At 47.5% G+C, this 119,653-nt stretch overlaps 2 protein-coding genes, 2 long non-coding RNA genes, 1 other non-coding gene and 2 pseudogenes across 11 annotated transcripts; 4 read left to right on the forward strand and 3 right to left on the reverse strand.

Annotated features, from left to right (window-relative positions):
- Positions 1 to 19,194: 19,194 nt before the first annotated feature.
- On the forward strand, positions 19,195 to 19,299 carry LOC140694570 (U6 spliceosomal RNA). Its single transcript, XR_012070162.1, has one exon. It is a non-coding gene; the product is annotated as a U6 spliceosomal RNA (small nuclear RNA).
- A 3,395-nt stretch (positions 19,300 to 22,694) lies between these two features.
- Positions 22,695 to 32,780, forward strand: LOC140694480 (eosinophil peroxidase-like; annotated as a pseudogene).
- LOC140694481 (uncharacterized) lies at positions 28,495 to 31,464 on the reverse strand. Its single transcript, XR_012070118.1, has 2 exons — positions 30,561 to 31,464; positions 28,495 to 29,034 (listed from the first exon to the last, which is right to left on the reverse strand). It is a non-coding gene; the product is annotated as an uncharacterized lncRNA (long non-coding RNA).
- Positions 32,781 to 33,762: 982 nt separating the features above from the next.
- LOC140694370 (tectonic-like complex member MKS1) lies at positions 33,763 to 45,709 on the reverse strand. 7 transcript variants are annotated; one of them, XM_072957639.1, is made up of 18 exons: positions 45,612 to 45,709; positions 45,104 to 45,213; positions 43,770 to 43,840; positions 43,153 to 43,308; positions 41,614 to 41,711; positions 41,301 to 41,429; positions 40,937 to 41,041; positions 40,396 to 40,501; positions 39,799 to 39,855; positions 38,681 to 38,723; positions 38,362 to 38,427; positions 36,792 to 36,862; positions 36,375 to 36,438; positions 36,172 to 36,276; positions 35,344 to 35,480; positions 34,741 to 34,823; positions 34,558 to 34,655; positions 33,763 to 34,462 (listed from the first exon to the last, which is right to left on the reverse strand). In XM_072957639.1, the coding sequence occupies exons 1-18, from the start codon at positions 45,689 to 45,691 to the stop codon at positions 34,371 to 34,373; spliced, it is 1,671 nt and encodes a 556-aa protein (XP_072813740.1). In that variant the 5' UTR covers positions 45,692 to 45,709; the 3' UTR covers positions 33,763 to 34,370. The 7 variants fall into 7 exon arrangements, with proteins under 7 accessions (XP_072813740.1, XP_072813735.1, XP_072813734.1 ...); XM_072957634.1 differs by lacking the exon at positions 36,172 to 36,276 and having other exon boundaries at positions 35,344 to 35,477; XM_072957633.1 differs by lacking the exon at positions 36,172 to 36,276 and having other exon boundaries at positions 35,344 to 35,477; positions 38,685 to 38,723; positions 40,386 to 40,501.
- A 963-nt stretch (positions 45,710 to 46,672) lies between these two features.
- On the forward strand, positions 46,673 to 53,194 carry LOC140694547 (uncharacterized). Its single transcript, XR_012070151.1, has 3 exons — positions 46,673 to 46,722; positions 49,858 to 49,947; positions 52,905 to 53,194. It is a non-coding gene; the product is annotated as an uncharacterized lncRNA (long non-coding RNA).
- A 9,216-nt stretch (positions 53,195 to 62,410) lies between these two features.
- Positions 62,411 to 84,154, forward strand: LOC140694449 (lactoperoxidase-like; annotated as a pseudogene).
- A 2,691-nt stretch (positions 84,155 to 86,845) lies between these two features.
- LOC140694469 (myeloperoxidase-like) lies at positions 86,846 to 96,209 on the reverse strand. The gene is made up of 12 exons (XM_072957708.1): positions 96,116 to 96,209; positions 95,890 to 95,983; positions 95,388 to 95,563; positions 95,040 to 95,163; positions 94,817 to 94,946; positions 94,523 to 94,729; positions 93,361 to 93,679; positions 91,327 to 91,487; positions 89,425 to 89,680; positions 88,796 to 88,966; positions 87,784 to 88,021; positions 86,846 to 87,053 (listed from the first exon to the last, which is right to left on the reverse strand). The coding sequence occupies exons 1-12, from the start codon at positions 96,189 to 96,191 to the stop codon at positions 86,846 to 86,848; spliced, it is 2,160 nt and encodes a 719-aa protein (XP_072813809.1). The 5' UTR covers positions 96,192 to 96,209.
- Between the last annotated feature and the right edge of the window lie 23,444 nt (positions 96,210 to 119,653).

A 119,653-nucleotide genomic window follows, 5' to 3' on the forward strand; every position in this document is an offset into this window, starting at 1 on the left:
TGAACCCCTTCACATTCAAGATTAAATATGTTCTTCCTCAGCATCCTCTGAAACACATCTTTCCTCTAAGTTACAGAAGGAAAACAGCCTTTTGCCCTCTCCTACTGCAGTTTGGGGGGAAGCATCTGCCCTGGAGAGAAGAAAAGGATTGAAACGAGATAAAAATCTTCATTTTCCAGTCCTGCTGGCCCAGATCTGAACACTTGAGGCTTTTGCAATAAGGAGAGTCAAGTTTCAAAGATCTCTATCTCGACTCTGAGCTCTATTGCTGTTTTGGAAAAAGTCAGCAAATCATTCAGGTAACAAGTGCCCTTGGGACCAGCAACACAGAGCCAACTGGATGCCTGCTTCTGTCTTTCACCCTCATCCCGCCCCCTCCAGCCCCCACCCCCACCACCCCATCCCAGCATATCCTCAGAAAAACTTCCTCCCATAAATAATTCAAAGGGCCAAGCTATTAATTAGGGAAACAGTAACAGAGGGTGAGAAAGGCACAGGAAATGGAAAATAATTATCCTGTCCTCTTCATCACACTCTCTTACTTAAGTGCTGAGGAAATATATGAACTTTTGTACCAAGGAGAAAGGAAGAAAATAACGTTAACTGAGCACCTACTGTGTTCCAGGCCTTTTCCTGGTTATCTTACCCTTATCTGTGAAACAGATACCATTGTTCCCTTTAAAAGATATGGAAACAACCCAAACATCCATGACCAGACAGCAGGATAAACAAAATGTGGCATGGATAGACACTGGAATACTATCCAGCCTTGAAAAGGAAGGAAATTCTGGTATATGCTACAACACGGATGAGACATTAAGACATTATGCTTAAGACTCACAGGTATAGAGAACAAACTAGTGTTTACCAGTGGGGAGAGGGAAGGAAGGAGGGGCAACCTAGAGGGAGGGGGGTTACAAGAGGTACAAACTATTATGTATAAAATAAGCTGTAAGAATATATTTTGCAGGGGAGGGTATAGATTAGTGGTAGAGTGCATGCTTAGCATGCACAAGTTCCTGGGTTCAATCTTCAGTACCACTGTAATTAATTTTTAATTAACTTTAAAAAAATGTATTTTGCAACACAGGGAATATAGCCAATATTTCATAATAACTATAAATGAAGTACAACCTTTAAAAATTATGAATCACTTATGTTGTACACTTGTAACATATAATATTGTACATAAACTATACTTCAATAAAACCTTTTTTTTCAAAGGACAATATGCTTAAGACATTATGCTAAGTGAAAAGAGTCAGACACAAAAGGGCACATTGTGTGATTCCACTTATAGGCGGGACCTAGAATAGACATATCCACAGAGACAGAAAGTGGAATAGAGGTTACCAGTGGGTGAAGGGAGGAAAGAAGGGGGGGTTATTGTTTGATGGGTACAGACCTTCAGTACAAGATGATGAAAAACCTCTGGAAATGGTTAGTGGTGACGGTTGCACAAGATTGTGAATGCAATTCATGCTGCCAGACTGTACACTTAAAAATGGTTAACACTGTCAAAATTTCTGTTACGTAGATTTTGCTACAACTTAAAAAAAAAAAGTTTGGAAACCACAAGTTTAATTGTCCAAAAACATGCAACCATTAAAGGGGGTTTGAACCCATTTATCTGACACATGATTATTATTATGTGAAGAAGACCTAGTGGGTAGTAATAATACAGATCTCCAGACAAAGCAGAAACGGCAATTGTTTCATGTCTACCCCAAAGTAACTTCCTGACCTGAGGTTGCTTTTCAAATGACGACTGGGTGAGTGGAAAGAAGTTAACTCATCACTCACTGAATATTATCTAACCACGTCCTCCTAAGCCTCTTGTGTGGAGGTCCTCGTCTGCTGTGTGATCCTTCCTCTGGTTCAGTTTTATCTGAAGTCTGAGAGTAATTCAGTAACTGAAAATAAATAAATTTATTTATTTATTAGGCTCCTAAAGCCTAAAATGATGTCCTCAACGGGAGTACAAATGGTGATTCCCTTTAGCCGCTGTTGAGAGAACTTCGAGAAGTCACTTAGACTGTGACGCTCAGGTTCAGCTTTGTCTCCCATCCCAGGTGTCTGGCACAATATCTGGCCAACAGCAATATTTGGAAATATTTAACTAATTGAATTAAATTTTGAAAAGTTAATCCCAAACCTCACAGGAAACACTCTATACGACCAGCCCACATACAGAATGATCCAAAGTCTCTAATGGCAATCGGGGATTCAGTTGTTGTTGTTGTTGGTGGTGGTGGTGGTGGTCCCTCCCTCACCTGCTACCACCATGACACATAGAGTTTAACCCTGCTTTTTTGGTACCATGTCCTGGGTTGTTTTTTTTTTTTTTTTTAATGAGGGTACTGGGGGCTGAACCATTGAGCTACCATTGAGCTATTACCCACCCCCATCCTGGTCATGTTAATCAAGGACCACTGAAGAAGGTTTCAGTACTGTATCCCTTCTCAGTAAGAATAATAGCTAAGGACACGATTGACACTATGTGCCTACAAAAGTGACATAACACGAAGTGCCAACACAACCTGGGAAGCACTGTGTTTTTGCCCCAAATATTTATCCTGAAGATAAGGAGGCCTTCAGGCCTAGTTTCCAACTTATAGGGAAAATGCAAGACAGAAATAAGTTAAACTACACCACAGTTAGATAAAGACAGAATGCAAGACATACCTCAAGACAGTTGGCCTTCTTACTGCAAAACATTGATTCCATAGGAAAGCAGGAGGGGGCTTCTGTTCTAGATTAGGGGAAATTTAAGAAATATAAAGCCAAAATGTATTATGTGAGCCCTCAGTAGATCCTGGCAATTAAGAACATCCAGTTATGCAACTAATAGGAAAGAATATGAAAATAAAATATTTATGTGTATGTGTATGTGTATGTGTAACTGAATCACTTTGCGGTACACCTGAAACTAACAATGTAAATCAACTACATTTCAATTAAAAAAAAAAAAAGAACATCCAGTTATGGACTGGAAGTCAGTTATTAGGGAATTATTATTTGTATCCTCATTATGATGAGGATATAATATGAAGGAGACCATCCTTCTTTTCAGGGCATGCATGCTGAGATATGTAAGCCTGAAATGTCATGACTGACATTGAACTTATTTTCAAAAGGTTTAGCAAAACAAAGCACACACATTCACACACATGTACCTATAGGCAGGGAAAGCAGATATGGCAATCTTTTTTTTAAACATTTTTTATTGATTTATAATCATTTTACAATGTTGTGTCAAATTCCAGTGTAGAGCACAACTTTTCAGTTATACATGAACATATATATATATTCATTATCACATTTTTTTCTCTGTGAGCTACCATAAGATCTTGTGTATATTTCCCTGTGCTTTACAGTATAATCTTGTTTATCTATTCTACAATTTTAAAATCCCGTCTATCCCTTCCCACCCTCCACTCCCTAAACCAATAAGCTTAAGCTAGCTTCAAAACTAGATATTGATTTAATATTAAATATTTTCTAGATCACATAAACCCTAAATTCATTCTAGGCAGTTTCTTTTATATTTCTGGGAATTTATATAAGCACTCAATTTCCCTTAAGACTATTAAATAGAGCTCATTCCCAAATTAATTTTGATAATACTATCTGGATGTAAAGACATTTCATATCTATAATGAACATAGACATATTTACATCCACATACACACAGAGATCTCATAGTTCTGCTTGAGTTTACAAAGGCCTTTTTTTTTTTTTTCAGTCTCAGAAATTAAGAATGGTCTAGAGGAAGGTTCCTGAGAGACTGGGTAGAATATTTACATCTCAAAAGCACAGGGAGAGATATGCAAGTTCCTCCGCAAAGCAAAACGAGTTTTAGAATGTCAAAGGAGCCTCATCTTGGCCATGTCCAAGGGTGAGATTTCCTAGTATCTCTGTTTTCTGATCCTCCTTTGATGTGTCCCCTCTTGGGAGGGGGGGGACCCTTTCAGGGTGCCCACACTGAGAATGTGGCTCCGGTATCTAATAAAAATTCAAATGGCTTTATGTGACTTCTATGTGAGGCTCCTCAGGGGAGATTGGGATGGTACCTTGCGGCACACACTGGGGAGCCCCAGGCCCCATCAGTCCTCTTCTTCAGCTCCTGGGAGCTGAAAGGAAGGATGCTTAGTTCAGCCTTTCTCTCTCTGGGGACAGTGAGGGCCTTCCCTCATCCAATGTCCCTCTTTCCTGCAGTAAGTGTGCTGACTAGGTCCCAGTTTCATTGGAAGTCTGCATACCCCACGTTGGGGGCAGGGGGCACCCATCCACACCTGGGGTGTTCTGCTTTTAGTCCTCTTCTTCTTTTTTTTCTTCTGCCATGTCCTGGTTATTGAAAACCCTCAGGGCCACTTCAACTAGTTGGGAGGTGAGGATGCTAGGTCCCACCATAATCTTTCGAAGTTTGCAGCAAATATCTGGAGTACTCTGAGATACGAACTAGGTGTTTATTACCACTGCACTTCTTGGATCCTTAGGGTCCAGGGTAGTGTATCTCCTAAGCCAGTCTCTAATCTTACCCAAAAAGGCAGAGGAATTTTTATTCTTTGATTTTACAAAACTGAAAAGTTAGAAAATGGTGTTATAATTTAGTGAGCCATTCTCTATTTCTCCTGGTCACCTAGCTGGTATTGTGGCCAGACAATATTTGCAAAAAAAAAAAAAAAAGGTTGTTTTTATTTTTTTGTCATTGAGGTATAGCCATAGAGTTTCCAATAATTCAGAATGCACCCTAACGGGCTGTCAGAGAGGACAAATATCTTGTCCCCCATATCCTCAGATCTTGGTTGAAGATTTGTCCCTAACCAAGAGATCTATAATAAGTGTTGGTGGAGACACAAATTCAGCTGTTCTTACCCCACTGAAAATTTCCTTCTCTAGAGAGTTGGTAAGTAAGTTTTTCCAATTAATAATTTAAAAGTGTACACTCAGGTTGTTCAGGTATACCAAACTAGCACCCCTCTACAAGTAATTTTAGTTACCAGGACCCCCTAATGACAGCCAAAGCCAGGAGAGACATAGATGGTCTCACTGAGGCCTTTCACAATCAGGCCTCCCTGATCAGCCTCCAAGACTTGGAGGACAGGGTTGTCTTTCAATCTCTCAGACCCTCCAAGCTGACCAGACCAGACCAGATTAACTGTGCAGTCCCTGAATTGTCCCTTCGTTCCCCCTTGAGATGGGGACAGAGCCCAGAAGCTGTTTTGTGGGGTAAATGGCACTCACCTCTCCAAAAGGACTACTTAGATGTGTCGAGTGGCTGCTGAGTCTGTTCTGTGAGCTGGGGTGTAGGCACTCAACAAAGCAGGTGCTAAGACGGATCTCCTGTACCCATCCTCTCAGCAACAAAGACAAATTCCCCCAGGTGAGCTGCCGCAGCCCACTGCGTAGCCTATTGGGAGCTGGAAGAAACCAAGAGGTTAGCCAAGATGTCTTATCTAGGTTGCCAAAATTTGTTACCTGAAAACTGGATTCACCTCTTGGTGGGTGTAGAGCCAAAAGACAAGCCAAAGAGCAGATGAAGGAAGTATTTATTACTTGCAGCAAGTAAGGAGAACACCAAGGATCTTCCCCAAAGCAATGTCTCCCTGAACAGCAAAATTAGGGAAGTGGTAAGCTAAGCATATGTGCATATTCATGAAGGGGCTTAAGCAGAGAAGAATTCAGCATAGAATTGTGGCGAAGGTTGACAGAGTCCAAGCTTCAGTTGATTGAGCTCATTAGGGTCAGAAAAGTTCTACATCATCAGCCCTGAGGTTCCGGTTGAGATCTGTTGTGTGCGGACACAACGCGGGCAGTGAAAGAATTTACCAAAGACCATGAGGAACGTTTAGGAAAGTTTAATAGGTGCACTGTTACAGGCAACAAGGGGTCACATGGACGAGATGTGCCTGCGTGAGCTCCGAGGGTGGCAGCGCAGGGTCTTTTATTTGGGGGGACGAGGCTGTGACCACAAGGAGCAGGGGCGGCATCATCAATTCACACACAGGTACCAGAGTGGTTGTAAAATCTGTCAGGAACTCCTTTTTTTTTTTTTTTTTCAATTGAAGAACAGTCAATTACAATAGGATTTATGACTTTGATAAGGGCAGGTGGTGAGTCCTGTCTGCCTAGGGGATTGTGAGATGGGCTATGTCTTGGGGCGGTTTAGCTTTGTTAGGATAAACACACATCAAGAGAAGATGTTTATCTTGCAGAAATGCAGGGACAGGAAGAGTACTGCAGTGGGCTGTGGGAGTTAAAGTGTCAATAGGCTCCATGCACAGAAAGCGCAGGGGTGGGGGTTTTATGATTCCCAGAGAGCACTAGCTGGCTCCACATGTTGGTTGAGTGCTTGCGGGGGAGGGGGTGGTTTAAATTCTCCACAACAGCTCAAGATGGTGCTTCAGGCTAATCTTTCCCACTGAAACAGAACTGGGAGTCTTTACAACTGATTTTTTATCTTTGCTATTGTTACTTCTCTTGCCTGATAACAGTCATTTGTTCTTTTGTTCCCTTAACAGCATTATTACTGAGACCTGTTTAAGGACAAGCATGATGGCCAGGCTTAGATCCCTGGATGAGTTAAGCCAACCATGGCTTCTCTTTGGTCAAGAAAGCCATGCCTGATTCCCTTTCTCCAGGGACCCACTACCTTATCTGCTAACAGCTCTCCATTGAATGTCAACTTGTTTACCTTCCTTGTTTAGCTTACTCTGTCATCTAATCACTGGGTACTAAGTCCCTACATCATCTCCTCTTAAAAGCCTTCCTTCCTGCCCTGCTTCAGTATCATTAGCGACTCTTATTATGTGTCATTGAATTACCATAAGCAATGCTGCATCAGAGCCTTCAACACACTGAACAGTCGTTTATGGTCAATTGTCTTTCCCTCCCACCGTCTGGATTTTCCCTGCAGATAGGGCATTTTGCTCTACTTTGTATCTGGCAGCTAGGTGCTCATTAAATTTGCAATAAATGCTTGTTAAATAATCATATGATAGAGAAAAATAATAAATTATTAGTTATTTTAAAATCCTTCCTTTCCTGCATCTTTCAAGGAAGTTAGATCTCCACTAAGAACTTCGGTTTTGCACAGCAGAGTGATTCTTGGAAATGCAAATTATAGGAGCAAAAACAAAAACAAGAACAAAAACAAAAAACAATTTCTTTGCTTGAGAAAACGTACAGCCAGACCTTCTGAAAGTGGAGTGTTTTCCCCACTGGCATGGAGAAAAAAACGTTAGATGGGAAAATGGGGTTGTTTGGCAGAAAGAGAAATGGCAGCTCCCATAAGATGTAGAATTTTGAAGAAAGAGATGTTTAAGAGTGATACATGTGGATAAAAAAAGGTGTTGCCTGCCATTTCAAGGAATACCTGCTGTTCCGGTAAACAATGAATTATGCCTGCATCAAGCCGGCAGCCTCTGCAGCCGCCTCTGATCATGTGCCCTGAGGGGAATTCAGGATGGAGTAAAACAAGCTACTGGCCCTAGATAGGTAAGATGCACATCAAAGGAATAATTTCAATGACCCCAAACTCTTGCATCTTCCCATACAGAGAAAGGCACTAAAACAATTAACTTGAGATGCCTGTCTTTTGTGATTAGCAGTCATCTTTGGATGTTTGACTACACGGTTATTCTTTTTGTTTTGTTTTGTTTTTTTTCCCAGCAAAACTCCTATATTTCTTGGCTCTTCCCTTACCTCTTTGGATCAGTTCCTCAGAGCTATCTGAGAGGCTGTTTCCAGGCTATTGTCCTCAGTAATGTCTCTGAATAAAATGTAATTTTCAACTTTTGGGTTGTGCAGCCTTTTTTCAGTCAATATACACAATGTCAATTCCCTTTTGCACAAGAACTTTAGTAACAAGTGATAATACTTTTCTATTCTTTTTAGAGGATCATTTGGGATCTTGTGTTTCTTCCAAGTATAAGAAATTTACACAGCAGAAATGGACAAACAAGGGGCTTAGTTGCATTTGGTTTACAAATAAATGAAGGATGACAGCTCTGGACACTCTACAGTAGCAGGTGAAGCTTCTGAGCAGCATCTTTCAGTGTGTGCAAGTTAACAAGTGCTCGTGGCCATTCACACCAACACACTCTGCTTTTCTCTCTTCAAGAGAAGCTGTGCTTCAACTTGTCAGCACCTCTTATTTATCATGAACAAATAGAATAGCTGAGCCCATACAAACACCAAGAACCCCTCAAATATTTTCAGTTCATGGTGGACTTCGGCAGAATAAAAGATTTTATGGATTGACTATCTCCATGGGTTTAGGAAACCCATATCTAAGTAAACAAGAATCATCAAGATAAATGGCTAAATGACCCCAGTTAAGGACGTCTCTGCATTTTGTAAAATATAATTCTTTATTCTTTCTGACGGAAGCGAAGCATAGACATGAGCTTTCATACAGATCAATATGACAGCCCCCAGTGTGACCTTGTGGCCTCTGAATCACATTATGGGAACCACTGCCATCAACTTTCATTCTGTTCCCACGTTGGTCTCTTGGGATCCTCTTTGCATTCACTGGCATTCCCATCCTGATTCTCATCACCACTCAAGCCTTCGCTGGAAGAAAGAGCTGCAGCAATCCTTACCTTTAAAAACATCATGAGGCAGTCAGGATGTTCCACATTCATATAAAGTTCATTTTTGAGGGGGGCAAGGGGAGACAGCCACAACAGCCAGAATAATGTCATTTATTGCTTGTCCACTGGGAATAGAACATGGCTGGCTATGATGAGGCATGGCACATACTCATATACTGTGATGAGGATGGAAGGGCAGAAAGCACTGGGGCTTGGGGTCAGAAAACCTACGCTCATATCTTGACTCTGTCATTTATACTTACAAATTTCAGTAACTCATAAAACCTCTTTAAGATTTCACTTCTTTATCTACAAAATAGATATGATTTTATCTACCTCACCGGAGGGTTTTAAGGATAAAGTGAGCTACTAGATGTAAAAGTTGCAGGACGTTGAATCTGCGTAACTATTGCACATCTCTCTTCCATGTGGTTCAGTCTCTAAAAGAAGTTGTTTCAAGTAAATACAACCAAAGAGCCAAGAATAATTTAAAATAAGGGATGGGGGGTGTAGTTCTAAACTTGGAAAATATTAGAGTATCTGGGTCATACTCTTGGCAAAATTTCTCACAATCCCTTTCCTACTCTTCTCACATCCCACAATTCTAAGAATTTTCTTACTTACCTAAATCCCTCCCCATCTCACAAAATACCTTTACCAATATCCCCCAGATTATGGAATATTTTTCTCTTGCTCATCTTCATCATGTAGACCAATATAGCATATCTGCCAACGTGTCTTCTTTCTCTCTAAATCTCTTTTTTTTTTTCCCGTTGTTTTCATCATGAAAGTTTAGGAACTGTGCATGAAAGAGAGGTGCGCCTCAAAGACCAGATGTCTTAGTCTACTTGGGCTTCTATTAAAAAAACCCCAAGTTTTGGTGGCTTATCAACCATAGAAATTTATTTTTCACAGTTCTGGAGGCTGGAAGTCCAAGATCAGGGTGCCAGCATGGTCAGGTTCTGGTCAAAGCCCTCTACTGGGTTGCAGACTGCTGACTTCTTGTGTCCTCACATGGTAAAAGGGACCAGGGAGCTCTCTCATGCCTCTTTTATGAGGGTTTTAATCTCATTCATGAGGGTGGTGGCCTACCTAATCATCTCCCAAAGGGCCCCCTCCTAATACTGTCACATTGAGCATCATGATTTCAACACATGAAGTTTGGGGTTCATAAACATTCAGACCAGATCATCAGGGAATGTGGACAAAAGACTAAGACCTAAGACTAAGATAGCATCCTTCTCTTCAGGAAACGGAAAAGGCTGGCAGCATTTATATTTTAATAACTGCTTGACTTTGTCATACTTGGAAAGAGACAGACTGAAAGCCAGTCACAGAACAAGATTTGCAATCAGAAGTGCAGGCAATCTTCCTGGGCATCTGGAGTCACAGTCTGGAGCAGAGCTGCTATTTTCTGATTGGAGGATAGCAGATGAAGGTCTAGCTTCCAGGTGCTTCTTCATATGGTCAGCATCCAGTCCAGGAATTCTGTGTCCCTCAGCAAGCAGGACAGATGTTCTCCCAAGAGATTCCACTGTAGCTGGCATCTGCACGGTCACAAATCCTTTCTTCTAGGCATAGGCTATGCAAATACTTGTCTGCAGTTTTGCAGAAAGAAGAACTAGTGAATGTCTGAGCTCAACAAAAATGTCATATCCTGCTAATGCAAAAACTTTCCATTTTCTTGCACTCCCAAACTCATCTCTAGGTCAAATCTAGCACCTCTTTTCTGAAAATATACTTGGGATTTCTCCTCAAAACCATTCAAATGGTCACCTCACTAAAAAAACAAACAACAAAAAAATGTGGCAGGTATTCACATAAATAATCTCAGGCTGTTTCTTTACTTTTCTTTTCTGTCTCTCTTTTTAAAAAATCTCTTGAGAATTGCTTTCACTTCTGGGGGAAAGTCACCAACAATGAGGTTGATTTAAATTTGTGATCATATTGCTTCCACAAGCCATTTTCAGTTAATATTCCCACATATAATATTCCTGCAATATTTCTGTGGAAGAGGCCACTGTCAGTCAAGGTATTTTATTCTATCAATTCAACCTGATTTTTATCTGACTAATTTTTTTTCTTGATTAAATGCCATTCATACTGATGTTTCTAAATCTAGGTGGTCACATACCAATTTTCCCCATACTGACCACATCTCCTTGTTCAAGCTGTTGTCCCGTATGAAAGGCTGTGTGCCAAGTCATGCCCATCATGTCTTTCAAAACCCATCTCCAAACTTCCATCTCTCATGCACTGTATTCCCCAGTTAGCTCCACCACACTTTGATAGCTTCTTACAGACTTCTACACATTCTTAAGTCATCACTAGGATGTGACTTTGCATCTGTTGGTTCATTGACTTTTTTTTAACCCCTCCTATGCAATTCCTATTTTTTATTAGTTATTTCCTTTGCAATCTTTCCCTTGCTCACCAATTTATTTAGCCCAGTGGCTGCTCAGAGGAGATTAGTAAACCTTCAATTCATGCTCATTTTTCTGACTTCCAGAAAAAAAAAATTTTTTTTTTTAAAACAGACATACCACTGTAATGAAAACACATGCTTTGCTGGTATTGTTTGTTTCCTGAGTGGGGCATAACTAAGTTTCTTCATTGATTTTGTCTTGGATGGGGTACCAGGGATTGAACTCAGGACCTCTTGGGTGTTGAACATGCGCACTACCTCTTAAGCTATACCTTTCCCCCAGATATACTACTTTAAAACTTAGTGAATAAGTTTCACTGATTTGAAAAGGAAATTGACCTCAAAGCCATGTCTGCCTGGGCCACAGAAAGTGTTATATTTCTAACAAGAAGAAATTCTTTGGCTTCTTTTCACCTAGCCTTTATTTTTCTTTTCAAACAAAGCCAAAGTCTCACTGTAGCCTTGATTTATCATTTTTAATGTATCTGTCACTGGGTAAAATCTCTAAACTTCAGAGATATTACAGGGAGTGTTTATTCCTCAATACTTTGGTTTCCCTGAGGAGGGATTAAAACTTTAGGCCTCTAGCCCTGCCCCATTCTCCTCTCCACTGAGATCTAGTGAGTTTCCTGTTAGATGGGTTATAGCCATTGGTCCAAAATTATATTAGTAGGCCAATAATCTAAATCTATAAGAATTCTCCTTCCCTCTTCACACCAGACCAGTGTATGGCAGCAACTCTAGGTAAATGCTATGTTCTGCAGAACCAAATTTACCTTCAAGTGGGTAATTCCAAGATAAGGGGAGGGATGGCAAGCCACTGCCTCAAATATAACTTAGTAATAAACATGATAGTTTTGATCTTTATCTTCTGGCCACTATCTTTACTGTTCAGTTGGTTCTGAATGTGGCTGGATAATAAATGTCTTTTTTTCATCTAGACAGCTGGAACCTTATTTATGCAAATGAGAACCAATCTGATTCCTTCCCTGTGTGTGAATCTAGGGTAGCACAGAGTTTGCAAGAGTCATGTAGGTCTATAAGCAGCCTGCTGTGATAAAAAGCATGGCTTTAGAGTAAGACAACACTGACTATGAATTCTCTGCAACTTTCTACCCTTGTGACTCAGGACAAGATAATTAACCTCTCTGGGCTTCAGTTTGCTCATCTATAAAAATGAGAATAATAGTAATAACTCAAAATTTTTACAAAACTAAATGTGTTTATGAATGCTTGGTACATGTAAAACTCTCAATAAATACTGGTTTTCTAGAAGCATTTTTTTTTATCACTGTCAAAATCATTCTTTTAGAGGAAGCCCTCTGATTCCCTCCATGAGTAAGGCACAGGCCTGATGCTCTCTGGGCAAACCCAACTAGAGAGCTCAGCTCTGAAGAGGAGCAGAAACCAGTGCCTATACAAAAACAGACATATGGCTCAATGGAACAGAATAGAGAGCCCAGAAATAAACCCACACACCTATGGTCAATCAATCTTAAACAAAGGAGGCAACAAAATACAATGAAAAAATGAGTGTCTTTGGCAAGTGGTATTGGGAAAGCTGGACAGCAGCATGTAAATCAATGAAGTTAGAACATGCCCTCATACCATACACAAAAATAAACTCAAAATGGCTCAAAGACTTGTACATAAGACACAATACCATACAACTCCTGGCAGAGAACATAGGCAAAACATTCTCTGACATAAATTGTAGCAATGTTATCTTAGGTCAGTCTCCTAAGGCAATAGAAATAAATGCAAAAATAAACAAATGAGACCTAATTAAGCTTATAAACTTTTGCACAGCAAATGAAACCATAAACAAAACAAAAAGACAACCTATGGACTGGGAGAAAATATTTGCAAATGACGTGACTGGCAAGGGCTTAATTTCCAGAATATACAAACACTTCATATAAATCAGTAACAAACAAACAAAAAAAAAAACCCAATCAAAAAATGGACAGAATACCTAAATAGATATTTCTCCAAAGAAGACATCCAGAAGGACAACAGGCACATGAAAAAATGCTCAATATCACTAATTATCAGAGAAATGCAAATCAAAACTACAATGAGGTATCACCATACACCAATCAGAATGGCCGTCATTAAAAAGTCTACAAATAATAAATGCTGGAGAAGGTGTGGATAAAAGGGAACTCTCCTACACTGTTGGTAAGAACATAAATTGGTGCAGCCACTATGGATAATGGCATGGAGGTTCCTTAAAAAAACTAAAAACTAGAGTCACCATATGATCCAGCAACTCCACTCTTGGGCATATATCCAGAGAAAACCCTAGTTTGAAAAGATACATGTACCTCAATGTTCATAGCAACACTATTTACAATATCGAAGACATGGAAACAACCTAAATGTCCATCCACAGATGACTGGGTAAAGCAGATGTGGTATATATACAATGGAATATTACTCAATCATAAAGAGAATGAAATGATGCCATTTGCAGCAACATGGATGGGCCTAGAGATTGTCATACTAAGTGAAGTTAAGTCAGACAGAGAAAGACAAATATCACATGTTATCACTTATATGTAGAATCTTAAAAAATGAGACAAACGAACTTAAGTACAAAAAGAAACAGATTCACAGATACAGAAAACATACTTATGGTTGCCAAGGGGGAAAGGGGCAGGGGAGGAATAAATTAGGAGTTTGGGTTTACAAACCACTATATATAAAATAGATAAACAATAATGTCTCATGGTATAGCACAGGGAACTATACTCAATATCTTGCAATAAACTATAAAGGAAAAAGGAAAAAGAAACCAGTGCCTGTAGCCAATATGATGCCCTTCACTTCAGAAAGGTTTCTGTGTTCTTTTAGGAACAGGAAAGTAAAGCTCTTATGGCCCTACATGACTTCGGAGGCCCTTGCCTCCATGTGAGTAATTTCTTTAGAGATAAAAATTAAGAAAAGGAGACAGATAAAAAAGGATGTTATCTGTGCCTTTCCAAGGACAACTCTGTCTGACTCCAGAGGCTACACTCTTAAATTCTATATTGCCTCTTCCTGGTATCTTCCCAGACAAAGCAGCTCCTGGTTTTTCTAAAAAAAATATGTTACAGGAAAGATTTTTTTCTGGGTTCAAAATGTGGTAAGACCTCAGCTTCCAAAAGACTAGCTGTTTGAGAGCCTCAGTCTACTGTAATAGTACATATCTTAATAGTTATCCAAACAAAATAAAACCTTATTTAAGATAAAAGGAGTAGCCTCTAAATAGCCACCAACAAATGAATCAATGAACAATGTCCAAGAGACCGAAATATTTCAACAAGTATATTATGATTGGTCAATTCACATGCAGTGTGAAAAGCGTATTCCACTGACTGGTGATTTATATAAAATATAAGCCTAAGACATTTCATGCAAAAAAGGTAAGGAAAATATTAGAGAAGCAATTAAAGGGAGAAAAGATAAGTATAGTGGCAGTGACTTGAAGAAGTTGGGAGGTGGGAGTAGCAAAAAGCAGCATATATCAAAAAGAACATAGCTAACAATGAAGAGACAAAAGACAAACCTGATTGGCGGTGTAGTTAGGGGTAGGGCAATGACTGAGAGTCTCTTGTACCTCATTAATATCACCTTAGATGTGAGAAGCAGGCAAATACATACTAGGACCTCAATACAGTGCCTCTGAAGACCTGACAGCTCTATGGGCAAAAGCTGAGCCGTATGAGAATCAGCAATAAACCTTGACCAATACCACATGCACAAGCAACACAGCAGAAGAGACAGCAGCATGGAAATCATCAAACAATCTCCCTTCAATGAAGGGCAAGGAGCAGAACTGCAAAACAGTTACAAGGGGAAAGGAAAAATAACCAAGAACTAGAAGCAAAGAAAAGGATGGTAGATCTGAATAATATTTACAAGAAGAGATAACATTTATTGAGTATGTCCTAGGTGTACGTACACCATTAAATGTTTTATTGCAATATATTATTTAATGCAGCAACCCTGCAAGTGAAGTACTGTTATTATACCCATTTTACAGATAAAGAAACTGAACTGTAGAAAAGTTAGGTAACTTAGTTTTATCTGACTCCCGAGTTCACGGTCTTAAATGGAATATTGTCTCTTTTGTGTCTTCCTCAAGAGCAGTGATTGATTTTTAAAATAGATTTTGAATCATTAAAATACTGGATATTCAAATTAGAAGATCTAACCCATATCCTGTGTGAATGGTTCTTAGAGGCCTCTTATTTTTGTCCCAGTGCTCATTGAGAAGGTGAAAGATTTTTATTAGGCAATATATTTGACCTAATTGTGTGACTTTTCAGAAGGATGACTTTGACATTTCAAAGTGAGATGGAGCATTCGAAAGCTACATATAGTTAGTATTCAAAAAAAAGACAGCAATTTATGATGCTGCAAAATAATGTAATTTTTTCCTGGAAAAAAAGCCTTCTGAAAATTACCTGAGTATACTATAAATTTGCAATGCTGATACAACTGAACGGTTTTGGCAATAGTTGCTAACTCTGACTTTTCTAGGTGCCTGTCAAAGAACCATTTACACACACATCCACACCCTCCTCTACACAGACACACACACACACAAACAGAGAGACACATGTGCTTGAATGCACACACAGAGTTCAATTTATCTTTTAAGAACAATAATAATAAGAGACTACCAATTCTTTCTTGTACTGGTCTGTCAGGGCTTAGTTGGAAGTGAATGGTGTCAAAGATCACACAGACCTGAAGGAGATATGGAGAAACTCTGGCAAAAATAACTTGCAATGCAGCACTAGGGGATTGGGAGGACTACTGAAAATAGGCAGTAGTGAGAGATTCAAGGAAGCTGACTATACTTCAATAAATAAGTAAATAAACACACACACACACAGAGAGAGAGAGAGAGAGAGAGAGAGAGAGAGACAGAGAGAGAGAGAGAGAGAGAGAGAGAGAGAGATTCAAGGAAGCAAACCTTCAACTTCAGACAAGTCTATAACCAAATGATGAGGGTTAAGACTTGGCAACTGCACTTAAGAAAAAGGTTCTAAGTTCCAGGACTCTGGGAGAGCAAACTGAGATGTTGTTCACCAGGATCCCACTTTTGGAGGCTTGGAACTTACATTTAAACCCCAGGCAAAACAGACTCCCAGACATAGAAACAAACTATAGTTACCAAAGGGGAAAGGGTTGGGGGGGTATATATTAGGAATCTGGGATTAACATATAAACACTACTGTATACAAAATAGATAAACAACAAGGTCCTACCATACAGCACAGGCAACTACATACTATATCTTGTAATAACCTATAATAGGAAAGAATCTAATATATATAAAACTGAATCACTTTGCTGTACACCAGAGACTAACACAACATTGTAAATCAACTATACTTCAATGAAAAAATTAAAATTAAAAATTAAAATTAAAAAAAGAAGTGAGTAAGCACGGAAATGTAACACAGGGTTGAAACCTTTCTGGTGCTTACCCATAAATATGTAATGGTGTTCGAACATCCAACACCAGAGACTTTTCTGATTGGCTGTTGGTGATGTCATATTATCATTAAAACTGTGCTCAGAAAATAAACTGATCTGTTTTGTTTTTTTTAAAGAAAGAAACCAGGTAAGGTTTTTACTGAGACATGAGTTAGAAACTTTGAAACTACCTTCTTGTATATACCAGGCTTGAGCAAATGATTAAATATATTGAGGACTATGAGAGCTAAGTTTCTCACTGTTGGATGAGTACAGGTATGAAAAGGGGGGATACTAAAATGTACCCTGTTTTGCTGAATTGGAATTGAAAGTATCAGTGTATAGATAGATTGATAGATAGATAGATAGATAGATAGATAGATAGATAGATAGATAGATAGATATAGATACACATTTACATATACATATAAGAGAGAAAGCAAAATATACACCCATACATTTCCCAGCTCCATCTGCTAAAATAACCTAACAGAAATGACACACCAATAACAATTGGCACATCTCAAGCCCAGATCTTGTTTTCTAAATATTATATTCTAATAAAAAGAACCTGGGCTCCTTGGAGAAAAGGTTGATTCCAGGCATGGGATAGAGAAAGTACAAGATGTGTCTAGAACATCTTTAGAAACCAGAAAATATGGAAGTACTTAAAGAATAATGGGGACATGTGAAAAAGACACAGGAGACAGTTCAAAGGAACAATATGAACATTCAAATAAATCACAATAGTGATGTATTATATCCCACTGAATAACATAAAAACCCATGAGCCCATATAGTTATAAATAAATAATTGGCAGAGTAAGGGAAGTTCTTTCTTACAGTAGAATAACAACTAATAAATACATAAATAATAACACAGTTAGAAAATCATCAATGCGTGCTAAAACCAATGGGTGAAAGTTATGAGAAACAGAATGGATACATCCAGCCTTGAAAGGACCTTCCTACAAATTACTTATTAATTACAAACTTACAGTAGAGAAAGCTAACAGACACCACCTTAATCCGCAGCAGCGGGTTCTGGACTCCACATCCACAGGGAACAGCTCACACGGGCCTCGCAGGGAGCCGAGCTTCCCAGGCACCTGGGCCATCCCACTCTGACGTCCCAGCCCCTGGCTGCCACGCTCAGAGGGCTGTCGATTCTCACATCCCTCGACCAGCACCCACTCTAACTGAGACAGGAGGGAAGGGAAGGGGGCAGGGTACAGCCACTAAAATAAAGACACAGCAGTTAGCACCAAGATGGTGAACGATTCAACTCCCAATAAAACTTGAGCTTCAATATACACTCATTGAAACACAATTGCGTGCCAAATGGTACTGTCACAGGTGCCAGGACAGTTTTAAGGCTGACCATAAAAGGTCAAAGGGTGGGCAGTGGCCCAATTCCTGGGAATCCCACCCCCTTCCCCAAAGTAGTTGGAATAATCCACTTGTTAGCAAATGAAGTCACTGAGCCTATAAAATCTAGCAACAGCGTACATCGCTGCCTCTGGCTCCCTCGCCTTCTGACATGGCCCGCACTCTGTCTGTGGATTATGCATCTCTCAGAATAAATCTACTTTCTTTTTAAATTTTTTTATTTATTTTTAATCTTGGAGGGGGAGGTAATTAGACTTATTTACTTATTTTCTTAATAGAGGGACTGGGAATTGAACCCAGGACCCAGTGCATGCTAGGCATGTGCTCTGCCACTGATCTCTACCCTCTTCCCAGAATAAATCCACTTGCACTCAACTGTGGCTCGCTCTTGAAATCTTTCCTGCATGAAGCTAAGGACCCACACTTGGTGGGGTACGTCCCAGGGACTCAACTGAGACCTGGGACATGGCCATCCTCTCGCCCCACATTCTTTTGCCTGTATCACTCGCAGCTCCGGCTCCGGCCCTCGGCCTGGCACCAGGAGAGTCACGGGTCCCACCTAGTGCCCACACGAAGGCTCCAGGTCACCATCATGGGGGCTCCCAATCCGTTCCCCACTTCACCTGTGTGGACTTTCTGGGTCAAGACCCTGGGAGCTCCAAATTGTCACCTGGAGAAAGAAGAGGAAATCTCATGTGGTGGGGGAAAGGACACGTTCTCCTGTCCAGGATGAAAGAGGGTGTGTGGATTCATGGAGTTAAGCCAGAACACGGTGCAGTTCATTCATGTTCCACAAACGTTCCCGAGCACCGGCCAGGCCCACAGTGCTGGGTCCACAGCTGCAAACAAGATCGGGCCTGGGGCCCCCAAAGGGCTCTGTGGCCAGTCCAGGAGGTGGACTGAGTGGCAGCGTGCCTTCAGCACAGACCAGTGTGTGCGGAGAGAAGTGTCAGCACAGGGTGCTCTGCGGACAGAACACAAATCAGGTTGAGAGGTGAACAGGAAAGGAATGAAGGAAGGCTTCCTGGAGGAAGTGAGGTCTCAGCTGGGTTGTGAAGATGAGTAAAGTTAGTCAGGCAAAGGGAACATGTACAAGGACCCAGAGGCGTTCCACCACTGAGCTACACCCCAGCCCCCCTGGAATTATAATTTGTGTTCAAGGTTTAAAACAGTGAAACGGTGCAAATGGTGAAATGCACTATTTTTAAAGTGCAAAATTTAATTACTATATAAATATTTTAGTGAATTCGAGTATCTTTAACACTGAGATTTAGTCTTCCAAATGTTTGTTTACTTTAACACTAAAAAAAATGAATCAAATGCTTGCTTATTAAATTGGGAGCAATACAGAGAAGATTAGCATGGCCCATGGTCAAGGAAGACACGCAAATTCATGAAGTGTTCCCATTAAAAACAAGCAAACAGGGGAGGGTATAGCTCAAGTGGTAGAGCACATGCTTAGCACGCATGAGGTCCTGGGTTCAATTCCCAGTACTTCCTCTAAGAATAAATAAGTAAATCTAATGATCTCCCCTGACCAAAAAAAAAAAGTAATAACAAAATCAAACAAAGAGAAAGAATCAAGAAAACAGAAACTGTACTGATATTATATTAAAACTCACCAATATGTAGTTTTTTCCTTTTATTTAAAACACATTCATGTAGTTAAGAAGGATTCATCCACTACTCCCCTACTCTTTTCCTTTTTATGTTGTGGTATTTTATTGTTATTTCTTTACTGGCATGATTGAGTCCAAATTTAATAAAAGAGAACTTCCGCGCATTTCCTTCCTAGCCATTATTATTACTTGTATCATTTAATGAGTATTCCTGGAAATAATTTTGTTCTGTAGAGGATCAGGTATCAGAAACGAATCTGCTCCTATATCAAACACTCCAGGTCACTGCTGGGCAACGCTTAGGACAGTCTCTCCAGTGAGGTCTCAGTGGGTGTGATGGAAAAGCCCTTGCCCGCACCCCTCTTCTGGTCTCTGGGTGTGGTTGACCCTGAGCACAGAGAAAAAGCAGCTGTCAACTGCTCACCTCACCCAGTGAGGGCCACATGTATCCAGTCCTGTCCCCCAGTGATGGTCACAGCCGGAGATGGGGCAGGTGCCCAAACTGGAGGGTCCCAAGAGGGCTTCTCTTTCCATCACTGTCGCCCCACTCAGTTTCCGACAGCCTCGGCACAGGCAAAGGCATGCCCACTCTGCCTTGACAGCGCTCGGAGACCAGGGTCTAAACGACCCTGACCCTGGAGGCCTCCCTTCCTATCTTCCTGCCCTCCTTCCTCCCAGGCACCTGAGGCTGGATGGTCTGCAAAGCTGACCATCAACCTGATGGTGATTGCTGGAGTCAGCTCAGTAAAGGAGCAACAATCAAAGCTTGTCACACAAACACCGTCCAGTGCCTGCTGTGTGTGCCAGGCCCTGGTAGCGTTTCACATTTATTCCCATAAACGCTCTGTGAAGTAAACAGAGCAAGGACCTCCATTCAATGGTGAGGAGGCAGGCTCCGAGGCTGAGAAGCTTGCCCAGACGGATGACGGCGCTGGGCCTGGGACGCAGGCCAGCTCTCAGTCACCCTTGTAGACTGCTCTCAACAAGCTCCTGGGTGCTGAGTGCTGTGGCTCCCGAGGGAGCCTTCCTGCATCATCAGCAGAGGCCTTGGAGCAGACAAGGGGGAGGACACGTTGTCCGTGGAGGGTCGAGGTGGTTGGGGCGTAGGGGCAGGGTCCCGCGGGCAGGCAGGAGAGCCAGGCGGCAGACCCAGCTTCTCCCTTGCCTGATCCTTGCCTGATCCTTGCCTGCCCGCCCAGCCCTGCGGCCCTGGGAACCTGCCCTCCATAGACTGGTTGTGCAGGGCCCCATAGCGGCTACTTCCTTTCTGCTTTCCTCTCATCACCACCTTGAGCAGTCAATGAACCAACCCCCGCTTCCTTAAGAGATCAGTCAAATTGGCAGGGCTAGGTCTAGAGCCCAGGTTCTATCTCAAGATTGTCCCACAGCTGTGGCAAAACCCTGGCACACCTCACTACTGCTGAAGAACTGGGGGGAGAGCCGGGCTCAGTCTAAGTCCTCTCTGGGGGGACCCTGGAAGGAGAGTGACCTGGGTTACATACACCCCACCCTGGCTTACCCCACCGTCCAACGTTTGGGGGCATCTGGCTTCCCGAGGGCAGGGGAGGCCAGCACATTTGAGGAGCGCCCTACAACTGTTACAACCTCTCTCCTCATGAGGCCACTGTCCCCATCTCACTGGTCTGGAAACAGATCCAGGGAGTGGTGTGATCTCCCCAGGCCATGCAGGGGGTCAGCAGCAAGGAATTCAGTGGGCTTTCAGCGACTGCATGGTGACTGTCCATCCCCATCCGGGCACAGGAGAGGGGCCCCTGCTGGAGATAGGGAGATAAGATCGGCAGGCCCTCAGCTGGAGCTTGTGAAAGGGATTGCTGAAGGGGCTGTTACAAGAGCAACCGCTGGGCGGTGGTGGAGGTGTGGGAGGAGGCTGTGGAAGGCGTTGGGACTGGGTTTGGTCGGGCACGGGGGACAGAGGGTGGGAGGCAAAGACACTCAGCAAGTACGGGGTCTGCACTGGGGAAGGGATGGACACATCCACCTGAAGAAGGGGTGAGGACCACAGGGCGCAGCGGGGCGACTCTGGGGCCGAGTGCAGAGACATGAGTGAGTGCCCTCCAAGCAGAGCAGGATGGGGTTGGGGCAAAGGACGAGCAGGGCTCACCCAGGGGAGGAGACCAGGAGGAAAGGCCAGGGGTGTGAAGGCCTGGGCCCCGGGGGGAGGACCGGCTGGGGGCGTGCTACCCTTCAGATGTGGAAACAGAGATGAGCCAAGGCAGTGCAGGCGGGGGCAGAGCCAAGTCCAAGCCCAGGTGGGCTGAGCCCACTGCCGCAGCCTCTCCTGCTGACCAAGGGAGCTACTGGTGACCAAGCCCAGAGCACGTTAGAATTTACACCCACCATTCGTGTTGTGATACTGACACGCACTGAAGAATCACATGGAGAAGCACTAAGCCCGAGACAGGCCCTCGGCTTGGATGGAGGCCTGCTGCCACCCCTCTGCTGGGTGCTCCCCCATGACATCTCACTGTACCCCCCAAATGGCCTATGAGATACCCCCTTGATTTTCACTGCCAGGCCCTCCCTCTGCCATCACCTCTCCTTTGCCTGCATCTTGGAGAGAGCCAAGAGGACAGAGAGAAAGGAAGAGAGACCCAATCAATCATTGATCCTACATCATTCATTCCCTTAACCAATTTATTGAGCACCTGCTGAGTTCCACGCCTTATTCTGGGGGTATGGGAGGTACAACAAGAAGGCAGCCCCAGCTTCCTGTTGGGGAGGAGAGGAGCCTTGCCAATCATCTAGCCCAAGCCCCATTTTAGGGATGTGAAAGCTGAGGCCTGGAGAGGGGAAGTGACTTGCCCAAGACCATATACAACTAGTTAGTGGCAGGACCAGGCACAGTCTTCAGAGGCTCACATGACTCCTCAATCATCCAGCTAAGATTCATTGAATGACCCTCTGTGTTCCAGGTGCTGCTCTGCGCCCTGGGACAAATACATCAGTGAACCTGACAGCAAAGAGGAGTGAGCAGGTGAGGGGAAAGAACATCCCCACGCTGGTGGAGGGGGTATGTGTTTCAGTCCCATGACTCCCCCCAGAATGAGAGGGAAGTCCCAGAGCCCCACCTCAAGAGGCTGGGCTTCTGACGCCCAGGGCTCCTCTCCCTCCCTCTGAACAGGCTATAAAAGTCCCCTCCCAGCTCCTTCCAGAGAAGAGCAGGAGGAAGTGAGAGGTCAGCTCAGAGGCCACGGGAAGGGAGCAGGGGACCCCCACCGGGTGATCGCTTACCCCACTGCGGCTGGGGTCTCACTGCAGAGATGAAGCTGCTCCCGGCCCTGGCGGGGGTCCTAGCCACACTCATCCTGGCCCAGCCCTGTGAGGGCACAGCCCCAGGTAATAGCCCCTCGGACGGCCAAGGAGAGGGGCAATGGAGCGGGGAGGACTTGGGTCTGAGGGGCCTGTGGCTGCCCTGGAGCCTGAGTCCCCTTCCCCCTGAACAGCCTTCCCTGGGGCAGTGGACACCTCAGTCCTTCAGAGCTGCATAACAAAGGCCAAGCTGCTGGTGGATTCTGCCTACAATCAGACTGAGAGGAGGTGGGCCTGGGCCTGGGTCTGGGGCCTGCGTGGGTCTGGGGCCTGCGTGGGCCTGGGAGGGTCACTGATGGGGGGTGGACTCCAGCCAAGGGCCTCTCACCCATCAGCTGCCCCTGGGCACCTTGGGGCAGTGCCATGTCAGTGCAGAGCCTCCCTTCCGTCCAGCCTTCTGTCTATTTCCCCCGTGCTGACTGCCCACTGCCCACGGTGGGGGCCCTGCTGGGTGGGTCTGCTTCTTCTCCTGGCCCTCACTCCTCCTCTTCTGGGCAGCATCAAGCAGCGCCTTCGCAGTGGCTTGGCCAGCCCCATGGACCTCCTGTCCTACTTCAAACAGCCAGTAGCGGCCACCAGGATAGCTGTGAGGGCTGCTGATTATATGCACGTGGCCTTGGGGCTGCTGGAGGAGAAGCTGCAATTCCAGGAGTCCAGATCCTTCAATGTCACTGGTACTGTGCACCCCACTGAGCTCCCCGCCCCAGGCCTGCCCCAGCCTGGGAGTGGAAGGGAGACAGGCGGGAGTGCAGGGCATGTGGCCTTGGGGCATTGGGAGGAGAGAGGAGAAAGGGGTGGGAGGTACAGAACAGACTAGGTCAAGAAGGAGCTAGAACCCTGCCAGCTGCCCCTCCCCCTCCAGACGTGCTAACGAAACCCCAGCTGCGGCTGCTGTCCCAGGCCAGTGGCTGCGCTGTCCAGGATGAGGCTGAGCAGTGCAGTGACAAGTACCGCACCATCACTGGGAGATGCAACAACAGGTGGGTGCCTGGGGCGGCACCTGGCCTGGGGTTGCCCTGTTCCCTCCCCTCCTTCCCAGCCCTGCTGACCCCAGCCCACCCACCGCCGCAGGAGGAGACCCTTGCTGGGGGCCGCCAACCAGGCCCTGGCTCGCTGGCTGCCAGCCCAGTATGAGGACGGGGTGTCGCTCCCCTTCGGCTGGACCCCCAGCAAGAGGCGCAACGGCTTCCTCCTCCCTCTTGTGAGTCAGGGCTGAGGGTCTAGAGGATGCCCCATCTCTTCTAAACGCAGGGAGTCAAAGCACAGCCCACAGTCAGCCTGCCAGGGCTCCCATCTGGGCTATATGGCTGGCAGGCTGGGTGACTCCAGCTGAGTCTCAGTTTCCTCAGCTGTAAAATGGCAGTAAAACCTACTTCCTATTGCTGTTGTGACTATTTAATAAAGTCCTTGGTATAAACATCCATATAAGATGTGATAAAGTAACGCCAGCCATTACAGTATCGTTTTTTTCCGGAAAAATTAGTATCAAAGTACCTTGCTAAACTAAAGAGCAATGCACCTTAATGTAGCTCTAGCTATTGACCTAAACTGTTTCACATTTAACAATTTATCCATTTTCTATTCATATGGTAACAGAATGATCTATCATCAACCCATCTATCAACATCTATCTACTATTTTTTCTTCCATTGATCTTTCCATCTATCCAATTCTCTCCATATTTATTATCCATCACCTAGCAACCAGTCCTTGCATCTGTCGATCAATTCTACCATCTAATTATCCACGAGTCTATAACTTGTTCTATCAATTTGATCTATCTGCCACTCTGGAGGAGCAGGTGGGGTCTGAGCCAGCCAACCTGACCCCTCCCCCTCCTTTTACTCCTGGAATCATCAGGAGCCAGGCCAGAGATCATTCTTGTAGGAATGACAGCAACACAGGAGGTAGGGCTGAGCAGAATAGGAGAGAAGAGGGCTGGAGAGGATGCAAAAATATGCTAACTCCAGCAGGGGTGACCTGCCATCCCGAGTCCTGGGTTGGCTCTGACACCCCAAGGGGTCAGGAGCCTACGCCCCACACTGACTTACCTCCCCACCAGGTCCGGGCCATCTCCAACCAGATCGTGTGCTTCCCCAGCGAGAGGCTGACCTCCGACCGGGGCCGGTCCCTCATGTTCATGCAGTGGGGCCAGTTCATCGACCACGACTTGGACTTCGCCCCCGAGTCCCCAGCCAGGGTGGCCTTCACTGCAGGCATTGACTGTGAGAGGACCTGTGCCCAGCTGCCTCCCTGCTTCCCCATCAAGGTACCCTCCCCTAATCTCCCGGGCCCCTGGTGTGGCCTCCACCCCCAGGTGATGGTGTCATAGGCTTAAGGTTTAAGTTTAAGTTTAAGAGCTGGGACTGGGGAACTGGAGCATTAAGGAACTGCCTGTGATGCTGGGATATCACACAGAGACAAGAAGACTCCTGGTTCTGTGTGTGTTTGAGGGGTGGGGGTGGCGCAACCTGCCAGGAGGTTCAGTGCAGGCTTCACAGAAGGGAAGCAGTTGAGACTGGCCTTGACCCATGGGTCTGCTTCCAGCAGGGGAAGCCTCTGGGCTGCTGCCTTTTTTTTGAAGCCTTTAGAGTCTCTTAGCTCTTGCCCTTCTCTCCCTCCTGGGGCGGTCCGAGGTCCTGCAGTTCTTGCCAGTTCCTGGGATCTGGTTGTGAGCACCGTGCATGCTGAGAGGCAATGATAGTGTGGAACACTGGGGAAGAAAGATGGACTCCTGGGAGCAGAGCCTCTGTCGGGGATGGAGGGGAGGTCCGTGCACACACTCACACACTCACTCGCCCTTATTAGTGTGGGATGCGATGTGTGGGGGCCCTGGCTGGCTCCTTCCTCTAGGTCCTCAGGGGAGCCTTCCCCAGCATCCTATTACACCTTTAGCTTTTGACTTAGACCAAGCACAGCAAATGCTGCCTCAATTCACAGTTACATTACTCTACGTGGGTGTCTGTTTTGACTGAATTACCAGCTTCCCGCAACCTACCCTGAGTTTTGGTGGCTTTCCCAGTCTCTGAAGCACCCAGCACAGAACGGTGCTTAGGAAACACCTGTCGAACTAAATGGAATGAACGGAGCACAGGCTCATGTGCTGGGAGAACTAGTTCTCACCCCTCCTCTCCTGCTGACAAGTTGTGACTTCCCCTCTCTGAGCCTCAGTTTCCCCATCCTTAAGATGAGGCTCTAAGGCCTCATGCATTTCTAACCTTTCATGACTCTATGACACAAAGTGCTAAGGATGCTCAGATGGCCTGGTGAGCACCGTGAGTCTGGGTGAGTCAAGGAGGGCTTCCTGAAAGAAGGGAGTTTTGAGCAAGGTTTTGAAGCAGGTGGGGGATGACCAGGAGGAGGCAGCTTGCTCGTGAGAAGCCCCAGTGTCACAGATTCCTCTTCCACCGCAGATCCCGCCCAACGACCCCCGCATCAGCAACCAGCGTGACTGCATTCCCTTCTTCCGCTCGGCACCCGCCTGCCCCCGAAACAGGAACAAAGTCCGAAACCAGATCAACGCGCTCACCTCCTTCGTGGACGCCAGCATGGTGTATGGCAGCGAGGTCTCCCTTGCCCTGCGGCTGCGCAACCGGACCAACTATCTGGGGCTGCTGGCCGTCAACCAGCGCTTCCAGGACAACGGGCGGGCCCTGCTGCCCTTCGACAACCTGCACGATGACCCCTGCCTCCTCACCAACCGCTCTGCGCGCATCCCCTGCTTCCTGGCAGGTCTGACACAGTGGGCGGGGGGTCACCCCAGGAAGCAGCCAGTCCCTGGGTTCCAGGTTGGGAAGCCACAGTGGGATAGGATAGGATATATGGCTCCATAACTCAGTGTTCGGCACACCACAGCGCAGATCTGTGCACAGTAATCACAGAATCAGTATGCTGGAAGGAGTCCCTTTGCAAGTGACCCAAGTGTGGCCAGAGATCACGGCTTGACTCTCTCCAGTGATAACGGACTCACCCACTAGAAGTCTACCTGGAGCAGTGCTGTCGGAAAGGTCCCCCTCATTTTGATCTGCTGTCTATCTGCTGCTCTTCATCATGCTTCTGGGGCCTCAGAGAAAACGCTCTCTCTCTTTCACACAGCAATAGCCTCTTTAATTCCCTGAAAGTAGTTTTACTTTCACCTGGTTTTTTTTTCCTTCTTGGGGCTAACTTCCCTTACGCTCTTTAGTTTCCCTTCCACTGCTGCTAGTCACTGTCACCTGCCGCCTTCTTCTGGATGCATAATTTGAACTCTTCTGAGGGTTTTCCCCCACACCGTCTGGTCATAATAATGATGGTCATCGCTCCTGGTTGTTTCAGATATTTAAATGTGCCATCTCTAATCCTGACAGCAGTCCTGAAAGGAGGGCACTATTATCACCCTCGTTTTGCAGACGAGAAACTCAGGGACGGTAACTGATGGGCTCCAGAGCAGAGGGTCAGGTGGCAGAGCCCACGGTGGGAATCAAGTCAGTGCAGTGGCCAGGTCTGGGCTCTTTCCACTCTGCTCCACCACCTCCCTCGCAGGGAGTCATCTCGAGCCCCTTTTTTAAGGATCATATGTTTCTTTGTTGCTGGCAAGCGCAGCGTGCACCTTTGTGAGATGTCTACTGAAACTGAGTCGTTTGAATAGGACCACGTGCAAAAGAGCTTAGTTCAAAGCCAGCAAGTGACTGTGTGTAAGGCCACCTTTGGGAACGTACTTTCCTTCCCGGCCAATGGAAGGAAGTCTGCTGACAGGAACAGGCTCTGCCCAGCCCTCCTCCTTTCTCCCTCCCTGGGGCTCCCTGGGGAGAGCAGCATGACACCGAGCCCAAAGCTGGGGAAAGGTCTAGCCCCTGGGACAGACCATGCAGAGGGATGCAACCCATGGGGCAGGGGGACCCACAGTCCCAAAGGCAAGGCCCCTTAGTCACTGTGTCCCTTCACTGGCTGCGGATCTGGTCATCTTGCAGAGCAGAATCATTAGGCAAAGGTTTTCCCGCCCAAGCCCAGCAGCTGCCCTGTGCTTCCCCCCCACCGCCCCAAACCCGTTCCAGGGACTTCGGGACCCAGGACTCCACAGTCCTCCCCGTCCTGGCCCGCTGTGTTGGGAAGGAGGGTGGTCATTGGCGGAGCCCCACCACACAGCTGAGGAGATGGGGGTCCAGTGAGGCCAGAAATTTGGCCCAGGTCACAAAGTCCCACCACCTCTTTGTAGTCCCCAGAGCTCTGTCTGCCTTAGCAGAAAGACATTTCTGTGGGAAGAGCTCTATTCACTCTGATCTTGGGATTTTCAAGGTGATACCCGGTCAACGGAAAGCCCCAAACTGGCAGCCACGCACACCCTCTTTGTGCGAGAGCACAACCGGCTGGCTACTGAGCTGAGACGCCTGAACCCCCGGTGGACTGGAGACAAACTGTACCAGGAGGCCCGCAAGATCTTGGGGGCCATGGTCCAGGTAGGGAGCCTGGGTCCCAGCATCCCCTAGAAGGCAATCTGGCCAGAGAAGCCATCTGAGGGAGTGACTCCCACCTTCCTCAACACATCCTCAGGGATGTGCCCCAAGTCAGCCAGGTCTGATTGGGGATGTTCCTGAGATCCGACCTGTAACCCTGACCATGTCACACACCCTCTCTGGGCTTCAGTGTCTCCATCAGACAATGGGAAATCAACATGGCCACATTTGACACCATGCCAATAAAGAATTAGTATGTCTGAGCAGGCTTCGAAAAGCAAAAGGTTTGCCCTAAGGCAAGCACGTGGGGTGGGGGCCACTAAGGTAATGATCTTCTGACATCTTTTCTTCCAGATCATCACCTTCCGGGACTTTCTGCCTCTGGTTCTGGGCCGGGCCAGGGCCAGCAGAACCTTGGGCCCCTACCGGGGGTACTGCTCCAATGTAGACCCCCGGGTGGCCAACGTCTTCACCCTGGCCTTCCGCTTCGGCCACACCATGCTCCAGCCGTTCATGTTCCGCCTGGACAGCCAGTACCGGGCCTCGGCGCCCAACTCACGGGTCCCACTCAGCTCTGCCTTCTTCGCCAGCTGGCGAATCGTGCACGAAGGTGCCTGGGTTTTCCAGAGGCAGCCAGGAGTCAGGGTGGGGCCCAGCTTAGTGCAAGGAGGCCAGGCTGCTGCTCAGGTCACGGGCAGTGAAAACAGGGCGGGTGTCACCAAGACCCTTCGTCACGTGCCCCCATCCCCTCCAGGATTAGAGGATTTCTAAAAGAGGAGGAGACTGATGTCAGACTGGTGGCTGTGGTCCTGAAAGAAAGGAGCTTCCTTCCACTCCTTCTAGAAGAAGTGAGGGTGCTTTTCCCTGCCAGCTCCAGCTCCCTTCCTGTCCACCTGGGTCACTGCTTCCTGATACAAACATCATAGAATTTAAGTGACTGGCTTGTCCAGCTCTGAGCTAGTTTAGCATCATGTGATTCAGGGGCTTCCAAGAGGCTGGTCCAATCTGTGCTGCTCATATTCCCACCACCAGGTGGCATTGACCCCATCCTCTGAGGCCTCATGGCCACCCCTGCCAAGCTGAACCGGCAAGATTCCATGTTAGTGGATGAGCTCCGGGACCGGCTTTTTCGGCAAGTCAGAAGGATTGGGCTGGACCTGGCGGCCCTCAACATGCAACGCAGCCGCGACCACGGCCTCCCAGGTGAGGGGGCTGCCTCCCCTCCTCTCAGGCTTTGCCTGACCAGGGTTCCTTTCTGACTGGGACTGTCACTGGGATGTGCTGTGGTTCAGAGGCACACAAGCCTGAGGCTGAGGACCTCCTTTTCAGTATCTTCTTAATCCACCGTGGGGTTTCTAGCTTTAGGGTCGCCACAGGACCAGGACTTGGACAGAGGAGCTGAATGAAGGAGATTAGGACTTTCCAAGTAGAAAAAAACAGTAGGTTTCAAAGGCAGGGGAGAGCTACCCCATTCCCCAGTACCCTGGCAAGTTCCAAGGAGGAAGTTGCAAGGATATAGAAGCTGGCTCCTGGCTCTGAGAGGCAGGGAACAGGTGGAGTAAAATTAAAACTGTCTTGGCTGTTCTACCCCAGGAAAGAAGAAAAATTAGGCATTTTGCTAGGAACTTTGATGGATTTCTTTTAGTCCTCCCGATGACCTTGAGAAGTAGCTGTTATAGCCATTTTTATAGCTGAGGAAATAAATCTAGTAATTTGTCCCAAGGCCACAGAACTAAGAAGTAGTGAAATTCCAGTCAAGTTAAAGATTCCTCCTTTCTTTCCCCTGTTCAATCCACGATGTTATGGAAAGACTGGCCCCCGCTTTGCTGGTCTCTCCCCCTCCCCATCGCCTACTTCTCTGTCTCGGTACAACCTGAGGCCCCATCTGCCTCGGCTTCTCTGTGGCCGATGATAATGAAGTGCGGGCAATTCCTCCTGCACCTAACACAGCAGCTGGCGGGCACATAGCCGGCACTCAAGAACTTGAGTTTCCTTCCTTCCCTACGCCTGGGTGCCCGGGACGGCTAAAGCCCTGTGGGCGCCCCCTGCTGGAGATGTGAGATTGCTAGCCAGCCAAACTGGCACACTGTTTTTGATCCCGCCAAGCTGTCCCAGAAATATTTTCTTGATCCTAGCTCTTGCAGTCTCCTCCAATCCCGTCCCAATTCCAACACCAAATTTGGAATTGGAAACTGTGATCTGAACTCCACTGCAAAGAGGGGGTGACCTTGGAAAAGTCACAGCTGCTCAAGCTCAGCAAATATCCACTGGTAACACGGAGATTACAAAGTACCTCACAGAAGCGGGAGGGTCCTGAGAGAGATTCACACAGCAGGGCTTAGTAATGGTGGAACATCATACGGTTTTCCTTTGTTCAGCCGGGGGATGGTATTTGTGAGCTGTAGTTCAGTGGACGACTTTGGACTCCTGTTTCTTTAGGCTATGAAGAAGCTATCGCCTATCTTGATGGTCCCCACCATATTATGACTTGGTCTTGGTGTGGGATCCTGATAGCTGACAAATCAGTATGGCTGGTCTTTGTAAGTTTCTGAGTAGGTGGGAAAAAATTTTTAACAGCTTATTGAGAGAGAATTAACAAATCATAAAATTCACCCATATAAGGTATATAATTCAGTGGTTTTTGTGTATTTAGAGTTGTGCCTCATATTTAATATCAGAACATTTCCATCACTCACAAAAGAAACCTGGTCATAACAGGCACTCCCCTGATGGAAATGTTAGCTACCTTGATTGTGGTGGTGGTTTCATTGGTGTGTACATCTATCAAAAGTCATCAAACTGTACATCTGAAATATGTGTAATTTACTATACAGGAATCATACTACAATAAAATGTTAAAAAAAAAAACAAAAAAACAGGCACTTCCCATCCTCACTCCAGCCCCTGAAAATTACTAATCTTCTTTCTCTACGTATTTGCCTATTCTGGACCTTTTATATAAATGGATTCATTTATATAAAAAGAAGACCATGTGGTCCTCTTCTGAGCAGATACATTGTATCTATGCTGTTCATTTCTTTGTTTGTTCACTTATGTATTCATTTATTCATTCATTCTACAAATCTGAGTGTCTTTCATGTTCTGGATACTGTCTTCTTTGTGTCTAATTAATGCCATGAGCCCAATAATAATATCATTGTGGTTGTGAATGCTGGTTACAACAGTGTTTTACGTTAGTATATACCTCCGTTTGATAGACAGAAAGCGTGGTTTTCTGCTCACATTGAAAATTAGAGGGGAGTGATTTGGTCTTTGAAAAGCTCAAGGCCTCTTCTGCCAGCAGGGATTTTGTTCTGCTCAATACTGCCTGACCACAGAGCTCTCTTGGGAGGAATCGTGGAGAGAAGCTAATGGGAACCAGCAGAGGGAAGACTAAACGGCTTCTGTCCCCTCTCCCTACAGGGTACAATGCGTGGAGGTTCTTCTGCAGACTCTCCCAGCCCCGGAATCTGGCGCAGCTTAGCCAGGTGCTGAATAACCGGGATCTGGCACGGAAGTTCCTGAGTCTGTACGGGACACCTGACAACATTGACATCTGGATTGGGGCCATCGCCGAGCCTCTTCTGCCAGGGGCCCGAGTGGGGCCTCTTCTGGCCTGTCTTTTTGAGAACCAGTTTACAAGAGCCCGAAATGGAGACAGGTAAGTGACCCTACCCTAAAGGGACCAGCCCCAGATGCAGGGCAGAAAGCACTAGAATTCCAAGACTCAACAATGAAACAAAGTTTATATATATATATATCTGAATCACTAAGCTGTACACCAGAAACTAACAGAACACTGTAGATCAACTATGCTTCAACTTTTTGAAAAACAGTGAAAGTACTCTTTTTAGGTTCATCTCTTCCAAGATCTGAGACCAGGAGGCTCCTCCCTGGAGAGCTTGGTCAGAGGGAGAGAGACTACTTGCCTGAGGTACAGGCACCTTTAACCCAGGAGACAGACTTCTCAGCTTCACTGTTCCAGGCTGGTTGATCCCAAAAACACACAGAAAGGGCTAAATCTGGTTTTCCTCCAATAAGCTTGAGGTTTAAGACCTGACTCCTTATTTGGATTTGGCATTTACCTGGGTTCAAATCCAGCCCTGGCCACGTATATTACTGTGCATTTAATCCTGGGCAATTTACTTGACCACTGAACCTGAGTCTTCCTCTATGAGAATCACACCTCTCCTGCAGGGATTTTGGACAGGCGAATGAAATCATGTATGTAAAGTACCCAGCACACAGCGGGTGCGCCTTCCTATTCATTCCCCCCGAACTTCATCCACCTCTCTCCCCCGTCTTGTAGGTTCTGGTGGCAGAAACGGGGTGTTTTCACCAAGCGCCAGCGCCAGGCCCTTCGCCAGATTTCCTTGTCTCGAATTGTGTGTGACAATACTGGTATCACCACTGTTCCAAGGGACATCTTCAAGGCCAACACCTACCCCCTGGGCTTTGTGAACTGTAACTCCATCCCCAGACTGAACCTGTCAGCCTGGAGAGGCACATGAGGCTTGTGCAGGTAAAGGGAGGCCCCCCTCCAACAGCCCTGTGCTAGGTCAGGCCCGCACATCCTTCCTTGGACAGGATGGCTGAGTCCTCTCAGGCCTCTAAGCAGAACAACAGATCTTGTCTCTAGAGATTTTTTCCTGGTGGACACTAGCTTCTGGACTGACAAGTTAATTCCAGGGCCCTGGGACTTTGGGGAGCAATCAGGAAGGATCCAACACCCTAAAAGCAGCTCCATGTCTGGATATCCAGCAAGTTCCTTACCTGCCCCCCTGTGCCACTTCCGCAGGAGTCCATCGGAGCCTCTGGCCTTGGAGACAGGGGAACCTGGGGAAGACCACAAGGCTACCTTCTCCCCCGGGGCCACCGTTTCCTGCTGATGCTTTTGCTGGCTATCGCTCAGAGCTGGTTCTTTGCGAGTGACAGCCGGGCTCCCAGCAGCACTGAACCCTACTCCTAATGGAGCCCCTTACCTATTAGGTTGCACATCGGCTCCAGGTGCAAGGCCTTGCGAACCAAACAAGGGGCCTTCAGGACCTGGCAAGAAGAGTCATCTGGAAGGTTTCCAGCCACTTTCTTCTATTTCCCAGCCTGTCCCTGACCCCTGCCTATGACGGGGGCCACAGAGTCCCAGCCTCTAGCCACTCCACCCACGGTCTTTCCCTGGAGCCTGCAGGTGGGCAGCACACTCTGCTTCTACCAATAAAGCATCGCTGAGGGCAGAAGCTGGTATCTGCATTGGGCTGGGGAGGGCATGACCTCAGTCCCATGCTTTGCTCCAGATGTTTAAAAGGAGTGCTGCCAAGACACAGTTGGCACTAGCCTCTGAGCCTCTCCCGGGGGCTGAGTTTAGAGAATCAAAAGAAACACTCTGGAATACAAAAAGGCAGGGACTGGGAAAGGCAGCGGCATGGGGGCCTCGGCATTAAGGAGGAGAATACCTCAGCCACGCCAGCGACCTGAACAGAAAATCAGGGGACAGAATATCAGTCAGTATAAAAAGTCTTTATGTAAAAAAAACACAATAAAAGATACCAGCCAGCTAGCAGAAAGGACTGGGCACTGCCTTCAGCCTTCATTTACTCCAGAAATAAGTTCTATCGCAAATGTAGCTAGCTCCCGGTAGTAGGGGAGGCTACCCTGGGAAGAGGAGCTGGACTCGGGCCGGGACTGTGAGATCTCTCTCGCCTGCCTTCCTTCTCGAGCCTCCGTTCATAAAGCAGGTGTGGAGCGGAAGGCACTGCAGCTCTGCCACCGAGGCTGTGAGACAGGCCGGGAGGAGGCTGAGGCGAGGACAGAATTAACTCTGGGCCCACCCCCAAACTGCCCTCAAACCAAAAAGCCTGCCTTGTGATGCCCACTTGCAGTGTCTGATATATGGAGAAGGGGACCACATGAGGGCCACAGGGTCTTCAGCTTTGAAGATGAGGCAGCTGGAGACGAGGCAGGGGGGGCCGGCCTGGGATTCTCTCAGTGATGCCAGCTTTCAGCAGGGCATTGTGATCTCTAATCAGAAAGATGAAGAGGCGGGAGGGCATGGCCTTGGCTACCAGTCGTCTTGTTGTTCTATGTGGAAGGCCAGGGCTGCAGCGAGCTAGTGGACCATGGCTCCCGAGGGGCTCACTAGGTCCTGGGGAAGGCTTTCTCGGGCCTCCTGCATGCGGCGCCGGGCTCGACGGAAGGCCTCTGTGAGGGAAGCAGACACAGGAGTCAGCTGCCATGGTGGCGGGAAATGGGCCCATGTGGATGCTGGGTGGCTGGCTGGGGGAGGGGGAGCCTACCCAGCACATTGTGAATGGAACTCTGCTGGCTGAAACCCTCCAGACGGTCCAACACACTCCGCATCCTCTTCCGCAGGGAACTTGACTCCATGAAGGCCCTGCAGGGGAGCCCGCCACATGGCCACGGCTGCTCTCCAGCCCTTGGGATGAAGAGCCCCAAGGCAGAGGGCCAGGGCCACTCACCTGGACTGCTGCAGACAGTGTAGGCGGAAGGTGACACTGCCCGTGGTCTCCGTGCGGAGTCCAAAGCGGCTCAGACGCTCCCCCTGCGGCATCCAGTTAGCGTCAGGTTTCTGTTGGCTTCTAGACCCCAGGCACCATGCTGGCCTCACTCCCATTCTTATTCCCATTCTTGGGGAGAACAGTTCTGTTGGGGAAACTTCATTCCAACACCCAGACTCCATCACCTCAAGGCTAACATTGGGCTCCCAACTGTAAATCAGGGCACATTCCAACCTCCGTTGAGTACCAGCAGTCTTGTAAGCTGCCTGCCAACCCTCTGATTCTGGAAGCCTCAAGGATGGGCTGGAAGGAGGCGCTGGTTATTCTGACAGGGACCAGGGGAGATCTCTAAGTGCACTGTTTTCCACAGCTCTCCTAGGACAGCGTGTGGATGTCTGTACCTAGTTTAAGATACGGTCAAGACTTCCAGCTGAAGACACAGGAAGGAAGGGACTAAGCAATAATGAAGCAATGGGCAAGAGGCCTTAACCCCGGTTCCACCTTTTCCAGAAGAAACAGGGACATAAGTTCCCAGCATGAAGTCTCCCCAGAGACAAAAGTCACCTTGAAGGTTCCTGGTATCCGCACGTAGGAAAGGTCCTCCAGCTCCAGAGAGCCGCCAATGAAAAACCTCCTCAGCTCAGCCACGGTGCCGAGCTCCAGGGGCCTCCACGTGGAGACTCTCAGGGTGTGTGCGCCTGTGCGGGAAGAGGAGAATGGGGCCGCGGCGGGGACGGGCACGTGGCCCCTTGCTGACTCCCCAGCAACGACACGGGCCTCGCCACCAGTAAAACATCTGGCCTGGTGACGACCTGGCCTCTGGTGAAGGTCATCATGGTGGTTTAGGGTCCCCATTTGGAAATCAATCAGAATTCCAATTTCTGCTCTGCCAGCTATTACCTGTGCACCAGGACAAGCTTCTCGACCTCTCTGAACCCGTCTCCTCATCTAGCAAAATGGAAATAATAGCAACACCGACGCCTCACCAAGTGGTGGGGAGAATGAAACGAGAAGCACTTAGCACAATGCCTGGCGCACAACAGAAGGCAGGGCTGTTACTTCAGAAAGGCTTCCGATCTACTCAATACACACCCACCAGTAGCCCACTTCCCATGCAGTGCCCCCCTCAAGGCCAGGAGTCAAATCAAGAGTTGCTGGGAGCGGAGACCAGAGCTGCTCAACTTCTCAGGTAGCTGTCCCTTCACCCGGCTGTCTCTAATGGAGAAGGGGAATCTCCCCCAAAGGAGCAAGGAATTGTGCAAGTTAAGTGCTTCCAATTCCCAATCATCCCTACTTCTCACGAGAAGCGGCCAAAACTTCTGAAGTGCTAGTCTTGTTTCTGGGAGCGAGAGCACATAGGCCACGTGGAGGGCAGGGACAAGAGGTCCCCTGGGGTGGCAGGCAGCACCACAGCCCCGTAGCCTTCCACGTGATACCTCTGCCAGAAGTCGAGTGAGCGGGCCTCACAGTAGAGCACAGGCCACTCCGGGAGGGCACCTGCATGAGTAGGAGCAGCAGCCAGGTCACAGGAGGCCTCCCCGGGAGACGGCCTGGCCTGCGGAGACCCACGGCCAGGGACCTGCCAGGCCACTCACCAGCGGATTCATCCTCGTGGAGGAAGGAGGCCTCAAATGTGAACGGGTAGGACAAGTAAGCCGCCTTGTCCGAAAAGAGAGGAGCACTATTTCATACTCAGTGTCGTGGGGTGCACAGGCCCTCACTGGGAATTTGTTTCCCCTGTGGCCAATGACAAGGTCATCCCCACAAGGGGAAAAGATAAACTATCACCCCAGGTAGGAAGCAAGAGGCTGAGAAGTGAAAGGACACCCAAATGCAAGCTGTGACCATTTTCAAAAAGGTAGAGAGGACACTGGACGAGGCAGCCCTGCAGAGCCCACAGCGAAGGGCCAGACCCAACAGTGGAACCTTCCCCAGGCTGTCAGCCTGATGCTCGTCACATGCCATCCCAGGAGTCCTGCTCCTCCCAGGCACCCCCCCCCCCGTTGCCATACCATTCCCAGGGACTTGGTGGCACAGGTCTGTGTGATTCCTGAGAGCTGCTGGAACGCTGGGCTCGACCAATCTGAAAGCAAAAGACCACACGTAGTAAGTTTACCTGGGAGGAGAGCAAGGAGTTGAGAAAAAGACAAAGTTCCGTTATCCATTCATTCACGCAACAAATCCTCCATTTAGCACGTACTGCGTGTCTGCAATGTGCTATGTGCTATGACCAGTCACCGGGGACATCTTGGTGACCAGAAAGAAAAGCTTCCTATCTCTCATGATGCTAACGTTCTAGTTGGGGGTGGAGGAGAGGTGGTGCAGACAACAAACCAACCAATAAGAGACTCTTAGGTGGTAATAAATGCTAAACTAAAAATAAAACAGGGTGAAGGAGTGACTGAGTGACTTGGATGCTCATTTAGACCACGTAGGGAGGGAACACCACTCAGAGAGGACACTTAGGCTGAGGCCTAAACTCAAGCAGAACCAGTCATGCAAAGATATGACACAAAAGGTTTCAGACAAAGGAAATGGTTCTGAAAAGGCCACAGATGGGCGTTCAAGAATAGAAAGAAAGCATGACCAGAATGTTGTAAGGGAGAGAGAGGCAGGGGCCAGCTCCTTCAGGGAATGGAGTTTGGATTTTGCTTTAAGTGAGAAGGGAAGCTGTTGGGGTTTTAAGTTCAAGAGAGACAACTGGTTTGCATTTTTAAAGGCTCAATGTGGCAATGATATATGTGGCAAGTGAACTGTTCCTCTCGGGAGCAAGACAGGAAGCAAGAGGGTAAGTTAGAAACTAAATGCTTTGGCCTAAGCAAGAGATGCTTGGTGGCTTGGTCCAGGATGCTCGAGAAGACAGATGATTCAGGACATCTTCTGGAGACAGAACTGACAGGAACTGGAGGTAGAGTGACCGGATGCAGGCAGCCAGAGAAAGTGAGGAATCAAGGATGCTTCCTAGGTTTCTGGCATCAGCTACTACGCAGATGACAACGCCATTCTGCTAAGTGGGGGAAGACAATGAGGGCGGGTTTGAGGCAAGAGGAGGAATTAAGAGTTCTCTTGGTCATGTTAAGCAGAAATGACAAAGAAGTAATTGTACAGGAGTCTAGAGTTCAGGGGAGAGGCTAAGGCTACAGAGAATCCGGGTGTCTGAGACATACAAGCAGTATTGAAGCCATGGGATGGATGAAGCCATCTAGAAAGACCTAGAAAGACTGTAGAGAGAGAGAGAGTAATAGAAGGCCAGGCCCGGCCTTGGATACGCTAATAATTCTAGAGCAACAGAAGATGAGGAAACAGCCAAGGAGGCCTCTGAGCCACCAATGAAAGGAGGAGCATGGAGCCAGAAGCCAAGAGGAGGGTTCCAGCGAGGAAAGTGGGCTGTGGCAAATGCTTCTGAGAGACAAGCAGGGTGAAAGCAGACGTCACCACAGGATTCATATCTTGGAAGTGATCTATGACCCTGAAAAGAACAGCGACAATTTTAGTGGAGGAGTGGGGAAGGGAGCCTGACTGAATGCCTCTGGAAAGCTGTCAGAATGCGTACAAAAAGAGAGACTTAGGAACATTACTGACTAGTAGTTGGCAGTTCCACAAAGAAGTGCACGTAGAGATTGTCATACTCATAGCCTTGGGCTGAAACTAAGAAAACAGGAAACAGTCTCAGCTTATTTTCCTGTCACCCTTAGCACCCGACCCAGTCCTGAAGGGCCCACACACTTGGAAAAATAAGTTCCTCGAGAGCCAGGAACTCTGTCTCCAGGAAGGACTCACACCTGAGCCTCCCAAGTGCTGCGGACAACCCAAGGCGTCCACTGGGGCGGGGCGGCTCACTCCACAGCTCCATCCCGCCCCGGCCGAGCATCAAGGGATCTCCGTCTGGTAAGACACTTACCTACCTCTCCATTTACAAAAAGCCGCAGAGCACCGGGGACAGTCTGAGGCAGAGAGAAGTGGGAACAGGTCAGGAGGTCTGAGGGCGCCGGCACCCCTCCTCCAGCCCGCGGGCAAACCCCCGGGAGACCTGACGCTGGACGTCAGACCCACGTGTTTGACTGTCACACCTCTGCCCTACCAGCCACTTCTCCACAGATCTGTTCCCTCCATTTCTAAAACATGTAACACAGTGGGGAAAGGACCTAATTTAAATGGTGGGGAGGGCAACAAAGTATGAATATTTTCGAGAAGAGCCAAGAGAAGCATCCACAGCTGCCTTCTGCCATATAGTGAGAACTAGAGAGCCCTGCTCCCCGTAAAGGGCTGCGGTCCAGGAACTAGGCAGTTTCCTTTTCTCATCACTTGTGTATCTATCTTATCCAGCTTTTTAACACCGCACATCTGATGTTAATGCAATGTAAAAAATAATGAAAGTTCATCTGTTAGAGAGAGAGAGGGAGACCGCTGGGTAATTTCATCCTTGTTTCCAGATCTAGAAATGGAACTCTTGCAGTAAGACACAGAGTAGGACCACAGAATAACTAACTCACACTATTCTGTTTTGTTTTTTAAGAGCCAAACTATTTGACAAACAAAAATGACAGCCCATCTCTACGGGGCACTTAGGAAGAATGGCGACATGAAGAGTAAGGAAGACATTTTTCCTTCCTATACTTATAAAATTAATTATAAAGCAATAAATAAATACACTGCCACTGATAAGAACTCAAAAGTATCTAAGTTTAGAGACTAAAAAGTAAACATTCCTAATTTAACCCTCTCACCACACAACAGCCACCTGCCATCTTCCAACCCGCCCACTGCCCAGAGAAAGTCGCCCATAGTGTGTGTCCCCTTTGGGACCTTCTTCTACAGGTTAACAGTTCTAGATCAACATGCAACGTTGTTAAAACGTAACAAGGATTACACTCCACATGCTAATTTTCACTTCCTTTTTACACTGAGGAGTATGTCTTGGGGGCCTTGAGGAGAAGACGGCACTCAGGGATGGTCAGAACCCTCCAGCTGAACACACCCGCCGGCGGGGCTGGGGCTACAGGACGCCGGGCTCCTCACCGTCTCCAAGTCGGTGCCCACGAGGCTGCTGAGGTACTCCCTGTGGCGGCCACACAGCTGAGGAGACAAAGCAAACCAGAACTTGAGAGGTGACCGCAGCCAGGCCGGGGTCCAGTTCCAAACGGGAGGGAGACAAGCAGCAGGAGCGGGAACTGCCACCAGGAGCCGGAGGCCGGAGCATCCCAGCCGCTGCCAGCTTCGTCCCAGTGAGGCCCGGAGGGCGCGGAGTCCGCGGGTCTGGGACCGGCCTGGCTCTCGTGCTTACGCGACCTTGGGCAGAACGCTCAGCTGCCTCTCAGTCTCCATTTCCTCACTTATAAAATGGTAACAATAAAGGTATTCACCGCAGAGGGCTGTGGTACAGTCTAAATAACCTAAAGCATGTGAAGGGCCTTGCGTGGAGCATGGTAAATGCTCAAGTAAATGGTCGTTATTATGACGATCTTACAACAGGATCAAAAGCGTGTATGTGAGATGTCAGCGGCGACTCCTAAGCCAGGAGGGGCCGTTAAGAGCGAGACCTCGCAGCTGCAGACCTCAGCCTTGGACGGGGCCTCACTCCCCGCTCTCCGGTACTTGGGACGAACCAGCTCTTACGTCCTTGAACACACGCTGCTCCCGCTCCTCCTCCTCAGGCTGTGCGAGGGACGACACGTTGTCAATCGTATACTTCCACAGCTCCGGCTTCTCCCCCGTCTCAATTCTGTAAAGTCGAAGCCACAAAAGGGCTAACTCTGATGACAGGAGATGGGGCCCCGCAGACCCAGCCCGGGCATGAGCCGAGTTGCGGTTCTGTTACTCTAAGACAGAAGAGGTCAGCCCGGAGGAAAAGCCCTGGCCAAGCCCATTGCGCCCCGTCTGGGTCAGTCCCTGCGTGCAGCAGCGCAGAGAATTATTTTCACTGAACTATACACTGCTGAAGTCATCACTTTCAAATCAGTGTAGCTGCACGTTTTCTGAGAACAGGATGCCCAGTGTCCTAAGGGTCTATGGCCTGGAAGAGAATATGAACCCCCGGCCGGGAATTTAAGAGTTAGAACAGACGAAGGGCTTTCTGAGACGCTCCTCAACCAGGGGCAAGAAGGGAAGACAAGGAAAGGAGTGCCGGTGTCCACTGTCCCCTTCCTCCTCTCCTCACCTGTAGGGTCCTTTGAGGCCAGTGAAGTCAGGTTTTACTGTGATCACACCATTGCTGTCCACCTTCAGAGTACAGAGGACGTGTTCATACTTCTTATAGCCAAGCCTAGAAACCAGGGAATCCACACCAGGGTTCAAGGTCACTGGTCCCACCTCCAGGGAAAGAGGAAGAGGTAGGCAGCCCACGTCAGAGAGGACAGAGGCTGTAGTGAGAACTGTCATGGCAAAATACTTTCTTCCAAAGAGAAAAAAGAAGAAAACAGTCCCTCCCTCCCACATACCTGGGATGACTACAACGGGGGGTGGCGGGTAGGGAAAGGAGGAAGGATGAGGGTCTGAGCCGGGCCACGAGGGGCTGCACTCACTTTCCATAGGGCCCCAGGTCTGCCATGATGTACATCGTCTGAAGAGGGGTGTTGATGACATGATTGTTCCTCACAAACTCTTCTGAGGGCTCCCAGGTGACGATTCGTGACTTAAGGATGCCACCCTCCCTGGGAGACACCACAGGAAGGGTCACTCCCCTGGCCCCCCAAGAAGAGCCTGAAGGAGGAACATAGGGGAGCACACCAGGGTGGGGGCCTCCGCAGAATGGGACACTTGAGTCAGCAGGCAGACAGAACACTGGCCTGGAAGGACCACAAAGGCCCCCCAGCCGCCATCCACACTGGTACTCACATCCCTCGCCTGTCTTGCCGGCGCCGCCTGACATTTCCCATTCGCTCGACCAGGAAGGATGGCATCTCACTGGCTGCAGTGGTCATTTTCTGACAGTGCTGGGAAAACAGGGCAGCCCTGTGTAAGCCATCTGGTCAGGGCCACATGGGACCAAGCACCTGGAGGGAAGTCCTCCTTCTGAAACCTCACCCGAGACCTGACCCTAAGAGGCACAGCCACCTCACAGTTACACATGTTAATGGAGGGGACAACCCAAAGGACAGTCCAACCAAGCCTTGGTTTGCCCTAAGATTTCAGCAGCATCCTACCCTTCAGAAATGAATTTATTTATGCTAATATTAAAATGAGCCTGCAGTCTCTAAGCACATACCACCAAAAAGTTGGGTGAGTCTGCCTGCTAGACGTTGACATTCACTAGGTAGCTGGAAGATGCCACATGTAATACAAGTGTTCTGTAGAGAATCCGCACATGGGTAATGAACACTTCACTGTAATTTTCTTTACCAAAACAGACAACCCAAACTTTGTATCTACCAACCCACAGCTTTCCTAATGAAAGCATCAACCTTTCAAAAACGTTCACCTAACACCTGCTCCTTGCAGAAATCTACAAGGTCACAGACAAAAATCAGAAAATACACGCTCTACTCTCCCTCAAGGAGTTTGAAATCTCACTAAAAAGAATACATCATGCATTGACTGAAGAAAAGGTAAAACTGAAGTCCCTGAGGGCATGTTGTCACAGGCAAAATGAGGACATAAGCCATTCCCTGTGTTGTACTGAATTCCTCTTAAAACTCATATATATTCAGTTTTGGCTGAATCCATGTTGAATTTGATCTATATGGTTCTAGACTCCACCCACCTGTCTGATCTCACGATGCATGGAGGAAAAGCCCAGTGGCTGTTTCTCCCAATTTACAGTCTGCAAGTCTAGCATTAGAGATACTGCCACATTTCTATGGACACTTTAAATGATCTCCAGGACCCTTTTGGGCAAGTGGCTTGACAGGGAAGTCCCCACTGCAAGCTCATCTCACCACGATGCCATGTACCTCCGGCAGGCAGCCATACACAAAAGGCTGAGTTTGGCAGGAGACCTGCCACCATCTCCCTGCCAAATGGTCTCTCGTGACTCAGAGTCTCAAACTTGCCTTAAACAGAGGGGAAAAGTCCCTTTCTGAGATGAGTTTCTTGGCCCAACTGTGCTTTGTACAAACACAATCTTTGTCTGTTTCGGTCTTGTGGGTTTTGAGAAGCAGCTGCTGAATTGTGGCGAAAAATTAAAAATAAAATAAAATAAAAATAGAGACACTGCTGGCTCCCCCAGTCCCTCCAGCAGGTGGAGCAGGGAGCTGCAGCCACAGCACCTGCGGACTGTGCCCACCTACTCTGGCCTGGCTGCCAGTGGCACACCGTGGCTCCTAGACAGGCTCTCCATCTCCCCTGAACAGGCTTCTGTCTTAACAGACAGTGGGGCCAGAAAGCTAGGGAAGGCAAAGGTGAAGGGAGCTATGGGACTTGGGAAAAGAACAATACCTCCTCCAAGTTGGTGAATCTGTCAGAGTCAGTGTAAGTAAAGATTCGTCGGTTCTTCCTGCCATCCGAATCCTCCAGCTTCAGAATCTCTTGACGGTACTGATGATCCAAAGGACTCTGGCAGGCTGCTTCATTTTGATACAGATCTACTTCAAACTGAGGTCACAAGGAAACAGAGATCTACTAAGAATAGGTCAAATTTTTTTCCTGTAACTGGTCAAATCAGCTCTATAGAGATGATGCAATCCAACACGTTTTCACAACCAACTCTCATTTGTCTAAACTAATGGAGCACAGGGGATCCAAAGGAGATTAGAGCTAAAAGGAACCAGAGTGATAGTCTAATTCAACTCTACTGTTACAGAATTGACATAGCAAAACAGTAATTCTTTCTGTGGCCCAGAGGTGGAAAGTGCCTTAGCCAGGATCACAAAACTGGGTAGTGGCAGGCATGATGTTACACTGACCCCGTGAATACAGCAGTGGGAAGTATACAACTGCTACAACCTTCTGGAAATCAGTTTGGCGATATGGATCAAGAATCCTTCCCAGCTACCAGCCAGGTGGGAGGTGGACCAGGTGGAGGTAGACTGAGCAGACAAGTGGCACTGGCTCACCTGGCTAAAGAGCTTCTCTTGCCACCCAATCACAGCCTCCTCCTCTTCATCTTCATCTGGGCGGTGTCCACCTCCAAAGACAACAGAGAGTCAATTGTTTGAGCCAAACCAGCACCACTTCTTGCTCTGTAGTTGGTTATAACCAAAGTCCCTGCTCTTACATTTGCCACAAAACCTGTTGGAACTCACTGGTTTATTAAGCACTCACCCTAGACTCACTCTAGAGATGCTGTACATATGTGTAGAAGCCAAGATTAGGACCTAAGAAGTCTTAATCACTAATCTGGATAAATGGAAGTCATGCCTTCCAGGAATTATTTATTCTAACTCAGTGTGAGGCACTGAAATTTAGAAATAGGCTGAATGGCTCTTCCTCAATCCCAACTGTCAATATTTGCTAGAAAAAAAAACTGTGGTGTTTTTATCTTTACTATTCCTGAAACCATATATCTAGAATCAAACACTGTAAACTTAAGAGACTAAGTATTAGTAAAGAAAAGGAAAGTCGAATAACTTTTATTTTAAATCTTGTCTGCAGTTAGTATTTATTCTTTTCAGATTGTACATTCATATCCTTCGCCCATTTTCTTTTTTTTTTTTTTAATGGAGGTACTGGGAGTCAAACCCAGGATCTCATACATGCTAAGCATGGGCTCTACCCTCCCTGCAAAGAACAGATTTTTTTTTAAAGAACCAAATCTAATACATATACTCCTGGCTGGGTATGCCTTTTTCAAAGATACATGCTTCACAACCCACCAGCTCACACTCTTGCTAAGAAATATTTTTGAACAGACAACAAAAGCAGAGAGAGCAGTGACCTAACACAAACACAATGTCCTCTCTTGCTCACTTTTCTGGCTTCCCAGATAAGGAAAACTGCAAGAGTAAAAATGATGTTCATATATACATTTCCCAAGCAGACCCCCATTTGTAAATTGTTTTGAAAAGGGTTTGTAAGTATATTTCAAGCCTGGAGCATTCTTTCTTAGAAAAAAAAAATGCCACAAATGGTATTTAGGTTGACAGGCAAATTTATAACATATCTAAAGTATGGTATTTGCTACTTCACTACATTTGACCACAATTCAGATCAGTATCTTGATGGCAGGAATTACGCTTATTCAATTTTTATGCAACATAATGTAGTTTAAACTGCCTGGGATCAAATCCTGGCTTCAACGCTTACCAGCCATGTGACCTTGGACAAGAAACTCAACCTCTTTATGCCTTTCCCCAGACTACAGACCTGGGTCTACTTTGTCTTAAGAGGTAACCTCATCCTAGGCCCTTCCCCAGATCCCCAAGGGGCCACATCACCACCATACACCCACTGGCGGTTGGGGGAGGCCTAAAAGTGGCCAAGTCTATGAGGTCCTTTCCGGCCTGGGCAGCAGGCTGGTAATGGAGGTAGTTGCTTGATGTGATTCTTTGCAGGTGGACTCTGCCAGGGAAAGCGAAGCCCCAAATACCCGTTACAAGACACACAACCAGGAGATAAACACAGAGCAAAAACGGGGGAAACAAAACACAGTAGAGGGGAGAGCTAAGGCAACAGAGAGGGAGGTGAGTGGGGCACGGGGTCCTAAGGAGAAGAGTAAGGATGAGAAAGTACACTGGGGACACAGGGCTCCGAGGAATGTGGGAAAGGAAAGGTCCTGGAAGGGTGGGTCTGGAAGCTGTGAGTTGAAGAGGGTTCCGGGTGGTGAGGGAGCCGCGGGGAGACCGGGCAGAGGTCAGGATTGCAAACGGAAGTAGGGGCCCTGAACAACCGAGAACTGTAGTTCAGGTTCCAACTATCTGAGAGCATAAAAGCACGGAGCTCTGAGGCAACGCGACTACCGGAGGCGGAGGTTGCGCACGGGGTCCCGGGAGCGATACACGGCCTCTCCGGTGTCTGTGCTCCAGGCGGCCTCCGCCATGACAGCCGCGCCGCGCCGCGCCGCGGCCGGAAAGCGCGTCGCCCCAGTCCCCCTGGCAACGGGGGCGGGGGTTCGGGAGGCGGCGGAGGCGCTGCGCGCGCAACTCGCGGTTCCCCACGCGCCGCCGCAGCCGCCTGCCCAGCGCGGGCGCCACCCGGGCGGAGCCCCGTTGTGCGCTCAAGCCGGGGTCCTTTTGGGGTCACCGCTTAGAACGTGTGCGAACGAAGCGCGCTTATACCCAAGGCCAGGCTTGATGCACTTTCCAAACGAGGAAACTAAAGCAGAACCATCGGCCCCTTTTACAGAGATTCAGACAGAAATGGTGATGGAGACCAAACCCAAGTGTCCTGAGTTCTCAGCTACTAGTTTGTCTGCCACACGACTCGGCCTTCCACTGAATGCTGGGAAACTTTGGCCTGTAAATCAGTGGACGTGACTCACAGAATGTACCCATTCTTCCCCCTCACCAGGGGAGGTGATGACAATTACTCAGACATGAAGATACATTCTTGGAAGAAAACGAAAATGTCAGGAGATTGAATAATCCTTGTGTTGGCATTCACTGAATCAGAGAAAGAAAAAACAAGGAAGCTAACAGTAAGGAAGGAAAATGTGTTATTATTGCACTGGTTTTTCCCCTGCGTGTGTTATTTCCGGATTTTTAAGCCACCTTAGATGGCCACCTAAGCCACCTCAGGAATAGCCAACAAAATGCCATTCCGAAGACGTGCTTCATTGGCCTGTCAAAGGCAGGACACACTGTAACCTCGAGTCTGGCTCTCTGGCACCTTGGGGATGTCAACAGTTACCAGCCTTTGACATTTACTGCTCCTCCAACAGAGTAAGCAATTGTCCCCTGAACTCAAGAATATAATGCCAGTTTGATTATATGGCGTTGGGAGCCCTAAGCAACAATGCTACTGTTGTTTAACACCAAGGACTCACCATAACAATAACCCTATTTATTTAAGATCCTCTACAGCCTGGGCACTCTGTTTCCATTGTCCCCAGTCCTCCTAGAAACCCTTTAAGTAAGTATTGTGTTCTTTTGGTTTGGTTTGGTTTGGGTTTGGTTTTTTTTTTTTAAGATTTTATCTTTTTTTATAGTCAGTTTACAATGTATCAATTTCTGATGTACAGCATAATATTTCAGTCATACATATACATACATGTATTCATTTTCATTATAGGTTACTGCAAGATACTGAATATAGTTTCCTATGCTATACAGAAGAAACTTGTTTATCTATTTTATATATAGTAGTTAGTATTTGTAAATCTCAAACTCCCACTTTATCTCTTCTCACCCCCTTTCCCCCTTGCTAACCATAGTTTATTTATTATGTCTGTGAGTCTGTTTCTGTTTTGTAGATAAGTTCATTTTTGTCTTCTTTTTTTCTTTTCTTTTTAGATTCCACATAGAGTGGTATCATATGGTATTTTTCTTTCTCTTTCTGGCTTACTTCACTTAGAATGACAATCTCCAGGTCCATCCATGTTGCGGCAAGTGACATTATTTTATTCTTTTTTATGGCTGACTAGAATTCCATCGTATAAATATACCATGACTTCTTTATCCAGTCATCTGTTAATGGACATTTAGTTTATTTCCATATCTTGGCTATTGTATTCAGTGCTACTATGAACACTGGGGTGCACGTATCTTTTCAAATTAGACTTCTTTCTGGATATATGCCCAGGAGTGTGATTGCTGGGTCATATGGTAAATCTATTTTTAGTTTTTGGAGGAATCTCCATACTGTTTTCCATAATAGTTGCACCAAACTACATTCCTACCAACAGTGTAAAGGGTTCCCTTTTCTCCACAGCCTCTCCAGCATTTATTGTTTGTGGACTTTTGAATGATGGCCATTCTGACTGGTGTGAGGTGATATCTCATTGTAGTTTTGATTTGCATTTCTTTGATAATTAGTGATATTGAGCATTTTTTCATGTGTCTGTTGTCCGTTTGTATGTCTTCACTCGAGAACTGCTTGTTTAGGTCTTCTGCCCATTTTTGAACTGGGTTGTTTGTTTTTTTGTTATTGAGTTATATGAGTTGTTTGTATATTCTGGAAATTAGGCCCTTGTCAGTCATATCATTTGCACATATTTTCTCCCATTCTGTAGGTTGTCTTTTTGTTTTGCTTATGATTTCCTTTGCTGTTCAAAAGCTTATGTTTAATTAAGTCCATTTGTTTATTTTTGCTTTTATTTCTATTGCCTGGGTAGACTGCCCTAGAAGAACATTGCTGAGATTTATGTCAGAAAATATTTTGCCTGTGTTTTCTTCTAGGAAGTTTATAGTGTCTTGTCTTATGTTTAAGTCTTTAAGCCATTTTGAGTTTATTTTTGTGTATGGTATGAGGGATCCACCAGGTTTTTTTGTGGAATTGACAAGCTGATTCTAAAGTTTACATGGAAATGGAAAAGACTTAGATAGCCAAAAAAAAAAAAAGTGACAAAGAAAAACAAAGTTGAGGACTTATATTTAATTTCTAGACAATACAAAAATATAATAATCACTAAATTGTTCTATTGGCATAAAAATAGACATATAGATCAATGAGACAGAGAGTCCAAAATATATACAATCGATCTTTGACAGAATTCTAAAAATAATTCAATGGAGAAAGGATAATATTCTCAACAAATATGGTAGAACTTTATATCCATTTGTAAAATACAAAAACAAAAAAATTTAATTCTTTACCTTACACAATTTAGTAAGTTAAAGCAAAATGGATCATAGAGCTAAAAGTAAGAAATACAGCTACAAAACTACCAGACAAAAATACAAGAGAAAATATTTGCTCTGAGTTAGGTAAATATTTTTTTAGATAGGACTCAAAATATACAAAATATCAAAGAAAAAATTAATAAATTACTCTTCATCAAAATGAAAAACTTTTATTCTTAGAGAACACTTGTTAAGAAAAAGACAAGAAACAGACTGGAAAAAAACTTTACAAAACGTATATCTGATAAAGGACTTATATCCAGGAAAAAAAAAAAGTACCTTTACAACTTGGTAATCATCAAACAAACAATCTTACTTTTAAATGGTCAAAAGATTTGAACAGGCACTTCACCAAAGGTACATGATTGGCAATAAGTCTGTGAAAAGATGTTCAACATCATTAGTTATCAATGAAATGCATATTAAAACCATAATAAGATACCACTACACACCTATTATACCTCTTAGAATGCTAAAATTTAATAGGTAGACAATACCAGATGCTGGTGAAGATGTGAAGCAACTCGGACTCGTGAAATTGCTGGTCAGAATACAAAATAGTACAGCTGCTTTGGAAAAATGGACATTTCTTATAAAGTGAAACATTTACCTACCTTAAGATCTAGCACTCCCACTCTTAATTATTTACTCAAGAGCAGTAACGACACATGTCCATACAAAGACCCAGATGTAAATATGCATAGCAATTTATTCATACTAGTAAAGATGGGAAGGAGTGCAAACGTCCACCAACATGTAAATATTTAAACAAATTGTATGATATCGACAATTGTATAATATCTATACAATGGGATACTACTCCACAATAAAAACGAGGTAAATACTGCTACAGAAAACCACTAGGATGAATCTCAAAAATCATTATGCTAAGCGGAAGAAAGCAGCTGGACACAGAAGGCTACATACCATGTGGTTTCTTTTATATGACGTTCTAGAAAAAAAGAAAACTATAAAGATGGAACACAGATCAGTGGTCACCTGGGGTTGGATCTGGGAATAGGGTTTGACTATAAAGAGGCAGAATAAGAGAATTTAGGAGGTAAGGGAGCTATCCTGTATGGAACTAGGCATTTATTAAAAATCTACAGAATTGTGGGTCACAATGAGTGGATGTCACTGTATGTAACATTTAAACTATTAACCAAGTTATGAGAAGGACTCAAATTGGAATGCAGGCTATGACAACGGAGTCCAACTGTAACTGTGTTACAAAATACTTACATAACCACACTGAAGGGAGTGAGAAAGAAAGGAGCCAACCGAAATAACTCTGGAAAGCAGTGTTTTAATGGAAACTGAAGGCTAAAGACAAAAAACTGTCCACAAATGCCCTACTCAAGTTGGCAAATTTCTTTCTCAAAGGGGTATGAGTTTCAATTCTGAAACCATTTTCTATGTATACTAGGGTTGAACAAATAATAAACTACTGGACATAACAAGAGCCATGTTTCTGACTGTCTGAGAAAGAAATTACAAGCAAGGAAAGGAGGTAAAGGTAAGAATGAACCCTGTGGTGCCTAATCAGAGTTAGCAATAAAACCACTGGGTATTTTAAAAGATATGTATAAAGACAGAGTCAGACATGAAATACGAATTTTAAGTATGTATGAGTACTACCCATCCACACGGTACCTAGCTCTGCCCACTGACAGAGTCCAGAAGCAGTTACTCTCCAGCAGAAATGAGCATTCCCAGTACCCAGACTTGGTTTCTAAATATCATTCTCCATCAGAAGGAATCAGGGCTCCTTGGAGAAATGATTGATTTCCTGGAAGAAATGGAATGGAACCTCATGGGAACTCATGCTGTTGGGCTAGATAGCTTCCATCAGCCAAGGGCAGTCTGGGATGAGCTGTTATGCTCAGCATCTGGTCAAGGGAACCTGGGCAGGGCACCAACAATATCTGCTACAAGTATGCTTTGGAGAGGTTAATCCCAGAAAACTCTGGTGTGGGAGTGTTACTTACGGGCCAGCTTATTCAGGGCACCAAGAGAGTGCGCATCCTCACCTTTCCCCAGCCCCTTCCAGGCAGTGTGTCAACAGGCAGAACAGGTGGGACTGCGCAGGTATTATTACCACATGGACATTACCCGAATCAGAGGAGAATAAAATAGGTCAGCAGGACCCAGAATCTCAGCCTCTGAAACAGTTCATTTGTAAGTCCTAGCCAGATCTCAAATGCCTTTTCTTAAGAAACATGCTCAGCTTTTGACAATTAATTGCTTTATCGTGGGCAGCCCCATTTTCTCTACAGTGCGTCCCAACAAGTTAGCGCAGGTCTTCAGTGGCATGTCAAGACGTGGAGCAACAGGAGTGTTCTAAATGGCAGAACTCTGAGAACGTTGGTTCCTATGGCCTCTCCCCCTTTAAGAAGAGGTTTCAATTTTTGGAAACACAGGGACTTAAAAATTTACCTTCCATGTTTCTCCTCTTGGTATTCTCCTGGAAATATAAAGAAATTAATCTCTTCAATACATTCTAATAAATGGCAGAACTTTCTGCCAACTCTAAGATTATTTCAAGTTTAATCTCATTAAAATCCATTGACTTTTCCCAAATTAGCGATGATCTTTTAAAAGTCTATATTCAAAGACAAACTTATGGTTATCAGAGGGGGAAAGGAGGTGGGGAGGGATAAATTGGGAATTTGGGATTTGTAGATACTACCATTTTTATATTTCAGATGATCAAAAATGTGGAACAGAGATTGACTGCACAACAATGTGAATATACTTAATACTGAACTTAAAATTGTTAAGATGGTAAATTTTATGTTTTGTGTACTTTACCACAATTTTTTACAAAAGAAAAATAACAAAAATGACAACAAAAATATGGAAACATAGGATAATGACCACCCATTATTGTATCCCGCATCCACCTTGGACATTTCCCTATTAGCTAAGCCAATTTGAGTTGAGTTTTTGGTAACTTGGACCCAGCAAATGCATGCTAAGTGTTGCAGCATTTGGTGCCAGTAAGTAGGAATGCTATAAGGAACAGATCTGAAACTTGATGGAATGGGCCGACCTGGAGAGACAGGGCTTGATCCTGGCTTAGAAGGTTAGCAATCCTCTTTAGGTGGTCGTGAAATAATTGGCTTGTCTGCCTCTTGAAGTTTAATATGCGAAAAATCGCCTGGGGATCTTGTTCAAATGAGGATTCCGATCAGTAGGTCTAGGGAGGGAACTGAGTCTGCACTTCTGACAGGCTCCCAGGTGATGCGAACACTGCTGACCCATGGACCACACTCTGCACAGCAAGGAGTTAAACTGATGTGTCCTGAAAGAGGGTTCATGTACAACGCATGCTGTTGCATTAGGAGGATGGGGAAATTTCAGGGTGTAGGATTGTCCGCAACTTCTTTTAGCCCATCAGCCCATGGTGATACAGCTTAATTGTATTAAGAAGAGGAACTTCTACATTAGATTTCTTGGAGCATTTTAAAAGACAAAAATAGCAAAGGAAATCCAGGGTTATGTGAACACTGAAAATATCCCACAAAGGGGAATGATCAGAGCTACACTTGTTGGAGCCATGATCTCTTGCTCCAGATGCAGCGATGAGCCAAAAACTCGCAGATCCCTAATCTGAGACTGTAGGCTTCTATTTTATTTTTGTAGATTTTATAAGTTCCAGGAAGGCTGAATCAAAGACAGGTTACACTCTCACACTTTGCAGTCATACAATTAAAAATGTTATTTAAAAAAATTATTGTCAACTCTAAGCTCCACAGAGGCAGAAGTCAGATCTATCTTGAGTCCCAAGACATCTCAGAACATCAGTGCCTGGCACGTACATGATAGACACTTGCTCAATAAGTGAACAATTACCTTTCTCTATATTTTTCTGCCCCACTGATCAGTGAGCTTATTAAGAGGAAGAACCAGGCTCGATTTATCTTTGTGTCTTCGGGGCACCCAAACGATTGCTCAATGCAGAATTACTTGAATTGTCCTGGACTGAATTAAATTATCAGGAGTAGCAGTGCCCCAGGCACTGGGCTGGGATTCGGGGGGAAATTCTAGGCTTTGGCCAGGGGAAGCTAAGAGTGAGGTCATTGACTCAGGGGGCCCAGGTGCTTGGATTAAGGTGAGCCTCCTAGAGTTTACAACCAGAAGGGAAAAGAGAAAACGTGAGTAACTGTCAGCACTGCAGGCTGGTTTTAGGATGTGAGGCTAGGAAACCCCGCTAGGCTATGTTCCGGGAGACAGGCATCACCCCTGGGCAGTAGCTAGGCCCACGGGGACTTCTGAGAAGTGGCAGCATCTAGCCTGAGTGGCCGAGTTCAAGAGAAGAAATCCTGTGTGGGCAGCTGCTGTCCTTAGGCTGGAGACAGTGTTTTGCACATCCACACCACCCCCAGATGGAAAAACGAGAGCTGCCTAGCTTTGCTGGGGAGATAGGGTAGAGCCTACAGTCCCTATGAACTCTTTCTTTCTCCTCATCAGAAGCAGCCCATGGTGGGAGGGACCCGCATCGTCACCAGGACCAACCGGAAGTCCAGCAGCAGAAGCCAAAAAAGAAAAGAAAAGAAAGGAAACTTTCCATTCCTCCCCCCTCCCCCCGAGCCTGTGAAATGCAACCCAGCAGAGAGGACGTGGGTCTTAGGTTTAGCTTCTGGCCTCCTCAGTAACTGGGGATTCAGATGAGGCAGCGAACAGACAGCATGCCTCAAGAACAAGTTTATGCTGAAGTAGCTGCTCACTATTATTATTACTTAAATTGTCCTGGACTGAATTAAATTATCAGGAGTAGCAGTGCCCAGGCACTGGGCTGGGATTCAGGGGGGAAATTCATGGCTAAGAACTCATCTCCATATTCATCGCTTACCCATGAATCATGCTTTCCGTGTCTGCATCCATGGTGGCAGTTGGCTGTCACAGCGCCTCGTGATACAGGCTGGCACTATTGTTCCCAATGGCCAGAGGAGGAAGGCGAGGTTCAGAGACGGAGTGACTGCCTGGGGTCACACATCTACTGAGCAGAGTTGTCGGGACCCGGGGAGATAGATCTTCTGACCTCACTCCAGGCTCACTCTCCACAGCACATGCTACCTAAGCTGGCTGGACGCCTCCCCGGGATAGCCGGAGTAACTCAGAGAACCCAGAGCACAGGCTAAGCACGGCTCATGGTCCCTGGGGGTGTCCATTTTAGCTTGATGTTAAGTAAATTTAAATTTTTACATCGTAAATCAGACACAGATGAGTTCTGGAGGAGCACACAGAAGCGTGACTTTCCTAAGTTAAAATGTGAGATGTCGAATCTGAGCTGATAATAACGTAACAATATCGGTTCATTAATTGTGACGAATGTACCACGGTGATGTAGAAGGTTAACAACAGTGGAAACTGAGACTGGGTATATGGGAACTCTCTGTACTACTTTTGCAATAATACTGTAAATCTAAAACTGTTCTTAAATAAAAATTTTATTTTAAAAGGTATGAGCTATCGAAGAAGCTGCAGAGTCTGTTTCCTCCTGGAGTACCTGGTCATACTCCTCTTTTGTTAAAGGCCTATCAGAAGCCATAGTTAAAAAGCGTTACCCATGCCCTACTGTTTGCAGAGTAGAGGGACATTCTATAGAGTCTTGAAAGCCCTGTATTTCCAAAGGGAAGAACAAGAAAGCAGGACAGTAAAGCCTCTTTCTCTCCCCTCCCCTGGCCTCTGCCCCCTTCTTAGCGCTGTGAGAAGAGTGAGAGGCAAATAACCGCTTTGCCCTCCCCGGGCTCCCAGTAGAGCAGAAGGGCTTCTGTTACAGCACCTCACCCCATCCAGCCTCCATCACGGTCTCCCAGAGCTGCACCCCTGCCCCAGATCATCTGGGTGGAGCCCCGGGAAGAAGCAGTGAGATCTGCCATTTAGGGTAAGTCCCAGAGGGTGCTCCCTGGCACCCAGTGGGCACCACCTACTCGTGCTGGGCTAGCCAGCAGTGGAGCGGGGTGTCTTCTCAGCGACGTCCATGCAGAACTCCAGCCTGCTTCTGGCAAACAGACCTAAGGATGGAACCTTACAAGACTAGGGTGCGTGGGTTCTGTTGCTTCTGAAAGCTTCTTCCGCCATCTGGGAAACAGGCGTTGAAGTTCCCCCTTCAGGCTGGAAAACAGACTTGAGCTGCTGTTTTCACCCAACTGTGAAAGGACCAAGATCCAGATGCTCCTCACCATGTCCTGGCCTGTCTGTTTTTGTACAGCTCAGGATGGACAGTGGGGCTGTACCCTGGGGAAGATGAAAGAGAGAAGAGAAAAATTCAGAAACCATACCCTCTAGCTACACTTTGAACAGCCACAGTATTTCAGTCAAGTCAGAAATGGTTTCCAGAAACAAGTTTTAGAGCTGACGGTCAAGAACTTAGGCTTGAATGATGAAGTTAAGCCAAGGTCACGTTTGCACCAAGGTCATCATCTTTATCATCAAAATAAATATTACTGATTGCCCAGTATAATTTAGAGCTCTTGAGGAGTTTAGGAGCTAATCTGGGCAACAGGAAAGAGGCATAAAGAGATAATAAATAGGAAAAGCAAAGGAGAGAGAAAGAGAAGCAATATACGATGCTCCCTGGGGCTCGGCAGATAGGGGAGGCTTCATGAAGAAGATAGGGCTTGAGCTAGATATTGGGCTCGGACAAGAAGGGAGAGAGCAAGCCAGGAATGGAGGATGGCAGAGAAAAAGAGGCAGAGCAGGAATGTGCGGGGCATGTTGGGGAAAAATGTTAATGGGTTAGTTTGGGTGGAACGAAGAGCTTGGGCAGAGGAGTGATGTGTGATGGACTGGGAGAGATAGAGGGGTAGGCAAGATAGAACCATGGCTAAACTTGAGATTTTGTCCTGCGGGTAGCAGAGAGCCCTGGAGCAAAGGAAGGGGTGGAGAGGATTGGTGGCAGGGAGGCCACTGAGAAGGATGTGGTCTTGAAGCAAAACTGTGGTGAGTCAGAGCAGAACCAGAATGTAGGGAAGGCTAGAAGAGGACAGATGCAAAAGATTTATGAAGGACAAGTGGACAGGAATTGGTGACTGAGATGGGAGATGGGAGGATGGAAGAGGAAGAGAAAAAAGAAGAGTAGAAGCACTTGGGATAACTCGCTGGTTTCCAACCTCATCATCTGTATGTTAATTGAGAAGGAGGAAGATTGGGAATAAGGAGAGGAAAAAGACCAGAAGCACATAATATCAGGTGCTCAATGAATACCTATGAGGGAGAAATGAAAGGACAGGGAGACAGAATACCAATGGGAAATAGGAGAATGGCCTTGACCAAAAAGAGGATTTTTGATTAATGGAGAAAAGGAAGGAACAGCATTCTGCCCACTCCAGCAGAGAAGTTCTTGGGAACCCCCTCTGCCAACTCTACTAGAGTTGGGTCCAACATTCTGTGGCTAATTGGAGAAACTCATTGATACTGAGTTTGCCACTCAGAACCCTTGTGTTACGGCAATTTCAGAAGCCACCAAGCATCTAATGAATCCTCCCACTAAAAAATAGTTAGAGAAGACAGTGGGGCCTCTTTCTGTCTGCTGAGGGAGATACACAAACCATCCCAGACATTTTTCTCTTCCATAAATCCCTCTTCACTCTGAAAGGGGCTGCCTGGCAGTGTTCCCATCCTTTCCAAGGGCCTCTGGCTGCCAGGGTCACCATTCAGAGAACCTTTGCCATCTCCACGCCTCTCCTAAGGCCAGGATGGCTTACACCAGAGCACCTGGGTTCCTCCCTTTCCTGGGGTGAAAAGTGGGTGAGTCTCAGAGAGGGTAACCATTGGGGGACAAGAAGTCCATTAGTTTGGTGTTCTGAGAACCAACAAGAGGAAATGCATTTTAGCCAGGAAAGAAAAAAATAAGCTGTCCAGCTGTGATTGACAGCCAAGCCAGCAGAAGATGGGTGAAAACAGACAGCTGAGGAAGGGACCAGCTGGGTTTCCAAGGAAGGTATCATCCAAAATGGTGGAGATGGCGAGAAGGCCAGTGTAAGAACTTAAGTCACCTCATACAGAGAGATCACTTTGTCACTGACCATGGATGTCCCTTTAATCAGCATGCAGTGTATGTACAGCACGCAGAATTCTACCTCTTAAAGTAGAAGAGGAGAACCAACCATGTCCAAGGTCAGCCTCATCTATAAACCGAATTCCTGGAAAATGTGTGTGTGTGTGCGCACACTACCATGTGCCCGTGATCTTCACTGGGTATTTCCTGCCACTTCTGCTGCTGTTACTAAAATCTCTTGGAATCTCTGCCCCCATACATGAGAAGCTGTTGGCCTTCTTAGCCTTCTACTGGACTTCCTGTCTTCCAATCTCCATTTCTTATGGGCCAATTTGCCATTTTCTAATGGGGAGACATCTAACTATGCTAAACAGAGTTAACTAGATTGAGTAAGTCCAGGAACACATCATTACATGTCAGCAAAGCTCTGAAAACACAGATTAGCCACAGGACAGTTACACATCCACTGTGACTGCCTCCAGGTATGCCTCATGCCCAGAACAAAGGAAGGACCACCCTCGTCTGGAGCTGACACTGCCCCACCCCTGCCCATTCCAAAAAGATCAAACCTAAGACATCATATCATCTCATAACACGATCAAGACCCAGGGACAGTCAGATCTGCATTTTGCTCTTACCTTGACTCCAGTAGCTCACTATATATTGCACACAGGAAGACAGCGTTATCCTATATGCTCTTCCAGAAGGAAGTTTCATTTTGAAATCATTCAGAACCAACTAGGTCAAAATCCATCTGAAGACACAACTTCATTAAATCATAAGTCTCGAAACCCAGAGGCGAGAGCCTTGAGACACGTGCTTCAAAGTTCAGGGAAGGATCAGACAAAGAAAAACTTGGCTGAGAAGCAGAAATGTCTTTCAAAGAAAACAAGAAGAGCCTGAAGTCTCTCACTACCTTTCCTGGACAGCTGCCTTCTTTCGAGATGCCCAGCTCATTTGCCTGGATTCACCACAAGAGAAGCAGCTTCTAACTCCATTCCATCAGCGAGAGCAAAGGAATATCACTTTTTGGAAGGTAAATTCAGGGGGTTGGTTTTTGGATGATGAGTTTCTGATAGTCCTCCAGAGTATCTTCACCCCAAAGTATAATTTCATAAAAAGGCTAATGTGTTGTCAGTCTGTAAAATACACTTTTATGAAATTTCATTTTCATTGAACCTTCCTGTTTCCTTCCTGAATGGATTTAATGAACTTGATGGTATACAACATTATACTTGGGCTTTAAATTATTAAATTCCCAGATATTGGTGTTTTTTAATGATTGCCCCATAGAAGGTATGAAGTCATAACACGTTAGTAATCATCTAAACCAGCCATCAATTTTGCAACTAAAGTGTATCAGGCACCAGAAGGTGAATGACTTGTCCACAGCCACACAGGGACAGAGGTGGGGACAAGTCCAGGGCTCTTCTCACTTCTCTGGTGGCCAAGAAAGGGCAGTATTTTAAAACTTGGGCCAGAAAAAGTCAACATTTAAAAATCATTTTAGGGGGCAGGGTAATAGCACAGCGATAGAGTGTGTGCTTGGCATGCACGAGGTCCTGGGTCCAACACTCAGTACCTCCATTTAAATAAATAAACATATAAACTTAATTACCTCGCTCAAAAAATAAAAATTAAAAAATAGAAATCATTTTAAATCTCTGTTGGCTTCCACAATGGATTGGGTGAAAGGTAAGGGAGGAATCAAAGGATAGTGAATAAACGAATGGAGAAGAGAGCCTTTATTTAATTGTTCCTAATTTTGAGAGCTATTCAGATCCCATTAAGGGCATAAAAGGGACAAGCCTGCTCAGAGATTGGAGGTTTGCCTTCCATGACTGCAGCAGGACTCCGTATTTGACCTGGAACTTGGGAAGAAGAGGATTTTGCTTCACCCAGAGTCAGTGATACTGTATCAACCAGTCCCTGCCATTCTGCAGTTTCCTCATGCGTCTGCCTTAGAGTCACAGGGTGTTTCCCGCTGAACCTAAGCGTCTCCTCCAAGCCACATCAGCCCCTCAAAATCTTTCCTTCTGGGCCTCTCCCAGAAATAAATTATGATAGACGGTATAAAAACCAACTCCTTCAAGCAGAGAAACACACCTGGCTGCCACAGGAGGCCAAGGCCCTTGGCAGGTAAGAGTCATTAATTTTAATCTTTCCTGGTTTCTGTGCAGTTGATGATGAAATTTCCTAAAGACTTCTCAGAAATCTTGGTACTGGATTTGGACTTGTCTTCATCAGGCATTTTCTGTTGCCAGCTCTGGCTGCCACCCTGGCAGGTCATCCCCATTTTGTGTAAGGGAGAATGTGATTGAATCCCTTTGTTGGATAAGAAGGCATTTCTGAGTCTGAAAACTGAGTCATAGAATCATAAACTCTTAGGGCTAGAAGGTACCATAGATCTCTCATCCATCCTGTTGGGAACTGAGGCTTCAGAGAGATCATGGGTCCAGGTCACACAGAAAGTTGGGGGAAATTAGTCACAGAATGACACATGGTGTTCTTGAGACTGGTGTGATATGATGCAACCACCGAACTATAGGGAAAAGTCTGCAGTGTTTTAAAGGGTTCCCTGACCCAGGGCTCTCGGATCTTCATCTTGTTTCCAGCAGCTCATGCTTCCGACAGCAGCCCTGAACATCTAGTTAGCCCTGAATGTCTAGTCTCAGGTGTCTTGAGTGCCGTATGGACACTTGGTTCTCAATCAGATTTATGAATGCAGCGATATTTAGATGGGCTTTGTCTTGGGAGAATGGAGTGGTTGAATCAGTTTTTTTATTTTTAAATGTAATTAGGTGTCCCAAACCCTATGGCTCAGGTGGATTTTGTTCTGCAGTAGAGAGTGTGATAAGAACTCTCTTCTCCATTCTTCTCTTGATACTGGAACTGCTCAAAAGATCAAACAGAGCATTCGGGGGGTGATGGGGTGTTTGTTGATTTTCCTACTGGCCCTTCCCACCACCCTCAACAGACCTCTCACCATTCACGGAAAAGAATCCTCCTGAGGCCTTCCCTTCTCAGTCCTTCCTGTAGCCCCCATGGTGACTTCTGAGCAAGTCTGAGAGCCAGACTCTTGGAGGTCGTGACATTCAGTGTGGTCGGCAGAGCAGCAGCATCGGCATCACCTGGGAGCTTGTTGGAAGTACAGGCTCTCAGGCCCCTTCTAGGACCTTCTGAGTTAGAATCTGCGTTTAACAAGTTCCCTAGGTGATGAGTAGGCACATTAAGGTGGGAGGACCCTGCTAAGGGACCATCACCACCCTCTGCCTCTGCACCCTCCAGATGTTGGATTTCTCTGCCCTAGGGGTTTCATTCATTCAGCAAGTACTCAGCACCTATTTTGTACCAACACTAGGCTTGGGCACTGGAAGAAACAAAAGCCAGTAAGATACAGCTCTTGAGGAGCTCATGATCTCCATAGGGGAAACAGTAACATGAGATATGAGTAAAGCACTGTGGGAGGACAGAAAAAGAAATGGCCTAACTTGGCCTGGAGAAATCTGGTACACTTCATAGAAAAGGTGGCACTTGGCCTGGGTTTTGAAGAATGAATAGGAGTTTATTGGGCAGAGAAGGCATTGCATAAGAAAGAGCTCTGTCTCCAGATAGTGCTTCATGTCCCAGGGAAGACTCCAAGCTTTGATGCAAACCAAAGGGCTTGGGAAATGGTCTCTGCACTGAGCATGATGATAAGAATGTGGGTAAATATTCAAACATCCCAGAAGCCTCTTGGCTCTGGAGTGTGCCTCCAGGATCTTTCTGCACACCCCCTGCCGCCAGTGGCATGAACTTTGCTTGGCTCAGCTTTCTGTCCCATATGCTTTGTTCACGCCCACCAGGAAAGACGGTCAAGACATGGAAAATAATTTAGCTTTGGCCTTGAGGTTCCCACCTACCACTTTTCAGTGAGGGAAGTATGAAGGGGGTTCCAAGGAAGGGAGAGGATAAATGAGTATCTAAGGACCTTTTCCTGTTCAGATTTCTCAACTTTTATTTCTTTGGCTACAATATTTTTCTTCCTTGGTCTCTCTCAGATGATACCTCTTTTCATAGACTAACCTTTTAATTTTGGTTTTTGATTTATTATAAAATACATTAGCCATTGAAAGAATAATATAATGAATACTTGTGTACCCATCAGTTCTCTTAAAAAAAAAATCAATGATAAGGGGCTGGGAGGAGAGGAGGGGGGAAATGAGAGTTGGCATTTAGCGGGTGGAGTTTCTGTTTTGCAAGATGAAATAGTTCTAGAGATCTCTTGTACATCAGTGTGAATATACTTGTCACTGTTGTACTGTATGGCTAAAAATGGTGAAGACAGCAAATTTTATGCTATGTGTTTTTACCAGAATATAAAATAATATTGGGGAGGGATAGCTCAGTGGTAGAGTGCATGCCTAGCATGTATGAAGTCCTAGGTTCAATCCCCAGTACCTCCATTGAATGCATGAATGAAGAAGAAATAAACAAATAAATAAATAAACCTAATTACCCCCCCAAATTTTTTAATAATAAAATAATATCAATGATGCTTTTTATTTTCCAAAACCATCATCTTTGTTTTCTTGAAAGGCTAGATTTCTGCTGGCTCAGTGATCTCCTCAAATCACAAAAAGGAGGACAATGTTTCCACTCGTAGAGGTGTAAGGACAGGAGCCCACTGAGGCGTCAATCTCAACTGTCTGAGATTTCCTCTTGGGAAAAAAAAAAAGTGCTGGAGAGAATCTTGACCAGATAGGCATTTATTCATACTTTGTCTTTTTTTTTTCTCGAGTAAGCTTACAAAAAGTACATTCAACAAGATAAAAATTATTTAGGGAGATCATCAAAGGTCAGAGGGAAAGACTGAGGAGGTGTGGGGGTGTCAGGGGGGCCTGAAATTATCTGGTCCAGATACACAGGTCTCCTTTTCTGGAGATTATCCAGAGAATGTCTGGAAGACCACCTGGATGGTTTCTCAGGCAAAACTCCAGACCCACGATTCCTCTTAGGGAGCTTCAAGTAGATCTGGAGAGGGCAGCCAATCTGAGGACCTTCTCCAGGGTGCGTTTCTGGAGTTCAGTCAGTGAAGGCACACTATGGGGCCCTCTTGTGAACACAGTCTAGATACACCATCATTCCATCTGTATTCCATGGCCACCTCCAAGGCTGGAGCTAGTATCTCCTTGAAAGATATTTTGGGTCTATTCCACCAAATCTAATGAACACCCTAAGCCCCAAAGCAAACAAAGCTGCATGCTTTTAATCTGACAATCTAGGGTCAGAGTTTAAAGCTCATGATGCAGGGGTTAATCGAAGAGCTGGAATCTCTCCAGGCAACCTGGCACACAGCTGTGAGCTCCGGGGCACCTTGAGCTTTGTCACAACTTTCATTCATGTGTTCCCATCAAGATGGCTCTCTGAGAGGGGGTAAAGCCCCTGCCGGCTTCTGAAGGTAGAAACTGAGCATCTGTGTCTCTGGCACATTCTCTTGTGCTGGGCCAGAGGAGGACGGCTTTCATCCTGAGGGGAAAGGGGAAGGGGAACTCCTAAGATGTGTACCAGATTTGGTAACAGCATTTGTCACCGGTGACAAGACAGGTACAGAATCTTGAGTCACAGGCTGTCAGAGCAGAATCAGACATCCTGGGTCACTTGGTCCAACACCCTCACATGGCAGGCCAAGGACCCAGAGAGGTTACGTAACCTGCCCGATGTCACAGAGCTAGTTAGAGCACGTGGAGAACTACAACGTAGGACCTCCTGACCCCGAAGCCTGAGCTCCTTCCTTTCCATCTCTCAGTACCTACCGTGGACCTGCACACACGGGAGATGCTTAGTTACTGTGGTTTCCCCTCCTCTGCCCCAATGTCAGGGTGTCTGGCATTCTCTGGGCTGTTTTTGCTTTATCATCCCCTTTCTGTGATTCAGCTCCCCACCATGGGGACTCTCCAAGGCTCACGCCATGATCCTGGGTCTCGTTTCAGTGATGCGGGTCCTTCTCCATCTCCCAGTCCTTTTGGCTTCCCTGACCTTGTTCCAGGCTGCAGCATCTGACACCAATGGTAAGGGCCACTCTGTGTTGATTTCCCGGGGTTGCTGTAACTAAGGACCACAAACTGGGTGGCTTAAGACAACAGAAATTTATTCTCCCACAGTTCAGGAGGCTGGAAGTCCAAAATCAAAGTGTTGGCAGGGTCATGTTCCTCTGAAGACTCTAGGGGAGAATCCTTCCTTGCCTCTTCCAGTTTCTGATGGCTCCCAGCAATCCTTGGCTTATAACTGCGTCACTCCAAGCTCTGCCTCCATCTGCACATGATCTTCTTCTCTGTGTGTGTCCTCTTCTCTTTTTATAAGGCTACCAGTCACTGGATTTAGAACCCATTCTAATCCTGTACCTATATGATTTCATCTTAATTAGATAAATCTGCCAAGACCCTATTTCCAAATAAAGTTCCAGTTGGCATATATTTTGGAGGGGCATTATTTAAGCCACTATACCCTCCTTGTTTAGAGACTATATCCTGCCCCCCCAATCTCCAGACCCCAGTACGAGTGAAAACAAGGAATCTCACTTTTACTCTATTCCATCCCCTTCCCTACTTCAGGGTCCTGGTGATCAGCCAAGCCCTTTGATGGACTAGCTTACGGGTCCGCCTCACCAAGAACCAAAAAAATCCGCACCAGTAGCCAGAGCCAACCTGAGTGGTCACAGACTTTCTGAATCCCATCACTGGGTCCACTTAGCTCTCAGTATCTGCAGGTTCTGCATCAGCAGATTCAACCAACAGTGGATGAAAAGTAATCAGAAAAAAAAATTCCAGAAAGCTCCCCCCCCAAAAAAATACCCACTCTTGCAATTATTTACATAGCATTTACATTGGATTTACAACTATTTACATGGCATTTACATTGCATTGGGTATTATAAGTAATCTAGAGATGATTTAAAGAATATGGGAAGATGTGCATAGGTTATATGCAAATACTATACCATTTTATACGAGGGATTTGAGCATCCTGGGAGGTCCTGGAACCAAATCCCTGTGGATACTGAGGGATGACTATATTGTAGTGGACTCCTGAGAACAACACTGACAGCTTACTGAGAATCAGAGAGTATTCTTACCATTCGAGGTTTTTTCTCCTGGTGAATGTTTTCAATCTTGATCTTCTGCCTGCTCAGATCTGAGGGGTGGGTTAATGGCTGAGAAAGAGGGAAACAGAAGCAAAGGCTTTTCCAAAGAGTGGTGTCTGATACCCTGCTCCTTGCTCCTCCCCATCCAAGTGCAGACCACCGCTGCCGCCATGTCTGACGCCGTGCGTCAGGTCAAGGCTCACGTCAACAAGGCTTTCCTGGATTCCCGGACCAGGTAGGTGAGACGCACACACCGCATGTGTCCCCCTTCCTGGGCTTCCCGTTCATGATGAGCACACCTGGGCCCGCCCTGACAAGCCAGGGAGCCAACGCGGTTATACAACCTGCCCTTCCACCCTCACCTGCGGGTGTGTGTGGCAAGTAGGAGTAACAGCCCACAATTCCTAAATCCTCAGCCTCTAAGTTACTGTGAAGGGGATGTCTAATCTGACCCTACAAGCACTTTCTTCCACGTGGCTGAGTGATTCCTTGGGTCACGCATACCAGAGTCTCAGGAAGCCTGAGGGGCCACCTTTCTCTTGCCTCCTGGGGCTTCCTTCCTCCTTGGCCCTTGAGTAAACTCTCAAGCGGTCCCATAACCTTTGGGCTGACTTTTAGAGGACAAGATGTGCTCTGGTCACTTCTAGTCCCAAGAACAGTGTCCTTTCAGGAATTCAAGTGTCAGCGTCAGAAGATGAAGCCCAGAGCATCTCACTTTCCTCAGCTCAGCGCTGCTTCCTGCTCTCACAGTGAGAGAAGGGCGCCTGGTCCAGTTTGTCCCCCTCCCCCAGCCCAGGTTTCTGACTCTTAGGGGTAGAGCTGGGGGAGGTAGGAGGGGGGCAGGATGGCAAAGTCTAAGTCACCGGGACAACTTAATGCCTGAGGGTGAGGGTGGAAGGGGGGTGGGTCAGAAGCGCCTTCCCTCCTTGGGCACTTTTCGGCTCTCAGAGATTTGCTGCCAACTCTCTGACCCAGAGAAGTTTCCGGCCAGCAGCTCACAGCTCCAACCCTCAGCCCAGGAGCCTGGGGCTCACTCCCTCTCCCCTCGCCACACCTTCTCGAGTCAGGTCCTTTTTAAAGAGGCTCCAGGAGACTTTCCCCTGCTGCTGGAGGATGTGCGGATTTGGGGCCCAGCGCCGCCCTGTCTGGCTTACTCTGCTCTTAGGTTCAGAGCACCAGCCGCCTCTTCTTTTCTTGTTTTCTTTAGGCCTTTTGGGCAGGTGTCAATCACCAGCCACAAACACACAGTGGAGCTGCCTGTTAAGTCCCTTGTCACTAGAATTAGTCCAAAGAGGAAGCCCCATGGTGGCAGCAGGGAAACCATCTCCGAATGAAAATTCTCTCTCCCTCCCTAATGTCAATCCTGTCAGAGCCCGAAGGTGGGGCAGAATAAAAGCCACAAAATCAGTGTTCAGCACCTCCCTTGGGAGTTGCGCAGCACAGGACCACCAGCCTTGCTTTCAAACTTGCCCCCACTGGTTAGTTCTTGGACTTGGGGCCTTGTGGAGATGTCAAGAATCTACGTTTAAACATCTTTTTCACAAGCACCCAAACAAACAATCCAGCAACTCACGATCTGTGAGAAGGACAAGAAAGGAAATAAACAGAGCAGTGGCTGAGGCTCCAGGTGCAGGGATCCGGGAAGCCAGATGGAGGGCGAGAAAGAGCCAGCCATGTAGAGAGCTGGGGGGATGGCATTCCAGGGTCTGGGAACAGCAGAAGCAAAGGTCCTGAGACAGGCAAGAGCTTAGGGTGCTCAGGAAACAGAAAAGAGGCTGGTGCTGGTGGCAGTGGTAGGAAAGGAGGAGCACGCAGGCAGAGCCTGAGGACCCAAGAGTCAGAGGCAGATTCGTGGGTACCAGGGAGGAGCAGGGAGGGATGGGACGTGACTGTTCATGGGTGTAGGGTCTCCTTGGCAGGTGATGAAAATGTTTGGGAACTAGATAGAGGAATTGACTGCACAAGGTCACGAGCATGGATGCAGTAAGCATGTGGATTCACACACATCGTCGGGGAGCCAAGGAAGTGCTTCAGTCAGAGAGCAGCCTGGCCTGCTTTTCATTCCAAAAAGCTCCCTCCGGCAGTGGGGTGGAGCTGGATGGGAGAAGGACAGGAGAGGAGCCAGGAACCCAGTTAGGAGTCTGCTGCGGCCATCCAGGTGGGGGAGGATGCTGGCTAGGTCGAGGGTGGAGGCCTAGAGATGGAAAGAGTTCCTCCAAGGCCCTGCCTCCCCCCAGGGAGCCCCACCCTGAGGCAAAGCAGGAGGTACCTCCCGGGTGAGTCAGGTTCAGGCAGGAGGCTGCACGGAGCCCTGGCCCAGGAGGAAGGAAGGCGCGCATAGGACCTTGCATGGGAACTTTCGGTGAAACAATGGGAGGCCCAGCAACCCCACTTCCTTGTTCGTGGGTGGGGGACCCTTTGGGACCTGGCTGATGAAGATGGTGGCCTGGTGCTAAGGCACGTGGCTTTATTCTGTGCCAGAGTCCGCTCTTGGCCTTTCTCATTCCTTCCTCCCTCAAATCCTATGCAGTGCTTAACCCAACTATAGGATTTAGCTGTTTTTGAGGCCAAATGATCAAATTGCATGGTTACCACCATTATCCACATTTTGTGGATAAGGAAACTGGGTACAGAGAGGTTAACTTGCCCAAAGGCCACCAGTAAGTAGCAGCAGGAGTCAAACCCAGACAGCATGTTGCAAAGGCCACGGGTGCTGGTGTCAGCGACACTGATTCCCAGTTCACAGAGGAGGCACAGCTCACTGGGAGGTCACATCCATACGCCCATCCTGGTGGAACCAGGGTTCAAACGTGACCTCTAGGCCCAAACTCTAGGTCAGTGCTGTCCGATACAGGAACCACTGACTACATGCGGCTACTGAGCACTTGAAATGTGACCAGAGCACCGAGGAACTGAATTTTTAATTGTATTTCATTTTAATGAATTTCCATTTAAATAGCCAAATGTGGCTAGTGGTTACCATACTGGACCTGCAGGAGTCTGGGTCCCTGGGCCACGAGGTCTCCTGCAACAAAAGGCAGCAGGTTTATCTTCTTGGGTTCTTTTTCACCAAGGTGGAGGGGAGGTTAGAAGCACGTAGGTCTGGTAATTAGCCACGTAGCCCCTCAGGCTGAGGCACCAGGCCCCCTCACACCTGAAATAGAGTTAATAACCTGGTCTACAGGGACAGGCCAGGTGTTACAGCCTGTGCAGTTCACTCCCAAAGCAGGGATGTCTTTGTGAGAATTTGAGCCACTTCAAATATTTGAGTCTTAGAGCCTTGAGTCTAGAGGAGGTTCGTGAAGAGTCTTACAGATCGTCTCCTGGAGTCCCCTCATCTCACACATGAGGAAGCGGAGCACCACAGGGGCTGGAGGTTCTCATAGAGGGACTTTCTGACATCTTGCCCTTAATCTCCAATTTCTTAGTAGTAGAAGGGTTTTTGGCTTCTCATTTTATACATGGGAAATTAAGAATAAAAAGGCTGAACATCCGGCCAAATAAATGGGCAGCAAGAGGCTGGATGCTCCAGCCACGTCTAAACAAACCCCAGGCTCACTCTAGGGCCAGGTGGAATAGAGGATGCTTTCGTGGGCAGAACTGGAGGCCCAGAGGCATGGTGTTTCTAGAAGTCTCAGTCCATGAGGCTCGATGAGAGGCCAGCTCCACGGTCAGGGGTTTCTTAGCCTAAATCCGTACATCCTGGGACTAAGGTGAGTTTGAGGTTCCCCAACAGATCTGGAAGCAGCCAGCACAGCTGCCACTTGCCAATTCTAATTCAGGAAGGGCTCACCTTCCTCTGCCTGCCTTCCCTCAGAAGCAGACGTCACAAAGCTTAAAGACATGCTGTAGCTTCCTCCTCCCAGAAGAGATTTTCCAGAGGCATCAGAAGAGAACACAGAAGTGGGGGGAGGTCTCCGGCGTGCTGTCCACCCCCCACCCAGCTCCTCCCTACACACACGGCGCCTCACATCCCTTCTACAGAGTCAAAGCCCGGGGGCCAGGTCGTGACTCCCCCACTCCTCTCAATTGTAGGCTGAAGGCTGCCATGAGCTCTGAGGTGCCCACCACTCGACAGCTCTCAGAGTACCTCAAGCATGCCAAGGGCCAGACGCGCACAGCCATCCGCAATGGGCAGGTGTGGGAGGAGTCCTTAAAGAGACTGTGGCAGAAAGTGACCCAGACCAACGTCACAGGTACAGAAAGCTCACCAGCCCTCTGATGGCAAGAAGGGGTCATCTCGCCACAGGGGAGAGCAGAAGCCAGCAAAAGCTGCATTTCCTCTTGGGAGCCATCGCCTCTCTCTCTCCTAGACCTGCAGAGCAAGGAGAGGCTGAGTTCAGCGACGCCCATGCTCTTTCCTGCAGAGAGAGGAACTCAGGCCCAGCAAGGTCCCACTGCCAGCTCGCAATGAGGGGACATTCATGCTCTTTGTTATAACGCCATCTGTTAGGTCTCTGTTCCGAGGAAGGACTAATGTCAATAAACACCAGTTCCTTGTCCCAAACCACAGTGTCACCACTTCCGCCTGTGAAAGGGCCAGTTTAAGCCACCTGTGTCGAGGGGATTTACTGGGATTATGTCACAGGTGATGCGATTTCCCTCTTGTTCTGGGTGCTGTGGGGCTGAAACAATGAGCTGATGGACTGGTCATGACCTCCCCAACCCCTCCGCCCCACCCCCTACTGAATGGCACAGCTCACGGAGGGTCACGGAGGGAGGGGATTGGTCATGACTCGAGGAAGAGGCTACAAGTTCTCCCTGGGCAAACATCAAGTGGAGGAAGATCCCTGGCCTGGGTGTTTGGGCAAATTCCAAAGTTGCAAAAGAAGGAAACTGGGACAAGGTAGGGAGAAGCAGGGAGCAGTTTGGACTCCAAGATTCAAAATGTGCTGGGGCCTCTGCCAACTTTCACAAATGAGGCCCCCAAAGAAGCCCCCAGAGCCAGACTCCCTTGCCTCCCTTTCACTGCGGGCACTGGGATGGAGCACAGCCTGCATTAGGAGGTCTCTCCATTCTGTGCCCACGTGGAAGCCTCTGATGCCTAAAGCTTCCCAATGTGTTATCCTCCCAAGACCACAGCGCCCCTCACTTAAATCCTGCCAGGGACAGGACCACCACAGAAACTGGAGAGAGTCCAGCCCAACTGGTGTCCACAGAAACACGGAAAGCGGAGGAAGAATCCAGCCCACTTGGCATCCCTTCTCTTTCAGACCCCAGCCTGGACTTGACTGCACTCTCTTGGGAGGTGGGCTGTGACGTCCCAGTTTCCGTGGTGAAATGTGACGAGAACAGCCCTTACCGCACCATCACAGGAGACTAATAACGGGTGAGTGGCCATGGGTGGGTATAGAAGGCAGGTGCCTCCCATCCCCACACACAGCCCACTAGGCTCAGCCCACCTGCCCAGGCCACCTGCCCTGCCCAACCCAGCCAGGACTTTGCCACTTGGACATTACAGGCAGAACTCCCACTGCCTTACCCTCCTGGACTAGCGTCCCACTGGAATCTGTGCTGTTGGAACCCCCCTAACTTCCCCACCTTCTAGAGACCACTGCAACCCACTGGAAGCAGCACCTTTCCCCGGTGCAGAGGAGCCCCGCGCCTTCGGAGGTGAGAGTGGCCCAGACACCCCACAGTTGAGAAGCACCTCCTCCGGGCCCCCTATCCCTTGTTCAGAGGCTCCAGGTCCTTCCCCAGGGGATTCCCAGTGGGGTTTTCAGACAAGCAGACCCCGGGGCCGACCGGCCGAAGCTGAGGACGGGTCTTGCTGTTTCAGGAGGCACCCCGCCCTGGGAGCCGCCAACCAGGCGTTGGCGCACTGGCTGCCGGCGGAGTACGAGGACGGGCTCTCCCTGCCCTTCGGCTGGACGCGGGGGAAGAGGCGGAACGGCTTCCCTCTCCCGCTGGTGAGCGCAGGCCCGGGGTCGGGGAGAGCCCCGGGCAGGCAGGTGAAGGATGGGAGTCAGAAGAGAAGGGATGCACTCCCCAAACACTCAAGGAAAGGAAGAAGAAATAGGTGGGAGGACAAAGGGTGCGCGGTGGAGCCGCAGGCGGAGAGATGCAGATTTGGAATTGCTCCCTGGAAGTGTTCCCCCAAGTGCCACTAGAGGGCAGCAGAGCCCGGGTCCCGGAGCCCGGTTATGTGATGGTCACTTCCCAGCTGCCAACAGACCAGGTGCCCTGGGGTTTCCCAGGCAGATGACCTCCCTGCTGCATCCCGCTGGCGCCTGCCCTGTCCCATCCCCTGGAGTGCACCAGCCGTTGTTTGCCTAGAGGTCCTCTCTGTTGGCCTCATCTGACTTGGCAGGCCCTCTTCCCAGAGCCCCTCCCCTAATCCCAGACACCGGGCATCTCCATGGCACTGGCTTCAGAAAACAGCCTGTCTTTCTTTTTCCCTCTCCGAGTGGAAAGGGCACTGGCCTTGCAAGCCATCCAGTCATACAGACCTGGCCCTTTGTGGCTGTAGGACCTTGGTCAATTGACTTCACCTCTCTAGGACTCAGTCTCCACATCTACAAAATGGGAGTAACGCCACCTGCCTCACAAGCTTGTCATAAGGATGAAACACACCTATCATATCATAGGTACTCAATAAACTGCAGTTGAAGCTAAATCCTTGAAGCATCTTCTCCTCCCTCTCCTTCTCTCTCCATCCGTAGGCCCGTGAGGTATCCAACAAGATTGTCAGCTACCTGAATGAAGAGGGTGTTCTGGACCAGAACAGGTCCCTGCTCTTCATGCAGTGGGGTCAGATTGTGGACCACGACCTGGACTTTTCCCCGGACATGGAGCTGGGGAGCAGCGAGTACTCCAAAGCGCAGTGTGATGAGCACTGTATCCAGGGAGACAACTGCTTCCCCATCATGGTAGGCCACTGCAACTGCGCGTCCCTGACAAACCCCCTGCCTCCCTAAGGTAGCAGACATTCCCCGCCAGGCAGTCAGCCAGGACCTCTTGGTAGATCTTGAATGCTGATTTGACAGCTTCCCAAGCCTCACACATCTATTCATTCACTCACTCGTTTACTTAGTAAATAGACATTAATCATCTACTCCGTGCCTGGCAAATGAGACACTGTCCCTTCCCTCAAGGACGAAGGGTCTGTGTAGGAAATGGATGAGTAACCACTAACGGCAAAATTGGGAAGCGCTGCGGAGGGCCGTCTGAGTCCCCGGCCCAGCAGCATTTGGTGTCACCTGGGGTCTTGTTAGAAGTACAACAAGATATTGTTGTCCAAGACATTGGGAAACAGAATCCACATTTTATCAGGATTCCCAGGAGATTCATTGCATACACAGTAAAATTTGTGGAATGTTGCTATAAGTCACCATGGGGTCCAGGACGGCTCCTTCCAGAAAAAGCTGAAACCTGATGGATGAGTCAGAATGAGCAGCCGGTATTTATGGGAATTTCCAGCAGGAAGGACAAGGAACTTGCCATGATGCACCTTTTCTTCAGGGATTTTACAGTTAGAGAGTGATTTCTTTACTGAAATAAATCAAGGCTGTGAGCTGTGTTATAAAGAACGTGAGCTATGGAGTGAAGTCACTCTAGCTCTGAATCCCACATCTTTCCTTTGCAGTTTGTAAGTTCTTGGGCACATGACTCAACCTTTCTGAGCCTCGGTTTTCTCCTGGGTAAAATGGGACCAAATTACCTACCTTACAGGGTTTTATGAGGACCAGAGTGAGATAAAGTATGCATAATGCCTAGCACATGGAAGGGCCAAAATAAACAAATGGTAGCTGTTGTTAGCAGTTATTATTAACAAACCCTTTCCTGTCTCGTGTTCTGCTTCCCTGTGCCGGGGTTGGAGGACTCCCTCACCACCAAAAATTTGGAACCTTTGCTATAAAAGATTGGATGAATCCCTTCAGCCCTTTTCCACAGTGGGACGTCATGAACTTCAAGGTATTGGGGGCCCAAGATGTATAGTGTCAGCAGGAGGCACCAGGAGCCAGCGTGTGGTCCCAGGGTCCCAGGAGGACACCATCAGCATTTTTGCCAGCTGCATCTGGACCTGCCCTGGGGTTACCAGCTGTACCACCTCTGCCCAGTCACCCTAATGTCTCTGCAGTTCCCGCGCAATGACCGCAAGGTGATGACTCAAGGGAAATGCATGCCTTTCTTCCGAGCTGGGTTTGTCTGCCCCAATCCACCTTACCAGTCTTTGGCCCGACAGCAGATCAACGCCCTGACCTCCTTCCTGGACGCCAGCTTAGTGTACGGCTCTGAGCCCAGCCTGGACAGCCGTCTCCGTGACCTCAGTAGTCCGCTGGGCCTCATGGCCGTCAACCAGGAGTTCTGGGACCACGGGCTGGCCTACCCACCCTTTGTCAACAAGAAGCCGAGCCCCTGTGAGGTCATCAACACCACTGCCCAAGTGCCTTGCTTCCTGGCGGGTGAGTTTAGGCTGGGAACAGAGGTGCCCAAGGACAAGGGGGTTATCCTGGGGACTGAGAGCAGAGGGAGGCCAGAAAAACTTCACGAGGCCCCTGGGCAGCCTCTGGGGAGGCTTTACCATTGTTCCTTCTCATCATCTTCTACAAAAACACACACCGAGCCACCACCGCCCCGGGCACTGTCCAGGACTGGCAGAAGGGCCCAGGTGAATACAGAATCTAAGAACGTATGTTCACTGTAAAAATAAATAAGAAAATTCACAAGATCCCACCACCCACAGATAATCATTCTTAGCATTTGAATGCCTATCTTCCCAGGTTTTTTTCTATCCCATCGCTCTACATTGTTTTACATCATTGAGGTTGCACTTGAAATAATGCTCTGTAACCTGATGACTTCCCTTCATGCATCACATCATGAAACCATCTTCTACAGTGGGCTCTTAAGTGGCTGCCTGGTATTCCGTGACATTTATTATCATAATTGATTTTTGTCAACCTGATTTGGAGACATTCAAGTCATTTCTGGTTTTCCTGTGATTTTTTTGTTGTTGTTTTTAAGTTAATGAGCATCCTTGTTGATGAATCTTGGTGCACATTTAAAAAATTTTTTACTAAGATAATTTCCTAGAAGAGGAAGTTCTAGATGAAGAGGAAGATATAGCTTTAATGCTTTTTATAAACTTGGCACAAAGCCCCTACTCCATACAGCCCGTGCACAACCAAATTCTCATTCTGGGGGCTCCTGTCCTCCTGGTCCTCTCTGCCTTAGGCTTTCGGAGGCTTTCTCTCTTCTAAAGATCCACTCCCCCGGGGCAAGCCCCCTGCCGCCCAGACATGGCAGGAGGCCAGTCTGTAGGGCCAGATCTTTTCTTAGCTGTGTCCCTGCATCTCTCACATCAATCCAGACCAAGCCTTTGCCTGTTTTCCCCCCCAAAAATTACCCAGTACGACTAAGCATTTGTGAATTTAACAGACTTTCCTGAAGATTGGAGGACACAAAGAGAAAGATCCGGTCTTGCACCATCTATCTGACCTCCCATCCTATTCCTCCATCCCTCCCAATTGCCTCTATCTCATCCTGTATTACACAGAGGAATTGGACCCTACCCTCAAACTTGGATTCCTAAAACCTTCAAAGTTGTTCCACACAATGAAAAGCCCCTTGTTTATTTGTGGGTCCCATCTTGGAAGGCAGTTGGGATTTAATTACCAAATTTTAATTTTTTAATGTCACCTGTAGTCTTTCTGTCAGTCTTGAGGGTCGACCTTATTAGCCCCATTTTCCCAGATATGAAGACGGTGGCTTAGAAATGTGAAGTCTTAAGTCACACGGCTAAAAGTGTGTGTGTAGAGTTGAGATTCAAATCTATGAATCCCAACCCTGATCTCTTTCCACCTGCCTTCCCTTAAATTAACTGGAAGGAGGGGCTTAGGAGAGGTTCTCTTTGGGACATTGTCACTGATTTCTTCATGCAGGTCCCTGGGGTCTGGGGTTGCTCCGGGGAACCTACCTTCCTACCTTGGGGGCTTTCAGGAGATTCCCGAGCCTCAGAGCAGATCCTCTTGGCCGCTTCCCACACCCTGCTTCTCCGAGAGCACAACCGTCTGGCCAGAGAACTAAAGAGACTCAACCCTCGCTGGGATGGAGAGAAGCTCTACCAGGAAGCCCGGAAAATCCTGGGAGCCTTCATGCAGGTGGGCCCAGGAGCACTGCGCCACACGCCAGCCTCGCTCCCGCTCCTGACCCTGCTCTCTGCTGGTCCCCACACCTCCCGCTAGCCCCTCTGCGTTTCCCCTTGCTCTGCTGCTGCTGCTTTCCCATCATCTCATTCTTGTAAACCTCCCCTGTGCTTCTTCTGCCTCTCGGCCCCAAAATGAGTCCCTGGATTCCGAGTACTGGAGAGTCAGTCTCACATGGTCACTCAGTGTGCCTACCCAGGTGCCCTCATTGGGACCGTAGGCTCCATCACTCCTGGGACTGTGACAGCACACTTATTCCAGTTGTTTTGATCGGATTATCTTCTTTAAAAATTTTCTGCACTTAAGCCACATGTCACCGGCACAGTTAATTGCTATTGTTGATTGGCCAGTTGACTAGAAGGGATGTAGAAAGGGCGATATGTTGATTCTTATTTTTTAAACATTTTATTTTGAAATAATTGTAGATTCTCAAGAAGTTGTCCAAACATGTACATGCACCTCCCCCAGTGTTAACACTTTGCAGAACTATGTCACCAGATCACAATCAGGAGGTTAACACTGATAACAACTACAGAGTTTATTCAGATTTCATCATCTTCATGTGTGGTGCATGTGTGTGTGTGTGTAGCTCCAGGCAATAGTATCACATGTGTCATTTCATGGAATCACCGCCACTATAAAGATACCTAACTTCCATCGCCACAAGATGCCCTTGGGCTACGTTTTTATAGCCACAGCCACCCTCCCCCTTCCCATTTTCCTAACCCCAGGCAACCACTAATCCATCCTCCATCTGTACACTTATGTTACTCCATGAATGTTATATAAATGAAATCATGCAGTATGTGTTCTTTTGAGACTGGCTTTTCACATTCAGCATAATTTCCTTGAGGTTCATCCAAGTCATTGCATATATCAATAGTTCATTCCTTTTTGTTGTTGAGAACCATCTCATGCTTTGTTTAATCGTTCACCTATTGAAAGACATTTGGATAGTTTCCAGTTTAGGGCTACTGTGAATAATGCTGCCATGAACATTCATATCTATGTTTCTGCAAGAAAATAAGTTTTTATTTGTCTGGAATATAAGCCCAAGAGTGCAATTGCTGGGTCATATGGTAAGTCCATTTTTAGTTTTAAAAGGAACTGCAAAACTGTTTTCCAGAGTGGCTGTATCATTTTTACATTCCCATCAGCAATGTATGAATGACCCAAATTCTCTGCATCCTGGTCATTATTTGGTGTCATTACTAATTTTTTTTCACCCTTTCTGTTAGGTATGTAGTGATAGCTCATGGTGGTTTTAATTTGCATTTCTCTGATGGTTGATCATATTGAATATCTTTTCATGTGTTTTTTGTTATCTGGATATCCTCTTCAGTAAATACCTGCTCATGTATTTTGCATATTTTCAAATTGGATTTTGTCTTTTAATGTTGAGTTTTGAGAATGATTTATGTATTCTGGATACGAGTCCTTTGTCACATATGTGACTTTAAATATTTTCTTCCAGTCTGTACTTTGTCTTCTCATTCTCTTAACAGGATCTTTTGCAGAGAAAGAGTTTTTCATTTTGATGAGGTCAAATTTATCAGTTTTTTTCTTTCATGGATTGTGCTTTTGGTGTCAAGTCTTTACTCTTTCCCTGGTCCTAGATCCCAAAGATTTTTCTCCTGTTTTTTTTTTTTCCTAGACTTTTTATAGTTCTATGTTTTACATTTAAGTCTGTGATCTATTTGGGGTTAATTTTTGTGTAAAACATAAGATTTAGGTCAAGGTTCATTGGTCGGGGGAGCTACGGATGTCTAACTGCTCCTGCACCATTTATGTAAAGACTGTCTTTCTTCTATTGAACTGCTTTTGTTCCTTTGTCAAAAGTTATTTGGGCATGTTTATGTGAATCTATTTCTGGATTGTCTGTTTCATTCCATCAACCTATGTGTCTATTCCTACACCATTACTACAGTGTATAATTAATAACTATTAGTAACCACATAATAAGACTTAGCATTGGGAAGAATGACTCTTCCCACTTTCTTCTTCTTTTTCAAAATTATTTTGGCTACTGTAAGGTCTTTCCCTTTCCATATATATTTTAAAACAGGCTAATCTATGTCTACAAAGAAATCTTACTGAGATTTGGATAGGAATTGTATTAAAATTATAGATCCATTTAGGGACAAATGACATCTTTACAATGTTGAATTTTCCAGTAGATAAACATAGTATGTCTCTCCAAGTATTTAGATTTTCTTTGATTTCTTTCTTCAGCACTTTGTAATTTTTATCATCAAGAGCCTACACATGTTTGTTACCTGTATACCTGAGAATTTCATTTTCTTTGGAGGAATTATAAATATTACATCTCTTATTTCAGTTTCCACTTCTTATCAGTGTATAAATATATAACTGATTTTTTAATTGAAGTCACTCAATACTAGTCAGTTTACAATGTTGTGTCAATTTCTGGTGTACAGGGAAAGGGTAAGTTGGGAGTTTGAAGCTTGCAGATAATTGACAATTTTTATCTGCTGATTCTGTATCTTACGACCTTGCTGAACTCAATTAGTTCCAGGAGTTCTGTAGATTCCTTGGGATTTTCTATATAGATAATCATGCCATATGCAAATAAAGGCAGTTATATTTCTTCATTTTAAATTTCTTTTTCTTCCCTTATTACAGTAGCTCTAACTTCCTGTACTATATTGAGCAAGAGTGGTGAGAGCAGACATTCTTAACTCCCAATAATAGAAGAAAAGCATTCAAGTTTTCATCATTAAGTATAACGTTGGTTATGAATTTTTTGTAGCTGCTCTAGATGACGTTGAGGAAGTCCTGCTCTATTGCCTAGTCTACTGAGAGTTTTTGCCATGAACAGATGTGGAACTTTGTCAAGTGGTTTTTCTGCATTGATTTATATGATCATATGATTTTTCTTCTTTAGCCTGTTTTGCTTGCTTTGGGTTTATTTTGCTCTTCCTTCTAGTTTATTGAGGTAGGAACTTAGAGTATTAATTTGAGAGCTTTCCTCTTTTCTAACAGAAGTATAGTAAGTGATATAAATTTCCCTCTTAGCACTGAGTTAGCTGCAGCCTACAAATTTTGATATGTTCTGTTTTCATTTTCACTCAATATGTATTTTCTGCTGTTATCTTCTTTCAGACTTCCTCTTTGACCTGTGGCCTATTTAGAAGTACGTTATTTAATTTAGAAGTGTTTAAACATTTTCCTGCTGCCTGTCTGTTATTAATATCTAGTCTGATTCCATCATGGTCAGAGAATATATGATTTCATTTCTTTTAGATTTGTTAAGGTATATTTTATAGCCCTGGTATGGTTATCTTGTTGAATGTTCCATAGGTCCTTCGAAAATATTTTTATTCTGCTGTTGTTGGGTGGTGTGTTCTATAAACGTCACTTAGATCCCATTTATTGGTGGTTCTATTCAGTTCTGTCTCCTTGCTGATTTCTCTCTAGTGGTTCTATCAATTGCTCAGAGTAGGGTGTTGAAGTCCCCAACTATAATTGAGAATTTGTCTATTTCTTCTTTCAGTTCTATCGATTTTTGCTTCATGTATTTTTGAAGCTCCGTTGCTTGGTGAATAAACATTTAGGATTGCTTGATCTTCTTGATGGATAGATCCATTTTCAGCATGCAATGTCCCTTTTTGTCCCTTGTAATCTTCTTTGCTCTGAAGTTGATTTCACCTGATATTAATATAACCTCTCTTGCTTTTAAAAATTAATGTCTCCATGATGTATCTTATTCCACCAGTTTCAACCTACCCATGTCATTATGTTTGAAGTATGTGTCTTATTGACGACACATAATTTAAGTCACTTTTTTAAAAAATGTTTTTTAATGGAGGTGCTGGGGATTAAACCCAGAGCCATGGCCACTTTTTTTTCAATCTGCTCGACCAATCTCTGTCTTAAAATCGGTGCATTTAGATCATTTACATGTATAGTAATTATTGACGTGTTAAGGCTTAAATCTGCCATTTTATTATTTGTTTCCTGTTTGTTCCCTGTTTCTCATTCCTCTATTGTTATTGTTTTCCTTGCTTTCCTGTAGGTTATCTGAACACTTTTTAGAGGTCCATTTTGATTTTAGTATATCACTTTGCATAGTTTTCTTAGTAATTGTTCTCAGTATTGTCATATGTGCATCATATCAAAACCTACAGGTGTCAGTGTTTTATCACTTTCAGTGAAGTGTAGAAAACTTAACTTCCATTAGGTCCCTACATTTAGCACATCAGATAGTGCTTTAGCCATAAACTATGATTAAAGAAACTCATAAGGTAGAAAGTAATTCAGTCTGTTTGCTTCTATTTTCCATTACACTGTTCTCATTTCCTTTCTGAAGTTCCCAGCCTTCTTCTGTTATCATTTTCTTTATGCTTAGAGAGTTTCCTTTAGCCAGTTTTTGAGGATACATCAGCTAGCAATAAATTCTCTTTCCTTCATCTGAGAATGTCTTTTTTTGTCTTTATTCTTGAAGAATAGTTTTACCAGATACTAGATTCAGGGTTGACAGTTCTTTTCTTTCAGCACTTGAAAAATGTTGTACCACTTTTCTCTGTCCTCCGTGATTTCAGATCGGAAATTTACTGTTATTCAAATTGGTGTTCTTTTATAGGTAATGAGTCATTTCTCCTTGGCTATTTTTAACACTTTATATTTGTGTTCAGAAATTTAATTATGATGTGTCTTAGAGTAGCTTTCTTTGGATTTATTCTGTTTGAAATTCAGTTTCTGAAATCTGTAAAGATATGGGGAGGTTTTCAAACATTATTTCTTCAAGTACTTTTTCATCCCACTCCCTTTCTCCTCTACTTCTGGGACTCCATTAATATGAATATTAGATCTTTTATTATTGTCCCACAGAACCCTGAGGTTCTGGTTTGTTTGAGGGTTGGGGGGCAGTTTGGGGAGTTTTTTTCTGTCTATTTCTCTCTGTTGCTCAGATTGACTGAATTCTATTGGTCTGTCTTCACTGTCACATCCACCGTACTACTGGGTCTAGCCAACAAGTTTTTCATTTCAGTTAGTGTATTTTCAGTTCTATAATTTCAATTTTTTAATAAAATTCTACTTCTTTGCTGAGATGTTGTTTTTTTCATTTGTTTCAAGATAACATAATGGATTGTTGGAGCATTTTTATGACAGCTGCTTTGAAATCTTTATCAGATGATTCCAACAGCTGATTCATGTCAGCATTGGCATTAGTTGATTGTCTTTCCTCACTCAAATTGTGGCTTTCCTGGTTCTTGGCATTATAAGTGATTTTCAGTTGTATCCTAGGCATTTCAGTTATTATGTTAGGAGACAAGATTCTTGATCCTGTTTAATTCTTCTGTTTAAGAATGCAGTTACTCTGTTTAGGTTTGGCATGTAGGTTCTGGCATACTTTTGTGAGCTTTAGTTCCAAAGACAGTTTAGTTTCCTGAGCCCTTGCAATGGTATCCTCATCTGCTTCATTCTTCTGGTATGTCTGGGGTTTCAACTCAATCCCTGTTGACTCTGTCTGTAGGGCAGGAAGGTACTTTCCTGGCTCCCTTCTGTTGCTAGGAAATCTTCTAAAGGATCAGAAACCACTGCACCTGAGTCTCTATGCCGATGGATGAAGAACAGAGAGACGGGGCTTTACTGCTGCAGGCAGATCAGACCATTCACCAGCCTGGGTTGTGTATCAAGAGCAAAGATGGCTAATGGTTTGGATTGTGAGGTGGGTTTGGGGGCTCTTTGCTAGGTCCCTGCTGAATTTCCCCTGACCCAGTCCTCTGCAGAAAGAGAGAGAAGGCTTTTCATAGCTTCTTTTGTCTATTCCTATTGGAGCTTCCACGGTGCCAGCTTCTCACGGACCAAGCCTGGGATGTGTAGGAGCTCATCTTATTGTCATTCCTCAAGTCCTGAGGTTCTTATCCAGTTCACCTTCTTTCCAGCTTTTAGAGTCTATTTATTGTTGTCTGTTGAATAATTTCCAAGGTTTTTAGTTCTATTTAGTGGGGAAGACTAAGGAAAAATGAGTCTACTCCATCTCATTCTGGAACCAGAAGCACATGCTCTTCACCATCGAAGATCTATTTCCATTTATTTCTTAGAAAAGTCTCCAGAATTCAACATTTATTATGAAAATTTTAGACTCAGAAATCTTGCTGCTAGAGATGTTTGTAGGAAATCATCCAAAGAATTAAAAATATCTACATAAAGACTATCTGAGTTGAGGCTTATATTCATTTGGTTGAGCTGTCATAACAAAATAATGCAGACTGGGTGGCTTACACAACAGAAATTTATTTTGTCTCACAGTTCTGGAGGCTGGAAGTCCAAGATTAAGCAGTTAGCGGGTCTAATTTCCCCTGAGGCTTTTCTCCTTGGCTTGGCCGTGTTCCCTCTGTGTCCTCACATGGTCTTTCCTCCATGTATGCACTTCTCTCTTCTTGTAAGGACACTAGTCTTATTGGACTAGGGCCCCACCCTTATGACATCATTTAACCTTAATTACATCTTAACTGGCCTTATCTCCTAATACAGTCCCACTAGAGTGTTAGAGCTTCAGCATATGAATTTGAGGGAGACGCAGTCCCACCTGCAATGAGGCTTCTTGGACTACAGGAGGAAGAAGCCCACCCAGACTAGCGCAGGTGTTTTGTATTGGCTCACCCTAGACAAGTGGAAGCAGGTAAGGGTTCCTCCCCGAACCCCTGGGCAGGGACTGTAGCTGGGCCTCAGAAAGGGTTAAAGCCAGAGCCTGGAAACCATCTGGAATTAGGGCAGCTACTCCCGCTCTGCCTCTCCCTCCTCTCTGCTCCTCTCTTCACTTCTCCACTCTCCTTCTCTGCAGATGGGTTTTCCCTGCTTTTCTGCACATGGTAGGAAATGACAGCGCATATCACCCCATCTGTCCCTCAGATCAGGCGCCACCAGAAACAGTCTAGGATAGCTGCCTCTGAAATCTAAATTCCTGAGAGAGAGAATCTGACTCACCAGCCTCGTCTGGTGCCACAGCTGAGCCAGTCACTGTGGCCAGAGGCAGGGGTCTGTCCCCTGCTGACTCTCACAGCCTGAGGCGCAGACTGCCTGCTCCAAGGATGACATCCTTAGATCTAAGCTGCTGAAGAAATGGGCAGCAACCAAAGAGTAAAACAATAAAAGAAGGACCCACGAGTGCAAGAGAATATCATACACATTTAATTATATAATAGTTGGGAGCTAGGTAGAAATGTGAGAAACTTAAAGTGAAAAAGCAGAATGCAAAAGCATGCATTCTCCAGGGTTACAGTTATGTAAAACTAGGTATCCTGTAGACAAAGATTCGAAAGAAGAAACAATTATTATAATTATTGAGTTAAGTGGTGGCATGATTTTTCCAAATTTTCTCACTTTATGTTGGTTCATTGTTTTGAGCAAAACAAAATGAAAAACAGATCTCTCTGTAGTGCAGCATTTCTTTGAGAACTGGAGGTTGAATGAACTTTCCTTGGTTACCCTGTGAATCATTCCTGTGGTTCTTCATTCCTCTCACCCTGGCCTATGGGGAAAAGTTTAATAATATGACTTCATCATGTTAAAGTGATGCATAAGGACTGTCACTTTAGCTTCAAAGTCGTAAACTTATAGCAAAGATGGCAAAGAGAGTACATCTCAAGTGCCATATTAAAGTGACTGATTGGTAAAGCCTACATGGAGACAAATTATGAAAGAGCAGCAGAAAGTATGTCGTGATCAATTAGTAATGTCTGCCAGGGTCATAGGAAGGGGAATTGGACACATGTGCTATCCATTAGCCATCCTTGATTTTTGACCAGTCATCCCTCTTGGCAGCGGCTTCTCTCCCACCTCGCTCTGCAGAGGTTTTACGTCTCCTCATGCCCTTTTCTCACAACTCGTTTTTCCTTCCAGATTATCACCTTTAGGGACTATCTACCCATTGTGCTAGGTGATGAGATGCAGAAGTGGATCCCTCCATACCAAGGCTGTAACAAATCTGTGGATCCCTGAATCTCCAATGTCTTCACCTTTGCCTTCTGCTTTGGCCACTTGGAGGCCCCCTCCACTATGTCCCGCCTGGATGAGAATTATCAGCCATGGGGTCCAGAACCAGAGCTTCCCCTGCACACCCTCTTCTTCAACACCTGGAGGATAGTCAAAGATGGTATGTCCTTTCAGGGCAGCACCTGGCTGTCTCACTCTGCAGCCTGCTTCTGGGGAAACCTGGCTTGGAAGTCAGACTCCATGCACTTCCTGTGTGACCCTGGGCAAGTGAATTCATTCCCCTTGAGCCTCAGTTTTCTTATTTGTGAAATGGGGACAATAATAATACCTATCTCACTAGGCTATATAAAAATTGAAATATATGGATAGAACTTAGTCTGCAGTGGTTCCTGACACACAGAATGTGGTAACTAAATTTAGCTATTATTCTTTACTTTCTCCTCTGACCTTTAAGTTGCTGAATTTTCTCTGCTTTCTTTCCATGTCTCGGGCTTCTCTGATTGCTGTAGAAAGAATGCATGGGTCTGGTAAATAAACTGCTCTTTCTGCCTTCTCTATGGCTTTCCACCTCCATTAAGTGCCAAAGGTTGGACACAGCTCCACTTAGGATTCCTGGGCTGGGCTGTAATGAAATTGGCTTTCCTTAAGCCCTGACAAATCAGGGCATTTGATTTCTGCCATCTCTTCCCGTGCTGCACAGTTCCTTGCGGGAACATATGTCAGGAGAAGGAGACAATTCTCTGAACTAGAGCTTGGGAAAAAGTCCCTGAGGCTGATGCTCATGCTGTCACCCCCGGAGTGCCCCCTTCCCTCCACCCCAAAGGCGTGCAGTCTGACCTGGACCCCGGCCCCCAGCCTACCCTGCAGGCCACAGCAGGCTCTTCCCTCCCCACTTCCAGCCCAAAAGGTTCAGTTAGCTCTTCTTTCACCTACGAGAAAATGTCTGGTGGAAGGGGCGGACAGCAGTGGACGATGTCCCCAGCCTACCCCCATCCCCATGAGGGCCTGGTCTCCCTGCAGGTGGAATTGACCCTCTGGTACGGGGCCTGCTGGCCAAGAAGTCCAAGTTGATGAGTCAGAAGAGAATGATGACGGGCGACCTGCGCAACAAGCTCTTCCAGCCCCCTTACACGATCCACGGCTTTGACCTAGCCGCCATCAACATACAGCGGTGCCGGGACCATGGGATGCCCGGTGAGTGGGCCAGGGGTCCAGCCATGCCTGGGGAGCTTGTGGCTGCTTCCCAGGGTTCCTGCGGACTCTCTTCCATAGCCCTGAGGCTCTGATCAGTTTTAAAACAGAAGACCAAGATGCCCATTTTTAAAACTTACTTTGTTCCTCTGTGAAATGGAATCTTCCAGTCTCCCTAATGCAGAGACCAGAAAACACATCTGGTAATATCTTTGAGCTCCTCAGACGAAAAAGAAATCAACAACTGACTTCTAAAACCAGTTTTAAAGCCCCGAAAATATTAAGAAATGGATCATAGAGGGAAAGCAATGATTATTGGGCCTTCTTAAATGTAGTACTTAAGAGCCACACTGCCTGGGTTCAGATCTCGGCTACACCTTGTCTAGTGGTGTGACCTTTGGCGAGTTACTTAACATCTCTGTTCCTCAGTTTACATATTTGTACAGTGCTTGGAATAGTGCCTGGACCCAGAGCAAGCCCCAAAGAACCTACTAGCCCTCTCTAGGCTTCAGTGCCATAGTATAAAACAATGGCTTCCTTCCTGCCTACCCTGTCCCAGAGGTTGAGAATCCAGACTTTCTGGGGCTGATGCAGTGGGCGTGTCCCCCAAAGAGACTGTGGGCAAGAAGTCCCTGGGATGAGACAGCTTCAGCCTCTCCGCCCTAGGGTACAACTCCTGGAGAGGCTTCTGTGACCTCTCACAGCCCCAGACGTTGAAGGAGCTGCATGCAGTGCTGAAGAACAAGAAGCTGGCTAAGAAGCTACTGGATCTGTACAGGACCCCCGACAACATCGACATCTGGCTAGGGGGCATCGCTGAGCCCCTGGTTAAAAGGGGCCGGGTGGGGCCTCTCCTGGCCTGCCTCCTGGGGAGGCAGTTCCGGCAGATCCGAGATGGAGACAGGCGAGTGACCCCACCGTGGGGAAGGCGGGGAGGGAGATGCTTCTCTGCGGGGGGCGTCCCAATGTCCTGCCTGAGGACTAACTCCAGACCTCGGCACGGCCCCAGTGACCTCGTTCCTACCCTTTGACAGAGTTGGGAGGGGCCCACAGCTGGGCTGATGGAGAAACTCTGCGTCTGTCTCTGCAGGTTCTGGTGGGAGAACCCTGGGGTCTTCACTAAGAAGCAGCAGAAGTCTCTACAGAAAATGTCCTTCTCACGCCTTGTCTGTGACAACACCCACATCACCAAGGTCCCGCTGCACCCCTTCCAGGCCAACAGCTACCCTCACGGCTTTGTGGATTGCTCAGCCATTGATAAGTTAGACCTCTCACCCTGGGCCTCAGAGAATTAGGGGCCTGGACTCCACACTGTGTAGTAAAGCACCCTTTGGTCCACGATGCCATTTCAAGCAAGTTCAATGACCTGGTCCCTTAGAGCACCACACCCTAGTCCCAGCCCTTCTTTCCAGCAGGGTCTCTCTACACGCCCCAGCCTCGCTCCAGCCCAAGGCCAGCCGCTCTGGCCTCTCCAGCGCTTCCTCTTGAATCCCACTGTTCCCATCCGCATTCCCCCATCCTCTCTGCCTGTGGAAATCCTCCTTTCTGTCAAGACTTGGACCACTTGAGATGCTTTCCAGATATCTCCCATCCTCTCTCCTAAACAAGTCTTGGCTGAAGCTGTGGTCTTTGCACGTGTATCTTTCCTCCTGTCCCCTTGAATTAGATTGTAAACGCCTTGATCCAGGGACCACAGCCTGCTTCTAAGTGTGTCCGGTAGCCCCCAGCATGGTGCTCGGCACCCAGTAAGTGCTCAATAAACATCGCTGATTGACTACAGGCACTGGCAATGACCTTGTTCCCCTGGAAGACAGGCCTGGGAATCAATGCCAAATAAGTAACTAGATGTTTACAGTTCAGACGTGTCTCACCACTAAGAGGCCGTGTGCTTGAGTCTGTGCGGTGAGAGGGCACAGTTTGGTGGGATTTGCAAGTGCTCTTAAAGAAAAGGGGGAGGCAAGAGGCTCCTGGGAAAAGAAGCCAAAACCATGGATGGGCAAGAGAGGGCAGTGCCAAGGGGTCAACAGGGAGGAGATCCAAGCCTGGATCCCCCCAGAGCTAAAGTTACTTTCCCTTCCAGAGGCCCTTCAGGGAAATACCCTCCTCTTCTAGGCTAGTCCTTGGAGCCTGTGCAGCCTCTGATGGGCAATGGGCGGGCAGCTCCAGAACATCCCTAGTGCTGCTGCCTGATGCATATTCATGAATTCTTTAAAAGTGACCCTCCTGGGCCAGCCAGCTGGGGCCTTTGGATCCCCTGACTGGCAGGGCGTGGGTGGGAGGCACTTAGCCCAGGACCCTGAAGACCGGGGCTGCAGCCCTGGCTCTGGCACCTTTTCTTCGAGGCCTCACATGAGTCCCTTAACCTCCCTGAACGCCCCTGTCACCATCAGTGAACCGGAGATGAGCAGTCTGTGTCCAGCTACATGGTGAGATTCTAATATAACTGCCTGGGGCGCCTCAGGGTACCTGAGCCCCAGCGTCCTGCATAGTTTCAGGTGTGGGTGCCGCCCTCAAATGTGGGAAGAAAGGAGGGAGTGGGGAGGGGACCCATCAGTCATTTATAGGGATGAAGTTCTAGGCAAGATTAATAGGGACGTATCCTCCCTCCCTCCCTCAGCGCAGCCATGTGCTGCTCCTGTCTGGGAACCTGGCCACGTGAAGGTGGGAGTGAGAAGGAGTCAACTGTCCTGAGGGTCTCTGAATCACTGTGCCAGCTGCAGGGAAGCAGGACCCAGTCATGCCCTGTCATCTGGGGAGGGAACTACCTCCCCATCACCCCCCAGCTCTTTCTCTCTCCCAGGAAAGCTGTGTCTCCTCTATTTCCCAGCACTTGGCACCGGCCTGACGTGGAGCGAGCGGTTAGCAAATCTTTCCCGGAGCCGTGCATGAACAAAAGGGCTTGGTGACCACAAGTCCTGTCCTCTGGGGTGGTGTGGGTGGAAGGTGACGGGGGAGGGTCTGCTAGGTTTGGCCTGGCACCTAGGCTTCTAAGAACTGACTGCCTTCCATATAGGAATTGGCCAGAAGAGGACTCCTGGATGCCCTGACCTCCAGTTCAGAAAATGAAGGGCCCTGAGGCACAGCCCACCCGTGTTCAAGTTCAGAGCCCAGAGCAAGCTTCACACTGAGGACCCAGCCCCACTGCAGACTCAGACAGAGCGAAGGTCCCTATCAGTGGTGCTTTATTAGAATAATCATCAGGTATAAACAAACGGTACCAAAGGGCCAATGGGCCCTAGTTCCTCTCCAGGCAGGCTCCTGTGAATAAGCAAGAGAACAGGGTAAGGAAGCAAAAGGGGAGCCATGGACTGAGCCTGACTCGCCTGGGCTCATAACTCAACCACCTCGCACTGCTAATGGCCGTTCCTCCGGGGGTCACTGGTTCACCTCTGCTGACCGGGGACACTGTCAAGCTGTAGGGTCCACGAGGGCCAGACACGGTGTCTGACTTTTCCCAAGCCTAGCACAGTGACTGGCAGGGGGTAGGTGCTCAACAAAGTACTAGAGGATGCAAATGGACCCGCAAAGGAGCCACAACAGCTGTCATTTACAAAGAAGAAAATTCAGGCTTAGCGAGGTGGAGGAACTTGATCAAAGTCACGCAGCTGGTAAGCTGCAGAGGCAGGATCTGAACCCAAGCAGTGTGGCTCCAGAGCATGTGCTCCTCACCAATCTGCTCGGCTGCCTTCCATACACTTAACATAGACACAGCAAGCACACACTCCCGTAAATGACACGTATACACAGCACACAAAACACTACCTGTGTTCATAGGCAACACACACATGAAATGCACGCGCGTACCCATGCGCGTGCACGCACGTGCACACACACACACAAGTGAATGTCTAGTCATTCGCTTCCTCTGTCGGCTGGCACCAAGAACAGGGATGGGCTCACCCAGGGAAGGGAGATCTCTGTGTTTCCGACTGGCCAGCCCAGGTATGCCCGGCCTTCACCTCACACTGCACCCCCTTACCCAGCCTCTAGTCCCTGTTCCTCCAGGGATCCAGGTCCAAGGCAGGGAGTGTACTGCAGTTGACAAAGTCCCGAGGGAATGTGTTGGACATGAAGATGTTGTTCTTGGACACGACAGTGATGCCTGTGTTGTCGCAGATGATGCGGGGCAAGGAGATCTTGGCCAGGGCCCGCTGCTGCTGCATGCTGAACACATCCTTGTTCTCCCACCAAAACCTGCACGGGAACACCCACGGTCACTGTGACCGAGGCTCTCCTGGGCTGGGAGGGCATCAACTGGCCAGAGCTGATCCTGGACGCAAGAGGACCATGCAGACAGCAGCCCTGCAGCACAGGAGAGCTCCGGGCTCTCAGAAAGCCCGGGGGCTTTCGAACAAGTAGAGCCCCACTCATGGCTGCCCAGTTGCCTACCTCCTGCCTCCAGGGCACCACTAATGATAGGCAGGGAGCCAGGCCCACACACGCTCACCAAGCCCTGTACCCTGGCCCTGGGCTATATCCACAGGGTAGAAAGAAACTTGGGAGTGCTTAATAATTGTCCACCTTTTTCCCGATTTTCCTAAAAGCACAATACAGGTGAGGTGAGAAGTGGCTATGAGAGATATATGACAGTGGAACGACAGTGGGAGAGGCGGTGGGGAAGCAATGACTGGACTGTTCAACAGGGATAGGCAGCGCCATGGCTGCGCCCTGAGACCCGGAGCAGTGACTGGCGTGGCAGCGAGGTCTCGCTTCCCTCCTTCACAGCCAGGCCCAAGTCCCTCCTTGCTACACCATCAACAGATTCAGGGCACATTAGGGGTGACCTGGAGGCTCCCCGGAACACAGTGGGAAATCACGGACTCCTCCTAGCCCTTCCTTTCTCAGGAGGAAGAGGGGCCCCCAGGGGGTCAGGGACAGGCCCGGAGCCGCACAGCCAGCCTGAGCCGCTCGGTTGCCTCCTCACCGATCGCCATCCCGCAGCTTCCTGAACTGGGTCCCGATGAGGCAGGCGAGGAGCGGGCCCACACGGCCTTTGCTCTTCAAGGGCTCAGCCACGCCGCCCATCCAGATGTCGATGTTGTCAGGTGTGCCATACTGGGCCATCAGCTTCCTCGCCAGGTTCAGGTTCTTCAGCACCGTGCCCAGCTCGCCCACTGTGCTGGGCTGCGGGAGCCCGCAGAAGCGCCTCCAGGCATTGTATCCTGTATGCGGGGAGGGGAGAGGTGGCTGTGGGTGGGTCCCAGTTAGCCCACCTTCCCAACACACCGAGGCCACATACAGAGGTACACGTGAGAGAGGAGGATATGGAGGGGCTGCCACCCCACTGTAAACCCCCAGGGAACCCCTGGCCTCTCTGGGAGCCTGAGGACAGCTGGGTCTCTCCAGGAGCCTCTCTGTCTTCCCTGTGCCCTCCTACCCTGAGGTAAATCCTTAACTGCATAACTCCTGCTAGATCCAAGAATAGGAGCATCTCCTTGCCCCTCTGGAAATCTCAGACCGCGAGGGGCACAGTTTGCCTCAAAGGATCAGCCACACCAGCTCTCCCGTATCATTGGGGTTAGGCTGATCTGGGTTCAAATTCCAGCTCTGTCACTGATGAGGCTGGAGACCCTGGGCAGGTTCTGAATCTCTCCAAGCCTCTTTCCTCACGGGTAGACTTGAAGTGACAATAATCTCTTCCTCTCAGAGTTCATGTAAGATGAAACAAAACGAAATGTAGTAGAAACAGGTTTTCAGACTGGGGTGGGAGGGCTTGTTGTTGTTGCTATGGTGATGCTCCAATTTGGAGGGTTACAGCAACACAAAAGGGGTGAGAGGAGCTGGAAATGGACCAGGGAGAGGTAAGGGCCTGAGCTGGGATGGCTTCCTAAGAGCAAGGCTGGTGGGTGCAGGGCTGGGCAGCTGGGGACACTGGAGACAGCAGGGCCCTGGGTGGGAAGCGGGGGAGGGTCAGGGGGACTCCTGCAGCTCCTCACCTGGGAGGCCATGGTCCCGGCTGCGCTGCATATTCAGAGCGGGCAGGTCCAGCCCGATCCTCATGACCTGCTCGAACAGCCGCTCCCGGATCTCATCCACCACGATTTGGTTCTGGCGGTTCAGCTTGGCAGGGGTGGCCATGAGGCCCTGGAGGATGGGGTCGATGCCACCTGGGGCAAGAGGAGCCAGGGTGGGGGAAGGATTTGGTTCAGTTTCAGAGCTGAAATGGAGTAAGGTAGAACCAGGGGGATTGCAGAAGAGGGCTGGGCACTTGTGGCTCCTGGCGCCACGGTGTCCCCAGGGGGCAGGTCCTCGCTGGGGCACTGAGGTCTTAGGGAATCATGCCATTCAGACTGGCAAGGTTGCCATGCTCCCAGACGCTGGCTTCCTGCGTCACGGAGAGTCACAACCCACAGGAAGGAGCCAGCTCCCTAAAAGCCATCTCCACCCCACCCTTTATTATTAGATGGGCAAGCGGAATCAGGTGAACTGAGGCTGGAAAGTCAGATCAGGTCCCTAAAATAAGAGGGAAAGAGGGTTTATTCCGCCCGAGCTCACTGTGACCAAGCCTGCCCCCACCCCAACCTCGGCTGCCGGCTCACTCCCTCCTGGCCTAGGCCCTGCTCACCTTCCAGCACTACCCTCCAGCTGGCAAAAAAGACCCTGCTGAGCGGAACACGGGGGTTGGGCTGCATAGGCCGGTACCGATGGTCCAGGCGGAACATGAAGGGTTGGATGAGGGTGTGGCCATAGCGGAAGGCGTTGGTGAAGACATTGGAGATGCGAGGGTCCACCGAGTCATTGTAGGATCTGTACTTGGGCAGGTACTTCCTCATGGCCTCTGGCCCCAGCACCAGGGGCAGGTAGTCCCAGTAAGTGATGATCTAAACAAAAATCACCCCTCCCTGCAGATTCTCTGCCTGCTCCTGGCTCAGGGATCCCTTCCTCCCCTGTAGCCAGGGATTTGCCTCCCACAGCACTGGATCTGGGTCTCACAGAGTGGCACCAAGAGGCAAAGACAGGGCTCTACTGCCTGCCTGCTGTGTGACTCTGGGCCAATTATTAACCACTCTGAGCCCCAGTCCCTCAAATGTAAATTAAGGGTAATTAAGCTGCCCTCTGCCTTAGAGGATTAAATGACAAAAGGCTTCGTTAGTCCCTGCAATAGCTCCCTTGCCCTGGAGTTACTAATGTCTCATTTCTCCTACTAACTTATAGCTCATTGAGGACAAGGGTTGTCTCTCATTTCTCTTGAAATTACTCAGTGCCCAGCAAGTGCCTGGCTCACAGCGGGGTTCAATAAATTGTCTGTAGAAGGAGGAAAGGCAAGAAGGAAGAGTCTCCCTAGGTGACTTCTCCCAGTGAAAAGGGCCATGTCCTGGATGACTTCTCCCAGAAGAGATGAAACAGTCTCACTCTAGATTCTAGACTCTGGAATGTCCTCTGAGGCTTAAACAAATCTCACTCAAGTTCTTAATGCAAATCAAAAATGCACCAACGGCCCTTGCAACTCTCTCCCGCACAGAATCTAGGAATAGTAACAAGGTGGGGGCCGGGGCGGTGTGTGTGTGTTTGTGTGTGTGTGTTTGTGTTTATGGCTTTAGGAGAGGATGGGCGTGCTGAAGCAGCACAAATTGGAGGAGGGACCCAGGAACACTGCCCAGGGACAAGCAAGGATAAGCGTCGTGGTCCACAGTGGGACAGTCCGTGATGGGCCGGTGACACGGGTTGGTAAAAGAGTTTACCAGAGATGAGGGAGGAAATGGTAAAGGAGTTTATTAGGGGTACACTGCCAGAGACAACAGCAGGCCACAGAGATGAGAGGTGCCAATGTGAGCGCCGAGGGCCAACTGTTGGAGTCTTTTATAAGGTCAGGTCACAAGGTGACTGATCGGCTTGTGCACAAGTCTCTGATTGGCTGTAGGTGAAGTAAGAAGTTTAGGGTCCGTGAAGGGACACCGGGGATTTATGAGTCTGATAAGGTGGGCTGAAACAAGCCAGCCTGAGCTGTTGTGAGATTAGGCACTACCCAGGGCTATTAGTTTGTTAGGGGAAACATGCCCAGTGAAGAATGTGCTTTATCTGTTAAGGGATCACAGGCAGACATCTGAGAGCCCAGGAATGGGGGTCATTGGGCTTTGAAGGATGTCAGTTGGCCCCAAAAGAAGGAGAGTGGGGAGCTGTGATAGAGCCGTAAAGAAGGGGGGTGTGTGTGCGTAAAGAAGCCAAGAGCGACAATGAAACAAAGGAAAGGAGAAGCATTTACTGAACAGCTACTGTGCCAGGCACTTTAGTCCCACCTGTTTAAACGTCCCAGTACCATTCCTGGCGGACAGGAAAGAAGAAGGGAGAGAAAGCAAGTGACACTTGTCAGGCACTTAGGATCTGCCAGGTATTTAATCCTCACAGTATCATAGGTGAAGAAACTGAGGCTCATGAAAGTTAATTTGCACAGCTAGGATGTGGCAGAGGAGCGTTTGGATCCCAAGTCTGCCGAGCCCCAGCATCACCAATGTGCAGGACTGCCTACCTGGACCATGGCTCCCACGATCTTCCGGGCTTCCTGGTAGAGCCTCTCTCCATCCCAGCGGGGGTTCAGGCGCTTGAGCTTTGTGGCCAGCCGGTTGTGCTCCCGCAGTAATAGTGTGTGCATGGAGGTGAGCTCAGGCATCTCACTCGAGCGGGAGTCCCCTTGGGGATGCAAAAGCTACTGTCAAGCTTAAGACCTCCCTCCCAGAAAGTACTTGCTCCACTGAAGCTCCCTCCCAAGCCAAGGCTTGAAATGCCCCCTACCCAGCCCTCCTCTCCACCCATCTTTCCATGCCATGCTCAGTTTACATCTCCTCTAGAAGGTATCCCCTGATGCCCTGGTCCACCACGAGAGCTTTGCCCCTCTTTAGTGGCACTGCTGGTTGAAAATGTTCATTCAGTAGGCATCAGATCTAACATATGATTTGCCACTTTCCCATATGTGAGACTGGGAGAGCCTTGAGGACAAGGACCATGGCTTGTGCCATTTTGTGTCTGACCCTCCTATCCAACATACACCTAATGCCTGGTACAAAGTAGGAGATCCATGAACACTGTCTGGCTGACTTATTCTCTTGACTCAGGAAAGTCCACAAAGTAGCATGCATGTTGGCTCCCCCTATTTTTCTGCCCATGCCAGATGCAGCATATGATCACATCCCTCTCTCCTGCTAAAATTGAATGCAGCCTCAAAATCCTTCTCAACATAGGACTCTGGAAAGCCGTTACTCATTCTATGTACTGATGTGTAGCTTGATCGGGGGAGGGGGCCAAGGCTAAGGATGTTTGAAGTCCACACCTGAGACTGTCCAAAAGCATCAAGTCAGACCCTCTGATCCCTCCAGTCCTCCCCTAAACCTCCTCTGGAAGGACCAGAGGGTTAGGGCCAGGCCCATTCCTGCAGGACACTGGGTTCAGTCCTCCCCAGGTTCTAAAGGTTGGTGGAAGGAGATTCTCTGAGAGCAGATTTTCCATCCCACAACCTGCCAACATGACAATCCAGGCTGAGGACATGTGGCTCAACACCACATGGAGGCTGAGGAGAGCTTCTCTTCCACCACTCACCCCAGAAAGTCCACCCTGGTGTGACTTTGGGGGGGGGATGTGGGGAGGTAATTAGGTTTATTTATTTATTTACTTTTTTTTTTAGAGGAAGTACTGGGGAATTGAACCCAGGACCTCATACATGCAAAGCACATGCTCTACCATGTTGAGCTATACCTTCCCCCCTCATCCTGGTGTGACCTTGATCTCCTCTCTACAGTCACTGACTTTGATCCTCTTCCCTAAGGCCCAGCCACTGGAAGCCACCAAGAGGAGAAATTGGGGGGCCAGAGAGAAGGGCCTCAGACCCACTACTGGTCTACATTAAAAATCATTAGAAAATTTCTGGGCATGGCCACCATCACTGCCCCAGCCATATCCCTAGGACTGCCAGTTGTTCACATCGAAAATCCCACCCTCTCTTATTATAGGGAATCAAGGTGGTTAGGAGGTGATATTCTGGAGCAGCTCTGTCCAATATAGCTTTTTGCATTGATGAAAATGTTCTGCATGTGAGCAGTCCTACATGGAAGCCACTAGCTATAAGGCTTTTGAGCACTTGAAACGTGACTAGTGCAGTGCAGGAACTAAGTTTTTAATTTAGGTTGACTTAAATTAACTTAAATGTAAATGAAAATGGCCCTGTGTGGCTAGTGGCTACCATACTGGATACTGTGGTCCCTTTAGTTCCCTGTCCCTGGAGGGCTCAACTCTCCTCGCTCCCAGAGCCCAAAGGGAAAGAAAGGGACAGATGGACAGAAGATCCTTAGCCATCGCTGAGTCTCCTTCTTAGGTCTGGGTTTTTGGTTTTTGTTGGTTTTGGTTTTGCCTTTCTGGCTCATCCACCTTGTTACCAAGGCAACTGGATTAATCTGAAATTGGTGAGGAGAGTCTCTCTAAATTCAAATCTACAAGCGGCTTGCAAACAGGCCCGCTGTGGCTCCAGCAGGGGGCACCCCTGTATCAGCCCAGGTCCCCGCCCAGGACTGACCTACCAGGAAGCAGGGGATTTGTGCGGAGCGGTTGGTGAGGAGGCAGGGGTCATCGTGCAGGTGGTCGAAGGGGAGCAGGGCCCGCCCGTTGTCTTGGAAGCGGGTGTTGACAGCCAGCAGCCCCAGCTGGTTGGTCCGGTTGCGCAGCCTCATGGCCAAGGGGTCCTCGCTGCCGTACACCATGCTGGCGTCCACGAAGGAGGTGAGCGCGTTGATCTGGTTGCGAATGGTGATGTTGCTCCCCGTGCAGGCCGGGCAGGAGCGGAAGAAGGGGATGCAGTCACGTTGGTTCTTGATGCGGGGGTCACTGGGGGGGATCTGCAGCATGGAGAGAGGCCCAGCGGGCTCACCGAGGGCAGGGACAGAGGTCAGGAGTGGCTCTCCCCCGTCCACCCTCCTGAAGGCCTTGATCTCATCTTGGGGAGGGGGTATGGCCTGGAGCCCAGGACCAGAAGGGGAGACCCAGATATCAAAAAGGAGTTCTTCGGAACTTCTGGCCCCCTCAGCCTGCAAGGAGACCCCTCAAGGCCCACAAAGATTGGTGGGCCTGCGGTTCCACCAGCAGAGCTCCTCTGATCTGGGGGGTGATGACTAGGACGTTGACCTGGGGGATGTGGGGCCCCCTGGAGGTGGGCGGGCCAGTCCTCTGACCCCTTCTCCCCAAACCTCCTTTCTCTCCTCTTTTCTGTGTCTGCTCCTCCCTACTCCGTCTTCTGAATCTGGTCTTCACCCTGCCGGCTTCCTCTTCCTTTTCTGTTCCTCTCGTAACTGTCTCTCTACCCTGCCCCTTTCCTGTCTTGCATTCTGGCCCTGTCTTTCTCTACCTCTCTCTCAGATTCTACTTCCTTTCTCTCCTCCACTCTACTCTGCATGTGCCTCAGCACACCAGTCCGCTCTTGGCCGGCTCTAAGACCACAACCCAGGATCTGTGTGCTGTGGACTGTGGGGAGGGAGCCCTGTGTGGGGAAGAAAGAGGACTGAGCCTGGGGCACCTGCAAACAGAGGTTGGAGGGACAGTGGGAAGTGGGCAGGGCCAGCCCTACTGGGGAGCTGGGGAAGGAAAGCTGGGCACCGAGGGAGGTGGCCCCTTCCAGACCGATGCCCCCTCATCCACCCCGACCCCTGACCCAGCAGGCTGGGGGTGGGGCAAGGAGGGAGCACCTTGAGTGGGAAGCAGGGCGGCTGCTGCAGGCAGCTGGTGTCGCAGTTGAGGCCAGTGAGGAAGGAGACACGGGCGGCCGGCTCCGGGGTGAAGTTGAGGTCATGGTCCAGCAGCTGGCCCCACTGCATGAACATGAGCGAGCGCTCCTGGTCCGGGGTCAGCTGATCCGTGGGGAAGCGCACGATGTCGTTGGAGACAGCGCGAGTCTGCGGGACACGGGGAGTCAGGGGGCTTGGACTCCACGAGGTCTCGGCCTCAGTGGGGTCTCGCCCCCTCCACGGGCCAGCACTCACCAGGGGCACCTGGAAGCCATTGCGCTTGACCCCTGGCGTCCAGCCAAAAGGCAGGGAGAAGCCATCCTCGTACTCCGCCGGCAGCCAGCGCACAAAGGCCCGGTTGGAGGCCCCCAGTGTGGGGCTGCGCCTGCAGGGAGGTGGTGAGAGAGGACAGGGCGCTGGGACCAGGTGGCCCCGGGCTGCTGGGACCCCACCCTGAGTCGTTGCGCAGAGGCTGCACCTGTTGTTGCACTGGCCGGTGATGGTTCGGTACTTGTCCTTCTCGGGGCACCGCACCGCCAGGTCCTGGTAGGCGCAGCCACTAGTCTTGGACAGCAGATTAAGCTGGACAGGCGTCAGCACATCTGTGGGCCAGGAAAGTAGGGCGTGGGTGGTTGCCGAGCCCCACCATTTTCTATCCTAGACTGAAAAGCCTTGGCTGAGGGTGTAGTCTGAGGACATGGAGGAGATGCCAGGAGGCCCCTGAGACTCCCTGGAAGGGGGTGTTGGGGGAACTGCTGGGAGATGGCTGGAGGCACCAGGCGGGGTCACGAGTGGAGTGAGGGGCTGGGTTGTCGGGGGGTGGTACCTGTGACGTTGAAGGGGCCTGGCCACAGGGACCGCAGCTTCCTCTCCAGCAGGCCTAGGGCCACGTGCAGGTAGTCAGCAGCCCTCACCGCTGTCCTGGTGCCTGCCACTGGCTGCTTGAAGTAGGACAGCAGTTCCATGGGGCTGGCTGAGCCACTGCGAAGGCGCTGCTTGATGCTGCTTGGAGGAGGGAGGAGTGAGAGCCAGAGAAACCAGGCAGAGACACGCAACAGAGCCCTAGCCCAGGCGAGGGACACGAAGGACAGTGTAGGCAGACCCACTGTCAGGAAGCAGGTTTCTCATAATAAACAGGGTATGGACCTGGGTATCCAGAGACTAGGCCACGGAAGGCGTGGTTTTAAAGATATTCTCACACCCAGAGACATAAAGACTGGCAGGCAGACAGAGGGACCCATCCCCACCCACAAATTCCCTCTGCCTGTTTCTTCCCTGAGAGGTCCGGGGTAGCCTTGTCCAGAGCCCAGCAGTGCCCGGCACCCCACCTTTCCCGCCCCTCCTTGTAGGCCTTGTCCACTAGCCGCTTGGCCTCCTCCATGCAGGTCAGCACCACCGAGGTCTCCACTTCCCTCAGGACCGCTGCTCAGAACAGGGATCCCGAGGTCAGGAATGGGCCCAAAGTCCCCATCAGGTCCCGGAGCCCATGTGGAATCCCTGAAACTCGGAACCTCCCCCAACCCACCACGTTTTCCCTTCTTTCTGAGCTGTTACCTGGAGTGGCACCCCCAGAGGGCTGGAGCATGGCCAGACTGGCCAGGAGCCCTGCTAGGGCCAGGGGCAGCTTCATCTCTGCAACAAGACCCCAAGCCCAGAAAGTGTCCAAGGGCCACAGTGCATTTGGGAGAAGAGAGCCCCACATCTCTCCCTTCCCAGGCCCCTCACTCCCACCTTCATACCCCAGCACCCCCTTGGCAGGTTCTGCCTACAGACGGAGTCCGGGACCCCACCTCCAAAGTCCCAGTGCTCCCCCTGGCATGGGCATCCCCTCTTAGCTGAATCCTCCACGCTGGGGGAGGGGCAGGGCAGAGGAGGCCCGCCCCTGGAGACTGAACTCTCCTCCCCCACCAGAGCTGGGGTGCACAAAAGAGCTCCCTGAGATCAGAGAGATGGGCAGGAGAAGAGGGACCAGAACTGTCTCCAGTCTTTGAACTTAGCATCACCACCCCAGAGTTTCTCAGCTCCCCATTGTGTGCCTAGACTGGTGCTGTCCCCAGGGAGTACAGACAGTGAAGCCTCCTTCAAAATTCTGATAAAACTGAGTATCCAGGTTTCCTTTGAAAGGGACGAAAGTTAGGAACCAACAACCTAGGGAATTATGGGAAGCAGAAGATGAAGGGGAGACCTGGAGTGATGATGGCCAGATCAGCCTCTGGGCACCATCCCCGACCCCCAAGTGTAACCTGGCCCCTGGGGCCGACCCTGGTGGGCAGCCCCCTATCCTTGGCGAGGGCTATAGTGACAGGAAATCTGGCTGGGGACCGTTGGGCTTCACAGGAAAGAAGACTCTGGGGTCTATGGGCTGAGGACCAAAGTAACTTCCTCTCTACGACTGCTCACCCCCTTTCTTCTTGGCTTTTGGTAGGGGGCTGTCTCCAACACCTCCACCATCTGCTCCCAGATTTCAGGAACCAGGAGAGGGCAGGGCTGGTTGTGGTTAGTGGTCAGTTAGGTGACACAGCCCAGGGCCTCTCAAGGACGAGAACAGTATAATTAGAAGGATTTTCGTTAAACTTTTGAAATAGAAGAGGGAGACGCCTTGAGGACAACTGGCAAAGGGCCTGCCATTCTCAGGCAGCAGGAGTGCCCTATCACTAATGACTGTGTTTGTCCACCTCCCTGGGCCCTCATCAGGCTGGGCACGTGTCAACTGTGTCTCCCATGTCCTGTTTGGTCTAACCACACCTCCTACCTCTAGCCACCTTCTGGCCACTCACTCCTGCCTTCTATGCCCAGACCACATCTTGGCCAAGGAACAAGGGGCAGTGACATCTTCCCAGCGTGCCCAGGGATCCTGGCACCTGCCAGGAAACAGAGCCTAGGGGCCCACGAGAGAGGAGGCCTTTCTTCCAGCCTTGCTCTGCCAGTGACTTGCTCTGTGTGAACTTGGACAAGTGGCTTTTTGTGAATCAGGTTCTAGAATTTTATAAGATTTTGAAGATACTTCTTTTTTAGTCCTGTAAGGAGTATATTTCCACTCATGAAATGTTAGAGAATAAGTAAATAAAATATTTACAATCAAGTGACCTTATGGGTAATTTTTTTCTTTCCAGGTTTGTCGTTGTCTTTCACATAAATAAGAAGCAAGAAGGAAGATAATTTCCCATAATCCCACCACTCACCAATAATCTCATTTCATAATTTGATATTCTGTATGTAGATATAATATGTATATTAATCAGTGATAAGAACATACTTTAAATATTGTTTTACAATCCACTTTTAACACTTAATTTAGCCTGGACATCTACGTCAATAAATATAGATTTATTTCATTTTTATGTCTGCATAATATTTTGTATGAAGTACTATGATTTAATCACTAATCCTCCCTTGTTCAATCCTGGGGTCATTTCCTATTTTCACTATTATAAGCAATACTAGGATTGTTATCCATGCAGTTAAATCTCTAGTTGCATCTTCAATTATTTCCTTAGGCAAAAAGTCCTAGAAGTAAAATTGCCACATGTTTGGGCATCCAAATTTTTAGGGCTTTTTTTAAAGAAATTGTCAAATGGCCTCATGAAGATTTCACCTCATCCTCCCATCAATCATGCGTGGGAGCACCTGTTCCCCATCACCCTCATCGACGCTGACAATTAGGGTCCTTTTACTCTATTAAAGGAATTGTCAGAGCTCAAGATGAAAGAGACATTTAATACAAGCCCCTCATAGCACAGATGAGAAAGACGGAGGCCAGGGAAGGAAGTGGCTTTGCCTAGGGCAGCGGTGTGGCGCAGTTCAGAACAATATATCCATCAGGTCTTGACTTAAAAACCAGTGCTTTTTACCCAGTGGCCTGTATGCACTGATTCCTGACCTTTAGCTTGGGTTTTTATTCAACTAGTGTGTACTCACCTCTTGCACATGTGCTGGCCCTTGGGTGCACTTCACTGAGCAAAGGTCTTGTCTTCAGTGAGCACAGGAGCACGCAGACCAATGGTACCCCCAAGGACCTTGTGCAGGATTCCTTGTGAGCATTAGAGAAGGCTTTTTTGAGGAATCAGTGCTCGAGACTGTCTTGAAAAATGTTTAGAAGTTGACCAAGTAGACATACAGAGGAAGAGCATTTTGGGCCCAGAGAATGACACAGCAAAAGCCTTGACACAGGTGGGCTTCATGCAGATGCTTCCAACGTGGGGGAGAGGGTAGGGCAGGATGAGGCTGAGAAGACAGGCAGAGGCCCAGGATGTAACACTCTTGCTGACCCACTGAGAAATTCTTGTCCTGAAGGCTCTGGGGAGCCATGAAGTCTTTGAAGCCCATGATCAGGGTTCCATTTTAGAATGCTCACTTTAGGGGAAAGTATAGCTCAGTGGTAGAGCACATGCTTAGCATGCAGGAGGTCCTGAGTTCAATTCCCAGTACCTCCACTAATAATAATAATAATAATAATAATAATAATAATAATAATAATAATAATAATAATAATAATAAAGAAAATAGTAGGAAAGCTAACTTGGGCAGCCGAATGGAAGGTGCACCGAGGGGACAGGCCCCAGAGGCCAAGTGCCAGGCAGGAAGCATTGCAGGGATTCATGAACGTCAGGAGACATGCCCTGATTTTTCATGGGCGGTGATGAGGCAGTTTGAAAAAGCTTTTTCAAAGAATGATGTTAAAACGCCTTTCACTATCCATGTGGAGCAGAGAGAATTCTCTTTGTGTAATCCCCAAACCACCTGCCTTTTGCTGGGCTGTGGGCCCGCATTTGTGTGCAAAGGTTTCAGATGCTCCGTGATTTTACCCTGTTTCCGACCAACTAAGAATGGCCCAAATGAGGTCACTCCAAGGCCGTCTGTACCTCTGCTGATTTCTCATCTAAGCCTTATTGGTCTGGCACAGGTGTATTTGAGGCTCAAAGGGCTTCTCAGCATGCAGAGTCACCAGAAGGAGACTATGTCTCCCTGAGGAGGTATTTCAGACAAGCCTTGTCCCGCAGATAACCCACTAGCTCCCCATCCTGGGGGTGGCCTCTGGAGGGCACTGCTGGAACTGCCACATCTAAGACTACAGTCCTTTGAGGGAGTCTCCCCACCCACACCCCTACCTTCCTTTCCCCCACTGACCTTCCCAAACATCCCCACCCCCAGGGTGAAGTCCAAATGTCTGTGGGATAACGGGCTCTCTCTGCTACTGCTTGCAAAACAGTTCATTCTTTCTTAACACTGTTTCAGTTGGAATTGCAGCCAGACTTCCTGTGTGTGTGTGGTTGGAGTGAAGGAGGCTTTGGAAGCTGGGGAGGGGACAGAGGCAATGACACCTCTGACACACCAATTGCACCCAGCCCAAAGACCTTGTTTTCTCTCTCTTTAAAATTTTAAAAATTAATTTTGAATTATGCAGGTAACTAACATCTGGATATGTTTCAAGTGAAATTAAAATAGCACAGATCACTTTGTTTGTTTGTCCGTTTATTTATTTTTATTAAAGTATAGTCAGTTACAATGTGAAATATCACAGATCACTTTAAAGATCCCTCTAGATCAGGTTATTACACCATTTCCAATTACTACATTCCCCTCCCCCAACTGCTGAGCCATAAACGCTGTTGCCATTTCTGTGTTTGTCCTTCCAAATCTTTTCACTTTACATTCATTCATAGATATAGATCTGTGGGAAATATCCTTCCCCCTTTACTTTTCCCATAAATGATGTCACAGTATACATACTGTTGACAGGCATACCTCTCTCACGCAAACATACCTCTTGCAGATCTATCATGTACTACTTAGAGAACTATCTCACTTTTTTAACTGTTACCTAGTATTCTTTAGTTGAGTAATCTACACCTCCCATTATGCGACCATTCTTCTATTGATGGAAGTTGACTTTTCCCATTTTTCACTATTAAAAATGTTGTAGCAAGAGCCTCTTTGTGCACACACACAAGTGTTCTCCAGGGTAAAGATTGAGAGGTGGGCCACAGGTTTTGTGCATTTAAAATTTTTAATAGTGGGAAGGGTACAGCGCAAGTGGTAGAGTACATGCTTAGCATGCACAGGGTCCTGGGTTCAATCCCCAGTACCTCCTCCAAAAAATAAATACATAAGTAGAACTAATTACCTCTGCCACAAAAAATTAATTAAATAAATAAAAATTTAAAAAAAATTTAATAGATATTACCAAACTGTCCTCCAAACTAAAATTCTCATAGGCAAAGATTGGAATCACATTATTGTGATTCTTTTTTTTTATTTCCTCAATTAATAGTGAGATTAAGCATCTTTGTATTTGTATTACCTTTTCTGTAAATTTCCTGTGTTTAGTTTTGTCTATTTTCCTATTGATAATCACTCTTTTTATTGATGTGCAAAATTATTATGTATTCTGGATAAACAGTAATCTGTCAGCTGTCATGTATGTTGCTAATATTTTTTCCAGTTTGTCATTTTTCACTTATGTTTTTCATAGGGTCCTAATTTTGAGGTGGTTAAATTTATCAATCTTTTCCTCTGTAGATTTTCCTTTTCAGACTTGTTTAAGAGGATTTCTTCCTTTTTCAAAATCATAAACATATTCTCCCGTATATTCTTCTAATACCTTATTACTTTGATTTTTCACATTCAGATTGCTAAAATGTCTGAATTTTGTGTGTGTGAATAGTGTAAGGTAGAGGACTACTTTCATTTTTTTCCAAATGGATAACCAGTTGTCCTAATGTCTTTAATTGAATAATCTGTCATGTCTCCACTGAATTGAGACACTACTTTTATCACTGACCGTAAATGTGTATCTATTTCTAAACTATCCTATTCTACTGACCTACTGTTTATCGAGTCCTATGTCAATTTCTCATCATTACAATTACCATGACTTTCTAATGTTTTGATTTCTTACAAGATAAATTCTCCTTCCTATTCTTCTTTTCCAAAAAGAATCTTCAACATTCTAACATATTTGCTTTCTCTTGTGAATTTTTTAATGTCTAGTTCCATCAGAAATCCAAATGAGATTTTTATTGATATTGTATTCATTGTATACATAAATTTGGTGACAATTGGTATCTTTATGACATGAAATCTTCTCATCCATGTGCATTCATTCATTTAATATGTATTTACTGAGCAGCTCTGTGCCAGCACTGTTCTGGGCACTGGGAATAAAGCAATTAACAAATTACTCGCTCTCATGGAGTTTACATTCTTGAATAATAAAGTACATCATTTTATTTTTCTATCTTTATATTCTTCATTGAAATGTTACTGTTTTACCTTCCTGTTAGGTTTGTTCCTAAATACTTTCTTTTTGAAGAATGTATCCAGATTTGGTCTTTAAGTTTCTCTGCAGAACTTATAAACATTCTCTTTCCCTTAAAAGCTTTCAAGGTAAGTATTTTTAAAGAAAAAAAATTTTAGTACACTTCTTTTTATTCTTTTTAGAAGGTAGATTCATAGATCTGAAAAGCATTGGACATTTTTAACCTTCTGAAAGGTCGCACTCTTTATTTAATGAATAAGATTTTTAAAAATTTAAGTGAATATTCAAACTTATGTTAGTTTCAAAGCATGGTTCCCAAATTTGTTTAGGGTGTATGGTAAAGGTAAATACAAGTTAAATTACATGATCATGCAAATGTCTAATGGTTATTCAGTAAACTCCATTTATACTTGTGGTTATTGGGGGTGGGGGTGGGGGATGGGTGGTAAGCTTCCATGAGACAAAGTTCTACAAAGTAGCACTAAAAATGAGAAGCACTAAACTCAAAAGTAAAAGAATTCAACAGCATCTTTACCAATCAGACTGGTTAAAATTTAAAAGGACTAATAATGCCGATGTAAGTAACCATGTGAAAAAATAAGTGTAGATTGGTTCCATGCCATGGGACAGCAATTTGGCAATGGCAGTCAAAATCCAAAATGTAGACTTGTTCTGACTCAGCAATTCTACTTCTAGGAAGGAATTTTTCCTTCAGATGCATTCTTAGGAAAACAGAAAGATATCTGCACAAGGGTGTTCACTTCAGTCTCATTTGCAACAACCAAAAGACTAGAAACAAGTCAAAGAGCCATCAAAAAATGTTGCCATATTGTGGTACATCCACCTAATGGTAATGTTTTATGCATCTTTTAAAACAAATGAGGGAGGTCTATATGTAGCAATACAGAAAGATGTATTACTGAAGGAATAGAGCTAGTTAGAAAAGACTGTATGCAGCATGATGAAATTCATACAAAACACACAGACACACATACACACCACTCACACACACGCCCACACCCATATCTTAAAATGCACAGATGGTTTGATCCCAGGATCAGCATCCCCCAAAATAAATAAATAAATATAAAAATGCATAGGAAATTCTAGAAGCAGGCACAAAAGCCTATTACCAGTGAGGAATGGAACTGAAAGGGCTGAGGAGGAGGAGGCTTTTACTTAAAATCAATGCCCCTCTGTTTGATAGTTTTACCAGGAAAATATAACAATTTTATCTGAGAAGAACTAATAGTCTCTCCCTCCACCTTAACCAAAAGTAGCAAACTTTGATTTGTTTTACATAATCTGCAGTTTTAGATTATGTTTGCCTTGGTTTCTTAATATGAGACCAAACATTACCAAAGATCAAAATGGTAACCTTGGCAAACGTGGCACTGGGGATTAAGTGCTTCTTCTGTGGGAGGCTTTGGTTATGTGGCTGATAATTTGACTAAGTATAGACTTCAAGTTCAAATTTCTTGCTCTTTGGCACTTGGAAAATACTGCTCCATTATCTTTATGCATCTAGTATTGCAGTTAAGTTCTCCATTACCAGAAGACTTCTTGTTCCTGAAATACAGATGTTAGCCCTGATTTCAGGCAAAGCAGAATGAACATGGGCTGCAGGATCCATCAGCCAAACTTGACCATGGAGATATCACAGAAGTGAGACATAGAAGTGAAATTGTTGGACAGCAGAAAATAACAAGAGCTGTGGGAAATCCCCAGGGAGACAGAAAGAGCCTGGGACATGGTGAGGGGAAGACAGACTGAGAAGGGAGGAGGGAAGGGCAGAGGGTGGGGCTAAGGAGAGCTTCCCAGTTGTGCCCTCCTCTCTGCAGGGTGTTGCCCTCATCAGATCAGTGCCTGTCCTGCAGGGATTGCAAGGCAGGGAAACAGCTCTTCGAGGCCAGAAGAAGTTTGCATGGGGGATGTTACCTTGGAGGTTTGGGAGTAGAAATAACAGGTCCTTTCCTCTGCCCTGAGAACTAGAGTATCATGACCCAAGGGGAAGTTCTTGTCTTGACAGAGATACATGGAGATTTCCCAATGGATGAGGACCCACTGTTGGAAACAGGTGGGAAACAAAGAATGGATGAGCCCAGATTGTAACCGCAGAGTCTCTCTACTCCAGCGTATGAGTCTCCCACCATCCTCACCATGACCCCCTTACCTTTGCCCTGTACACACGTCTCCACTCAATAAAAGGGGCACATCCTGGGGAATAGGCGTTCGTCCTCCTCCCAAGTCATGACCAAATGGAATTTATCCCAGAAAAGTAAGGGTTGGCTGAATACTTGAAAATCAATCAATGAAATTTGCCATAACTAGGAAAGAAAAACAGAAAAAACAGTATGATTTCTCATTAGATGCAGAAAGGTCATTTGAAAAAAATCAAAATCTGTTACTGATTTTTTTTTTTTTAGAACCTCTCTGCAAACCAGGAATAGAACTTCCTCAAACCTGACGAAGGGCATCTACAAAAAAAAAACCCAAAAACCTATCACTGATATCATACTGGTGAAAGACTGAGTACTTTTTCCCTAAGGCCAGGAACAAAGCAAGTGAGTCTACTCCTGTGATTTCTATTAAACATTGTACCAAAGTTCTATCAGTGCAGTGAGTCAAGAATAAGAAATTAAAATATCAAAATTTGAAAGGAAGAAGTAAAGCTACTTTTTTATATACAACCTGATCACATAAGTAGACACTCAGAGAATCTACAAAAAAGCTATGAGAATAAGTGAGTTTAGTAAGGTTGCAATACACAAAGCCAAAATACAAAGAATCAGAAATTGAAATTTAAGGTAACAATACTATGTATAATATAATATAAATTTATATTTATGATAGTATCAAAAATACTAAATAATTAGGAGTAAATCTGACAAAAGATGTGCAAGATCTGTATTGAAAACTACAAAACATGGCTAAGAGAAATTAAAGACATAAATAAATGGAGAGATGTATTTGTTCGTGGATCAACATTTGTTCAAATGTCAATTCTTCCCAAATTGACCTGTTTGTTTCATCTTGTCTCTTTGCCTTAGTAGTTGAGAATCTTTGCAGAACAGTTGGGTGGGTACTGCTGCTGGCTTGGAGGGTTTCAGTGAGAGAGGGAAGAGGGGACCACGTGCGGCATTTTGATAACTCCTCACCTGAGCAGTGTTTTTTTGTTTCTGCCCAGTGTTGCCAGCCACCTAAAGTGCTGTCTGGTCTCTGATCCACGCTGCCATTCCCACTGTTCTCATCTAAAGGCAGTCATCCTCACCTTTGCCCCTTGGCCCATGGAGAGAAGGAGGATGTGCGCCATCCACCTGGGGCTCCTCATGTAGAACCTCAACTAATCACGCTGTCAGCAGCCCCTGTGGTCCTTCTGCTGTTTGTGCCACCTCTCAGCGCGGAGCTCCACGCAGAACTCTCCCTCACGCGCCCTGTTTTGAGGTTTCTAAGTGCGATCTCCCATCTGCTCTGTCTGCTGGAATCCTGTCATTTCTAGTCTTCCTCGAATGGAACTATGCGTGGTGTTTGTGTGTTTGGTTGGTTTTTATTACATCTACTAGAATTTGGTTCAGGAGACTCAAGATTGCAGCATGTGTTCAGTCCCCTACCTTGAAACTGGTGCCTGCTCTCTTCCTGCTTCCCCGCCCCCTTCCCAGGCCTCTTTTGCCCCAGGACCCTGACCTGGCTCTGCGACCAGGAGCCCAGGAAGCTGCCAGACCTTCTTTGAGGAAAAGAATTCCAGAGCTGCTTGGTCTTCTTGGTGTTCATTAGTTTTGCCCCAGTCACACTCAGCTGTTAACTTCTGGGTTCTAAAGTCAAGGTCAAAGCCCACCATGACCCAGCCCCTCCAGGAGTCCCTCATCCCAGGTAGAGTCCAGCATGGGTGTTGTGAAAATAGACTTTATTATAATAAAATGTCTGTTTAAACAAATGCCCTCACCACTCCACACCCCTGGAGACCAAGGTGGGGGTGGGGGTTCAGTCAAACAATCTCCCACCACAGCGAAGGAAACATGCAGAGAGACACTCACCCAGCCAGAGGGTGGGGTGGGGTGGCTAGGGTGAGGGGCGAGAGCCCCCCGCCCCGTTCTGAACAGGGAATGTATGAAAATAGCTGCATAAATCTGTCCCTTTCCCCAGCCCTCGGACTCCGACAGGTGCCAGAGGAAAATGATGCAAAAGAGAAGTTGAATCCAATGAGCAAAATAAGGCAAACCCAATTCCTGCTTTCAGCCTGCTGGCCCCGGGTCTTGGGTCTCGGGCCAGGAGGGTGGCTGGCAGAGGGGGAGTGAAACGGGGCGGGTTCAGGCCTCTTGGGCAAGGGCCTTCCCCTCTCCTGGCGCCGTGCAGTGGAGGCGAGATGGAGGGAGCTGGACTGAGGCACTGAGTATGTACATATATACACACGGCCCGCCCGCCTGCCGGAGAATCCAGTGCAAACTTTCCTTCAGGGGAGGAAGACATGATGAGGGTGGCCAGCGCCACCAGAGGAACAGGCCCCTCTCGCACAGGGTCCCCATCCCAGGCATGTGGAGGCCAAGGCAGGTCTAGCACAGCATGGTGGACACTAGGCGGAGGTGGGCGAACCAGGAGTCCCAAGTCCACGGCCAGGCCCTGACTGAGGCGCTCAGGCTCAGCCACCGTGGCCGATTGGCTTCCCCACGCTGGGGCTCAGGTCCCCCTCCTGGAGGAGGAAGACACCCAGACAGAAGACTTGTCGAGCTCTGACCTTCAACAAGTCTGCCTCCCACCCAAGTGCCACAAGGGGAACTCGGGAGGAAGAGGGCCCCCCTGCAGCCAGGAGAGTGCACTGGGGCCTGAGCCACTCCTGCTGCCGGGATGGCCACGGCGTCCTCACTCCTTCTTCCCAGAGCCCAGTTTCCTGAGGAGCTGCTTCCCTTTGGAGAGGAGATCCCACACCTTCTTGCTTGGGCCCAGTGGCACCCCCAGCTCAATCCTGGGGAAGCGGTCAGGGCCAGGAGCACAGGGCCAGCCTGGAGGCACTGAGGGCCCTTGTGTTGAGTCCGCGCAGTCCTGGAATGTGAGAGACAGGGGGCAAGGTCAGGGCCCGACTCCCCACCCCAATTTGCCTCCTTTACCCCACAACTTCAGGAGCTGCAGCGCCCCCAAGTCACAGACTCGTGGGAGAACCAGAGTCCCCAACCCTGCCACTGCCCCACACAGAGCACAGAGAGGTGAATGGGTGCAATGATGCTGAGGGAGCACTGAGGTGAGAGTCCACAAGGACAGGAGAGGAGTCTCAGTTCTGCTTCTGCTCACTTGGGCCTGGGCAAGCACCCACCCACACCAGCATCATTACATACTTCTGAGTATCTCTAACACCAGATACATTTTCCAAACTAAAAACTATGATCATTATTTTTTTCATCAGAGTACATTAAATCATTTCTTTCCATTACTGCCCCGACCCCCTGCTGTAACATTTAGAAATTGGTTTTGGGAACCAGATTTTGGAAAACCAAATTCATAGTTGTGAAAATGAAAACTTCCATATTCTGTTTTTGAAAAGATGCGGCCATTATTACATTCATCTTATTATAGTGCATTGCCTCATCCAATCATAGTGATATTTTGGTCAAGGAATTTTAGTGACCAGTTATACTTGATTATAAACTATAAAGCAAGTGATACATGTCTTTGTATGATGTAATTCAGTGGAGATCAGAATAGTCTAACATACTGAAAACATTTCTAACATTAATTTGTAAATCTTGAATTTTTAAGAGGCTTATTTTGTTCTCTTGGCTGAATGAATACTTGAATTGGTTGAATTGAAATTGATAATTCTCATTTAAAAATAATTACATTCCAGAAATATACTTTATATTAAATGGAATTGATGATTTTTACTTACTTACATTGTTTATATAAATAAATATTAATTTAATTCTGATGATTGGCTTTAAATATTTGTATTACTAATTTTATTTTCTATTATTGTAAAATAATAGATATAATGTACAATAATCTTTCTGAGAAGGATTCTATACTATTATTTGAATTAAAAGATTTAGTATATATTTCCTGAAGTATTTTTATTTGTGCCTTGAAATGTTCTTGTAAATAAATACTCCACAATTCTTGGTGGTAAACATGTCTCTTCTTTAATGTGTGCCTCATATTTATGTAGCTTTTATTCATTCATTTATTATAGTGCATTGCCTCATCCAATCACAGTGGGGCTGCGTTTCTTCAGGCGGCGCGGAGGGCAGCCTGACCCGGGGTCCTTGGAGCGGGCGCCGTGGCCACGCCCCTTTCCTGGGGGCGGGCCCTGCCTTGTTCCAGTGGCTTCCAGAGAGGATGTACGCCGAAGGGGAGCGGAGCGGTGAGCGTTGTGTGTTCTCCAGGCCTCTCCGCGAACGTGGAGTGGCTCCTGGGGCCCCATGGACGCGGAGTCAGAAGAAAAGGGGTGTTGGAGCCATCGAGGGCATAGGTACTCTTCGAAAAGGTAGGCCCCGCGAACGGCTCCACGAAGCGGCGGCGGCGGCGGGAGGCGGCGGGAGGCGGGAGACGGCGGCGGCGGCGGGCGGCGGCGGGAGGCGGGGGGGGGAGGCGGCGGGCGGCGGTGGCGGGAGGCGGGAGACGGCGGCGGGAGGCGGCGGCGGCGGGAGACGGCGGCGGCGGCGGCGGGCGGCGGCGGGCGGCGGGGGGGAGGCGGCGGGCGGGTGGCGGCGGTGGCGGGAGGCGGGAGACGGCGGCGGGAGGCGGCGGCGGCGGGAGGCGGGAGACGGCGGCGGGAGGCGGGAGACGGCGGCGGGCGGCGGCGGCGGCGGGCGGCGGCGGCGGCGGCGGGCGGCGGCGGGAGGCGGGGGGGAGGCGGCGGGCGGCTGTGGCGGTGGCGGGAGGCGGGAGACGGCGGCGGGAGGCGGCGGCGGCGGGAGGCGGGAGACGGCGGCGGGAGGCGGGAGACGGCGGCGGGCGGCGGCGGGAGGCGGGAGACGGCGGCGGGCGGCGGCGGCGGGCGGCGGGGGGAGGCGGCGGGCGGCTGTGGCGGTGGCGGGAGGCGGGAAACGGCGGCGGAGGCGGGCGGCGGCGGCGGGAGGCGGGGGGGAGGCGGCGGGTGGCGGGAGGCGGGAGGCGGGAGACGGCGGCGGGAGGCGGCGGCGGCGGGAGGCGGGAGACGGCGGCGGCGGGCGGCGGCGGGCGGCGGGGGGGAGGCGGCGGCGGCGGGAGGCGGGAGACGGCGGCGGGCGGCGGCGGCGGCGGGAGGCGGGGGGGAGGCGGCGGGCGGTGGCGGCGGGAGGCGGCGGCGGGAGGCGGGAGACGGCGGCGGGCGGCGGCGGCGGCGGGAGGCGGGAGGCGGGAGACGGTGGCGGGCGGCGGCGGGGGGAGGCGGGGGGGAGGCGGCGGGCGGCTGTGGCGGTGGCGGGAGGCGGGAAACGGCGGCGGCGGCGGGAGGCGGGGGGGAGGCGGCGGCGGGAGGCGGCGGCGGCGGGAGGCGGGAGACGGCGGCGGCGGGCGGCGGCGGGCGGCGGGGGGGAGGCGGCGGGCGGTGGCGGCGGTGGCGGGAGGCGGGAGACGGCGGCGGGAGGCGGCGGGAGGCGGGGGGGAGGTGGCGGCGGTGGCGGGAGGCGGGAGACGGCGGCGGGAGGCGGCGGCGGCGGGAGGCGGGAGACGGCGGCGGGAGGCGGGAGACGGCGGCGGGCGGCGGCGGCGGCGGGAGGCGGGAGACGGCGGCGGGCGGCGGGGGGAGGCGGGGGGGAGGCGGCGGGCGGCTGTGGCGGTGGCGGGAGTCGGGAAACGGCGGCGGCGGCGGCGGGCGGCGGCGGGAGGCGGGAGACGGCGGCGGGAGGCGGCGGCGGCGGGAGGCGGGAGACGGCGGCGGGAGGCGGCGGCGGCGGCACCTAGCGCGCTGCTGGCATCGCTGTGTACGAACAAGGGCCCGGTTCCCGCCGCGCAGAGCGGGAGCGCGGCGGGCTGCGGGCGGCGGCAGGCGGCGGCGGGAGGCGGGAGACGGCGGCGGGAGGCAGGCGGTGGCGGGAGGCGGGCGGTGGCGGGAGGCAGCGGCGGCGGGCGGCGGCGGCACCCAGCACGCTGCTGGCATCACTGTGTACGAACAAGGGCCTGGTTCCCGCCGCGCGGAGTGGGAGCGCGGCGGGCTGTGGGCGGCAGCGGGCGGCGGCAGGCGGCGGGAGGCGGCGGCGGCGGCACCCAGCGCGCTGCTGGCATCGCTGTGAACGAACGAGGGCCCGGTTCCCGCCGCCGGAGCGGGAGCGCTTCCTGACACGTGTCGGGGAAGCGGTCTGAGAAAGAGGGAAGGCAGAGAGGGCTCCGGTGAGGCGCCAGCCTGCTGCGGCCAGAGGCGGGTGGCGTGACAGCCGAGGGGAAGGAGCCAGCCCCGTGGAAACCCACTTCTGTGAATTCATGGCCCGATAGGTGTAAAGAAAGAAAAGACTTGCGAGGGGCGGCCGAAGTGCCCTGTTTCCGGAGGTGCCGTTCCCGAGGAAGCCTGAGTCAGCGGTCGTCGCCAGGAGCTGGCCTTCCCGGACGGACGAGGGGACAGAGCACCGTGAGAACCAGGGCCCGGTAAGGTTCCGTCCCCGGGGGGCTCAGAGCCGGGAGAGCGGGGTGGAGGGTGCTGAGGAGCAGGCGGGGCAGGATCATGAAAGATCTGCTGTATACTTGGCTGCTTTGCTCTTTGCCAAAGTTATAAGGGGTGACAAACTTTTTGAAAAGGGCCAGATAGTAAATATTTCAGACCTGGCAGGGAACATACATCTCTGTCAAATATTCCTGTTTTATTTTTATTTTTCTACGGTTCTTTCTTTAATTGAAGTAGAGTTGATTTACAGTGTTTGGTTAATTTCTAGTGTACAGCATAGTGATTCGGATATATATATTCTTTTTTGTATTCTTTTCCGTTATGGTTACTACAAGATTTTGAATATAGTACTCTTGCTCTGCAGTGGACCTTGTTGCTTATCTATTTTGTATATAGTAGTTTGTATCTGCAAATCCCGAACTCCTAATTTATTTCTCCCTTCCCCCTTTCCCCTTTGGTAACCATGTTTGTTTTCTATGTCTGTGAGCCTGTTTCTGTTTTATAAATAAGTTCACTTGTCATATTTTAGGTTCCACATATAAGTGATAGCATATATTTTTCTTTGACTTCACTTAGTATAGATGATCTCTGGGCCCATCTATGTTGCTGCAGATGGCATTATTTCCTTCTTTTTTATGACTGAGTAGTATTCCAGTATTATTATTATTATTAATTTTTATTATTATTATTATTATTACAGATCTTTAAACACATTAAACCCGTTTGTCACTTGCAGGCTGGATTTGGTCCACAGGTCAGCTTCAGCTTGCTGTCCGCTGAAGAGAGTGGGAGGCATTGTAGACATTTAAGCAGGAAAGGACGTTATCAGATTTGTGCATTGGAAAGCGTACTCTGGTGGCAAGCAGTGTGGCAGAGATTTGGTGGGGCTGAGGTGTAGGGAGAGTTAGGTCAGAAGGGATGTGTAGAAGAAGACTCTAATCATGATGGTCCAGGGAGAAATAATGAGGGCCAGGACCAGGGTGGTGGCAGTGATGCCAGTGACTTCTTCATAGCTGGGCTGGATCACACATGCAGGAGTGAACGGGCATGTCGTAGTGCTACCTTTCTCTCTTCCTCCTTCCCAACTCCAGGAGACATCTTCTTGTCCACCTAGGGTGTGAGTGACTAGCAGAGGAAGGATACCTTAGCTTAAGTCCTGCTGTGTCCAGGCATAGCTTCACCCTGGGGCACAGCTTCACCCTGGGGGACGTGCCCATCCCTTTCCTGTGGACCCCACATGCCAGGTTCTCCCTCCAGCTGGTGGCAGCCATAGGAGGGCAGCTCCCATCCCTCCTGCCCCCTCCTCAGGCTTCACACTGGGCTATGCCTAGTCTCCTCTTCTTTGAGACCAAAGTCTCATTTTCTTCTTGAAAATAAGCATTTCCCCAGAATATCTCACTGTGTGTGCCGCCTCCACTTTAGTCTAATTGCCCTCAGTGCCAGGCAGCTCAAGCCTGACACTTCTCACCCCGCTTCTTCTGTTTACTTCCCAGAAGAGTTTCCTGTTTCAGGTGTAAAAGATAGGACTAGGGCAGAGGGACCCCGGGCAGGGTGGAATCACATCTTATCCTTTTGCTCGGTGCCAATGACAATGGCCCTCCTTGAGGGAACCGGGCTGTCTCCCCGCAGACAATTTGTGTACGTGGTCTTTGCATGTTTTTTGGCACTTAGATTTCTGAAGCTCCTCACTGCCATGGGTCCCTTTTATCCCAGGCCCCATCTCGCCTCCCCTTACCTGCTAGTCCTCCTTTCTCTGTAAGTGCCTCTCTCATCTCTTCAGGGTTAGCTTTCTCCCCCCAGGACACGAACACATTGTTTCCAGATTTTCTCACTGTTCCCAGGATAGAACTCTTGCCCTTTTTACTTGTGTTTCCTTCTCAAATACTTCCTTGCAATTTCTTGAATTACGTTTTAAATGGTGAGTTGCTCATTCTGGTCGGATTTGTTTTCAGATACTTCAAATATCTGTGACAACAGGTTACGTTTTCACTTTCCCCTTTTCTGCTTTTTTACTTGATAAAACTTTGCTGTTGTCTTTGGAGCTACAAGCGGCTCCCCTTCAGCAGTGCTTGGTAGGGGTACAGGCCTCATTGTATTGACTCTGGTCCTTGTTTATGTAACTTAGTTTTGAGCATAAGTACCCTCACTGATAGATCACTGAGCAGTGTTTCCACCGAGGATGTCTTCTCCTTTTGCACAGCTGCTTTAGTCAGTGGCTCTGCTCTCTGGGCTTTTCTTTATTATTATTAAACTCGTGAAGCAGAGCCGTTACATTTAGCGCAAGTGCCCTCTGTTGTAGCTGAAGACATTCCCCTGTTCTGGATTCTTTGGAGGTCGCCTACCTCCCTTGTTCCAGAATCAACCTCGGGACAGAACACATTTTCTTGGTTGCTTCCTGATGGAGACTGGATTTAAGGGGTAGAATCAGAGGAGCTGTGGTTTGTGCAGGCTGAGAATCCAGAAGCGGGTTCTCTTTCTCCATCCACGTGAAGCTGGGTCAGGCAGGAGGACGCTGTAAGCGGCCTGCCTCTCCCCTCCTAACCTCTGGAGCTGATGCTGGGCTGGATCACGGTGGGCTGTGGGCGGGGAAGTACAGCTCTGGCTTTCCCTGAACCTTCCTCGTCCTGCTGAAAGATTGGGTTTGGGGCCTGCTGATTAGGGACTGTGGTTTTGCTGGCGATTTTTCTTTTCCAGGAAAGACCTCCAAGCTAAGGAGCAAGTGTGAACACTAGCCTTGCTTGGATGTGGTACTTTTCAGTGAAAATCACAGCATTTCATCTTAGTATTTGCACCCTTTGCTCCCTCAACCCCAGAGCAGCCCCTGCCTAAATTTCAGGCGTTCCCCAGGACAGCCGAGCCCCTGGGCACCCAGTGTGGGAGTCTGAGACACAGCCTGTGGGCTGCTTAGAAGACAGGGAAAAGGTATCCTGGGGCTGTGTAGCTTCAGAACTCTCTGCAGGGCTGCAGGGGTTTAAATTGAAAATGCAGTCCCTTACAGGCCAATATGCATTTCAAGCAGAAAGGGGATTTCAGAGATCATCAAATCTAATGTCTGTTTCATAGATGTGGAAATAGAAACCCAGAGGTCATATGTTGGATGACCCCCAGAGCAGGACTTGAAACCTAGGTCTCCTGACTCCCAACCTAGTGTTTTTCTCGTGGAGGCATTCATATAGCATGTTTGTATTTTGGTTTTTTAAATTATTATTTTTTATTGAAGCATAGTTGCTGTACAGTATTATATAAGTTATAGGTGTACACTATAGTTATTAACAGTTTTTAAAGGTTATACTCCACTTATAGTTACTTTAAAATATTGGCCTGTTTTCCTGTGGTGTACCCTATATCCTTGTGGCTTATTTTATATCTGATCTACCCCTGTATTGCCCTCCGCCTTTCCTCTCCCCATCGGTAACCACTAGTTTGTTCTTTGTATCTGTGAGTCTGCGTTTTTGTTACATTCACTAGTTTGTTGTATTTTTTTAGATTGCATACGTAAGTGATACCATGTAGTATTTGTCTCATATACTGATGTTTAGATTGGCCCCTCTTTTTGTTGATGGAATAATTCATTTGTCTCTGTACTTTTTGGGGGGACTATCCCCTATATCCTGTTGCTGTTCCAGACATCAGCTGTGACATCTTTGTGAGGTCACTTGTCATTAGCTGTATGTAGTGGTGTTTCTGGTTTTGTAGGTAAATTGAAGCACTAGAACCATAGTGTTTCCCAATTAGAACTTTTTATAATGGGAAAATGTAATTTAAAAAAGGCTTACATTTTAGTTCTAGTTCTGTTAGAAACTGCCCAATTTCAGATGCATTTCCAGGGGGCTTTCTTTCCCTGTTTACTGAGAAACATAAACTGTGCTGGGGGCATGATGGTCCTTGAGCTGTAGCTGTCAGGGTCTTGGCTGTATACCCTCTGAATGACATGCTGTCTCTTGGGCTGCACGGAATGACCGAGGTGAGGTTGCCAGTGGGCGACCTGCTGGTCTGAAGCTGTTCCCTCCCACCTGCCTACTTTCAAGGGCTGTCCCAGATCACAAGAGCGTATCAGCCATCTGCTGGTCTAATTTGCTTCTATTCTGAGTTTAGGGAAACAAACAGAAGGCAGAAGGCGTAGGACCTGCAACGGAAGGCAGTATTTTGGGTGGTGTCATAGTTAGGGTGTTGGGTTTACTATGAGTTAAAAGGCGACATGCATGCAGGGCTAGCTGATCTCTCACCATCATGCAGTCTTGGCCTAAAGGCCTTTTCCTTGCCCGGCGCTGGATATGAAGGCATTTGCCTGTGGAGCATCTGGGACTTGGGTTTGCTGGGGTTGGCTCCTGGAATGTGGAGGTGCAAGAGAAGCTAGCTGAAAGCCTAATGAATGGATTTCAGGAATTTCCAGGAATACATGTTCAATATGCCACTTTGGTTGAAAAATGAATAAATATAGCTTGTGGGAATGAATGAAGCCGTTAGCAGAGCGTTTCTCCATTGGCAGAGAATTTGCAGCGTATTTGTGCTTGGAGCCTTTGGGAAATAACAGAAACAAGGAGCACTTTGTTAAGCACCCAGAACGTGCTGGGATACTTTCTGCGTATCACACTAGCCTCTGCTTCACCACTCTGGATGCAGCACATAGATTGTTTCATTTCCAGTTTGTTGTTGTTTTTAACTCGACATAGTCCTTTGACTTGATTTTAGACCTCAGTTTCATGGCCAAAGCGTACATCCTGGAGGAATAGTTACCTTTTCTTTGCCTAAAACAAGGACAACAACAGTATACTGGCTGCATCTTGTATTTATAAAGTGACATTTCCACATCTGCCCTGTGCATTTCTGTTAGTCAAGTGGTTGTAAAGAAGGGAAAGATAAAAATAAAAGAAACGGGAGTAATTTAAGGAAAGAATAACTTCCTTTTTATTAGGTTGAACGTGAAACCAGGTATCATATTTGTATAAATACTATGGAAAATATTTAACCTATTCATACAGGTTAAGTAACTAGCTGATAAGCTTTGTAGGAAAAGTCTGTTTAAATGCTCTCGTTAAATCACGCCAGGCAATTTTTCAGATTCTCAAATACATAACCATTAGGAAGCTGAGGGACAGAAAGAATTTCTGGTGGACAAATACACTTGTTCGTTGTAGAAATTGTTGCTACTTTATATATCAGAGAGTGCAAAGCAAGTCAAAAAGTCAAAATAACAAGGTTCAGATGGAAGCCTTAATGATACAATTTAGTCTTCGGTGAAGGCAAAGGTGAATTCCTTCAGCTGTTGGCTAGAGGGAGTCGAAGGGCACGGGCACGTCCCATCGCAGGAGGAAGAGGAGGGAGTGGGGATGCTTGGGGTTAACTGTCTTAGAGGTAGAGGAAAATCTGATCCGTGAAGACACATAGTGTGGAAGCACCTTGGTTTCTTTGGTGATTTGTGTTCTGTGGAAGATGGAAGTGAAATGGGCACTGACCTGGGACCTAAGCATTCCCTTGCCCAGGACTTTGTGATGATCCCCATGGTGTCTGTGACAGCATCAGTGTCCAGTTAGGGACCACAGAAGGGCAAAGTCTCCCAACTGCTGACTCCATGTAGCGAAGTGAGGGGGTTATGGGCCCATGGAAGCTCTCAGTCCCCTCTTCTCCCACTGGGGGAGCATGGGGGTACTGCCCATGGCCTCCCCAGGGACCACAATCTGCCCAGCTTCGCTCTTGCTGTTCCAGGGCATGTGCACTATATCAGAATTCCTTCTCCTCTTTCCTTTCCTACTGGGCTTAAAAAAAAATCTCTCACTCCTTTGTTTAAGGACCTGAAAGGGCTGCTGTCATGAATGAAAAGGAGGGAGACTTTCACTGTCTCCCACATACAAGGGAACATGTCCTGAAGGTGACTTATCTTTGCATCTTTGGGACATTGTCACAGGACTGTGGGAGTCAAAGCCCAGACAAGTAGTCTAACGTTATTCAACAATGCGGTCCTGTCCTCATTGTGAGTCAAACGTTTAGCACCTACTTTCCTCGAGGATCAACGTGGTGCTGCCTCTTTACAGAGAATTGTTGCCACACAGAGCACTGCCAGGGCCTCAGCATCCCATCCGTGGCCTCAGGTGAGGTGGCTGGGGGCCACAGTGTGCAATACCACCACGGGTGGGTGTGCGAAGGGGTCACCTCAGGCCCCCTGTCCCAGCCAGGTCTTCCCAGGCTCATTCCTAGTTGCCCTGCTGTTTGTTAACAGCCTGGTAAAGAAAGCACCTGGGGAGAAGCAGTCATTTTATGGAGCGGAAGGCATTCACGAGTTGCCATAGTGATTCGGTCTGAGTGGTTAGCTTGAGGTGGCTGCAGGAAAAATGATAAAGCCAAACGGGAGGTCCAGGTGGACATGAAACAGTGATGAACAGCTGGTACTTCTTTGTGTCAGGCTCTCTCATCGTTGGCACGGACACTCCACTTGACTTTGCTTAGCAGTTTAAGGCTTGGGAGTCCAGAGACTTGGCTTCAGAAGATGTGTGAAAAATACCCACTGCTCAAGGGGAGGTTCAAACTCACATGGTTGATGCTGCAGCTTTATTTCAGTTTTCTTCCACATAGGAAGGACTGCAAACGTGAATGGCAGTGCTTTACCATTTATCCATGAATGGTGCACGATGCTAATGCAGTCTGGCTGAAGCAGTGGAAGTGTTAAAGGGAAAAATGGTCAGTAATTACATACCTGTATATACACAAGTACATAGAGATACCTATCTATGAATACATGGATTTCGGATAGATAAATCTATCTGTCCAAAAGCAGCTGCGTTTTTTATGGTTTAGCTGTTTAAGCGGTCAAGGGCAGTGAAGCTTAATTAACGTGAACTTAGCCTTACATTAATAAACTCCCATGGGGGCTATGAATCGAGGCGGTGAAAGAAAGTAGTCTATATAATAGCTAATCCGAAGGCTAGTGCTTTCTTGCTGCATTATTTTCTAGATTTTGCATACTGACAAGTGTTGCTTTGACGTCCTTTTAAGTCAAGATTTAAACATCTTTTGTTTGGTGAAACTCAAAAAGGAATTAATACACCTTTAATGGGAGATGTGAGTTTCTTTTTTAAACTATTACAGCATTTTTCTTGTGCCTCTAACCCAGAGTGCAAATGTCTTCTTATTGGATTCATAACAGTTTGACTGAGTCACATACAGATTTTGAGTTAACTGAGCTCAGATCGAGGAAAGTCTCATAAAAGTGCAGGGAAAGCCCAGGCTCCCTGGCCCCTAAGGCTGTTTTTAGTAGTAAGTGAAGAAGTCAGAGATCTGGAGCTGGTGGCTTTGGCTTCTGACTTAATATTTGACAGAATTAAGAAGCTCCTTTAGGTACCTAGTTTCCTGCCAGAAAGAAAGCTTAATGCTCAAAAACTTAAGGACTTAAGTGTATCAATTAAAATTCAGTTGTGGGAAAATAAGAAGTTTTGAGCATTCTCTTCATAATCACGTGCCTGTCAAGATGAAAAATTTTTTGCAAAACTTTCCTGAGGTAAAGTGAACAGGTCTAAGTATAAAGCTCAAGGACATCAGTAGCCACGTGACTGCCACACAGGTGAAAATTTAGAACCTTTCCTTCACCACGGAAAGTTCCCTTTCTCATTCATATCACGACCCCAATTTAACCACTCTTTTGAGTTCTTTCCCCATAGGTAGGTTTGGTCTGTTTTTCAGCCTTAGGTAAAAGGACCTGTACGCTATGCTTTCTTGCATAGAAATGTGTCTGGTTCCTTTCACTAGATGTAAATAGTCTTAAATTTACATACAGTTGAATTCATTGTTTTTCTACGTATACATTTCTATGAGTTTTAACACATAATAGATTCCTGTAACCACCACCATGGTCAGGATACAGCCCCCAAATCTCCCGTTAGAATCCAAATGCTCCTTCCCACAACGGATCCTGGCAACCAGTGATCTGTTCTCCATCCCTAGTGTTCTACCTTTCCCAGAATGTCATATAAATCATACATATGCAACCTTTGATGCTGGCTTCTTTCATTTAGCATAATGTGTTTGAGGTTCTTCCGTGTGCAGTAATAGCTTGTTCCTTTGTATCATATTCATTCATTCTGCTGTTGATGGTCATTGGTGCACTTACCATTTTTCGTTTGTGAATAAAGCTGCTGTGAACATTTCTGTACACTTTTTTTGTGGACATATAGACTTAACTTCTCTTTGTCATATGAGTGAGCCTGCTTAATTTAAGTGGAAGTTCAGTTTTGTTAGCAACTGCTAACCAGTTTTCCAAACACGGGATGACATTTTACAAGCAGTGTACCAAAGTTCCCACTTGCCTGTGTCCTCACCAACACTTGGCATCACCAGTCTTTTAGATTTTGTCCTTTTGGGAGGATCTCTTAATATCTCACTGTGGTTTAATTTATTTCCCTTGATAACTAATGATGTTGAGTATTTTTCATTCTTATATTTTTATGATTATCTTTTTACTGTTGATTTGTAGTAATTCTTTATGTATTTTTAATAGAGATCCTTTGTTAAATATATGTACTATGATTGTTTTCTACTAGTCGATAGATTTCCTTTTCACTCTCTTAATGTTGTTTCTGATGAATAAAAGTTTTGCCTTTTGTTGAAGTCTGTTATCATATTTTTTTTCACTTTATAATTAGTGCTTTTTGCATCTTAGCTAAGTAATCTTTGCCACAGTTCCCAAGTACATCATTCTAGGGTTTCCTCCAAAAAGCTTTATTGCTTTAGCCATCGCATTTAAGTATTAGATCCATGTCCATTGAGAATTAATTTTGGGGGAGTGTGTACAGTGTGCAGTAATAAAGGTACTCAGTTGCTCCCATACTATATAGAAAAGAGTTTTCTTTCCCCTGCTGAATTTCGTTGGTATCTTTGTTGAAAATCAGATGGTCATAGTGTCTGGGTGTATTTTTGGACTTTGTATTCTGTCCCCATTGGCCTTCTTGTCTATTCTTATGCCAGTACTACTTGCTCTTAATGACTATAGCTTTAGAGTATGTTTCAAAACATGGTAGTGTAAATTCTTCTCTTTTTCATCTTCTTACTCCTTTTCATCCTCCTCCTCCTCCTCTTCCTCCTTCTTCAACATTGTTTTGGCTTTTTAGATCTTTTGCTTTTTGTGTAAATTTTATAATAAGCCTGTTTATTGAAAAGGCAGCTCCATGGAAAATGGAAACTCAAAGGCAAAAATCAAGGGGTTTTGATGGAGATGGCGTTGAATCTATAGATCAACTTGGGCAGACTTGACATCTTAATAATAGAGTCTTTCTAATCA

Source organism: Vicugna pacos, unplaced genomic scaffold (assembly GCF_048564905.1).
Source record: "Vicugna pacos unplaced genomic scaffold, VicPac4 scaffold_21, whole genome shotgun sequence".
NCBI lineage: Eukaryota > Metazoa > Chordata > Mammalia > Artiodactyla > Camelidae > Vicugna > Vicugna pacos.

Bases quoted from the DNA above. Each gene is read 5' to 3' on its own strand.
- LOC140694469 (XM_072957708.1), bottom strand. From the start codon at position 96,191: ATGAAGCTGCCCCTGGCCCTAGCAGGGCTCCTGGCCAGTCTGGCCATG. The intron at 95,164-95,387 runs GTACCACCCCCC...CCTGGCCCACAG, and splicing joins AGGCCCCTTCAACGTCACAG to ATGTGCTGACGCCTGTCCAG. The intron at 87,054-87,783 runs GTGAGGAGGCAA...GTTCCCGTGCAG, and splicing joins AAGCTGCGGGATGGCGATCG to GTTTTGGTGGGAGAACAAGG.
- LOC140694370 (XM_072957639.1), bottom strand. From the start codon at position 45,691: ATGGCGGAGGCCGCCTGGAGCACAGACACCGGAGAGGCCGTGTATCGC. The intron at 38,428-38,680 runs GTAAGTGTCTTA...CTGTTTTCTTAG, and splicing joins TTTTGTAAATGGAGAGGTAG to TTTCAGCCCAAGGCTATGAG. The intron at 34,463-34,557 runs GTAGGCTCCCCC...CTTCCCTCACAG, and splicing joins TTCCATTCACAATGTGCTGG to AGGCCTTCCGTCGAGCCCGG.